The sequence below is a fragment of the Lontra canadensis genome, unplaced genomic scaffold (genome assembly GCF_010015895.1).
Source record: "Lontra canadensis isolate GAN:19392208 unplaced genomic scaffold, GSC_riverotter_1.0 scaffold3, whole genome shotgun sequence".
NCBI lineage: Eukaryota > Metazoa > Chordata > Mammalia > Carnivora > Mustelidae > Lontra > Lontra canadensis.
Window position 1 is genome coordinate 37,886,158 of NW_022630997.1, and position 144,179 is coordinate 38,030,336.

The following is a 144,179-nucleotide window of genomic DNA, read 5'->3' on the forward strand; positions in this document are numbered from 1 at the left end:
TGGGTCGCCATCAGGCCCCGGAGCTTCCCAGACTCCATCCAGCGAACCAGAGCACCGAGCTGGCCACACCAAGATGGCCTCCACGGGTCTCGGGCCCAAATTGATTAATCTTCCCTTTATTCCAGCGATCAGCTCTGCTGCAATTGGCATATTTATTTCTAATCAGCTCTTAAAAATGGCATCATTCAAAGGTGCTTAACCACATTACTTAATTCTCAGTCTGTATTACTATTGATTTCAAATATTCTCCTCAAGATATGGCTCATCATTCAATGCAGAAGTCTGTTTATATAATAATCTTATCTGGTTACTAAAATCTGTGAAATCTCTTCAATTGCCTCTAATGCAAGATCGGAGGCTGGTTGCTAAATGAGTCAATTTTACTTTAATTTGGTTTATTTACAGTACATGTTTTAATGCTCCGCTTTCCCGTCTTCTGCAACAACGCTGAAAATAAAGGCAAATGTAGGCATAGAGAGGGACCTGTGCTTTTCTCAGTCTGAAGAAGTCGAGGTAGCCTCCGCATGGACGTTCAGAACTGTCTGAGAAATGGGGATGTCGGAACACGCTTCCGAGTGGGTGTCTCGGGAAGCCCGCAGGTACGGGGAATTGAGAGTGCACATGGGAGGGATTCCGTGCTCCTTCTGCACCAGGTCCCGCCCTGTGCACAGTTTCCTCCTCTCGCCTGCCTGCTCCTGGACCCAGGGGGTGCCCCAGCCCCTCTCCATCACAGCACTGCCCCTGTAATTTTTGCTTCATTCCTCTTGCTAAGTGATGACCTCTGTCTGGGTCTCTTCATCTCTTGAATGGAACGCCAAAAGAGAAAATGTAATGGGGCCAGCCCCGCATGGGACAGCCAGGCCCTGCAGTCCCTGCTTGCTGGCAGCCTGACACCCAGTGCCGTCACCTATAGCCGGGGAGCAGAGGACAGTGTTGGTGCTGAAGGACATGGCGGTGCCTCCTCCGCAGAACTGGAACATGCCAGAGGCTGGGCAAGATTCCAGCAGTGCAACATGCGGCCCTGGTTTGGGGTTGCCCCTCCCCTGGCCAGCCGCAAAAGCAAGAGGAGGTGGCACTGCCTGGCAAGCGCCCGCCGCCAGCCTGCGGGGGGAGAGGCAGGGTGCTAAATGACCTCTCAATGTTAGTGCTGTGCCCGCCGAGCTTGGAGAGGACTGCTGCCCCATGCCGTCCCTGTGCCTGTCCCCTGCCAAGGCAGTGCTGAGGAGCCCCCTGCCTGCAGCAGGCGGTTTCCCTGGGCCCCTCAATGCTGCTGCTCTCTCTTGGTCAGGTGTGAAAGCAGCCATTTCATGCTCATCTCCCCCAATTAACAACAGCTGGTACCCTATAAAACCAACTGGTGAGATGGTTTGTTATTGGAAGACAATGGGACATGATTAGGTATTAATGGCTCCAGCCTCACTGCCTGGCCCGAGTTCGCAGGGTTAATGCGGCGAGATGTCGGGGCTCACCCTGCAGAGTTCCTGACCTCCTCCGCTGGTTTCAGGCCGCTTCCCCAGCCTCTGTTTTCTGAATCTGGACCTGGGGAATGGAAGGAAGTCAGAGGAAGGTCTTGATTTCCTGCAAGGGAAAATGCAGGAGGCAGCAGATCACCCACCTAGAGGAGAGAGGACATCACTGTATTTTAATTGAAAGAATAATTTTGAATTCGGAAATTTTTTTTAAAAATTCTTTCCTATTAATCCGTCTGTTTCCATCAACACCTCAATAAACACTCCTTTCCCCTCTCTCTTTGATTACCCTGCATCTCCACTGCTAGCTCCTTGGAGACCCTTCCTGCTCCTGGCTTGAAAGGGAAGAGGTGAATCACGGGCTGTGTTCAGACAAGAGTCCTTTCCCTGGCAATTTAAGAGCGTGACTGGGAGAGAGGATCCTGGGCAGGCTGGGGCCCAGAAGTCACAGTGAACAGATTTGGCACTGAGAATAACTTTGCCACATTTAGTTCAAACTGGCCTCCTAATGTGAACATTTCATCAGGGGCTTGTCCATTTCCTTGTGACCTAAAACCAAAGCCTTAGTCTACTTAGCCCCCTTGATTTTCCCAATAGTGACCGACGTGGTTCCATAAGGAAATCTCTCTTTCAGCAAGCAAATCCCAAATCCCTGCTATTCATTCACTCACCCATTAATTCATTCATTCACTTGGCAAACATGAAGTGACCACTGATTTCTCTCTCTCTCTCTCTCTCTCTCTCTCGCTCGCTCTGTCAGGCTCTACTGATGAAAACATCTGCCACTCCCAACAAATGCAGTTAGAACAGATGCATCTCAAGGATTTCGTTCAAAGGAAATTTCTCGATTTATTCTTCACTCTTTCCTTCTTTCCTTCTCTCCTTTCTTCCTCTGTCCTTCTACAAAAATTTCTTTAGCATTCATACTTGAGATAGACTTGATTAAGATTGGGTTCTTTGCGAAAGGAACAAGAAACTTACCATCTGCACAGAGTGACAAAATGGCGTCCCCACAAAGAGAAGGCTCCAACCTCAGTCAGGGAGCCCTGGGGCTGCCAGCAGTTAGCTCTATTAACATGAGATTTCGACAGTCTTGAGGGTGAGCCAGCAATGGCCGGAGAGCCCCTGGGTGGGGTTATTCCTTCTTGTGCCTTCTGTGCATATTACCCTGTTGTCTTCCCTTGATGGTCAGCGGAATGGATCCCAACTCAACTCTCCCAAGGGAAACCAATAAGGAGACGTGTAGTCCATCTCTGGCCAGAGCTTTGTTAGGAGAAACCATCCCTAGGGCCAGCCTGGAATGGCAAAACCCCTCCCACCCACCCCACCAGGGGAACCACAGTGGAACTGCTTCATCTGGCCCCCGGAAAGTACGGAGCAAAGTCTCAGCCCATCAGGGGTTTGTGCTAATAAAGGAGGACAATCTCTGCTCATACATCCTGGGTAGGAGTAGATTAAAAGAACTCACTGTCTGTCCTGCTCAAGAGGCACTTAATCAAAGAGCGCCGTGAATACTCCCTTTTCTTCCTTCTTGTGGTCTCCAACTTTTCCCGGGAGTAGGTCTTAACCTCTACTTCAGATTCCCAAAGGAAAGAAATAGAAACCTATCTACATTTACTTTATTGCTTTGAAACCAAAATCAGGACATAACTTCTGCCAGAAGATTGTCATACCCTTTCTGAGGCTAGCAAGTGATCTTGAAAACGCAAAAGCATAAATAGCAAAAATATTGGTATTTAGGAAAGTAGAGCGACTCAAAAGAGACTTGGGATATCTTCCCAGCTTTACCATTTGTATACTTACTGTGTGACCACAGGCAAGCATCCCAACCTCTCTGGGCATCTGTTCCCTGCTGGAAGGCAGACTGTTCTGGGGAACAGACGATTGTTGCCGGAATCACAATTCATGGCCTCTCTCTACCTCTAGCATTGCCTACAGGAGCCCACGCCCAGCGTACAGCTGAGTGCCCAGAAACCCCTTAGCAAGGAAGCTTTTTTTTTTTTTTGAAATATTTTATTTATTTATTTGACAGACAGAGTTCACAAGTAGGCAGAGAGGCAGGAAGAGAGAGAGGAGGAAGCAGGCTCCTTGCTGAGCAGTGAGCATGATGTGGGGCTCGATCCCAGGACCCTGGGATCATGACCTGAGCCGAAGGCAGAGGATTTAACCCACTGAGCCACCCAGGCGCCCCAAGCAAGGAAGTTTTGAATGAACGCAAAACGTTTTACAAGAAGAAGACATGCTCCAAATGATCCACCCCCAGCCCCAGGCTCTTTGCAGTAGGACTTTCGGAAAAATCTTTCTAGAGGCTGCTTCATCTGGATGCTGATTTCCTGCAAACCAGCTGACCTGTATTTACAGTATCCACATTTGTTTTGGAAAAAATCCAAATGTCCACTTAACTGGGCTGGAGGCCAGCATAACCTTCCTATATTGTTTGTAACCATGAGATTAATGGTGGGCCTTGCTCTGACCCTTCTGGTTACATCATTCACCTGGGGGTGTCTCTTCGGTACAGATAACAGTAAAGGATGGGACTTCTCTGTGGCTGTGCTCTGTTTTAGGGGTCTTGGCTTCTGTGGGGAGGCTGTGTGGGGTACACAGCTAAATGTGGCCTTGGAGACAGACTATGGGGGGCACAGAGTAAGTCCCAAACCCTGCTCTGTGTATCCTTCTACCAGCTGAGTGATCTTGGGCAAGTTGCCTACGGTCTCTGAACCTCAGTGTCCTTGTACAGAAAGGTCATACCATTTACTTCACACACTGTTGGCAAAGATTAAACAAAAGAAATGCTTCCTAAATGCGTGCCTTCTACCCCCTGATACACATACTCATGTAATTCCTTCTATCAGTGGAAAGATGGTTGAGCAATTCACTTCATGTTAAAATAGAGCATGGGAGGGGTACCCGGGTGACTCAAGATGGTTAAGGGTCTGCCTTCAGCTCAGGTCATGATCTCAGGGTTGTGGGATCGAGCCCCACACCTCTTTGCCCCTCCTCCCTGCTACTGCTCTCTCTCAAATAAATAAATAGATAGATAAATCCTTTAAAAAATAAAAAAATAAAATAAATAAAATACAGCATGAGTTACAATCTAATAACAACAACAAAACCAAGCCCATTAAAAAACGTTCCAAGCACTTGACAAGATGTTTTCCAAAGAAGATAGACAAAAGAAGAGCACGCTCACACAAAGATGCTCAACATCACTCGTCATCATCACTAACCAGCCGCTAGGTGGTTCAGGATGGCTAGAGCAACAGCAATAACTTAAGAACCAAAAACAGACAATGTCAGCGCTGGAGAGGCTGTGGAGACATCAGAACCCTTGTGGACAGCTCTTAGGGATGTGGAATAGCACAGCCACAGTGAAGAAAGTTGTGGGGGCTCCTCCAATCAATCTCATCAGATTTCCACCCCATCCTCAAGTCGGCTTCTGAGGACATGACCCCAAGTAAGTGGAGGCGGGGACTCAAGCAGCCATTTGCACACCCATGTTCATAGAGACATTGTTTAAAAAATAGCTAAAAGGTAGACAGGTCAACCAGTTGTGGGACATACATGAGCTGGGAGGTTATTTAGTCTTAAAGAGCGAGGGAATTCTGACGTGTGCGATAGTGTAGATGAACCTCAAAGACATGATACCGAGTGAAGCCAACTAGTGACGAAAGGACAAATACTATTTGATTCCACTTACGGAAGGATTCCTCCAATAGTCAGACTCATTGAGACAGATGCAGAATGGTGGTTCCCAGAGGCCGGGGGAGGAAGGAATGGAGAGTTTGTGTTAAATGGGGACACATTTCAGTTTGGGAAGATGAGAAAGTTCTGGAGATGGATGGTTGTGATATTTGCAAAACCATGTGGATGATGCCGCTGAACTGTACACCTAAAAACGGTTAAAATGGTGAATTTTAGATTATACATATTTTGTCACAATAAAACATTTAAAAAAACAAAACAAAACAGGACATGGGTGATGTTGTTTTGAGCAGAGAAATCAAATTCCTTGGGGTCTGGATATCCAAATTGACTACAACATTCCCTGAATGTATTTGTTGTGATGATGATGGTGATTAGTGGTGATAATTGTGATTGTAACAATTTTAGTTTTTTTAATCATCAGAGGAAGCACCTTGTTTTCTTACAGAAGGGGAGACTGAGGCAAAGAAAGAATTCGCTCCTAGGCCAGGGCCCTGAGGCCACTCAGCTGCTCACATGGCAGAAGCAGGACTGTAAGAGCAGCTGGAGGTGGGAAGGAAAGCCACTGTGCATTTGGACAGAACACAGGAGGGGGGTCTTGACCCCATAAACCTCTCCAACTGAGGCTTGAAGTTCAGACAACCCCCAGTCGGGTGGAGGAGGTCTAACTGGAAGCAGCTGACTCTGCCAGACCTGTCGGCCACTGGACACAGGCCGCAGCGGAGTTTGGAGAGGGTGGGCTCCCCAAGTGAGTCACTACTTCCTTACCAAAGCTCGTTTCTGACTGAGCTGGGGATGCCGAGAAGTAGCAACCTGGACATTCCGCGACCCAGGCACCATTCTCAGCTCCATCTGTCACTTCCTGTGTGACCTGGGGTAAAGCACTTAACCTCTCTGGGCCTCTGGCTTCTCTGGGCATCTTATACTTCTCAGGAGATTGGTCCCAAAGACTGGGAGTGGATGGAAAGGTCTGTGAGGTCTGTGTGAGGGGTGGGGGCCCACTCAGCCCAGGAAGAGCCCATAGAGCAATTTCAAAAGCACAGTCACAGACCCACGTTTACCCGGCATTTAGGGGACACGGGCCTGGATTCCTGCCTTACGTGTTTACAAATGGCGTTCTGCTTCTCCGACAGCCCTGTGAGCTGGGCGTTATTATCCCTGCTCTCCAGGTGAGCCTTGGAGGGGCTGAGAAATGTGTCTGGGGTCATGCAGGTCCTGAGCGATAGAGCCGTGAGGCTAACCTACCTCGGTGTGCCACCCTCGGGGCGGCTGATTCCTGCTTCTTCCTGTGTGAGACCGTGGTTCGGGCCAGTCATGGATGCCGGGTGTGGCATGCAAAGATGGAGAAGATGGAGTCCCCGCATGAGTCCCATCAGGAGCTCATTCCAGCACACCGTGGTTCAGGGGTGAGCTGAGGAACACGGCAGGGGAGCAAAGCAAGGAGTGTGCGCCCAAGTTCAGAGGCCTGGGGAGGGATTTCTGGAAAGCTTGTAAGAGCTGGGTTGTGGAAGAAGCACAGGAGTGGCCAGAAAGGGAAGGGGACAGAGGCGTTCCAGGCAGAGGGACCTCCATGAGCCACCACACAGAGGCACGGACCAGAATCCTCTAGTGCCGCCAGGGTATGGCTCCAGGTGGCAGAAAGGACAGAGCTGAGGGAGGGAATGGGCAGGGCCTCAGATGCAGCCCTGGGGCTTAGAGTGTACTTTGTGGGCAACAGCGAGTCATGCAAAGGCTAAAAGCCAGGAAACCAGGGTCAGGTTTGCACACACACACACACACACACACGCACGTACACACTCAGATGGACAGACAGAAGCCTTCAGCCGCAGCAGTGAGATTGGGTGAGGCCAGTGGGGGGCCACCATGTTGGCATCGAGTCTGAGACCCTTGTCAGAAGCTATGGAAGTTTGGCCAAGGCCCTAACTCTGCCTGCTGGAAGCCTGCAGCCTTAAACTTCCTGGTCCCTCCCGCACCTTGCTTCCTCGGCTGTCCGTCAGATCGATGGCCCCTCGGGCAGCGGCGGGGGTCTCGGGAGGAGTCAGCCATGCACGGCGTGGAGCCCAGAGCCCGGTGTCTGGGGCACGGCTCAGGAACGATTGCAGCCTGCTTGTGAGGGAGGGGAACTTCTTCCCACCCCTGGGAAGGCTCCACGTCTGCACCCCCTCCCCATCCACCCCTCAAAGGAGGGGGTGGGCAGCGAGTAGCAAATGGCCTGGATGAAATGCGTTCTGCTGGCAATTGCCTTCATTGCCAGCCATAAAAATACATCTATATTTAAATATGCTGGGATAATTCTTAAGTTTTATTAGTACTTAAATATTTTGGCATGTTTATTTCTCCTGGAACAATTATGGAGGTTTCATTGTTTTACTCACAAAAAAGAAACTAAATCTCCTTTTACAATAACCCCCTGACAGGTTGAATATGGCGCTCTCTCCAGCACGGGTCCCATTATCGCCTAGTCAGCTCTCGGGGCACAGAGGCAGAACCAGGAGGGAGGGGGGCGGTTCTGACAAGCCCCCTGTGCCATGTGGCCCTGGAGGGCGCCTGTCTGTCCCTCAGGTCTGCTCTCTGCCTTCCCCCAGGAGCCCTGCCTGGGTAGAGCGCATGTGCTTGGGTCCCACACTGAGCTCGGTCAGTGGGCCGCTCAAGCAGGAGACCTCAGCGAGGGACGAGAGAGCAGCTGCAGTGCCCGGCCTCTGGCTTCCTCCCACTGGGGTCTGGGGGGTCCTGTCTGGCCAGCAGCCACCTCCCACCCCGAGCCTTGGCTGTCCCTCTCTGTTCTAGCCACCCCTCCTCCCGCACTTACAGACCTGTTACGTAAGGCCTCCTAGCCCCGGCCAGCCTCTGCGTGCTGCGCTATGTCTGGGGTGTTCTGCACTCTGGCCCCACTTTTGTAAACAACGTCTTACTAACTCCTCCTCAACTACCCCGCTGGAGTGAACCAGCTGTCTTCTGTGGGGACCCTGAGAGAACACAAAAGTCCTCCGTAAGCTTCGTCACTGAGGAGGTACCTAGGATCTGGCAGGTGGCACTTTGGTTAATGCGCCTAACAACCTGTAAGTGGAGAGGGCCGGGCTGCTTTCCCTGCATTTACTGATGAAGACGCCACGGCCCAGAGAGGTTGCTGTCCTTCCCAAAGTCACACAGCTAGTAAGAAAAGGAGGCGGGACTGAAACCCAAGGCCCCTGAACCCAGGCTCCACATTCTTCCCACCTCTTCACAGCTGGCAGTGGTTGCTGGTTTGGTAGAGTGATGGAGACAGGCCAGTCCTTCTCCCAACCTGGAGAAGATCCCTCTCTCCCCTGCTGTCCAAACTGTGGGTCTCCTTCCCAGGACAGAGGGGGTATGGCAGGAAGGACGTGAAGCTTGGTGACGGGGAGCCTGAGAACTGGACCAGCCCTGTTTTAGCTGTGTGACCTTGTGGAAGTTATTTAAACTCTCTGGGCCTCCCTTTCTCATTTGTATTGTCTTGCTCAGAGTCAAAATGACCACTTCCATCTTAATGTGATGGTAATACAGAGTTACCGAGTATACCTATGTGGCTGGGACTGTTATTCTAAGCACTTTCTGTCCAATATCCAGCAGAGGCAGCCACTGCTATTACCCCATTTAACAGGCGGGACATTTCCCGCTACCCCATCGCTGACATTTGAACCCAGGACATCGGACCCCAGAACCTACCCTCAAATTCTCATAGAGATGAAGCTGGAGGGGGTCTTGGAGCATATCCAGCCCAGGTGACTCTACAGGCAAGCTAGTGAGTCCAAACAGAGTAAGCACCTTGACCAGTATCACACGGTAAGGGGGAGCCAGGACTTCAGCCCCCAAATCCATGGTTTGTTTCTTGAGAAGTTACCAAAATACCACCAATTGAAGACCAGCATTTGTGATCTACATCTCTGAGTGGTGGGTCTGGCCTTCACTCCTCTTCCATGTGACCAGAAGGACCACGGACCCCTGGTCAGCTCCAGCATTACAGAGGGCCCCAGGCCCTCTTGCATGCCAGTACAGAAGCCGGTGTTTGCCCTCCAATGGTGGGACTGAGCCCAGGCAGAGAACTTTTCTTGTAAACAGCTGGGCTGCACCACCCTGAGGGCCAGTGTGCAGGGGAACCAGCCCCCCACCCACCCCTGTGTGAACACTGACCCCAGGCCTATTGTGGGTGGGAGGAAAGGAAGGGATGAGAGCCAGGCTTTGAGGCTGAATGGTGTGTTGGTTAAGTTACATGTGCCACAGACATTCCAGGCTTCCGTGCCCAACTCTGGCAAGACCTAACCCTGTGATCTCCTTCTCTCCTGTGAGCCTCTGTTTCCTCATCCAGAAAATGGGACAAGTGTAACAGCATATGACTTACAGGCAGGTGCAATATCAGAAAGTCTAACAAGGAACACCCAGGGAGGGCAGTGACCAACCAGAACTGACACCCGCCACAAACACCAGTGCAGCTCTCCTGGAGGTAACTGAAGGGGTTGTCAAGAGTCAGAAGGAAACGCTTGCCATGGGCCCTATGGCAGATGCTCCATAAACAGAGGCCATTGTTTTATTTGTGAATTTCAAGAGCTCTGGCTTCCTCTTGGTTGTGGCATTTTCGACATTTTAATCCTTTACGGCGCAAGGTGGAAATTTCATCACTGCCGCTGGAGGTGCAGGAAAATGCCAACGACTGTGTGTAGAGATTTAAGTCAGTCCTTCAGACACTGGCGGAGCAGCCCCTCCGCACGGCACTGTGCAGAAGGCAGAGGAGAGCAGAGCAGCCTCTGTTCTCAGGAGACCCCAGATCAGGGGAGAAGCCACACAAACAAGCCACGGTAAGTAAGTCAGGAAGAAAGACATGCTTGGTGCGGGACCAGGAGGTTGCCCATAACAGTGGAACAAAATCCAGGCTTGGACACTTTTTCCACTCTCTGGCTGTGGGATCTTGGGCAAGTCAGCTAACCCACCTGCCACTCCGCCCTCCCCTGTGAATGGAGATGTCAGTATTTATCCGCAAAAGTTGCTATGGGGACCAACTGAGGTCCTGGCACGAGACTTGACATCATTACTCTCCTCTCAACGCCCAGTTGACCAAGGGTTATGGGGGAAGGAAACCTCACTTGGGTTTGGGTATTGGGAAAGGCTTTTTAAGGAAGGTGGTGTGGAGCTGTCTTGAAGGATAGGAGGGGCCTTGAGGGGTGGAGAAGGCCAACGGAACAGCCCATGGAAAGGCGCAGAGGTGGGAGGAAGGATACATCGGCCCCAGAAAGAAACCGCAAGTCACAGGGAAGGACACAGGTTTCTTAACAAGTGAGTGGGATCTTGAAGAGGTAGGCAGGAGAGCCAGTGCTCTATGGCTTCTCACCAATTGTTTTTATGAATGCATCATAATTTCAAGTGGGATAATGGTTTCCTGCTCAAGAATGTCATGTGATCTGAGTCAGGACGCAAACCCCAACAGAAGCTACCATGTAGATCCCGCCCATGAAGAACCGAGGAAGGAACTCTAAGCAGGGTGGGGGTGTTGGAGGGCCCAGGGTGCAGGGTGGGAAAGGGAGGCCCCCGGGAAGGCTCACCGCAGGGCGGGAGATAGACTAGCTGGTCATCCTATCTAGGCAGAGCACTTGGGCAGGGAGTGTGGCTCCTGCGTAGTCTGGACTACTGGGCCCCCACCCCCTAGCCTTCCATTTACTAAGAAAGCAGGGGCGTGGGGTGTGAGGGAGGAAGAACCCCAGGAGGCTTGGGGAGGGAGGGAAAAAACACTGGGTTCTTGCTCAGTGGGTGCAGCTCTGGACCTCATGCACGAGTCTGGCCCCAGCCCTGGCCAGGTAAGCTGGAGACAAGTCACAGCTGTCCAGGCCTCGGTTCTTACTCCTAGAAATTTGTCTGTGACCTTACTCCTGGCTCTCTGTCAGCCCCACTTTAGGAAGCCTGGAAAAGAAGGCAGTCAGAGACCCCCAACTCCCATGATCCGGTCATTTGGACAGAACTGAGGCAAGAGAAGAAAGAGAATTCCTCGTGCCTTCCGTGGGGAGAGCCATTTTAGTCTAGGTCTAAATTAGGTTACTCCAACAGAACAACGCTGAGTTTAATGCTAGAGAGTCAATTCTGAATGCCTGAGCCCACCGTTCCCCAAGAAAAGCATGTTTTCCTCTTCCCCAGCATCGTGGCTTCTCAGCCAAGCAGTGAGGAGAACTGTCCCCGCGCTGCGGGAGCTCTCAGCAAGTGTGCGTGTGGATCCAAATCCTAGCATGGAAGCCGGGAAGGAAATTGGCTATAGTCCTCTCCCAGACCACCCACTTTATAGATGATGAGACTGAGGCCACCCAGAGTGGCACAGGCACAGCCAGATGGGGCAGAGCCCGATTACAGCTAAGACCCACAGGGCCTCCTCCTAGAGCGTTCCACTCTCCATGGGCGTGTTATTTGGGTTCCAGAACTCAGAACTAGACTTCAAGGAACCCCTCCCCCTCCCTTACCTCTGATGCAAAATGTCAGGGGTCTGCCTTTTTTCAGAGAGAGGACCCACAGCTCTCATTAGGTTTCTTGATGGTTTGTATCCTCATCTCCTGAAATGTCTTAAGAAAAACAAGTCCCAGCAGGCATGCCTTGCTGTGTCCCGCCATCCTGCACCCCCGAGCCTAGAGGCAGGGAGCCTGCTGCCCTCCCTCACAGTCGAGAGGCAGGTCCTATTTTCAGTCTGGAAGTCTGCTGTCTTCACAGTGACAGCAGGTTCCCCTCCGTGTCTCTGACACGTTTTCCCGGGCCCTAAGCAGAGGTGCTAACTCATGCTTGCTCACATCTCCTCCCCGAGTTCATCCCACACAAGGGCCCCACTCCCTCCGAGCCTTGGGAACCCGCAGCGGAGCTGCTAGAGGAAGCCGCCGGAATGCCAGCCCCACATCCGCCTCCTTCCTTGTTTTTCGTGGAATGCTGGAAAGTTTTGGGATCATCTGGGGTAGCCTTCATGTTCCATAGAGAGGAAGATGAGCACCCCCCCCCCCAAAGGAAGGACCATTCTCTAGGGTTATTAGAAGGCGGGCTGCTGGATTCAGCTGAAGTCTTCCTCCACCTGGAGGCCCCACGCCATTCAACTGGGAGGCTGAGCACTTTGAGCGGGGGAAGGGGGGTGTTGTAGGGGGCTACTGGCCTGAGCTCCTCCTGTGGGCTGCAGGCGTGGACGCTCACTGTCATGGGCATGACCTCTGCAGAGAGCCATGCGAACCACTCACTGATGGCCTTGGGAAACCAGGGCTTTATAAAGAACACAAAAGGGTCCAATTCACTTGCTGATTCATTCATTCAACCAATATCTAGTGTTACCAGAAGTTACACCCCAGAGGCTAGTGAAACAGTGGTGACCAAGGGAAACCCTGGAGTCCTGAGGCTTGTACTCTCGTAGAGTAACAGCAGAGTGAGCTTCCATCGCAGAAGAACTAGGTATGGCTCCTTACAGAGCTTACAGCAGCGTCATTCGGCTCAGCAACCCAGAGATGATGTGCAGTGGGACCTGCTATTAATTTCCAGTTTCTTCTCTTTGCTTGCTTATTGGGGAAACCCTCAGCCCAATATAGCTGCCCTCCCTCCCTCCTGCTCTTCCTTCCCTCCTTCCTTTAGTGCTTAATATGCACCATATGCTGGAGAAGATGCTGGGAATGCAAAAGGAGTTTCTAGGAAGGAAGCAGACTGGAAATCAGATCATTATAATGAGATGTGACAGTGCTTTGGTGATGAGCAAGCCCAGGGCCTAATGGGACTCACACTAGAACATCCTGGTGAGCTTCTTCAGGGATGTGGTGCTGCAGCTCCTTCTTTCACCTTGCTGAGCAGCTGCTGAGTTCTAGACATGGCACTGGGGGCTGGGTGGGCATGGGGTGCCATGCACCTCTCCATCGGGGCTCGCCTCGATTGCCTGGTTCCAGTTGGATATTTCCATTTGCATCAGGCGGACCCTGGACCCTCCTCTCTGTACGCTTTACCTCTCTTGCTTTCCTGGGCAGACCTGGGCTGTTTCCCCCACTTCATGGGATAAATGCTCATTTTCTGCTTAGAATCACTCCACGTGGCCAGTCACATTTCTGGTGTTCCGCTACCTCCTAGAACACAAAGCCAAGGAGAACCATCTACATGTCTCTGTGCATGTCTTGCCGGGGGCCTGTCCCCAGTGACCCATTGCACAAGGAATCCTACAGGGGTCCACTCTGTCCCAGTCAGAGCCATTTCGGTGTCCTACCATATTGCAAAGGCAGGTGAGGACTGAGATTGAGCAGGAAGAATAACTTCTGGGTTGAATCCAAAAGAAATATTTCCTCCACTATCCAGAGGAGTGTCTCCTGCAGCCCTCCTTTGTCACCCTGTCATTACAGTGCCCCGAGTTGGTGGTGTTGGGGTCTTAAATCATGTTGGCTCTACTTGCCATTCATGTGATCCAGAAGTGAAATCTGTCGAACCTGTTAATTAAATACAATTTGGGCATGGGGTGCCTTGAATAATATAAGCAAGATGGCCACTGCCCTTTGTGATAGGTGATTGATACTTTCTTTTATTTTTTTTTAAGATTTTATTTATTTATTTGACAGACAGAGATTGCAAGTAGGCAGAGAGGCAGGCAGAGAGAGTGGAGGAAGCAGGCTCCCTGCTGAGCAGAGAACCTGATGTGGGGTGCGATCCCGGGACCCTGGGATCATGACCTGAGCCGAAGGCAGAGGCTTTAACCCACTGAGCCACCCAGGTGCCCCTATTTGATATTTTCTTAAGACTTAATTATTCCAAACCAAATTTCCATGGGGAAAAAAAGGTAAATGACCAATTTCCAAGCTGTTCAAATGGAATAACACAATCAAAAAGAAAACAGGTTTTATGTCCCTCGAGGCAATGTCTGGTGGTGGAGGTACAAGTGCTTGTCACTGTGGATTTGCTATGTGACCCTGGGCAAGTCACTCCACCTCTCTGTTTTCATCTGTTCACCTATAAAATAGGGTATTACCTGCACTATGAGGAATGGAAAAAATGAAATAAGTAAGGTGGTTTTTATGTAGTTACTTGCTTGGGTTTTTCGTTGGTTTATCTGTTTGTTTTACTTTATTTATAGTCCTCTTTGAACCACTCGGTTTTGGAGACAGATTAAAAGCAAATGCTGCACGTATATGGGGTATCACTTCTTACTGCCTTAATCTCACAGGGATACCAAATTTCCAAGAGCTGAGGAATGGCCTTCCCTGGGGGGAGGTTCTGGTGGGGGGCAGAGGAAGCTCCCACACTTCAGGTGCAAGATTTCTACACTTCTACATCCAAGGCTAAATGCAATTTTCAAGGGGCACGGAGTGCGTTCGTGAGTTTGCGATGAAAGGGACAATAGACAGGTTTACCTTCAAAAGCCAGCCCTGGTTTCTGCGGTTCCGTCTCTGCATCCGGAGCCATTGCTTTGAATTATACATGAGGCACATGCAGGGGGCTGTGATGATTTTTCAAATATTTCTCTAATTGATGAGAGAGGCTTTGATAAATGGCTATAGAACCAGGAACGTCTGATCTCAAGGAGTTCTGTCTTGTTCCTCCTGGAAGGATGTTTATTTGACTTTGGAGGGGGGGTGGGCAGGGAGGGCAAGGTCCAAGGGAACTACTTCTCCCTTCTGGAACTTGTATTGGATTGAGGGGAAACCAGATAAACTAGAAAGTCTGTGGCTTTGTCTCTAAACCCCAACGTGGAGAGCTCCCCAAGGCCTCAAGTCTCGTGCCTGCTGTCTTCAGATAGGGAGCTTGCCCCAGCCACCGAAAACCCTGTCCTGTCAGCCCGAGTTCTTGCTATCCTGCAATGTCCTCCTCATGGCTGCCGAAGGGGGAGAGACAAAATATCTAAGAAGCAGAGGCACAGGAACCAACCACCCAGAACACCAGAATGGGCACCAGCAATGTGCCAAACCTGGGGCCTGATAGGCGGGTCCTCACCTTTCCTGCTGGATCATGGAGGGGGGCAGGGCCCCCAGGAGAAGGCAGCAGAGTGGCAGAGAGAGTTGGGAGCGGGGAGCGACAAGGGCAATATAACTCAGGGCTCCTTGAACAGGGGGGCTTTTTGCTAATGGTATAGAAATACATCAGTATTCTCAAAACTGGTATGCCCCACCCTGTGCTGTTCTGATGAACACCTCCCTAGCTCCCCCGTCCTAGAATGGTACCTCCCAATCTCAACGTGGCCTTTAGCATCCTTCTCCATCTCACTCCACCCTGGGTCTCTCACCTCATCTCCCTCCATTCCTCCCCATCCCCCATCTCCCTGAGTTCCAGCCACCTTGGTCTCCCATCCCATGCACAACCATGCCCGTTCATGCCGTATTATCACAACAGGGTTACAAATATCTGGTCCAACATTTTAAGGTACCCCAATGGGATCTTTCTAACCTCTGGACACATTTACCTGTATACAACATTGGTCTAATACGTGGGGCCTGACTTGGTGCTTATTTCTGCTTGCACCGTAGGACCCCTAGTCTCTCACCACCCCCTGCCACATCCTACTCCTGCAATGACTTCTGTAGTCGTTAGAGTGCAGCTCTTGTATGCTCACCAAAAGCCTTGTTGGAGGGTCATCTCCCTTCCCCTGGCTTCCAGCTTCCAGCCTCCATGCCAAGGGACCTCATGTCTTCTCTCTACTCAGCTCATCTGGTGAGTGTGTGAGAAGGAAACAGGCATGCAGGGGGGTCATATCCATTCGGGCTGCTATAACAAAAACAGTGGGGACTGGGTGGCTTACACAGCAAGCATTTGTTTCTCGCACTTTTGGAGTCTAGAAGGTTCAAGATTGAGGCACTGGCAGATTAGGCATCTGGTGAGGGCCTGCTTCCTGGTTCATAGGTCACCATCTTCTCCCTGTGTCTTTGCATGGTAGAAGGGGTAAGGGAGTTCTCTGGAGTCTCTTTTACATGGGCTTGAATCCCATTCATCTAGAGATCTGCCCTCATAATCACCTATTAAAACCCCCTCCTCCAAATATCATCACACTAGGGATTAGATTTCAATATATGAATGGGGTAAAAGGGCACAAATATTCATTCTGTAGCCCAGATAGTACCTCATACATCCCTTTTCTTCTTGCTACTTTGAGGTCTACCAACTGCAGAAAGCACATCTTCTCCTACAAGCCACATGTTTTGCCAAGGCTGGCTTGTGTCAGGAAGGCTGTGTTTCTCAGGATTACTATGATAAGACAAATGAGTACAGTTCCAGGTGTGTTAGCAAGCCTCTTCTCTATATCTAAGTAATGTCCTTCAGGATGGCTTTATCAGGATCCAAGACTACTGTCTGAGTCCCTCCTGGGCAGGGAGAAATAAGAAAAGGTGTTATTTTTAAGCTCCCTCAAAACCCAAAAGACACAGGCTCCCTAGGCATTAAAAAGGTAAAAAGGAGATATTACAAATGACCTTATGCACATAAATTTAACAGCTTAAATAAAATGGACCAATTTTTAAAAGCAATACATTAAAAAAAAAAAAAACCTCACCTAGGAAGAAATAGATAACCAAAATAGTCCTATATTTATTAAAGAAATAGATCTGCAGTTTAAAAATCTGCCATAAAAGAAAACTCCAGGCCAAGATGGTTTCACTGCCATATTCTATCAAATATTTAAAGAAGAAATAACATGAATTCTATAGAATCATTTCCAGAAAATATAAAGGAAACACTTCACAGTTCATTTTATGAAGCCACCATTATCCTGATATCTAAAACTATACATAAAACTATACAAAAACAGTACAAGAAGAGAAAACTATGTAGATCAATATCCCTCATGAAAATACAAACATACTCAACAAAATATTACAAATCAAATCCAGCAATTTATAAGAAGAAGTCTATGTCACAACCAAACGGGATTTATTTCAGAAATGCAAGATTTTCAATATCTGAAAATTAGCCAACATGAGTCATCATATTAATAGATTAAAGAATAAAAGTCATGCAAACATATCAAGTGATTAAAAAAATAACAAAATTCAGCATACCTTCATTATAAAAACTCACAGCAAGCTATGATTAGAACAGAACTTCTTTAGTTTGATTAAGGACATCTACAAATCATTCAAGTTAACATCAAACTTCACAGTGAAGGACTGAATGCCTTCCTCCTAAGAATGAGAATAGGGCCAAGTGTCTACTCTCGCTGCTATTCAACATCATACTGGAAGTCCTCATGCAATGAGACAAGAAAAAGACATCAAAGGTATACAGATCGTAAAGAAAGACGTACAACCATCCCTATTCACAGAGAACATGACTATTGAAAATCCCAAAGAATCTACACCAAAACCCCCTTATTATTGAGATGGCAAGGTTGTGGGATTCAAGACGAACATGAAAAAATCAATCACGCATTTATATGTTAGCAATAAATAGCTGGAAACTAGAATTTCAGAAGCCAATACCATTTACAAAAAGCTCCCCAAATCAAATACTTGGCTATAAATCTAAGAAAACATGTGTATGACCTGCATGATAAAAACTACAAAACACTGATGAAAGCATTAAGCCCTAAATAAATGGAGAGACATCCTGTGTTCCAGGATTAGAAGACTTAATATAGGTTACACGCCAATTCCTCTCAAATTGTTCTAGAGACTTAGTGCATGTCCGATCAAAATCTCTGCAGAATTTTTTGTACATATAGACAAGCTGATTCCAAAATTTATAAGAAAAGGAAACAGAACTAGAACAGCCATAATAATTTCAAAAAAAAAAATAAAGAAAGAATACTTTTAGAGGACTGACATTACCCAATTTTAAGACTTACTCCAAAGCTCCAGCAATCAAGACTGCAGGGCATTGGTGAAGGGACAGACACAGATCAATAGAACAGATAAAACGCCCAGAAATATACAAAATACGAGCAATGGATTTTTGACAAATCCAATGGCGATATAATTACCTTTTCGACAAATGGCATTGGAACAACTGGACATCCATTACAAAAACAAACAAACAAAAACAAAAGCCTCATGCATTCCTTACATAAAATGGATCCAAGAATCTAAATGTAAAGTGATAAAACTTGTAACAGCTTAAATAAAATGGACCAATTTTTAAAGCAATAAATTAAATTAATCAAATTGAATAAATATATATATATACACAAATAAATAAATTTTTCTTTTAGAGGCAAAGAGTTTTTAGATATGACACCAGAAGACTGATGCATAAAAGAAACAAATGGATACATTGGCCTTCATCAAAATTAAAAACATAGTCCTTGTGAAAGAAAATGAAAAGACGAGCTACAGCTCAGGAGAAAATTAGTGTAAATCACATATCCACCAAAGGACTCATACTCAGAAAACACAACTTTCAAAACTCAACTGAAGGAACAAACAACCCCATAAAAAAATCGGGCAAACAATCTAGACAGCCACTTCCTCAAAGAGACACAGATGGCCAGTAAATTCAAGAAATTCGACATAAAACAAAACACAAGACACCACGAGAATCTATTAGAATGGCAAAAACAAAAACAAAAACAAAAAACAGACAAGCACAGGAAAACCCCACAAATGCTGCGGAGTGTGTGGGACAAGTGGGACCCTTCTACATTGCTCGGAGAAGGCAAAAAGGAATAGCCAGCCACTCTGGAAATAGTTTGGCCATTTCTTATAAGGCTAAACATACACCTACCACACATCCCAGCAGTCCCACTCCTGGGCATTTACCCAAGAGAAATAAAAACTTGTGTTCATGCAAACAGTGCTCTATTTATAATCGCCAGAACTGGGAACAAAACTAAATGTCCTTCAGTGGGTGAACGGGTAAACAAACTGTGGTCCACGCAAGGCCTGGAGTACTACTGAGCAATTAAAAGGGAACAATTGCCAAACATCACAACATGCGTGCATCTCAAAGACACTATGTTGAGCAAATAAAGCCACCTTGGACAGTTACATACTGTCCGATTTCACTTACGTGACATTCTAGAAAGGCAAACTGTAGGGATAGAGATTGGATCTGTGGTTGCAAGCAGCCCAGGTAGGAGGAGGGTTTGACAAAAAGGAGCAACATAAGGGATGGGGGGAGGAGGGAGTGTGGAACTCTTCTGTGTCTTGATTGTGGTGGTTACCTAAATCCATACTCATAGAACTGTACACACACATGCACACACACACACACAAACACACACACACACACAGTCTCCTCCACCAGTCCATGATGGCTGCATTAATTCCATCTTCGACCAACCCTTCCAGCAAGGTCTGCTTCCAAGAGACTCCTTATCCAGTAGCTCCATGAAGACCTTCCAGCACAATCGTTGTTTCCAGTGCCCACCCACCAAAGTGTCGTCCGGCTCTCCCAGAATCGAGTACTGCCTCCTACCATGGCCACCATCACTGCCAAGTACCCAGCCCCAGGCAAGTCCACCAGTAGGAAGGTGTCAGGCTGGGCTGTGCCTCTGCCAAGCTCAAGGGGAAGATGTGTCTGTCCCCTTCTCTGCATCATACTTTCATAGAGATGTTGCAAAGTACACCTGACTTCTAGAAATTTTTGTACAAACTGTTCATGTGGTTTTATTTCCACCCACAGCTGAAGCCCTGCCCCCATTTCCCTTGCCTCTGCCCCAGGACACAGGGCTGAGTTGGAAAACAAACTTGAGGGGGAGACTCCACACTGTAATCAGACTCAGCCCTCCCTCCAATCACTGAGGCCCCCTCTTCCGTTAGGGTGAGGGGGCTCCCAGGAGACATAGGGCCCCTCAAAGGCATGCACAATGCATCCTGTATATATATTAAGGTGCATGGCAAAAAGGGTTTTGTGATGTAATTAAGGTTCTGGAGCTTGAAATAGGGAGAAGACGTAAGTTTTTTGGTGAGCCTAATCTAATCACACGAGCCCTTAAAAGCCAAGAACTTCCACAAGTGCAGACAGAATTGAAGCAGAAGAAGAGGTCAAAGAGATTCAAGTGTGTGAAGGTCATGCTGTCCCATTGTCAGTTTTGAAGATGGAGGGTTAAGGTGACAAGGAACGCAGGAGGTCGTAATGGGCCAAGCAAGGCTCCCACAACCATCAGGAAGGAAATGTGAACTTGTCCCTGTGTTCTGCCAACCACCTAAATGAACCTGGAAGCAAAGTTCTCCTTTTCTCCCTTAGAGAAGAGCACCGGCCTGGTGAGATGTGGAGCAGAGAAAGGGGCCCAGCCTACCTGGACTTGTGACCTATAGAACTATGACCCAATCAGCTTGTGTACTGAGCCCCAAAACCCTTGATACTTTTTATGCCAGCAGTAGGGAACTGATGTGGTCATCAAGCCGATAAAGTCCTGGCAGGCCCAGCCAACACCCCCAGACACACCTGAGCCTAGGTTCCCTGGGTCAGCCTGAGCCTCTGAGATGTCTCCTGTCTCTTTGGCTGTGCTCTGTCTTCTCCTCCCGCAGCCCCTGCCTCCAGCGCACAAGGTGGCTGACAGGTGCCTCACTGAAGCCACCACGAACGGATCCTCCCAGAGCCCAAAAAGTATTTAGTATGAACAGATACATCCTAGCTCCTCCTTCATAAGCCCCCGCAGACACAGCATGATTCACAGCTTAAATTTAGGCAGAGATGCAGCTCCTTGTCAGTCTTCTTTAAGACCTTTCTGGAATGCAGGCGGAATATAAATGGTGGCCAAGGAGAAATGGGGCAGACCTAACCCACTTCCTCTGGGACCAGGAGCCAGCCCCTTCCCTTCCCTGCTTTATTGTCCTCTGCTGGGACATGAGGGGGTGGGCCAGATGGGCCCCAAGTTCCTTCCAGCCTAGGGACCTAGAAATAGAAGATGTCCCCTCCCCCACCATCACCGCCACCAGGCTGCATTGACTCCTGAAAGCAAACTGTGGCTCCGCTGGGAAGTGGCAGTCAGCCCAGTCCAGCAGGGACCCTTCTAGAACAGAAGCCAGGAATGAAATATCCCGGGACATCTTTGGTATTTATTCAGTGTTATGGATGGGATCATGTCCCCTCAAAAGATATGTTAGAGTCCTAACCCTCAGTCATCAGTGAATGTGACCTTATTTGGAAACAGGGGCTCTGCAGATGTGATCATCTAAGATAAGGAAATGAGAGTGGTCCCAAATCCAGCATGACACATATCCTTAGAAGAAAGGAGAAGCCTAGCCTGTGATGGCAGCAGCCGAGATAGGAGTGATACATCTGTAAGCCAAGGAACACCAAGGACCAGCAGTCACATCTGCCAGCAGCTGGAGGAAACCAGGAAGGATTCTCTCCTGCAGGTTTCAGGGGGAACACAGCCCAGCAGACACCTTGATTTTGGATGCCCAGCCTCCAGAACTGTAAGAGAAGGAATTTTTGTGTTTTAAGCCACCCCGTCTGTGATACTTTGTTACATTGGCCCTAGATAACTAATACACCTAGTTAGTCCACAAATATTTCTTGAACACCTTCTACATGCCAGGCACGGGCCTAGGCTCGAGAGGTACGGTAGTAGCCCAAACAGACAGAGGTTTGTGCCACTGTGAAGCGTTCACTAGATTATTTTCTGAGGGAACAAGGAATTCAGAAAGGTATCATTAGGAATGTAAATCGTGTCCATAGCCATCTTTATCTATTTGGAATGATATATGTTGTTTTTTGGTTGGGGGGGGGGTGTCATTTTCCAGATTGAATCATAAGTTTTAGAGCTGGAAGGGACCTGAGAATTTCTCTAGGCCAAATTCACGATTTCTCCAGCACAGGAACTTGAGTTTAGAGGGAAGAAGTGTGCGGTCCAAAGCAAGCCCTCTCATCCACACGGCGTGTGCCCAGGCCTCCAGTGGGGTTGGATATTGGGCTACGGGATGGGGTCCACATGGCTCATGGTTAGTGGGCTCTGGGAGTGGGATTTTCTGGGACCCAACTTTGGGGTCTCCAATGGCACTATGACTTGGGGGGCTTGCTGAGACAACGAGTAGTCTTTCGTGTGGTGCACGGCACCCACCACTCCATCCCAGGCATCTCACCATTTGGGACTGTGGCAAGGACATGGGGCAGGGAGGGAATAAGTTAGGGTGACACTTTGGTCAGGTTCCTACAAGCAAGTTGGAATGAACGAGCTGAAGTCGGGTCCTGGCATGTACCAGACATCTCTCAAGCTGGACACCACTGTCCTACCATGAGCCGCGAAGGTGCCAAGGACTGTCCATCACAGGGAAGGAGCTTGGGGAAGGTGGAGATGTGGGGTTCAGCTTCACACCTCCCCTTCCTCCCAGCCGAGGCCTGCCCTGGCTGTTGGGCTGAGGAACCAGCAGGGAGAAGCAGGTAGGCATAAGCAATTACACCCAGCTCTGGACTCAGAGCCAAACGCCCATTCCTGTCTTCCGCTTGCCAGGGGCGTGACCTTGGGCACCTGAAGTCACTTCGCTGAGGTTCAGTTTTCCTTATCTGCAAAATGGATATGCTTACATCTAGTACTTTCCTCAAAAGGCTGCCAGGAGGATGATGGGATGTGCAGCATAAAGAGGTGGCTGCCGAAGCCAAGGGTGTGGGGTGGGGGGAGGGGCCCCCCTAGCGTGGCCCACAGGGAGTAGCAGAAAGGGACGGATGGGGGGGAAGCGGGGAGACAATGCCCAACCTAAGGCCAGAGAGTGTGAAATCAGCCCCTTCCCCTCCCTGTGCACAGTACCACCAGGGCCTGGAAGGAAGAAGGGATGTGGACGCGGATGGCTTTGGCTTTCCATCCACTTGGCTCATACTTGAACGTTCCTCTGGTCTCATCTCTCTCTGGGCTAGACTTGTACTTTTCTCCTCCTGGGAGATTACAGGAGTAATCTGCCTTTACAGTATCATCTGCATTGAGGAGAACAGGCCAAGGGTGACTGGGAACACTGTTTCCCATTTCCCTAAATGGCACCTCATCCATTCAGCCTGGATATTTCCAAATGCCCCACCCCCTCCCAATAAAATCTATCACTAGGGGCACCTGGTTGGCTCAGTGGGTTAAGCCTCTATCTTCAGCTCAGGTCATGATCTCAGGGTCCCAGGATCGAGCCCCACATCGGGCTCTCTGCTCAGCGGGGAGCCTGCTTCCCGCCCCCCCAACTGCCTCTCTGCTTACTTTCTCTTTCTCTTTCTGTCAAGTAAATTAATTAAATCTTTAAAAAAATAATAAAATTAAATCTATCACCAGGTCCTGTTGATTCCACCTCATAAGCATCTCCTGAACGCATCTGTTCCTCTCCAATTTTCTCATCATCAATGGTCAAGTCACCACCGTCTCTCCTCTGCCTGGATATGGATTCCTCCCATCTCCCTGTCCATGGTTCCCATCCCTCAATCACCAGAGCCATCAAAGTGGCCTTCCTAAGACACAAATGTGAGGATGTCACTCCCTGCTTCACACTATCTGATGGCTTCCATTGCTCTCATGAGGGAAGACAAGTCCCTAACCTGACCTAGAGTGGCCACAGTCTCCTGCACCTGCCTTCCCATGGTCAGTTTGCCTCACTCTGCCCTGCTCATAGAGCCCTGGTGGCTTCAGGCTGCCTTCAGTCCATCTATTGTGCCCTGTCCCTCCCTGCCACAGGGCCTTTGCACAACCTGTGTCCTCTGTCAAGAAAATTCTTATTTTCCTTATTCTCTTTCCCTTATTTACCTTCTACTCATCCTTCAGATTTTAGGTCACTTTGTTATAGAATTCTCTTCTATGGATTAGCCAGTTCAGCTTCCCCTTCATATCTGTCTCCCATTAGTCAGCATCTTCTTGCCAGCATTTTCTCAGCTTATAATTATAAATTATATGTTCACTTGTGCCATTGCTGTCTGCTTCCCTATTAGGCTATAGGGGGTGATAAAGCAGGAATGTGTCTTCCTTGCTCACCATTTAACCCAGGCCTTGGCACTGTCTGGAACATACAAGCTCATGAAGATTCTAATTGAATGAATTCACGACAACACAGAGAGGGTGGCTTTACCCGTGTTCTCCCTGTGCCCCTGTGTATCTACCAGCTACCTCTAGTCACCTCCAGCCACTTTCAAGACGTGCACACACACTCATACTTATTCACACCCCTTAGGGGCCTCCCTGTCTCACAGTGCTTTTGATTGACCTTTCTCACTTCTTACCAGAGACTCATACAGTAGGGCAAGAACTGCCCATCCAGCTGCCCAGGGTAGGGGGAAGGAACCCACAGAAAAGGAAGATAGAAATTTGCACGAGACTGTAATAGCCTTATTCTAGAGCTTGAGGGGTCTTGGGTGATATATAGCAAAATAATATGATATGAATTCTCCCAAGATGCTCACACTCGCATATCAACTTTATTCCCACAGTTCAATGTTCCTGTTCCAGCAGAGTCCCTGCATGCCTGGTATGGCCAAGGATGGGCTCAGGCTGGGGACAGGTTAGCTGGGAAAGACACAACATCAAGGAAGTGGCAGAGCTGGGGCCAAACTCTCTGTGTTTAAAGTCAGATGCCTCTTTCAATTATCGGCTAACCCACCTCCCCCGGGACTTCTTAAACCACTTCTCTCCTTATGGCGCGTAGTCAGAACAGGGAATGAGGACTAAACCATGTATCCCTAGAAGGACAGGGAGGAGAGGCTCAGGGAACTTCCAAACGCAGCTGGATTCAGTAGAGCCCTCCTGGGCAAGTGGAGGCGGAGGCAGGAGGAGGGCTGAATGGGAGAGACAGAATGCCTAGGCACAGAACCCACCTTCACTCTTCTGTAAATGTGCTCCCTCTAGAAGCCTGTGGGGCAGGGCACAGGCTTCTTGCTGTCTGCGGTCTCCCCCTGTCGTGTCTGCAAGAGGACTCAGCCTTCAGTGGGCTCTGAGAAAACCTTTTCAGCAGAGCCACCTTGGCTGTGACACTGACCAATCCTTCTGCGTCCCTGGGCCTCGGGGCCCCCATCCCCAAGAGAAGAGTGTAGGACTCAGCCACGGCGCATAATGCAGAACTGAATTTGCGGGGGGCCAAGACATGGCTCTGAGAATCCCGCCCTTGCTTCGTTGTGTGCAGGACAGAAAGTCAGATCTTTCTCAGCAGTGGTCACTGGAGCAGAGGGACACTCGGGTACACTGCTGTTAGGACTCGAGTCTCAAGTGCACCGTCCAAGGTACGTGACTGTGAGCACATAGCTTAACCGCTGTCTACCGCAGCTTCTGTTCTGGAATGGGGAGAATGGTATCTTCATCGTCCCGTTATTGGAAGGTCTGCGAAGTCATGCGTGTTCCATCACTCAGCAGACCCAGAGTGGGCGTGCCGAGGCTGCTTCCCTTTCTGGGTGGGAAGACTTGTCCATGCCACAGACTTCCTGCTCCTGTGGGGTCTGCGGCCGCCCTGTGGGCCACCTTCCATTTCATCCAGATAGCACATAGAACCCCAGCGAAGAAATGCTGAGTACAGAGGCTGCCCACAGCAGGGAGGGAGACTCGCTTAGGGCCAGGCTGCTAGTGAGGACCACACAGGCTTCAAATTCAGGCGTTCCAACGCAGTGTCCACAGTTCCACGGACCCAGAGGGACCACACCCCCTGAAGTATGAAACCTTTTTTGAACCTCACCTAAAGGGCATATAGGCCCATCTACAGAGAGAAGGGCTGACGGAACACGGTCCAAGCGCATGTCAACAAGCCTGGAAATGAAAGCTTGACCCAGGAATTGATGTCTCGAAAATTAGCTAGAGCTTTTCCCTGCCAAGTGTGTGGCTGTCTTCACCTGACACAGTAAAGGAGAAGGAAGCGTTCTAAGGTCTGCAGTCAGATGGGTCCCAAATTGACAGAGTGACCCTGGGCTCCTGACCAGCTTTGTTGACCCCTGTTTCTACCATCTGCTGGGTAGACATAACCCCGGTCCTGGTGACCTTCCAGGGCCATCACCAGAGGCTGGTGGAGTCGGGCCATGAATGCTCATCTCCGGCAGGTAGGATAACTGGGGGAACAACGCAGGTCCTGAGGGGCTGGCCTGGATTTGAGCCCCAGGGCTGTCCCCCTCACGCCCAGCGGCACAACAGCTGACAACACACAGAGTCTCCTGACACTTCGGTTTCCATGTTTTCCAGAGAGAGAAAGGGGTGAAAGGGGGCTGTTCCTATCCACCCAACAGAGGGGGATTAAATCCAGCCCCACAGGTGAGGGCTTCCCTCTGTGGCCGGTCAGAGGTGCTAGAAAATGGGTGGATGTCAGAAGGCAGGCCCGAGGGCAGCTGGGAGAGGACATAATAAGGAGTCCAGAAGCAACTGTGTTTCTCTTCTCTCAGGAGGTGTGTCTTTTACCAAAATGGCTGCCAGAAGCATTACACAGGGAACATGGTTGCTTTTGTGAAATCAGACCCTCTCTCTGTCCCTTGAGCCAGGCATGACTTAATGAAATCCTGTTTACCTCTGGCTGGAGCTGCAGTTTTCAAGATTTCCTTGAAAACACATCCCAGATGGCCCCAGGCGGCTCACTTCTTGAACACCAGGAACACAGCATGAGTCCCTGTGGGGCCTGTGTCCCCATGGCAGGGAGATGGCTTAATTGACCACAGTGAGCTCAGGGCGCCGGGGATCTCCTCTCCATCCTTCTGCCCTCTTGGCGATGCCATCCGCCGCTGGGCCTGCAGAGCCCCGCGGGTGGGTCCTGGGGGCCGGAGAGAGGCCCAGCTGAGCAGCTGTGGTTGCTCGCTGGGGAGGCCGGTGCACAGGGACCTTCCCCAGACTTACGGCCCAGCAGGAGCAGATGTGCAGTGTGCACAAAGGCCCAGCACGTGCCCCAGTCAGACGCCAGCAGGCTGCACTCCGGGCCTCTGCCCCGGGGCAGACAGAGTTCCTGGGAAGTCAGCCTCGGCCCAGGGCTGCACCTTTCTCTCCTCGCTGTGTCCTTTGGACACCTCTCCTCGTGCTCCCAGGGCAGCCCACCCCCGGGTAGGAGCAAGACTTCTGGGTAGTCACCCTCCGATTTTGCAAGCGGGTGATGTGAAACCCCGAGAAGACAGAAATGACTGGGCTCATGTGGATCATGCGGCCAGAGAGAGAAGAGCGAGGACACAAGACAGTGACAGACCCGGGACTCTAACATCAGGAGTCTCTGCCCCAGCATGAATCCTTTTAGGGAAACAAGGGAGTGGTGCCATCCCTGATTTCTAAGACGGGGACACTGAGTCCTCGCTATGGGAAGAGCATGGCCTAAGGCTGCAAGGACCAGCGTGAGGTCAGAGCAGAGGGGTTTGGGGACCCACATCGCACATTCCTGTCCGTCACGTGTCCCGGGCTGACCAGAGGCCCACGGAGCAGTGGGCGAAGCTGAGGACTTCGTCATCGGTGTCAGATGGGCCTTCCTGCCCTACTCACCCAAGTCTCAGGGGTGGCGTGTTCGTGCTCATCTCCCCAACCGGGGGCCACACCATGTCGTCATGCAAGAAGGGCTGGTCACCTGCGGCCTCCAAGTCCAGCCCTGGCAGGAGCTGTGTTGTAGCCTGTGTCATGTATGAAGGCTTCTGCCAAGAGACCTCCAACTGCATGCAGGCTCCTGGCCGGAGCCCAGAGCTGCCTTAAGGAGAATTAATCTGGGCCCCAGCCGGGGGAATTCTCAAGGCCCTGAGACCACCTGCTGTAAGTCTGCCCTTGTGAGTGCCAAGGAAAGCAGAGGTTGGATGTGAGGAAAGACGTGGCTCCCAGGGAGATGGTCCTTGGAAGGGGCCACCCTGAATATCTTCAGCTTCACCTTTTGTTTCATGACTGGGACTTAAGACCCCACGGTGGACATTTTCCCCTCCTCTGTGCTGGTAGGACCTTGATTTTGTTCAGGGGCACTGATGTGTCCACCTAAATATCCGTTCTTCATCTTCTGTGTCAGGTGGGGGTGGGTAACCATATGACTAACTGCTATCTAATGAGCTGGAAGTTTCTGGAAAGGCTTTTGGTTTCATGACAAAAATGGTTAAAGGGGCAGGTCACACTCACTCTCTTTTTCCAATCTGGACTACAGGCAAGATTCCTGGAGCTGCAGCAGCCACACTGTGATCAAGAGGCAACGAGTTTTAGGGATTGACCGAGAGACCCACAGAGAAGTCAGCCCTGGCATTGTTCAAACACCAAAACACTGGTGCTGACTTTTCTCCAAGACAACTGGTGTTGTCTTGTCATATGAGAAAAGAGAAATCCTTTTTTTGAAGTGACTACAGGTTAGATTTTTCATTTCTTGAAGCCTAAAGCCTTCCTAACTAACCCATACCCAGAGAACCTAAGTGAATTAAAGGGAGAGGAATGAGACTAGGACTTAATACCGGGGCAGAAGACCCAGGCCTGCATCCTAACATCCCCCATAACTAGCTGTGTGGTCCTACACAAGGGGCTGCAGGGCCCCACAGGAGTCCCTGCATGGACGCTCTGCTTGGAACGTCCTGCTCTGACTTCTCCCCAAGCGTTCTCCTCCTCCTCCCTTCAAACCCCCTGAGGTGTCCTCTTTTCTCTGTGGATTTCTTTGGCCATCCCCCACTCTCTACCTTAGGATATCACTTGGGTGATATCCCTGTTACCTGGGGATCATTCTAGTGGGTGGTATATCCCTGTTTATAGCACTACTGGGGGTTGAGGATGCTTATTCATCATAAACACCTTTCCTCCCAATTTTGACCAGTTGAGCAGTGGACACTGCAGCCTGATGGCAGCTGCATTCCAGCGTAAGCACCATCAGAGCCCGGGGAACTGCTGCGATGGGCGCCTGACACGCTTGGTCAGCCGACAATGATGGGCTCATCATTTACCTTTCCCTCCTTCCCCCAGAGCCCACACACCAGACAGTGCTAGGTAGCCCCTGGGAATATGGGTGATAGTTCCAGCCCTTTGTGACACTTGGAATCCTGCAGGAAGGACAGTGTAAAGAGGTAATTATAAGCAAGCGTTAAAGATAAAAAGTGCATCCAAAAGAGATCTTCTTTGTACTGTAAGAATATGTAATAGGGACCTAACCTGGCCAAAAGAATTCTCTTGTTTTTTTTTGTTGTTTTTTTTTTTTTTCCCCACTGTGTGTTTATTAAGAGCCAATCATGTACAAGTCATGTTCTGGCCCTAAGAATGCAGACCAGAAACAAGTCCCTGCCTTCTGGGGGAAGAAAGCAGGGAAACAAATCACATGTGGTATTTGGTAGTTAACACAAGGCAGGATGCAGGGACAGATGATGAAGGGAGCGCTTCTTCGGATGGGGTAGGAAGAGGCATCTCCAGGAGGATAACTGCCCAAGGCACAGCTTCCCTGGGGGAGAGACTTAAGCTAAGATCTGGAGGATGCACGGGAATCAGCAGACTGAGAAAGCAGGGACGGTGTGCAGGGCCAAGGTGTAGCAGGTGCTCAGGGCTGCAGTCAACCACGTGACTGTTGACAAACTCCAAAGGCAGAGACATGAGCGGTGGTGAAACAAGAAAGGAATTTATCTCAGTGAAGCCGACACCGGGAAGACAGTGGACTAGCCTTGTAAAGACTGTCTCTAAAGTGCTGAAAATGCTTTCAGGTTTATAAGGAAAATGGGGGGCAAGAGAGGTGGGGATGTGCAGCTGGACCATGAAGGTCAAAACCATCGTTGTCTTGGAATCAGTCATGGGCAGGGTCTGCTGGCTCAGGGCAGCCCTTATTGCTTGAGGGGGTAGTTTTGGTTCCCATCAAGAGACGCCTTGCCCTCTGGGTCTTTGGCCTGAGCCCAGAAACAAGCTAGAGAGAACCCAATCAAAAAGTTTGAGGTCAAAATGGAAGTAGCCAAAGTCTTCTTTCAGAGGCAATGGTCAAGGGGCTTCCCTTGGCTTGACGGGCCTCCTGCTGGAGCACAGATTGGGGGAGAGAGAATCCATGGCAAGGCTAGAGCCAGCCCATGGAGGCAGGACACTGTAGGAAGTACAGAGTATCTGGAGGGACGTATGACGAGCCCTGTGTGCTGGTGAGCATTTTAAGCAGGGGTGGTATGCTGCGACTCGTATTTTAAATGGTAATTCTGTGGTCATGAATTCCTGTGGCTACTGAAACTGTTCAGAGAACTGTGTGGGTTGGCTCTAAGAGACAGGAAGCCTGGGGTCAGGGTCCTCAGATGGCATCACAAATATGCATTCCCCATGTGCCTTGTTTGCCACACCCTTCTATCAGTCTAGAGGGACACTAGTGACCAGCCTTCCTCTACCTTGTGTCCCCCAGGCCTGTGGTTCACTTCCAGGCTCACCCTGAACAAAACAATCACTCTCTCAGGACTTCTGTTTCTTCTTTCCCTCATTCATTTATTCACACACGCATGCATTGGTGCATTCACTATCTATCGATTGTTTACCACGTATCTAGGATGTAACATACAGTAGTGAATGAGAGGAGCAAACCTTTCCGACCTCATGGAGCTCAAGTTCTCCTTGAGGGTAGAAGAGGGAAGGGAAAAAAATAAGAACAATAAATGCTACTTAGTTGGTGATCCTATGGAAAAAAGGTGAAACAGGAGAGGAAACCAAAGAGAACTGCTGGTGGGGGTTGGGGAGGGGAGAAGGAGCTCTCATTTAAAACAGGCCGGCCTGGGACACCCTGGGGAGGTGACACATGAGAAAGACATGAGTAAGGCAAGGGAGCAAGCCCCAGGGCTGGCAGGGGGAAGAGCATTTGAGGTGGAGGGGAAGGTGGCACCTGGGTGCAAGGATCACTTGGAAGAACCATACCATTGGGTGCTCACAAGGATGAGGGGAGGGTCTGTGAGGGCAGGACTCAAAGCAGGTGGGCAATCACTGTCCCCTTTCCTTCCACTTCTCTTCTCAGATTTGATAGCAAAATGAAGCTTTACTTTATTTCAAGCCTTCTTTAAAAAATACAAGCTGTTTTCCAAGGCAGTTAAAGAAATGTAATCAATCACATGTTGTCTAGTGACAGAGAGAAAAGGAAACCAAGACAGAACATAGACTGGAAAGGTTGACAGGAAATGTCACCCTGGAAGGAAGTTAACGATCACCTTTTCCAGTGCTTCTTGTCATCAAAAAGGAAACTGAGATCCAGGGAAGGGAAGAGACTTGACCAGGTCAGCCCGAGAATAAGGATTAAGTAAATGTCCTTTCGCTCAGAAATGAGCAGATGCTCTTAAGGCAAAAGGGACACAGATCCTGATGCCAACGGGCAGGAAGTGTGCCATACTGTTGTGTTCCAGAATGATACAGACCTCGGTTTGAATCTTGGGAATTTCAAGTGTTTGGGGGGGGTATATAGAGCAAATGGGATGATCGTACACTCCTGGTGGGAATATGAAATGGTGCAACCAGCGTGGGAAAATGTCTGGCAGTTTGTCATAAAACTAAGCATACACCTAACCAAAACTTAGTATTTCTACTCTTAGGAATTTGCCTAAGAGAAATAAAAATATGTCTACATGAATTCTTGTACAAGGATGCCCAAACCAACTTTATTCACAATAGCCTCAAAATGGAAAAGCCTAAATGTCTATTAGTCCAAACAAACAAACAATTGTAGTATATCCATACAATGGAAGGTTACACAGCAATGAAAAGGGACAATCCATGGATACATACAAAATATGGATGAATCCCACCCCTCAAAATAATTTGCACTAAAGAAACCAAAAGTAAGAGTTGAAAGCAACCAAACTAGGGAAGTAAAGGTAATCTAAGAATTCTAATAGATAGTTATCATGTTTACTAGCTGCCCAGAACCTTCGAACACCCTTGTGCTTCATTAGTGTATGATTTTATGAGCTTTGTCCTCCCATGGGAGAAGTCAAAACATTTACTTACCCACCTCCCTTAGAAGCTAGCACAAGCATATGACAACCGCCTCCCCCGTTCAGATGTACCTGAGGGAAAGCGAGATTCAGAGCTGAGCAACTGGAGGAAAGAACACGGAATCTGTGTTTGCTGATGACAGTGTAGACTAAGGTCTTAGAAGATTCTAGAAGCAATGGTGGTTGCACAGTTGCGTGAGTACAGAAGGGGCATGGAGCTGATAGCAATCATGATTGCAGCAAATAGGAAATCCTATTATATCTGATATACAGTGATGACAGGGGCATTGGTGGCATGGAAGATCTCCCCCCATCCCCCACCTCCACCTTCAAACACTTTCTAAAGCAAGGTTTCAGGTTGTATTTACACAAGCTTACCCTCAAAACAGGTCCCAAGCCTTTGCAATAAGTCCATTGGCTTCCTGATATGCTTGCCAAAATCCATAGTAAACTCCTCATTTCAGAAACTACCCCCCACTTGTTTCCCCCACCATCTGCTGTATCTGATGACGCTATTTTATGAAGTTGCCATCTTCATCTCAATTGATGGCAACTTTGTTCTTTGACTTGTTCAAGTCAGAAGCCTGACTCCTTTTTTCCCTCTCAGATGTAGCACTCAATCTAGCAAAATATGCTGTTGGCCTGACCTTTAAAATAAACCCTGCATCCAGCTTCCTCATCCCCTTCAATGTTGTCACCCTGCTCCAAACTGCCATTCCATATCTGGATTTGAAAAGATAACAGCTAATTAACTTTTCTCCCTTGCTTCCATCCTTGTATGCTATCTTCTAGTTTCAAAACTGCAACCAGAAGGATCCTTCTACATGCATTAATCAGATCTTGTCATCCTTCCACTGGAAAGCCTTTAGACGCTCTCTGTTACATTCAGAGTAAACACCAAAATCTGCACAGTTGTCCACATGCATGTAAAACTCCTAAAAGGGGATGCCTGGGTGGCTTACTCCGTTAAGCTGCTGCCTTCGGCTCAGGTCATGATCCCAGGGTCCTAGGATCGAGTCCCACATTGGGCTGCTTGCTCGGCAGGGAGCCTGCCTCTTTCTCCACCTCTGCCTGCAACTCTGCCTGCTTGTGTCCTCTCTCTCTCTCTCTCTGACAAATAAATAAATAAATAAAATCTTAAAAAAAAAAAACCCTCCTAAATGTATGATTAGACACTGAATATAATGGTATATTTTTTTAAAACACATTATGATTAGGGGACTTGCCCCAGGAATGCAAGGGACATCTATTCATACAATTCAGCTATAGTTGACAAAAAGAAAAAAAGAAAAAAAAGGCATCATTTCAGTCAGTGCTGAAATATAAATTTCAATATTAACTTATAATTTTAAAAAGTCCTTTTACAAAAATGAATAGATGAGAACATCATTAAGTTGACAAAGGCTATATACTAAATGTATAGCGAAGACATCACACTCAAGGGGGAATTTCTTTTCAGTTCAGGAATATAACAAGTACGGCCATTATCACTACGGTACCACCTAATTCTAGAAGTTCTTATTTGCACAGAAATAAAAATAAAATAGTGATAATCAGAGTGAAAAGGGAGAGATCTTTTCCTTATTATTTATAGATGATATGATAATTTACACACAGAACCTAAAGCAATGAGCAAACTGAGAACTAAAGGGAAAAAAAATCAACAACTTTACCACATTCAAGATGAGTATATGAAAAATAATATTGTTCTTCTTCCATTAGAAGCAAGAACTTGTAATATAAAGATACCATTTACAATAGCAATGAGAATCACAAAGTAGGAATTAACTTACCAAAGAATGTACAAGACATTTACAGAGAAAATTTAAGCCCCGGGAAATGAAATGTAGTCCATGTTCATGAATGGGGTGACAACATTATAAAGATGTTAATTCTCCCCCAAACTAATCTGTACCTTCAGAATAAGTTTGATCAAAACCCCACCAAGATTTTAGGGACAACTTAAAAATGGATTCCAAAGATTATATAAGAGAATGAATCCTAACAAATAGTGAAGACCGTATTGACAGAGACCACAGTTGGGAGCTTGGCCTACCAGACATCTAGACTTATTACAAAGTCATGTTTTTATACTACTTACAAGTTAACAAGTTAGCCTGACACAATTTCATGGTTGTTGGCAGAACACATGAGACCCCCGGATCAAAGGCAAAGGCTACTTTGTTGCTCACACTAATAGCAATAGCCAGAGCTCAGCACTTGTGTGGGTGCCCCCCACCCCCAGGTCCCAATTCCTACAGGTTACATGAAGAGACCTAGGTGACACCTGTACACACCATCAATGAGGCTACAGGAAAGGAACTTCTGGCTTAAGAACCCAAATCTTCATGACGATCAGTAAGCCTACTGTGCTCTGCCCCAGAGGATGACACTATTTTATTGCACTGGGCAGTAAACAAATCGACTCTTTGCTCTGCATTGGAGACACTGTCAATATGTCTAAGGTTGTTTGCCTTATAAACATCGTCAACGATGGGACGCCTCTGCGCCATGATCTCGGGGTCCTGGGATCGAGCCCCGCATCGGGCTCTCTGCTCAGTGGGGAGCCTGCTTCCTCCTCTCTCTCTCTCTGCCTGCCTCTCTGCCTACTTGTGATCTCTGTCAAATAAATAAAATATTTTTAAAAATAAAAATTAAAAAAAATATATCCTCAACGAGATAATTGCAAACAAAATCTGCCACAGCCTGGGATCACAAGATGTGCCAAAATGAAAGAGCCACAGGAAGAATTTGTCTCCCAACAGGTATATGGTAGGGTCAGCCTCACAAATTCCTGGGGAAAAGGATGAATTATCTAGCAAATTACGTTAGGAATGGCAACTTCCTGTGCGGAGAAAAATAAAATGGAATCCTTACCCTATTATCTGTATAAAAATAAGCTCCAGAGTTTTAAAGACCGAGGTGGGAAAATAAGACTAAAAACTAATAGGAAAAAAAAAGTGTCTTGTTTTGTTTTGTTTACTTTGGAGCCATGAATTATTTTTGAAATAAGACCCCAAAAGCACAGACTGTAAGAGGAAAAACAAACAGATTTCTATCTGAATTGCGTTCATCAAAACGCAGCATTAAAAACCTTAACAGATGCATGACAATTTGGGAGGAAGACTTTGGCAAAGTCTAAAACCGGCAAATAATTAATAAGGAGATTGTTCAAGCAATTCCTATAAATTAGCAAGGGAAATAAATAGAAAATGAGCAACGCTATGAATAGGCAATTCACGGGAGAAACTCAAATGGCTAATAAATTTCTAAAGAGGTGCTCACCCTGTCATGAAAGCACAGAAACGCCCATTGGGGTGAGGTACCACATCATGCCCCACCGGACTGGCAAACATTAGAAAGTTGGAAGACATTTACTCTTGGGGCAGATGGGGGTGGGGGTGGTGGGTACCCTCATGCAGTTATGCCTGTAGGAATTACGCCATAGTTGTTTGAGAGAGTCGTACAGACATACTTAGTGAAAGGGAGTTGTTTATACCTTTTGGCCCTACAATCCTACTGCTGAGCATAAACCTCAGAGAAAATCTCGTGCACGCCCACAAAGAAACAAGTTCCGTGATTTGCATGCCCGCCTGTCTCTGCTGGGCTTACCCTCACTCATCCTCTAGGATGCAACTCGAGCTGGAGTCCCCAGACATCTTCTCCACTCTCGTGATGGATTCTGTGTCCTTCCTCTGTGTAGCTCTCCCATTCTTGGCTGCCTTCTGTCTCCACGCTGATCACATCATATATCTGCCCTTGCTTTAGGCCCATCTGCATCTTCTATCAGACAGGAGTGTCCTTACAGCACTGGCTATATTTTATTCATCCTGTGTCTAGGGCACCTGGCACTCTTCCTGGCACCGAGCAAGCTCTCTTGGCTGCGTGGGATGAATACATTCATAAAATGCAGGGCCCAGCCCCAGCACCCAGTGTTTGGAAGGCAGAAGTTGAGAGCCACCCCCCCACTCTAGCTATCCTTGCCGGTCTGATAAGGGCACGGAGGACAGCTTCAATCTGGGGGTCCCTGTAGATCAGTAGGAATTCCACACATCTACTCCTGCTGCATCCTTTTGGGGTGAGTTGGATAATGGCCTGTGTCATTTTGAAGGAGACGTCTGCCAGGCCAGGCTGCGATGTGAGCTCAGCACAGCTGGTGTATGTCAGCCACAGGCCTCGGCGTCTTGCTAAACTTCCAATCCTCTTGTTTCCCCTCGTGTTCAAGAATGTGAGGCCCGGCTCCCTCTGGGCTCCAGAAATGCCTGGCGCTGGGTCCTGTGAAATCCTAACCTTTCCTCCCGCCTCCATTCCCTAGGCGTCACCACCTTCCTTGTGAAATAATTTATGCAAGTGGGAAGGGTGGGGGGGAAATCCAGTACAGAAATACCATATGCAGAACAACATCACAAAATCGCTGTAATGTCCCGAATGCTGTGCTTAGGCCATTTGGAAGATACATTAGCTAGATAAGTATTAACAGACGGGCCTATCACAGAAACGTTACCCAAACTATCACCTTTTATTAAGCCCCTAGGAGAACTTAAAACCAGTCCATTACTCTGATGACTGGGTTGGGCCTGGGTCTGTTGTGTTTTTTCTTTTTCCCCCAGCCAAGGCAGGCTTAAGCATCCTAGGAAAGAGACATGGGTTAAGCACAGGTACAGTGGGGTGGATGGCAGTGTGACAGGCCCGAGTGTCAGTCATCAGTCACCACCGAGCATCTAGAAAACGTAAAGGGGGGGAGACGAGAGTGTGGTACTGCTTTATTGATTTGTTGCCTACCTCTTTAGTCTCTTCAGAAACCAGGGCACCCACGAGACACTCAGACTTGAGTTTTCGCCCTATTCCTGACTTGTGTGTGACCTCAGACAGTTCCTTAAGCTCTCTGAGTCTCAGACTGCTCATCTGCAAGAAGGGAAGAGAAGCTGGGATGCCTGGGGGGCTCAGTCAGGTAAGCGTCCAGCTCTTGATTTCACCTCAGGTTATGAACTAAGGGTCATGAGACTGAACCCTCACATCAGGCTCTGTGCTGGGCATGGAGCCTGCTTAAGATTCTCTCTCTCCCTCTCCCTCTGCCCTTCCCTACTCCCCTCTCCAAAAAAAATAAAATATTCAAAAATTTTTGGAAAGGCAAGAGAAGCCAAGTCTTCTGGAGAGACAGTCCAGCCCGCAGAGTGTGGGCTCCGGAGGAGGCAGACGGCCAGTGACACGGCTCTTCCAGCTTCCTAGCTGGGGCTCTGGGGGCATCTGCATCACTTCTTGAAGTCTGTTTCCTCATCAGTAGAATGGGACCCACAGAACCAACCTCCTGAGTTGTGTGAGAACTAAATAAGGACTCTATAAGGCAAGCAGAAAGCACTCAAAATGGTTCCCAGAACATAGTAAGTGCTCAGTAAACGTCCGTGGTTAGGACTGTTATCACCTAGCTTCTAGTGGTAGTTAGCCTCCAAAATAGCTCCCAGTGATCCTCCCTTCCTGGTATTCACGCCCTCATGAAATGCTTCCCCCTTGAGTATGGCCTGGTCCCTGCAATTTCTCTTCATGAACAGGACACAGTAGAAGAAAAAGATGTTACATCCAAGACGAGGTTCTAAAAAGATTACACTTTCCGTCTTGTTTATCCTCACTCTTATCTTTCTCACCCACTCCCTCTGAAGGAAGCCGGCTGCCATGTTGTGACCCTCCCCACGGGGAGGTCCTGCAGTAAGAAACGGAGGGCGGCCTCCAGCCAACAGCTAGGGAGGGACTAAGCCCTCCAGTCCAACAACCCTCAAGGAAACACACCTTTCCAACCTGAGTATGCTTGGAAGAGAGGGCTCCCCCGCCAAGTGAAAAAGCTGAAGGCCTGCCTGCCACCTCACATACTGTGTGACAGGATGGGGTCCCTGAGCTAGAGCACCAAGCCCAGCCAAGTCAGGATTCCTGATCTGCAGAGATGTAACACAGGGTTACTGTATAAGTCATTCAAGTTTGGGGTGATTGTTACACAGAAATGGGTAACGAGCGCAGGCCTCTTCTAGCTCCCACACCTCAGACAATTCTGAAACTCAAGCCTCTTTCCAAAACAACCGGGGACACCCAGTGAAACCTGCGATCTATGGCTATGGAAGCATTTATGGAGCTCCGGCCTCGTGGGAATTACTGCCAGCTTGTCCAGGGGAGAGCCCTGGAAGGCAGAGATGCGTCTTCACACTTGTGGCTGCATGGCAGAGATACCATAGGACCACGTAGCACCTGTCGCGTCTGTATGGTGGAAATACCGTGCAACCCCATCTTCACGTTAGGAGCGGAGACTGGCTTCGGTTACAGTACAGCACCAAGGAAATCAGCAAGTGCTACAAGTCAAGGCTGTGGGGCTTGTTGGGCACAGCATTAAACCTCTAAACCCCTGAAGTTAACCCTCAGAGGCCGTTACCTTCAGGGGTCATTATGCTGAGAATTCCAAGGAAACTTGAAAGTAAAACCATATTTCCTGGTTGGAGAAGACAGAAGGCTTGGGATATGGGCTGCAGGCAACACGGGCTCTCGAAGTCCCTTCTAGCTCCATATTCCACGGTGCTGTAAGCATTTCAGAACTCCAACCACACCCAAGAACCCTGTTTTTGGGGCAATGCAGATCTGGGTTCAAATCCTGGCTCTGACCCTCAGGGATCGCTCTGGGGTGGTTTAGCCTCTGCTGGTTTCTTCACCTGCAAAGCAAGACCGTCACTGCCCTCCTGGTGTTGTTACAAACCAAATGCATATTCAGGTTCTTAGAACGCTGCCTGGCATGTCGTAAGCATTCGCTGCACACTGAGCAGCTTCTTCCCATCCCCTCCCACTGCAAGAGAGAGCTAGGTTTGGGTGTGTGGCAAGGGAAGAGGGCATGATGGCTGTGTCCAGCGCACTCTCGCCCTGTCCTCTCTGAACCAGCTCGTCACCTCTCCCCTGATGTTAGGAGGCCACATGAATGAGACCACAGGAGCATCTGCTGAGCTATGAGGTCATGGCATGTGTGACACGCCACCAACCAGCCTCACCTTGCATTCTCACCATCAAGGGTGACAAGACATGAGCGGCCTCAGGGCTTTTTTTGTTTTATGCTATTTTCTTGTGTTTTAAGGTTTGTTTGTTTATTTATTTGTTTGAGAGACAGACAGAACACAGAAGGAGAGGGAGGAGCAGACTCCCAGCTGAGCAGGGAGCCCAATGCAGGGCTCGATCCCAGGACCCCAGGATCATGACCTGAGCCAAAGGTGAACGGTCAACCGACTGAGCCACCCAGGCGCCCCAAGCAGCCTCGGTTTGGAGGACACCCAACCCTCAATCTTTGCCAAGTAAAGAGGGCAAAAGCAAGATCTCATGCGCTGGGCCCAGTGTTTTATCTCCAGGGTGTATCCCAATGTCTGAAAGGCAGGAGATGCTCCAAAAATAGTTTCTGGGTGAATGAAGGTGTTGAAGACTGTTTGAGCTGGAGGAGATCTCAGGCAACGTGATGTCCCAGCAGCTCATGTGTGCTCATCTTATAGATGAGAAAGCTGAGTCTTACTGTCATTCAGGAGATGGGTCTGTTTAGCTCCAGGCCAAGCCAGTCTCCCCAGAACCACATCTCGCTCCGATCTCCCAGGGGCAGCCTGCTGGCTCCGAGGCTGCTCTTACCCCTCAGACTCTAGACAAATTTCAGAAGATTTCAGGATGATGAAGCCTGTTTCAAACTCGGCAGGAAAGCGCTATCAGGCTGGTTTTTAAATTTTTTCCTTTCTTTTCATTTTTTCAACACTGAGGAAGCACCACAGAGGTTTGCAGGGATGACCCCTTACCAGGAAAAAAAAAAAAAAGTTGGCACAGGAGGGAGCGGGATGAGGAATCTGACAAGTTGAAAACCTGCTGGTCCTCGTTAAAAAGAACAGAACAGCATTCTCCCCTCCCCCAGGGCTCTGCGGGCTTGCCCTCCCCCTCTAGAGCCCCTGGTTTTATTTTATAATCTAACTTGGCTGCAAACTCCCTAGCTATGCGGCTGACTTCTCACAGCCACGGCTGGGGAATGACTTCATCTCGGTGAATTTATGGGTCACAGCAGAGGAACTTTAAGGGGGAAATCGCAGCCAATCTTGCCCACCGCCCCATCATGATGATTTTCCCAGCCATGGCCTTACAAGCCAGTTCTCGCCCTGCTGCGGTGGGTGCTGGGGTGAGCTAAGGGTGCCCAGAAAATAAGGGCCGGGCGTGGGTTAAGCACAAGGTCATGGGAGGCTCCATCTGACTCTGAGGGACTGGGCCTGGCTGAGGTTAGGGTGACAGTTCTGAAGACGGTGTTTAATTTAGACATGACCTCCCCGCACTGTCTGTCCTGAGCCAGAGCCCCTCGTCGGGGAAACCCAGCCCCACGGCTCCCCAGATGCTGACTGTGTTGCCCTGCAGAAGTAATGCCGATGTCTCGGGCAGGCAACAATCCAGGCGCCAAGCTGCCTCCTGATCATCGTTACAGCCGTCTCACTAAAATGAGGCTCCTAGAGCATCCTTGCTGCCCTGTCTCAACTACTTCCGGCGCCTGGAGCACCCTCTTCCCTCCGATTGGGGCCACGGCTCTCCCCCTGTTCCACCTCAGCCGTCTCTCCCTCTGCACACGGTGCCTGGCACACAGGTGCTCAGAAAAGCTGTCCCAGGCACCAGCTGATCGACAGCCAATTCTGAAATCCATGGGTTGACAAGACTGAAGCCTTCCCTCTCGACACGGCCAACGTGGGCCCTGGTCGGGCCAGGACGAGGGTGGGCGGTGAGGTGTCCAGGGCGCCCGGTCTAAGAAGGAAGGTACTTGGTCTCAGGGCAATGATAGTGCGGGACAGCTCCTGAGAACGGGACGGGGGGGAGGGCAGGGGGGCAGGGCGGGGGGGGCCTCGTGTTCCATTTCCCACTTCTTTCCCTGGGAGCTGGAGTGTTGTGTCAAACAAAACGTGCTCTTTTGCCCTCTGGTAGGTGAACTTTGACTCTTATGGAGGTGGTGTGGGAGTCAGAAAGACCACACTCAAAGTTCTGCCTGTTAGCTCTGAGACTTGTGCACAAAGTTACTCATCCCACATCACTTCTGTCTTCCTTCGGGCTGTGAGCCCCCCCTGTCCTTCCCAGCAAGGGTTGAACAGAGACCACTCCGGGTATGGAGTCTGGCAGGGGGAGGTAGGACCCTGGAAAAGTTTTAAAGCTGGATGGGATCCTTGATTCATTCTTTTTTTTTTTTTTTTAAGATTTTATTTATTTGTCAAAGAGAGAGAGCACACACAGGGGAAGCAGGAGAGGGAAGAGCAGACTCCCCACTGAGCAAGGAGCCTGACGCAGGGGCTCCATCCCAGGACCCCGGGATCCCAGGATCATGACTTGAGCCGAAGGCAGATGCCTAACCGACTGAGCCACCCAGGTGTCCCGACTCTTGACTCATTCTAATAACTACTCCGAGCCACGCTATGTGACCAGCCCGGGGAGCCCGAGGCTTCAGCCCAGCAGCATTCACAGACACAGAGGCGAGGAAGACAGGCAGGCCTGTAACACTGCCCCTACGCAATGGGAGATTTAATGTGTGCACACAGTCAGAAGAGAGGGTGCTGCAGTCCAGCTGGAAAAGCAGAAGGGCGTCGGCAAGGGCCTTCGCCGGCTGCCGTGACCGCCAGACTTAAAGGGAGCTGTTTTCGGATGGACAAGGAGAAAAAGAGCATCCCAGGTAAGGGACCGACACAGGGGATGGAACGGCGGCATGAAAAGTCCTAATGACTCTTGAGGAACCGTGACAAAGTGGGTTTAGCTGAAAGGTGAGCATCCAGACAGACGAAGGAGCAGCTGATGCATTACGGAAAGCATCGTATGATTTCCTCCTTAAAACTTACGGGCCGTGGGTGCACACAAATGTGGCTGTCTGAGCACGGGGTAGGGGGTTGTTTGAGGCAGTCAGGAGAGTCTAACTGTGTGGAAAACCAGGCAGCATGCCCCGTGGAGAGAGAGCTGGGACATGTATATGGCGACACTGGGGTTCTCTGGCCTTAGGGGCTGGGGCGGAATTTGGCTCAATGGAGCCAGTGAGGCCAAAGGCTCAGCCTCAAGGGAATCAGAGGAGGGCTCTCCCCAGGGCCCTGTCCCCAGGGGCCAGCTTGGCGGCAGAGCCGGGGCCCTGTCTCCGGGGTAGGATTGAGCCACTAGGGATTCAGGTCCAGAACTCCATTCCACGCTGCCTGCCTGTGCCCCTGGGGGCTCAAAGAGCCTCAACAGTGGGGCTCTGGCTACTTAGCCACACTTCCCCTCACCCCTGGCCTGCTTCCTGCCACTTGGCCCCTCCTCATTTGCACTGCCCACAAGGAGACTCAGTCCCCAGGCAGCCCCTCCTCCGTCCTGGAAACTGCTCTCCAATCCCCCTGCCTGCTTGTCCCGGGATCCCGCCTCTCACTCTCAAAGCGCCTGGCATGCCTTCTCCGCCTTTCTCATCCCTTTGGAAAAATCATTTTAAGAAAACCACACTGCTCTCTTTGCTCAGCCCCATCGAGATCTGAGCACTCGCCGCCCCTGGCGTATTTGATCAGTCTTCCTCGCCTTCTTGCCTACTGTCAGGGAAATTGGAATCAGACTCCAACCTGTAACGAGATTAATGTTCTAAAGATGAGCGTGTTCCTCAGAGTGGAATTGGGGCTGCCGCTCTTTGATAATCTATTCAACTCATTTGGTCTCATCGCTAATAGACAGCTGTGCATTCTGTGATGATTACAATATACATTAATCAAAGACATGTTATGCCGAGAGTTGAAAATAACACTTCCCTTTCTTCCCCTTTGCAGGGAAGAAAAAAAAAGAAAGAAAGAAAGAAATGTTCCTCTATTCAACAACAAGGAGAAAGGTACTTAGATCTGCAGCAAACAAGCAACGAGCCTGTTCTTGAGAGTCCATTCTGAAAACACTGAGAAATCATCATTAAAATGCCTTGCTGGTCATGTAAGAACAGGGCTGGGGATTGGGGTGACCTGGGTTTGGAAAAGAGTGTCCATAATTTGCATCAAATTCTCAGAAGAGGCCCAGAGCCCCCAAACACATGTCAGAAATGCCCGGATCGATGATCTGCAAGGTTCCTCTCAGCTTTAACAAGGTCTGATCTCACTTTAACCAGCACTAGAAGGTCTCCAACCACACATCCAACAAAAGCCAACCAGACAGTGTGCCGTTCGGTATTCACATGCAATGCACCAGCTAGTAAATCTCTCTGCTACCCATTGAGGCTTGGGGTTCTTGCAAGGACAGTCTCCATCCTTAGGAGAGAAGGAGTCAGTGCAGCGGGGAGAAACCCTCCAGGACTTGGGCTCCCAGATTTCAGTGCTAGCTCAGCCTCGCGGGCATGGACTCTCTCCACCTTTCTGAGCAGCTACATGGTCATCTCAGCAAGGGGATTAACAGGGTTCACTAATCATGGACGTGGCAGTGATTAAAATCATCGATGGGGGGGTGCCTAGGGGGCTCAGTCGGCTAAGCGTCTACCTTCAGCTCGGGTCATGATCCCGGGGTCCTGGGATCGAGCCCCGCATCAGGCTCCCAGCTCGGTGGGAACCTGCTTCTCCCCCTCCCTCTGCCTGCCACTCTGCCTACTTGTGGACTCACTTGAGTTCTCTCTCTCAAAAAAATAAAATCTTTAAAAAAAAAAAAGTCATCGATGGGTATCAAACACTGCATAGAGTGGAGTGTGCCCCATAAACACACAGCATTATTCCAACCAGGCAGCTGGCCCTGAGAGGGCCCCGTGTGGGTCCCCGGTCTGAGCCCAGGCTGCAGTCAGAAGACTGGGCTTCGGTTGCTGACTCTGCCACTTGCTTACATCATGACTGTAGGCCAGTCATTTAACTTTTTAGCTCCTCGGTGTTCTCATATTAAGTCTGTGGCCATAATAGCATCGTGACCTCTTAAGGCCACGAGAGCCATTAAAGGAGCTTATATCTGCCCACCAGTTAGATCAAGCGCGGACAGAGAGTGCTCTGTAAGGGTTTGCCACCAGCACCGTTTAGAACCAGCAGTGGAATTTTGTTTTTTAAAGCACACACAGAAACCTGGGGTCAAACATTCATTTTGTGACAGCAGGAGCCGTATCTGTCTGGCTCACGCCTCCATCCCCACTGTTTAGCACGATGTTAGAACATAGGTGCTAAATAAAACCGTTCCACGAAGGAGTATCAAACGTGACTCAGAACTTCACGGCAGCCAGGGCAGGAAGGCAAATACCTCGAGTCACGTAATTCTCACCTATAGAAGAAAGGAAAAACACACACGTCGTTGTGAGTGGATGCAAACTCTTTCCTGGTACCAGTGTTTAAAAAAAAAAGTATTGTCTGGCTCTTGGATTAAAGGAATCCGAGCACACTCATAGTGGGTCATACCTTCAATAACAGTGAACCAGAGGATGTCGAATGCCCTTCGTCGGACCTTGGCTGACAGCTGGACAGTAATAGGGAAGTATATGTCTGAGCAAGACCTAAATAAATAAGGTCAGGAGAGGTGGCTTCTTTGGCCAGCTGCTTAACACAAGAGTCAAACTGAAGCATTCTAAGAGTCTTAAGCATATTACAGTCTTTAAAGAAGCTAATAAAAAGCTAAAGATCTTCTTACCCGCAAAATAGATCTATACCCAACATTTGGCACACAGCTATGGGGCAGTTCATGGATCCCCTAAATCTCAGGTATTAATCTATTAACCCTTTGGCATCTACCCACTTAGAAGATGATTGGAGAGACTGCCCTAGAGATACCATGTGTGAAAACAGCCTTTCAGCCGCTCAGCCTTACGGAAGAGCAAGCCATTGTTCCCCGCTGTTCAGCTGGGCTCCGTGCCAGGCGTGGCTCCCGGCTCAGCTCCTCGGCAGGAGCCCACAAGGTCATAGCTTCTATTGTTGACTGAAGGACAATCCACATAGTTTAGATCTTAACGGGGAAGATATTTCGACAACCCCTTTCTGCCGTCTTCTCAGGGAGTCAGATCACAGGCATAACCACGTGACGTCACCAATTCCCAAAGGAGCAGTGTGTCTGAGCCATCCGCACCGGGAGGCAGGGCCACCTCACCGTTGGGGACCTCGGCCATAGACAGCTATGCCGGAAGTGACCGGGGCCCTTCCAGCAGCAGTAGCTTCCAGTAGCCAAGCCTGGGAATGGGTTGGAGCTGCTCCCAGGTCCCTGGGTAGATTTTCCTGGTGAAAGAACGGCTAACTTTCCGTGTGGATGTGGGACCTGCCATTATCGACAATGCAGACCAGTTTGGATTTGTGGCACAAATTTCCTGCCACTCTTTCTAACCCAGATGAGGTAATAGAAAAATCTTGTTTTAGGTCCTTTCTGGAACACGGGGAGGTCGGGGGGAGGTATTGGCAACAGGAAAAGATGTGCTCGCATAATGAGTCAGGATACCTTTCTGATCTCATCAGCCTTCTCCCCAGCGTGTACACACACACACACACACACACACACACACACACACACATCCTCTATTCCCACAGCAAACACCCCATACACGGCTACCTCCTGCCTTTGAGTATGGTGCACCCTCTGCCTGGGACACGATGCCCTCCTCTTTGTCCTTTGCAGCCTTTACGGCCCCTCTCAGGTGGGAGGGAAGCCTGCTGGGGGGCGCTCCTGTCCAGAGCCTCATAACCCATCCTGCACCTGCTCACAGAGGAGATCACAGGGCCCCATGAAAACTGTTCCTCATCTATGACATGGGGACCAACAGTGGCCCCCGTGAGGAGTGGTCCCTAGTGTATACGTCCACATACGTTAGGTGCTTAGGGGCAAGTCGTCCCCAGATGCCAGCAGTGATGTTAGTTATCCTCATAGTTGATTAAAATCCTCATCAGCCCTTTAATGTTCTTTATTTTAGCTAAGCCTCATCTCAGTCCTTGAGAAGGACATTTGTATGATACTGAAGCCAAGTGCCCCAAGGGGACAGACCTGTCCAAGGTCACAGGGAGAAGAGGGCACAGACCCAAGGCTCCCAATCCAACTGTTTGCCTGGTTATCCCGGCACTTGGACGTCGAGGACCCTGAAGAAGGGCTGAATGGGAAGATGCAGGTTCCCAAGTAGAGCATTTGCCTGCGTTTTACCAGAGGGAGATTTTGTGACAACCTCTTTAACACCCTTCCTCCCCCAAACACATTACAAACAGTGTTGCTGCAGCAAATCTCCAATGAGCACATGATGATCAGCCCGACCACGAAGGTGTGACTGGGCCCACCAATGGGTGACCATGTTATGAGATTAATACCCCAAGAGGAGACATCCCCGTCCAGCATGAGGGACTGAAGACAGTAGAGCTTATTTACTGAAGGACTCCGAGAATGTCCTCCTGCAAAGGGAAAGCAGAACGGACTCACGTACCACTGCTGCCTTCCAGAATGAATGAGGACCACCATGTGCAATAAACGAATCCCAGCCTCATCTCCAACAGCTAGAGCGCACCCATATGGCCACCTAGGGGGTCTTAGCTCCCCTGAGAGTCTGCCGAGTTTAGGAACCTGAGAAGCTTGATATTGCATCAGTGTCTTGAGGAATGGGACCTCTGCCACGCGTTGGAGGGCCAGTGTTTGTCCATCAACTTCTACTGGGATCAAGGTGAAATTCTCTACCATATGTTGCCACGGTCGACGCTTCATGAGGCGTGGGTTGGATCCAGGAACAGAGTTGGACAACCCCTAACTCTTTGGTCCAGGCCTCTGTCTAAGGACTGTGATGGGCTGGGACTCAACATCACATTACAGCCCCTCACAGGTGCAAGGAGACTTCAGGCCTACGAACCACTTGCACATCCATACTCTCCTTGATTCTGCAGGCAACCCTGAGTGCTGATCAAGGCATGGGTTTTACACACTGAAAGGATAAGGAAATAAAGGTGCAGAAAAGGTCCATGACTTGCTGAAGATCACGAGTAACCAGACAACTAGTGGGACTTCCAAATCCAAAGTTTTCTTTGCAAACTGTCCTTCCACCAAAGGTCTGCCTAGTGACAAATGACATCATGCAGAGTAAGCAGGACCAGAAGGACTGTGGTAGGGGAGGTTTGGAGGGCTGAGCAGGGAGTGTGCCCAGCCTAGGCTGGAACTAATGCCCCCCAGCAATGAGGGGGTGACTGGATGTAGAAGAGCACCCCCCAAGTCTCCTAGCACCAGCGAGATATTAGTGCCTTCTCTCCTTGCCTGGCTCCCTACCCAACCTAGAGTGTGGATCGAGCTCAGGGTACCAACTGGTTTCTATCCCATTGGGAGAGATGTGTTTACAGACCTCTTGCAGAGGTCACAAGTTTGCCAACGGCCTCATGTTGCACCAACTACCTTTCACATGTACACAGTGTGCTTCACGGTTGTGTGCAATAAACACACAATTGCTTTTTCTAGAACCACACAGTCGCTTTTTGAAGACAACAAGGCAGACGTTCTAATCCTCACTGGGGCGAGTGACCTGGCAGAAATCTCAAAGGCAGTCACAGCTAGTTGGGGCCAAGTGGCCACGTCTTCTCCCGCAACCCTGGCCAGTCATCGTTTGGATTCAGCCGCTTGTCTCCCTGCCTGCTCCTCTATCCAGCAAGCGTTTATTGCAGAACATAACAAACCACCATTGATCACCAGGAGAGAAAACAGAAGCTAGTAATGAGGTTTTCCACTTTGCTGATATGATATATGCCTAATTCCCAAATAATCCCACTAATTCTCCTTCCTGGGGGCTGGACAGGCTCTGTACAGACGAGACAGCAGAGAATCAGCCACAGGACTCAGGGGAAGCCTCCTTCTTCTCAGCAGACACATACCTCCCCCACCCCACTGTCTCCTGTGTCTCTCTTAGATAACAACCTGGCTGGAATACACTCCTTAGGCCAGAGCCAACAGGAGGCACACTGCTTCTGTCCCCTTGAGCCCAAGATAAGTACACCTATAGCACATCACCCCATCTGACTTCCCGGCATCTCAGGTAGAAAAGCAGGAACAGAGAAAGAGGATGTGAATGACGGTCATGGGCTGTAGTCCATTGTCAAAGCAACCCTCCCTATTCACCGCCATTCCCTCTCCCTCAGCACCCTTGAGAAGCTCTTAGGAGAAAGTGGGTGCAGAAGGTCCCCTCCACAGCTGAGACCCCAAGGATACAACTAAACACTGATGGCACACACCGGCCTTCTAGAGAACAGAAGGCGTCCCGGGTCTGGGGTGAGTCTCCTCCGCTGAGTCTAAAGGGGGCTAAGTACACAGTTTAGGCAATGCTGGCAATGGTTCCTGGCAGGTAAAGCCCTTTGACTTGTCTTTCTTATTTACCACATCTGGCTTCAGAAAAATAGCAGCCAGATGTTCAGAAAGCCGTTTTCTTCATTCCTTATAAAGTAAAACAATGTACTATGGTCAAATGTGAATGTGTGTGTGTGTGTGCATGTGTGTGTGTTTAAAAGCTTATGCTGTTGGTTACGTTCATGTTTAAAAGATATTATATCCTATGTGATTATACTAAGGATGGCAAATAAAGCCCAAAGGGGTAAAGGACGGAAGATAAGATGATCTCACCGCCCAAAACTTTGATTTTCCTTCTTACCCTTTGCTCCTCCCACTCTGCCTTCTCTGTTTCGATCCTCATATATTTTCCAGGGCTCTCTCTCCCAGCTGCATGAAAGAAACAGACCACTTGAGTTTTAGTCTCAGCTGAGCCATCGAGGAGCTGGGTGACCCTGGGCGTCGCTTGACCACGATCAGACGCTCCTTCATCTCCAAGGTGTGTGCAAATCCTTCCCGTGGCACTGGCTTTCTGGGTCGTTCAAAGAGGACTATACCTTCAAGGTCAACCCAGCAGGGGATCCCTACATTGACTCAGCAGCTCAACAGAGCCCTTCTTTGTGCTGGATATTATTCTAAGACTAAAGGGACAGCACCCAAGACAATGGAGTCATGAGAAAAATTGCCCATCCCTTTTCCAGAAATGAGGACTTGCTGGGAAATCCTTCCCCTGCCTACGACTGAAGTGGCTCTCCATTGCCCGGGGGGTGGCGGGGCGTAACGTCCCTGAAGCCTGGAGAAGTAGGCAGGGGCTGCACTCCAGGACAGTCCCTGCTCCCTCTTCCCATCTGTCTGCGCAGCAGACTTCCCCACCCCCACACCATCGTCCATGCTCTCCCACCTCCTTGTCCTGGTACTTCTACCTGGGGCTCCTAGTTATGCAGGCCATTCCCTCTGCCAAGCATCTCTTCCCTCCTCTGTCACCTGCTCATCCTCAAATGACAGCAAATGTGTCAGCTTCTATGTTGGCCGCTCAGGCCAGCTTTCTGCTCTCCTGGGTGGAAACGCCGGATCGTAGCTGCTTGAGTACCAGGAGGGCAGAGGCCTTACCTGTCTCACCTGCCTCTATTTACCCATTGTGCCTGGCATGGGGTAAGTCCCAGGTGCATCCTTTCATGGAATGACACCTGCTGGCGGTTGAGGGGATCCCCTAGTAGACCCTGTAAGTCCGCGTATTGGAGAAAGACTTTCGGCACAGGCCCCCAGGCAGGCAGGGCCGTGTGGCCAGGAGCCCAGGCTAGGGGAGAAACTTGTCTTCTTGGCTTAGAGTAGGGCCTGCACCACCTGCCTGAGCACAATCCTTGAACTCAGGCTGAACCCTGCCAGGGAGCATCACCCTGGGAAAAGCAACTGCATTTGCATCGATTCTCTTTAGGGCCATACATTGTGCCTCCTGACACGGGGCCCAGGGAGCAGCGGCATCCCCCCCCTTGCTCTCTATGTAAATACAGGCTCCTTGAAGGATATTTATTGGCCTGTAGAAAAGATGCGGAGGAATTTTGTTCTCTAGGTGAGTGATAAAAAGAGCAGCGAGCGGATATGTTCGCCAGCTTATTTACCACAAATCTCTTATTTATGGCCCCATAACCTTCTGATGGCTTGGGACTCTCCCCCACCTGCTTTTCTTCCCAGACAGAGAAAGTGCTGAGCTGAGGTCTATTTGTCCAAGGTTCCTCTCGGCTTCTAGTTTCAACAGCTGGAACCAGACCAGTTGATCTCCCTGTGACGGGGAGGCCTGCAGGATGAACCCCTGGTTGCATGCCTCACCTGTGGCAACTGGGGTTCAGCCCAAATTTCGACTCTATGGGCATTCACTGAAAATCTATCGTGTCTGGCGCAGTAGATGATGCCAGGAATGGGAAGGAAAGGAAGGCTCTGTGTCCCTCCCTTGGGCCTCTTTCTCCAGGCTTATCACAGAAAAGGGGCCGCTCCTGGCCAGTCGCTGTGTCCAGTGCTTTGCAGACATTAGAGTCAGGTGACCCTCTTACCAGTTCTATGAGGCGGCAACGTGTCCCCAGGGCAAACTCGGCATAGCCTCCCAAGGCCACTCATTCTCCATCCCTCGGTGGAATGACTCTGACACCCAGACCCCAAACTACATGTCCTCCCAGAAGCTCTCCACGATGGGCGGCCAAGCTCTGTTGATGGTGCCCCTTTGCTGGTGCCCCTTTGCCCCATCGGCCAACCCTGCAGGGCACTAGTCTCCCAGCCTCGGGGGCTCAGCTCCTGCTTTGGTCCTCACTTTGGGTCCCTGGGTGGTCTTTCCAAAACTCACACTGACCAGGCCACCCCACCTTGCGGAAATTCCCAAATGAGTCCTGTTACCCCCAGGACAATGTCCAAACCCTTGAGTAAATCAGAGCACGTTTCTGGAAAGTAGGGCCATCTTTGGTGTCATCTTTCACCGGTTCCTGAGCTCTGGGCCCACTGGATACATTATGGTTCTCTGACCCCTGCCTTGCCATTTCCATCCTCTTCCTGCGGGCTGTGCTGGGCCGTCCTGTAAACGCCTCCCTCTGCAGCCCAGCTTCCTTCTACTCAGACTTCCAGACACAGTGCCTCTCAGCCTCAAAAGCCTTCCCAGACCACCTTCCTACAGGTAGTCAGGGCTCCGGTTACAAACCATCACAATCGAGTGGCTTAAAGGAGCAGGCATGGACTCATTCACAGTTCTGACAGCCCCAAGTCCAGAATCCAGGTGTGCACAGGGTGGGGTCCTTCCAGAGGCTCTGAGGGAGAATCCGTTGCAGGCCTCTGTCCTAGTATCTGGTGGCCACCAACAATCCACGCCTTTTCTTGCACCCATATTCTCCCAAACCCGAGTGAGATGCCTTCTGGGCCTTCCCCGCGGTCAGACCAGGTTGATGGCCTAGTTTCCTGGGTAGATACACGCTCTCCTCCAGGCAGAGACTTTCGGGTCTCTATGCCCAGCATCTGGCGCTAAGCCGGGCCCACGGGTACGCATCAACAAGGAGCGTAAACAGATGACTTGAGTGCCATCTCCCCGTTGCATCAATGAGAGGAACAGAGGTGCATGAGGGGAACGAGAAGGGCTTGGGGCCATGGAACCAATCACAGCAGACCTTATGCTGCCAGGACCGTGGTCTGGGGCCTTTCCCTTGGCAGAGACTGCCCTGCCCCTGCTAGGACCAGGACCACCCTCCAGAAAATCTCTCATCCCCATTGCTTAGGATATGAAAAGGACCTCCATGCCCCTGTTCTGTCGACAAGCTTCCTCTCAGCTCCCTGCCACTTTGATCTTCCCCTCTCCCCACTCCATGGACCCACTCCTCCCAAGTCAGAAACACATGCTTTGTTTGACGTTGGCTATTTGGGAAGGAAAGGGACTCCCCAAATGGTGGATCTCTCAGAGGTCTTATGGTCCCCGGTGCTCCAGAGTCCTATGGGAACATTTTCTAGGGTGCAGGCTGTGCTGAGTCCAGCAAGCTGGGAGGCCAGCATTGCATGATGCTCAAGTATCCACTGGATATAGCTCCTTGAGGGACTAGAGACCCCCCCGCCAGGGGCTGAATCTCTACCATGCACCTCTAGACCCCACAGAGAGGGGTGTTCATCACTGCACATGAACTCTGAGGGCAGGGAGGATAGCTGCATTTCACCATGAGGAGTCCAGGGTGCAGAAATGCAAGTAAGGATAAGGCAGAGGCAGATTAGACCCCAAAGGGAACCATTCAAGGGGCCCTCAGACAACCCCCACCCTGTCCCCCACCCTGCCCGTCCATGACCTTCTCCCTACCCAGGAGCCCCTCCGATGAGAAAGAAGAGCTCTGTTCAAGAGGCACCTGGCTAGGCTGTCAGCTCAGACCTCACCCCCAAAGGGAGGAGAGAGGTCCCCCAAGGACACATACTCTAGCTTTCCTTCATGACTCACTATGGTCCAATAGGTCTGCCATTTGCTCTGCGGGCATTATAAAAGTTACCCGTGGGACAATGAGAGCTTGCCCCGCTCCAGCCCCCCAACCCCCTCTCCCCCCCAGCACAAGGTGTTCTCAGGCTCGCTAGAAACTTTCTCCACCGAGGGCTTCTTTTTTGCTGTTTGCTAAAGGGACAGCAGAGGAGCGATGGAGTGACCAGAGCAGCCTCATTCTATCTCTGACTGGCTGCATGCCCCTGGGGAGGCCACTCAACTTCTTTCAGCAGTTTCCTTAATGAGTGAAAACAGGATAATAGTACCTACTTCACAATCGCATTATGAAAAGTAAATGGAATAATGCATGTAAATGCACGGGTCCCACTGTGTGCCCGGGAGCAAGAGACGCTGACTGATCAAAACGCTCAGCACGCATCCTCTTGGGCAATCTTTCAGCAACTCTCCGGCGGTGCTTTCCCATTTTACAGGGGGTGACACCGAGGCACAGAGAGGTTCAAGATTTGCCCCAGAGTAGAAAGGCAGGAACCATAATGCATCCTGTCTCCTTGCCTAGGGTGCCCTCTTTTCCTTTAACCAAGGGCCTTGCACTGTCCGGGTGGAGCACAAACCATTTATCAGGTGCCTGGGGTTGCATCAAACACGGAGGACGCAAAGATGAATAGGACACAGCTGCGTATTCCCCTCGCGGTCTGGGGGACCGTCTGCACAAATGGGTGATGACAACGTGATGCACGTGTGTGTGTATGTGTGTGCGTGTATGTGCATGTGCAGGGGAGGGGAGAGAAGTGTGCACAGGACAGGGAGAGCTATCTCGCTGTTGAGGGGCTGTATGCGAGGGGCAAAGTGGCAGTGAGAGGTTTCCTGCACCAGGTACTGTCTGATCTGAAAGAGAAGAATTAGATCAGATCAGGGGAAAGTGAGCCAGTTGACCGGCTCGGGGGAGAAAGTCAGGATATTCCAGGCAGAAGACCCTGAGTAAGCAAAGGAGCCGAGCCATTAAACAGCCTGCTGAGTGCACAGAAGGACAAGGAGCTCGGTGTGCCCGGAATACTGAGGACCAGGCATGGTGAGGGCAGTGGGGACAGAGAGGCCGTGGAGGACCCACATGCCACAGACAAGAAGGGATCGCAGGAAGGTCTTAAACAGGGAGTCATATGGTCCAATTAGCATTTCCGAAGCCTTATTCTGGCATTTTTGTGGGGGTCCAGGAGTGGCCTGGGTCAGAGAGATCAGCTGGAAGGTGGGAGCAGAAACAGAAATGGAGGAACAAACTTGGGAATCAAGAGGTAAACCCGGCAGGAAAGGTTAGATTCAATGAGGGACGTATGGGGAGGGGCTTAGTTGATGACCATGTCCAGGTTCCTTGCTGGGGGTCCTGGCAGAACATTCATGAGCTGAGACCCAGGGAGAGTTGCAGATCTGGGCAATGAGAAGATGATGTTTCAGACCCACTGATAGCAGAGGCCCGAGGGCCGCCCAAGTTTGGGGATGTCCAGCGGGTGGGCTCTGTGGCCAACCGCCCAGGAGGGAAGAGGCGGTAGGTTCGGACTGAGGGCTTGCCAGCTTGTAGATGGAGGTTGACACCCTGGGAATGTTGTAGAGCAACCAGATGAACTGGAGGAAAGATCTTGGAGGAATGCTGGCTCCTAGGACGGACGCCATGGAAAGAGAAGCAGGCAGAGGGGGCTGGACTCCTCCAGAGAGGTGATGAGGGAGAGTTTCAGGAAGAGACACGCTCAATGGGTCAAGCTCTGCAGAGTTCCTGCAAGGTGAGGGCTGAGAGATGTCCAGCAGACTCGGCACTTTGGGGTCTCAGGATGATGGCTGAGAATGGATTTACTGGGGATTGGAAGTGGCTATCAGAGCAGGGAGAAAGCCGGTACAGGAATTGGGGGAGTGGAGACCCACTGCAAATTCTTTTTTGCTGTTGGAGGGATAGAGAAAAAATAGGACCATCTGAAGAGGGACATGAGGTCAAGGAAGGTTTGTTCTTCTCAGGATGGAACAAACCTAAGCACGTTCCATGTGTTAAGGGAAAACACCCACATAAGAGATGTAAATGGGTCCGGTGTGAAGAGAGTGTGAGGAAAGCCATACTGGGCATAGAGGAATGGCAAAGGCAAAAAGCCACAGAGTTGCTGGTGATCAGGCCCTAACTGGGGAAAGGGAAGAGGTCCAGTCTTAGTCAATTTCTTCTTTCATCCTCTAAATTTGTGGAGCACATAAGATATGCAACTAGGGATGCAAGGAAGAGTGACCCAGACTCTCCCTCCATAAGGAGCTTACAATCCAGGGGACAACAGGAGAGCAGGACCATCAAAATATATGATGTATATTTTATGGGTCATGCATTTGGCTAAAAACACTGGGTGAAGCCAAACTTAAAAGGCGAGCCATTGATACAGGGAAACCCTGTAATCATCACTGCATGACAGAGGAACACTCTGGTAGAAGGATGGACCCTGTACGGAAAAGGGTTAAGAATGGGGGAAGGTTGCCACTTCCTCCCAGACCTGCCAAAGTTGAATACGCCATCCAGCCCCAACCCCTCCGTCAGGGACGCCACGACTGACAGCTTGGAAATAGCCATCGTGGGCGGACTTACGCCATGCGGACTGGCACATCCTACAAACTAGAGCTTTTCTGTCTCGGCGTTCCGGTTCACCCCCAGGCCCTGGGTTAGCCCCGGTGCTCACGAGGAAAGGTGGGCGCCTAGCAAACCTGGAACCCAGCAGGACCCAAGGGGGGCGACGAGATGCTTGCTTCGGCCCACGGGACCTGATCAACTCTTCATCAACCTTTATCTCCACTCCCGTCTTTTTTCTCGGAAGCACACAATGTGTTGTCTTCCCAACCCAGCCCACCCCATTGGGTCCTGTCCTCTGGGCGGAACTGACAAAATCAGGACAAACAGAGCTGGGGGAAGGGCCTCAGACAGCCCTGAGCTGAGCTCTGTTTTCTCTTGTTTTGTATTGTTTTTACAGCTTACAGATCTCTGGAACCTGGGGGCGAGCCACCGAGCAGTGAGGGAACAAAATGTTTCATCTTTATGTGGTGTTTGCAGCCAAACAGCCTGACCCAGAAGCAGGAGACCGGGGAGGGGAAACGCCACGGAGCCAGATCGCCTCCCTCGCCTCCCTCGCCTTCCCCAGCTCCAGCCGCCTTGCAAACCAGGCACCCCTCGCAGGTGTGTCACCAGGAAAGTGGGCTCAGAGAGATTAGCTGGAGGGGCCCTCCGCCTGTGTCTACCCCCCGGGGTGCAGCTACTTTGTTTCCAGGTACAACATAAACTGTGTCTGGCTGGGGCGGGGGGGGCCAGGAAGAGGGAACAGATTTGCAGGGATTCCGTAAAGCTATTGGCTTCCGGTGTGAGTTACAGCCTCCGAGTGGAAACAGGCATGGTGGCTGAATTCTCGCAATGTCAAGGAAGTGTTGACCACAAGCAAGTAGGCCGGTTGGTGTTCATGCGTCGCAATGCCAGGACAAAAACCACCTGTTCCTACACAAGTGTGCGTGTGTGCACACACAGACACATATACGCAATCAATCAATAACTGAACTTTGCCTGGGGGTCTTCATCAAGAAAAATGCTTCCTGCTTTCTGGTACCTCCTCCCACTTCCCCGTCCTGTCCAGAAGGGACCACCGCTTGTATCCCATGTGCTATGAAAGTTAACCAACCAGTGCACGCATTTCTGTTTCCCCATCTTCGCCGGTGTCTCTCCTCCCTTTTTATTCTCCTTTGCTCTGCCTGCCTCCCTTCGGGTCTTGAGCACCCCGTTGCTTTGCCGCGAATCCCTCCTCTTGTCCCGAGTCTGCGCGTCAACTTGTCCCACTACCTGACCCACGTCTTCTCCTTTCCTTCCTCTCTCTCTTCTGACTCCTTTTTCTTCTCTTCCCTCTCTTTTCTCTTCTTTCCCCTTTTCTTTCCTTCAGCAGTCCCTCGCTCTCAAGGTCGACAGCCACCTCTGAGGAAATCTCCACTCAGAAGAGCTCACTTGGCTGTAATGAGGCTTCTTTTAGAAGCCGCTGACCCCAGAGAAAGCCCTGCACTCAAGCTGCCCATTTCCCTTTGCTGGATCTCATCACCTCTCTCCTCTGCGCCTCGAAGAGAAAAAATCCAATAAAAGAGATCAAGACTAGACATATGGAAGAGCAAAGGGCTGAAGCCGTATCTTGCCTCCTCTTCTTCATTGCTATAGATGAGAACACGGGGACTCTGAGAGGAACCAGAATGGGGCTCCAGTTCCCCAAGTCCTCTGCCTAGCTGCCCGATGGCCCTGGCCACAGAGGGACTTTGCAGGCCATGAAAGGAGCCCCTCCCGGGACCAGCCTCTGCTCAGCAACAAGTCTGACATTTTCCCCAGAAGTGCCCCAAGGCCTCTTGGGAAGAAGCTACAAAGTCAAAAACAAACCGTGAATTTGGGGATTGCTTGCACCCCTACTGTTTTCTTAACAAACCGACTGGCTCTTATTAAGGGAGGCTTCTGAACAGGAGACTCCTGTCTAGAGAACCTTCTTGTCACCCGTTAAATATGCCTGATTTCACACACTGTCGTGTAGCTGTCCCTCCAGCTGGCTCACCACTGACAAGGAGTAAATGATATTGCATCCTGGCCCCTTTCTTAGCGCACAGGTATTTTCTGCAGGAAATACCAGGGAACCTGCTGTCGTTCGTCCAACATTGGCAATCTCGCTATTTGGCATCTCCAGCAGACTTTTAATTTATCTGAAGCACAGACCTGGCTGTTTCAGGCAATGCCATCTGTCTGATGCTGGCACGATGTTTTGTCTCACCTGCGTCCTGCCCCATCTCCAGTCCTCAGTTTCCCCAACTGCACCATGAGAATGGATGAGAGTCTCCCAGGGCACATCTAGGGCTCAGCTTTGCTGTTGTTCAGACTCGCTCTCCATTTGCCAAGACCTTAATTGCCTAAAAACGCTGAGCAAAGTCTGCTTTTTGTTGGGGCCTTTGCTTACAGAGCCGTCTTCCAAATCAAGGACCTTTCCCCATGCTTCTTAATAAGCCTATACCTTAAAGAAAAATGAAAATTAAAATATTGAACCTCTGGGTGCACTCCGCTGCCCATAATGAAATGTGCATGGAGGACACGCATCCGGTTCAAGGACTTTATACAAAGTTATAATAACTTAACAGTAATAAGCTAATAGTCAAATGGAATTAATAATAGGAATGTGGCCATTTAAGCAGTAAGATGGCTCCATGTCGTGGAATTTTTGCAGCTAAACCCTCTTGAGTTTCTATAAGCTAATAGCAATTAGCTCCCGAGTTAATGGCAGCTGCGGTCATAATGAGATTGGAATTGATCATTTAGAAGCGGGCTCCCATAAGCTGGTCTTATGAGGCATTTCAGCTATAAAGCACTGCCTTGACCCCCTCTTCTCATACCTTTCATCATGACCCCCCTCTTCTTTAAGGCTTTCTGGAGCCAGGGCACTCCTTTCCCCATGCAGCACTCAGTTCTCCAGGGGTCCAAGAGTGAAGTCTCAAGATGGGTTGTGCAGGATGCTGGAGAACTGACCAAGAATTCTGAGGTTGCCAGACCACAGACTCCACTCAGCTCTCACTAACAAACCCTTCTTCTGGCGGGTTAAGTCCATCTTAACCTCAGACTCCATTCCTGGCTTCACCACCTTTCTAATCTGGCCAGTGGATTTACTTCTCTTGAGACTCCGTTTCCTCAGTGGTAAAATGGGGAAGCACAATATCAACCTTCTGGGGTCACAGCAATGAAGCAACTAGGAAATCTCTGCAAGAGGCCTTTCATAAAGAGGTGCTCAAGAAATGCCTTCTCTTCCATATTGGTTAGCGTTCGCTGTGTAACAAAACATCCCCAGAGTTAATGGCTTAAAATACCACTTATTTTATTTCACTCATCATTCTGTGGGTATTCTGTGTGTTTTTTCTGGTCTGGGTTGCTGTGGCTGATATCTGTTGGGCTTTCTCTTGTATCTGTGGTCAGTCAATGGACTGCCTGGTGGCTGGAGGGTCTAGGGATACCTCATATACATGCTGGTGGCTGCAAGCTCTCAGCACAGGTCGGTGGGTGGTTGGGCTGCGTGAGTCTCATTCTCCAACAGACTAGCCTGGGCCTGTTCACGTGGTGGCTTCAGGGATCCAAGCACAGAAAGAGAAGGCAAGTCCCAATGTGCAAGTGCTTTACAGGTCTCTGTTTAGGTCACATTTACTATTGTCCCATGGGCCAAAGAAGTCACATGACTGACCCTATATACGCTCCACTTCTCAATGCAAAGTCACACAGCAAGAGGACACACATTCAGAGGTGGAAAGACTCTGTGGACATTTTTCCAATGTACCACACCCTATTTCCCCTTCACTAGTTCTGATTATCTACATTCCTTGTCCACACCTACAAAGTAGGTGTTTGGAAAGTAGTTATTGAGTAGGCAAATGAATAAATGAGAGAAATTAGTCCTCTGAAAGTGAAACTGAGCTCCAAAGCATGACATGACTTACCCAAGACATCCCTGCAACTTGGTAATAGAATTACGACCCAGACCCGTCTCCTGATCTCCCGTCAGACCATTATTTCCTCTTACATAGATGAAGGAACCAAGTAAAATAAGACATATCAACATGCTTTAGAAACAAATTCCTTCAACACCTCAAGGCATTTTAAGTATGTGTCTTTCCAGAACATCCATTCTCCTCCTACAGGGTCCCCTTACCCACGGTTTTGCCATCTGTGGTTTCTGTTGCTCACGCTCAGTCACAACCCGGAAACAGATGACCCTCCTTCAGACATATCATCAGAAGGTCAGCAGCAGCTAACGCTACGTCACAGTGCCTACGTCATTCCCCTCACTTCACATCATCACAGACCCGCTTTATCATCTCATATCACTGCAGGGAGAAGAAGGGCGAGTGCTGTATGAAAAGATATTTTGAAAGAGAGAGACCACATTCACATAACTTCCATCAGAGTCATGGTTATCACTGTTCTGTGTTATTATTAGTCATTAGTGTTAATCTCTTACTGTGCCTAATTTATAAATTAAACTATCCTAGAAGCGTGTGTGTGTGTGTGTATAGGGAAAAAAGCTAGTGTATACAGGATTCAGTACTATCTGTGGTCTCGGGCAACCACTGGGGCTCTCACGGCCTATCCCCCATGGATAAGGGGGCACTACTGTACATTCATAGGCATGGGGCTGGTATCAGTGGCCCTCTCACTCGGTTGTCTGGGATGACTTGGAAGGTGTTGTGGTCCAGAAGCAGTTCTCCACCTAATGCATCTCTAAGGAGAGATGGGAGAGGAGAAGGAAGGGCAGTGAAGCTCCCTATGTCCCTCTATCCTTGATATTACTGGAAATTCAGTACTTGAGTCAACATGGAGCTACTCCGTGAGCCAGTGCTGAGGTGTCCGGGCAGAAGGTCATTCCATTACTCAGGAATCAATTCCAAAGCTGTTTCCCTTTCTTATTTAAAGAACAAAAACTATTTTCTCCTGAGGAAAAAAATCAATACTTGCGGTAAAATTGGGCCTCACAGCATCCCCATCAGAGGTCCCAGACACATTTTATGACCAGGGGGACTGTGGGTAAATTGAGGCACGTTCTAACTCTACCTTCCCCATTTTAAGTCAGTGAGGTCTGCCGGGGGAAGTTGGAGGAATAAATCTCCCTTATCTCTGAGTTTATTTGCAGGTGTTTTCTCTCGCACCCCATGTATCATAGGATATTTGATCTGGGGGAGCCTCTGGGCCAATGCGTCTTGATGACACACCACCGCCTGCCATGTCGGGTGTAGACTCAGCCGTGCAGCGCTAACAAGCCCCCATGCTCAGGGGCCTACAGTAACAAAGACTCATTGCTTATTCACATTATGTGTCTTTTAAGATCAGCTGTAGCTACGTTCCAGGCCATCTTCCAGCACCAGGCTACAAGAGCACTCTATCTGGAGCATCATTAGCCTCATGTCTGAGGGAAAACAGTAGAACTCAATGGCTCTTAACACTTCTGTTCAGAAGTGGCACACTTCACTTCTGCTCACATTTCATTGGCTAAATCAAATCAAATGGCCAAGTCTAATGGGTAGGGAAGAATAATCTTCCACAGAAAGGACCAGCAAATATTTTAAACAATAATATAATCTAACACATATGGCCTCTGCATGGGTCTGCTTGGTGCTGGTGTTCAGACAAGGGTATGGGTTTTCCAGGGCTGGGTTGGCGTGGAAAGAGAATGAGACCCAAGAGTACTGCTTTTGCTCTGTCTACTTCAGTCTCCAAGCAGAGGAAATTTTAACAGACACATCCATGAATGCCACAAATTTCCAGATGTTTCTTCTTGAAGCAGCCCCAAGAACTGCTGGAGGAGAGCCAGCTGCCTGGGCTGTCTGGCCCCATTCTGAAGAATAAAATGTCCCCTCCTCCGAAGGTCATACAGGGCAGGAGGCTGAGTGCTGTTCGGAAAAGGTATGATAGGGTCAAGTTCTATGAAGGGTCTTGGGTCATCCCAGAACCACCCATGACTCAGACCCTGAGCCCCAGAGAGCCTCAGGCTGGAGGGCTGTCACTTGATTATCAGCTCAGCTTCTTCCCCTTATCAACTCTGTGGTCTTGGACAGCCAGTTACCCTCTCTGTGCTTCCTACTGTTTTCATCAATAAGATGAGGATAATAACACGGACATGCCTTCATCTGCTAAGAGACCACCACATCTTTCTATGGGAGAGGGTAAAGAGCAGCTTGCCTTATTCTCCTTAGAAGTGGGATGAAGACAAGGCATCTCATTCTCCTGTCACCATCTGCCTCACGAGGACTCAGAGAGAGGGGAAGGCCTCACCTCCAAGATCTCTAAAGGCTGTTCTTGGGCAGGGACAGCAGGTTCACCCCCATGGAGGAGGAGATCCTGGCTCACACATGAGGAACGCTTTCCAACAAAGCCAGAGCCATAGGGAGATGGAACAGGTAGACAGGGGAGGTAATTGTCCATCCCAAGAAGTGTGCAAGTGGGGCTCCATGTCCATGGCCCAAGGATGCTCTAAGTGATGGTGTACATTCCTTGACTGTTGAGACAGAATGCCTGGAGATCATAGACTGTCAGAATCACATGATATCTATCCAACTTGGGGGCATAGTAATCTGACCTCATGGATGAAACCATAAAAGACCCCACAGGGCTCAGTGCAGCACACGCTGTTGCCTGACCTCCCTTTGGTCCTTTTGAGTCTCATTCCGTTCTGACATTAGATTGTGATTCATGCAGCAGCTCCTTAGCATTTCTTATAGGTCTCATGGAAACAAGGCTTTGTTTCCTACCTCAGGTAGTGGTCTTCTGCCCCCAAGGCCAGGATATGCCTCTTGGGCTCGACCCAGGCATAGTGAGGGATCCTCAGGCAGGAAGCACTGTGGCCCCCAATGGCTGGGGAGCAAGGGTGCATGGGAGCTCAAGGCACTGAACTGCCCCCAAGGGGAAGGACAGTGGCAGCAGAGGGATGAGGGGATGGTGTTAGGGAATGGACTATGTCACCAGCCCTGGATGTTTTGGGCTCATAAAAGAGCTCAGGGTTGAGGTTTCTATGATGATGATTTTCTTGGACTTGGGTCAGTGTGGTTCTCTCCTCCCTCCCCTCCTACATCATCATCATCTTCTTTCTTACCACTGAAAATGGCTTTGGTATTCCCCATGGGCTGCTGAGTTCACATGCTCCTGAGGTTCTCCTAATAGTCCTGTGTGGAAGTTAGAGTTGGGAGCACAGTCCTCTTCGAGTCAAGAAGACAGCTGTGGATCCAGGGTGCAAGGTGTGACATTTCTGCACCCAGACCCTGGCCCGGTGCCAAACTTGAACACAGTGCAGCCTGGGAAGCTGGCCTCCACCTTGGGGAGCATTGTCTTGAATGCCTGGGCAGCCCGTCCCTCCACTGCCAGAGGCGGGAGTTGTCCAAGCTTGAGGGTCGGGTCTCGGGGCTGTCCTGCTGGGTGACATGGGTGAGGCCCTCAGGTCACTGCCTGCTGCTGTCAAACAGTGTGACCTACTGTGTCCCAGATGAAGAGGAAAGGATGGGCTGTACCATATGCCAAAGCATACGCAACATGCTATTGTGGTTGTCATTGTTGTGCATGTCTATCATTCCTATCATTCCCAGCATCCCATATCTCAAGAATCAGTGGTCAGAACACCCACCTTGGCCAACCTGCTAGGGACCCAGCCCAAGAGTGCATCTACACTTTGGACCAGCTTCTGATCTCCACAGGTGATGTGGTGGTGTCCCTCCATGAGTGAGTCTTTCCCCCAGCCCTGGTCTCCGAGCTGTGCTGAGTACCCATGGACTGGCCCAAGCAGTACGTAAGGCCAGGAACTGGGGGAAGCATGCTAGCATACATTCTCTGCTTCTCCCATGGTACCCATGGGGTCAGGAGCATTTCTCCTCCATTTCACAGATGAGGAAGCTGAGACTCAGACAAGTAACTTGCTCGGGGTCACCAAGAGATCAGTAACCAGTGCCCGACCGGTGGGGAGGGGTTTGGGTCTCCTAGTGCAGCAGATGTCCAGCCTGTTCGTCTATAGAACATATAGGGGAGTATGTAGACACTCAGATGCCCGGACCCCAGTACAAGGGGAGGCCTCTGTGGGGTCAGATATACCACCCATTCTGAACAGTTCCCCAAGCCCTCCCAATGCAACTGAGATCTGGGAAGGACCACACCACAGGCCCCGCTGCCAGTCTGGCCTGGCCTGGTCCACTGGGATGGGCCTCCAATAAAAAACATGCCCCCTTCCGAGCACAGGGAAAGATAGCAAGCACCTGAGTAATGTGGCCCCTTCTGGGAATACCTCTTAGTGCTGAGGGAGATAGAGAAAAGGCAGGTAACATTCTAGCATCTGATCTGCTTTGGGAATTTCAGCAAGTTGCTTCTCCTCTCGGGGCCTTTGTTTCCCCATCTATAAAATTAGGGTTTGAAGAGCTGCAGGCTGGAGTCTCCCAGGCTTGAACTATCTGGACACATTCCCCTTGACTCCAGCCCCAAAGGGAAGCACCTCAGCAGCCAGTGGGTAGAGTCACTGGGGATAAATCAGTGTCACCCCACTGGTATCTCCATTTGCTCTGAGCAACCCCCTTCGTAGTAATGACTTCTATCTTCAACTACCCTCAGGCACTGTGTGAAGCATTTTGTATAACCGGCCGCATTTAATCTTCAACCACTGTGTGGGAAAGCTATTACTCACCCATATGACAGCTGAGAAAACTGAGGCTCAGCAAGGTGAAGCAACCTGCCCCAGGTCACACAGCTGGGAAATAGCAGAGCTAGGTGAGGCCGTGTGGTGCTGCCTGTCCTGCAAGCCGGCCCTGCTGCTTTGTTGTCTCAGCTAATTGTTGACAGTTCCTCCCTGAGGATGTGTAGAGCTGAGCTACCTCTCTCTTCCTTTCTTCTGAGCCTGCCATGCATCAGGAGAGACAGAGGAACAAAATAAACAGAGACGGATTGGGGGAGAGGGTTTCCAGTGGAATCACTCTGCAAAGCTGCCTTTTTCTGCGAGCTGCCCCTCTTAGGAGCTTCAAAGAGAAACCTGCTTCCAAGCAGGATCATTTGCCTGAGCCAAAAGCCATTTATCTGGAATATTAATATGCCAGCAGCCGCCTGTGACTCTGCCTGCCACTGATCACACACTCCCAGCGATGATCCCTCCTGGGAATGCTCCTGGAGGCTCCAGAAAGCTAATGGGCCCCCTGTGGCACATTCTAGTTACCTTTTGTTTGGCTTTCTCGGAGCCTCCTACCCTACCAGTTGCCAGCCAAGCGTGCCTCCGACCTTAGACAGGGGCCTCTGGTAAGACGCCCCCAATGGCCACTGAGCCACACCCATCCACCACTGGGGACTGATCCTCCTTACTCAGATCCTTGGGCAAGAAAAACAGGAAGACCATCAATATCCAACCCACAAACCTCTAGCACCAGAGAGGGGGCATGCTGGGGACTCAGCCACGTCTTGATAAGGGACAAAGAATTTAGAGGAAGAGACTTGGGTTCCAGGAGTATCTCAGCCACACCAATGCTGAACAACCTTGAGCCAACACAGGCCCCCGGGGACCTCAGTCTTCTCTCTGGTTGGACCTGATGCTCTTCAAGGGTCCTCCAATCACAACATCCAACAGTGATACAGGAGGAGCACCAGGCAGAGAGTCTGAGGCCTTGGGTTCAAATCCTTACTCCTTGGGTTCAAATCTTTGTCAGTTTGCGGAGGCTCCTATGTCAGCAGATCTGTTGTGACACAAATTTAAATTAGATTACTGCTGCAGGGGCCTCATCTTTGGAGTCAAAGGACATTTGCTGAATCTGAGATTTCATTTGCTACTTGAAGCCAATGCAGAAATCCAGCTGGAAGTGATACTACTTCCTCCAAGCTCCTCATTTCACAAGACTAGTGGTTCATAATTAATCACCATGAACAATACAAGAAAGATGTTTCTCAGAATGTCGCATTGCAGAACAGCTCCTTGCATGGGAATGTCTTATGTTCAATAAGGCCGGGGATCAGATGTCACAGTGTTATGACACCAGGGTGTCCTCTCCTGCCGAACCTTAGTCCAGCCATATCATGTCATATGTCTCAATACCTGTTGTCCTACTTTGCCCTTTGAGTGGAAGCTTAGAGAACTACTTGGTAATGATAATAATAATGACTGACAGGTAATTAACACATCGCAGTTACTGTTCCAAGTGCTTCATAGATTTTAATTCACTCAATGCTTATGATAAGCTCATGAGATGGGTACTATTTCACAGAGAGAGTTTAAAAAACTCACCCAAGTTCACCAAGGTGTTAAGTAGCAGAGGTGGAATTTAAACCCAGAGAATGTGGCTTGAGTTTATTTCTTAACCATTAGGTTCCTGAACTTAACTGTGCATCAGAACCTTCCAGTGGATGGTTAGAATCCCTAGCCCTGGAGTATCTGATTCCTTAGGACCGGGTAAGGCCCGAGAATTTACATTTCCTGAAAGTTCCCGGGTGATACCAGTCTGGACACCACGTTCTGACAGCTACTGCTTTAGGTCATATTGCCTCAGAGTTAAAGGGAAACTGAACTCCTCATGAATCCCAACATCCCTTGGGATCTTGGATCCCAGTCTGCTCCAAAGTATTATCCACAGGAAATACTCCCACAGGTTGCTCTTTGGCTTTATGTGATAAAAGGTGGATGAGGTCCACAGTCAAGTATGTCTGAGAAATTTGGGTTTGATAGATCTAAACAGGTTTCTTTACTGGTTTTCTGCTCTGTATTTGTTTATTCAAATGTACTCTATGACATAGTTAGGCAAGTTTTCTAAACGTTTTTGACCTCAGTATCTTTTTTTTCCACAAAGTGACTCATGGGAAATGTGCTCCCTAGAACACCCTTGAGGAAACAATGGCCCTTGGTTTACTAAGACAACCTTCCACATAGTGTCCAAGAAGTGGGTTTGAACCCCTACAGGTTGCACAAAACAAAGACTCTACCCATCTTCTCTAGCCCAATGGATCACACATCCACCTTCTACAACTCTCTGAAGCAAATACTATAATTGCAGAAGAATTCAAGGAAGAGTGTAGGGATATTAAGGTGCAACCCCATCCCAACTTCCAACTATTCCAAGTACATATGTCTTTAGGACCCTCAGTGGGCACACCAGTACCATCTCTGTGAAAGGGGGAAGACCAGTGTTTTACTCAAGCTACCAGGAAGAAAAGATGAGTTCTATCTCACAAGTTTCCAACAAGCATTCATGCTGTTCCAGGTGCTAGGAAAACAAGGGAGAGTAAAGTATGTCCACTGTCCTCAAGGTGCTCATAGTGTGCTGGGGGAGGACACCCAAAGCCAAAATGACCTATGTCAAAATAAGATATGATCAGAACAATGAGCATTTGGAGGATAAGGGAGTCACCTCTCACTAGAGATCAAGGAATTGTCAAGAGGCAGATGGTATTCTGGGAAGGAAATGGCTTCCCTCCACATCTAATCCATCTGCAGTTCCTTCTCCAGAGTCATGAGTGCTGGGGTCAGTGAGCAGCAGGATCTGCCAATTGTGAGCAAATCCCACAGTCTAAAAGAGTACAGAATTTTACTTCCTCTCTGGTCCCAACAAGAGTTGGGGTCTCAGCAGCTGAGAGCACCAAGGAGAAAATCAAAAACAGTAAAGGATCCTGAGAGATCTCAACCTCTGGAGAAACCAGTAGAAGGGCCTCATAGGCCAGGCTATGTTCCATAAGAGCACTTGTTGATCTTCCCAGGCATCTGAACAGGTGGGTTGAATAGATAGGCTGGATCCTCACTATCCCTGTGGCCAAGAAAATAATGGGAAGATGAAGAAGCTTCCTTTGGGTACCTCAACATGGGATCTGACAATGTGGCAGCTGCAGTCATCTGAAGATTTGACTGGAACCAACTGGAGACCTGCTTCCAAGATGACTCACTCCATGGTTGATGGTAAGAGGCCTCCACTTCTCACCATGCAGCTGTCTCCACAGGGCTGCTCGAGTGCTCTTGAATATGGCAACTTTCTTTCTTTCGTAGCTAGTGATCCAAAAAAGACAGCAAGAAGGAAGCCACAGTGCTTTTTATGGCCTAGTCTCAGAAGCCACATGCTGTTGCTTCTGCATTCTACTTCTTGGAAGCACATCCAGCCACACACGGGGGAGGGAGTAGAGCTCTACCTCAAGAAGGGAGGAGTATTAAAGAATTCTTGGACTTATTTTAAAACCACCACACCATCTAAGGACAACAATAAAGGAAGGATTCAGACCATAAAATTGAATCAGAACAGAGACTGTGGAAGACAGAAAAAAAATTAAAAAGGAGAGAGAGAAACAGCAGTGAGTAATTAACCTATATACAGTTAAACTTAAATGGATAATTATAGAGTTTCTTGGAATGTGTAATGAAAGTGCTAAATAATGATCTTAAAATAGAAATGACACAATATTATAGGAAAACCTAATAACAGTCTGGAATCAATTAAAATAAAACTATCAGGAAAAAGTAGGATTTGGGTGGGGGGCAAAGGGAGATAAGGTACAGGTAAAAGGGTTCTAAAGGTCTCATCTAGAGGAAAAGTGGAGAATTAAAAGGATTTTAAAGGCCACATAATATTGGAGTGAGGTGGGGAGCAGTAGGGAAAATATCTGGCATTTTATTTTCATAGGCTAGAGAACCATATATTTAATTACAAGTATGGGGAACCAGAAAGAAGACATGAGTAGAATAAAAAAATAAAAAAATCAAGTCAAAATTACAAATACAAAGAAGGAAGAAGGAAGAATCACAAAAACTATTAAAAAAATACAGAAAAGGAAAAGAAGAAACAAGACAAAATCAATGGTAGACGTAAAGCCAACTGGAGGAATAAAATTTGCTATACTAAAAGCGAATGGACTAAATTTTTCTATTAAGGGATAGGGACTGTCCAATTGGTCTTTTTTTTTTTTTTTTTAACCAACAGAAAGAAATTAAAAAAGGATCTATGAAAAGACAATGCTTGGAAGACTGAATAAAAGCAAAGATGAAGGAAAACAGGAAAAAGGTGGGGGGAATCTGCATGACACATTTGGGACCTGAAATCCTTTCACTCCGTTTGTCAGTACTGTACCTTCAATGGTTCCTTGCCCCATTGCTGCCATGCATGTCAAAAGTGAATAGGTAACTGGGAAAGAATTCCAACTACTCTGCATGTTCACAGTTGTTAAAAACGCCCTAGAAATCAATACGACAGAAGAGGTACAAAGAAGTGCTTATTTCATTTCTTTCAACTGCAGCTTTAGAGAGACTTGTGAATATCCTCTTTGAGATTCACTGCTGTGTAACTTGCTAAGATTGAGCACTTGTTGTAGCTCTTCAAACAGGAAATAGTCTCAACTGGGAGCCTCCTCTGGACACCAAACAGTGGCCATAAATTCATCTTGTATTATTCCATTTCCTAGATCCCAACAGTGCAGAGAGGGGTTCTTGTTTGCAGGGGTGCAACATCTCTTGCCAGGTCACACTCTGGCATTGGATATCACGACAGGAGACAGGTCAGAGTTCAAGCATTATAGGCTTGAGAAATAAACTTCCAACATTGAACATTGTTTCATTTCCTATTTTTCTAGCTCATCAAAAAGAATTGGAAGTTTAATATCATGGAATATAGTTACTCAATCACAGATACCTGTTTTGTACCTGCCACGTTCTGCGCTCTTACACCAGGCTCTGTGGACACAGAAGTCAACAACACAGAGAAAGCCACTCCCTTTGTGAAGCTTCTAGCATAATGGAGGCAACAGACAATAAAGAATAATAAAATAGGGGTGCCTGGGTAGCTCAGTGGGTTGGGCCTCTGTGTTCGGCTTGGGTCGTGGTCTCAGGGTCCTGGGATTGAGTCCCATGTCAGGCTCTCTGCTCAGCGGGGAGCCTGCTTCCTCCTCTCTCTCTCTCTGCCTGCCTCTCTGCCTGCTTGTGATCTCTGTCTGTCAAATAAATAAATAAATACAATCTCTAAAAAAAAAAGGAATAATAAAATAATATAATAATGAAAGAAGGGTAGTTGTCAGTGCAATAAGGAAAAATAAAGCAGGACAAGAGGCCAGGAACTCTGTGTTGTTTTAACCCATCAAACCATAAGCTCATTAAGTGTAGAGTTGACGGCTGGTTCCCCTCTGTGCCTACAGAGGCTCAGTCCAGACACAAATGATATGTAATAATTGTACAGAGCAGCAGATGCAGATGAAGAGCGAAGATAGTCGCAAATGTGCACTTATTCTTTATGAAGCAGATAACAGGTAAAGGGAATCAATACAGGTGTTGAACGGATGTGATCAAATTAGTCTTTTCAGGAGGCATATGGGACGGGTGATACCTAGAGGAATGGGGATTAGGAGCAGGGGATCCATATGAGAAGCAGAGACGTGTTCTGAGCAGTTACATATATAAAATGTTGTGTCTATGCTGTCTCTCATATGTGTGTATGTGTGTACCTGGAGTTGGAGTGTGCATGTGCTAACAAGCCTGTGACCTTTGACATAGTAAGTCACCTTCTTTAAACACATCCTGAAGAAATCAGAAATTCGGGCAGACAGGTAGGCAGAAAGATATTTACTAAAATATTATTCATGGTAGCAAAATCAGATGCAAACTAAATATTCCAGTATAGATTACCTCAATAAGGAAAGCCTCACCCATGGATTAGAATATACACACTAATAAAACAGCAATGTTGAATACTATTTAATAAAGTGCTTGCGGTACATTGCTGCTAATTATACAGCTCCATGCATCGACAAAAGACTGAAAAGAAAAGCATCCAATTGCTAGCGGTGGCTATCATGAGGTGATGTGATTATAATTCATGTTTTATTTTTTTCTTGTATCTTTTTATATTTTCCAAGTTCTCCGTGATGAGCTTGCATTGTTTTCTTTTGTAGTGAAGTAGCGGGGGTGGGCAAAAGTTATTTTTAATGGAGAAAAGGCAACATTTTATTTTTAAAAAGATATTCCTTTCGGAATGAATAGCACCACCCAGAGCCCCCAGATTGTGACATCAGGGAGAGGTGACTTGCCTGAGCTACAGACCAAGGGATTTGGACACCTCTGTAGGCTCCAGAGGTCCACAAACGTACTGAGGCAGGTGGCACACCTTTCTCTCTTCTCCGCACTGGGCTTTCAGGCAGGGAAATGCCTGCTGACCCTGGGAGGGCCTCAGGGAGTGTGGGAGTGATGCTGGCAGGCAGGGACCCAATCTCCACATGTGTCCACCTCCACCTCTCTCCATCTGCCAGGCCCTCTGACTTCATTTGTCCCTGAGCCTCACTTTCCTGCTGTCCCTCCACCTCTTGCCCCTCTCTAGGTCTCTGCCCCCTCTAACTCTGCCTCTCCCCAGGCGGCCTCTGCCCCCCTACGCTCTGCCCCCTCCTACAGAGGGATGTTGCCGAATTTGGCAGGGTGCTGAAGGTTCTGGGCCGGGGCCTGTCGAAAGCCCCAGGAGCTGTTACTATTACTAGGAGCTGCTTCTGTCAAAAGAACTTTCTCACATGTCATGAATCAGAAGAGCGTGTCTTTGCTTCCTTCTGCCTGATCTCAACAAATTCCACATATAGTCCCCCGCACTGCTCCCTCCACCCGTTCCCAAGTGCAAGGAGCAAGGCAGGAGGCATTCTGAAAGCTGTCCTAGAACATGTAGAGTCACTGAGAGGACAGCGTGGGGAGGTCTCACTCGGAATGCTGATGAGCAGAGAGGTCTGCCCTCACCCACTCCTCACCACCCCTGTGGAGATGTCTGCGTTGAGCCTTCCATTCTGAAAACATCTCCCCTGGAGCCAAGAACAGCAGGCCGTGGTCTGGAAGCTGGACACTTGCTAAGCACTCCCCAGAAGATCCAAAACTGGGAAGGAAGCTGCCAGGGCATGGGCTCGGGGTGGAAGGGACCTCACCTCTGGGCGCCGCTGTCTCCTCCTCTGCTGGTAAATCTCAAAGTCACCTATGACCTGCCGCCACTCCCCCCAAGAACATGTCTACAGCTCCCCTGCTCCCCAACAGCAGGCTGGAAGAGGGCCGGAGTGAAGTTGGTCTGCAACTCAGGAAAAAGAGGAGTGCGACAAAGCAGGGAAGCGTCCGGTTGAGGGAGGGTGACCCAGGCAGCAGATCCTCACAGCTAATGGGTGGGCCAGGCTGGAGCAGGCATCTTGCCAACCAGCAGGTCTTCAGGGAACAGCTGCTGGGGGGACGCAGTACCAGGTTCTTTTATGGCATGCTTTTATTTTGCTTTTCCTTTCGGACACGGCCCCCCCCAACCTTCCCTCTTGCCCATTAACTTGCTGTGACGCTGGACATAGAACTCCCTTCTCCTGACCCTTTAGTTCCCCTGCCTGGAGGGTGACAGAATGATGGCTTTCTCATCCCCACTGTGAGGCTTGCGTTTGCAGGGGTGAGGGCACATCTGCGGCCCCCAGCCTTCACTGCGCTGGGGTCATAGCCAGCTCCGTTCCCCTTCGAACAGGGACAGCGGTCCTGAGGGCAGTGCGGGGGCAGGTGAGGCACACATGCACCGGCGAATCCTCCGGGGCTGAGCAGTGAAATGAGATGGGCGAAATCAGCTGTTCAGTTATTAAGTGGGCACTTTACCTGTTTACTTCTCTGAGAATTGAGTGCAAGCACGGGTCCAGGGGAGTCATTTGTCCGATGAAGTGAATGAATGAAACAATCCACGAATCACTGAGTCCACACGCAGTACTGGGCGTGGGGCCATCATATCAAATCAGCCGGGACGTGGGACACATTTGGAGATGGGAGACGGTCTAGGGGTGGCCCAACATAATCCCCCTGTCGCAGACCCCCAAACTGCGGTTACGCGAAATGAAGCCTCTGGGCCGGGGGTGCCACATCCAGCAGGCGTCAGCCCCAAAACAGGACGCCGGGAGCTGTTCTCCAACCTGCTGTCTTCTGAAGAGAGCACATTAATTAGCAAAGCTCATCACACTGAGTATTTCCATGTGTTTAAATCCCAGGACAAACATCTTGGAAATAGTCTCATGCCCCAGGGAGTTTATAGCATCCCAGCATGGGATGCAGTGTTCCTGAAGTCTTCTCTGGTCCCCCGGACTCACAGAGCCCATCAGCAAGGGCTTAAATCCAGACCCCTTGGGTGAGTCCCGGCATCAGCCATTAGAAACAGTATGACTTTGGACGGGTTCTGAAACCTGAGTCTCTGGGGGCTTATCTGATAAATGGAGAATCGTAGTTCATGGAGCTGTTGTGAAGATTAGCTCATGTAATGTGAAATACCGAGGACGGTCCCTGAGCAGAGGAGGTCCTCAGTTAGCACTGGCTGACAGTAGAGATTCCGGTCTAAGTTCTCGCAGTGGGTCCCCAGGTGGAGCCCTTGGTGCCAGCACGCTCAGAGTCATCTGCAAGGCGTGTTCAAAACCGCTCCCTCGGTCTCTGCAGGGAAAGATGGGGGCAAGCTTCTGGATTCTTAACAAACACCTGTGTCTAGGTGTCTAGACATCCCATGTCTAACACGAATTTAACATAGGCAGCTCTCTGATCACATCTGAAAAATTCGGGTCTACACTGAACACTGTATGGTTAGCTAAGCGTGTTGCCTTCTCCCGCAAACCAGGTTACCAGGAAGGCAGGAGCAGGCACATGGATGAGTGGCTCCCACGGTACCTGGTGTTGGTACATGATGTGATCATCAGTCAGTTGAAAGGAACTAGCACTAATTTCAGGGACCAGAGCTCTTGAACAAAGTGTTTGACTTTCAGAATTACGAAGTGTAGAGGCACCTGGTTGGCTCCGTCAGAAGGGCTTACGACTCTTGATCTCGGGGTGATGAGTTTGAGCCCCATGTTGGGTATAGAGATTACTTAAATTTTTAAAAAGAGTATATAAAATCCTGAGCTCTTTCTGCATCTTCTTCAAACTGGCTTTTATGACATCGTCTGTTTCAGTCAGTGTTCAATGACTGTTCTCTAGAAAAGATGCCACCTAATTCATCTGACAAGTTCAGGGCTGGAAAACTGTCATGCCTCCTGACAAATGTATATGCTTCCTTTTAGCCTGTTGTAGCAGATTATTTTTCCAGAGATGATCACAACAATATCCCTCATTCCACATGCTCTTCTGCAAGGTGACCTTGTCTTCCACCTCAGTGAGGAGTGGGAGTCTGCTTCTCCAGCTCATTGACTGCGAGCGGACCCTCAGAGTGCTCTGATCAAGAGGATCTGGTGGAATTGATGCTGTGCCAGTTCTGTGCCTGAACCTGAGCTTGTCTTACAGTTTCTACTCCTGTCTCTGGGAAACCAGTTGCCATGTGAAAAGAGCAATTATCCCAAGACCACCATGCAATAAGAAATCAAGCCCCATGGAGAGGCCCCAGAGGATGATCTGATGCATGGGGAGAGAAGCCAAGAACAGTGAGGCACCAGACACAAGACTATAGAAGCCATTCTTGGAAATCATTCCTACAGCTACAGCCACCCCAGCTGGTGCCATATGCACCAGAGATAGACTGCCCAGCCACACTCTCCCCAGATTCTAATCCATGAAATCGTAAGTAAAACCAAATGATTATTTTAAGCCACCAACTTTTGAAACAGTTCATTATGTAGCAATAGGTACTCAAAACACATCCTATGAGAATATGTAAGCATCATGTTTTCCTTTTTCCCTTGGCTGCCAGGAAACTCAGAGGTAGATTTCTGAGTTAAATGTAACAAACTTCTTTAACTTACCCTTCCCCTTGCTTTATGCATATAACATTTGATCTTTTAACCCTATGTTAATTAGATTAGATTTATGTCTTTTATGATAAAGCTTTCCCACATTCTTTTGGTAGAGAAAGAGGGGGATGTTGGGAGTCTGATTCCTTTCTCCACCTTTTCTATACAACTGAAGCTTCCCATGTCTCCAAGTTCTGTTCAACTTCCAGAGCTGGCCCTGGGGATAGTACTAGTGCTTTTGCCCTGTGGTTGATGTATTCACCTCCATGATTCTTCGTGTTGCTCCTATTCTCCTCTGGTCCTGATTCAGGAGTACCTCTCACTCTCAACACTCACTCAACCAATTTTCAATTTCTATCTTTATAAGTGGCCTCTCAATGAAAGTGCTTGAAATACCTAAGGAAATGGATTTCTAGTGGAGGAAGTTCAGGTTGAATGTCAAAGAGGTAATTTTGGTCAAGGTCATGATTGTGGAATAAATAACACCTGAGGACAGTCTCAGAGGCAAACAAGCCTGTGTGTGTCCTTGGGAAACCCCTGGAGCAGGGCTGATGATGGTTCTCCAGTACCTACAGGCAGTGGGCATGGCCAGGTACTCAATGGGTCCACAATCCTTTGGGTAACATCTTTGGAGCCACACATGTTGGAAATCAAACCATTCCAGACTTTAGAAAGGTAATAGGGTACATACAGCGTGTAGTTTACGTGGCCTAGCATGCCTGTAGGTACCAAGGCAATACCCTGTAATCAAGCACATACAGCAAAACACATGGCCAGTCACGATCACAGCTCCGAGTTACGTTATGTGAGTTCCAGTCAGATTTTGTTGCCAAGTGAGTTCAACTAAGATCAGATTTTACTGCCAAATGAGTTATGAGAAATTCTTCCAGTTTTCAGAACTTCCTAATTTGGTGTCATGGCTGGGGTTTGTTATCCCGTACTAAATATCTTGCTTGTACTTACCTCACTATCTCATAAAATTGCTGAGTGATTAAAACTACGGTTATCCCCCATGTACAGGTGAGAAAACAGAGGTTCAGAGACATTAAGTCATTTGGCAGAGGTCACGTGGCTCATCAGTGGTAAAGCTGGGTTTGAGCCCGCAGGAGTCTGACTTCCAGATCTGGATCTCTGATCACCATCTTATCCTGTCTCCTCTGCTGTGCACCCTGGGTTGTGTGAGAAGAAATCTTTCCACACGGCTGCCTGGGAAGCTACTTGGTTAGGCTGAAGGATTGCTAGGGGAAAAGAAGGGAGGGAGGGAGAGGAAAGTAAATAAAACAGAACTTTTCCTCTCCAACCCCAGGACTTGAAACATGAGCTGGGCAACCTGATCCAGGTGGCTTAGAAAAAAGAAGAGCCTTCCGCAAATACCACAATTCTCTGATTCTTGTCCCCCAGTTATCTTCGCATGTGGACATCAGACTTTTATCCCCCTGCTGCCACCACATGAAAAGAAATAGATATTTTTAAATGGCCTTAGTTTTTAAAAAATAAATCAAATCAAGTCCCCAGGTTTTTTTTCAGAGCATGCTTAGAAAGAGCCCCGGGCTGAAGGCCTATAAGGATGTGGCTTCCCATGTCAGTTACATTACTCACTGGCTGGAAAAATTGAGAATGTCTTCTCCTCTCTAAAGGGCCTGCCTACAGAAACCCCTTCTTTGCCTCTATCTCCTGGTCCAGATGAAAGGCCAGGCTTGAAACCCACCTTCTAGGCCCTCAGGCATCCCACACTCCAAAAAGGATATGCACACCAGCTGAACCCTCACGCTTCCCCACGGTGGGTCATTCATCGTAATCTTATAGAAGTCCTCTCTTAGCACCTGTCACCGCAGGTCCCACGGTCATGAGACAAGTCTCACCTCCTTGCCTGGTGTCATGCTTCTTCAGAGCTGACTGGGCTGTGGGCGCCTTTGTGCTTCAGCCTATCAGGCAATCTGTCCTAATGAGCTTTTACTCACCAGACTTTATACTGAAAACAGAAAAGTCACCATTCCTCCTTTCATGCACTCTGAACCAACATGAATTGCTCCTCATGCCCCAGACACTCTCCTAAGCACAGAGAATTCATTTCTTCATTAGTTCAAAGGACATTTACTGAGCCTCTGTGGTGTGCCAGGCAATTTACAAGGCGCTCCCAATAGACCTGCCAGTGACACAAGGACAGTCCCCGTCCTCATGGAGCTTAGATGGTAAGTCAGTCAGGTGTGGTCTCAGACAAACCAGAGTTCACTATTTCATTAGGAAACTCTACAAATTCTATGTCATGTCTAATATCAGGGATGTAGCACAGAATGCTTCAGATGTGTCTGCACTCGAGGTGAACATGGGGACAGGATATAGACACTGTATCTTTCTGGAGGGGTGGCGATACAGACCGTAAAATCTGAAGGACGAATAAGGACTACAGTCAAGAGCAGAGTAGAGTATTCTGAGCAGAAGCAGTGTGTACACATAGAAGATGTTCCCATATGTCGATGAAATCGAAGCTACAGGGAACCAAGGGCAGCCCTCTGGGGTCGGGGCAGAGGGTTTGAGGTAGAGATTAATGGGGACATGCCTGGAGAACCACGAGGAGCATGTCCAGCAAAGCTTTTTCCTGTCAGCAGTGGAGAACCTGGAGCAGGTTCCAAGCAGAGGCACAAGAGAAGGAAACCAAGTTGCCTGTTACAGTTACAAGGCTTCACTAATGATACCTTTGGAAAATGACCTCACTCTCGTGTGCAATGGACAAGGGGAACCTACCTGGACTCCTGGTGCCCTTGGGGACCATCTGCTTGAACCTAAGGCTCTGAAACAAAGCAGGAGGCTGCAGAGGTGGTGGCTGTGCCGGAAGCCATGGCGTGCTCGTTCCTGTAATCATTAAGACGAGCTCCCGAGCTGCTGGGTAGCTAACTCTAGTCGGTGTCAGGGTAATTAACCAAGCTGCCTGAACTTTATTCACAGCCTGACAAGGTGCACTCCTGGGACTTGTCACTGTGGTTAGTCGGAGGGCGGGAGACTTGACATAAGGCTGATTAGGGAGTGTTTTACACAGCAAGAAGCTCTCTGATCTTCAACGGAGTGAGCCCCCCCCCCCAGCTCATATCAGAGATGCCTGCGAGGCTAGAGAATAAAGATCACCCAGTCCAACCCCCTCGTTTTCAGATGAGAGCTGCTGTTCTGAGCCTGGCCATGAGTTTGCTCTAGAGATGGGATTGCCACACGACCCTCCTGGCTCTGCTCGCAGCCTTTTCTCCATGGTGTCCTTCACAATTTTTTTTAAAGATGATTTCCTAAACCACTGCTTCTCAAACATGATGCACAGAGGAATCACTGGTGAGCCTGTGCAAATACAGATTCTGATTCAGGAGGACTGGGTGGGGCTGAGGTTCCATATCTCCAAGAAGCTCTCGGTGATGTGGGTGCTGTTGGTCCATGGACCAGGTTTCGAGCACCAAGGAGCTCAGAGACCCTCTCCCAGAGACCACCTGCAACCTCAGGGGGACTCCAGTAGCCAGAAAACCCATGACTCCTGACGTCAGAGTGTCTCCAGATGAAGGGATCTCAGAGGTTGCTCGGCCCGTCCTGAGTCCCTTCTTGTCCTGGTCACAGCTTTTCTACATTTCCACGAACTGTCTTAGTTCACACCACTACAGTCAAGTTTAAAGGATTGCAGGGAAGCCAGGGCAGGAAAAGGCCTCCCTGCTCCCCTGATCCACTCCCCACTCTCTGAAGACTGATATACACGGCAGCTTATTCATCCCAGCCAACGTGAACAAACATGTGTGTGGCTTTCAAACCCCAGTGCCTTGCCAGCGGGGAACTTTTCTCTCTGCAACTTGTCTCCTACTGTAAAGGAGAATCTGATGGATACGGGTCAACTGCTCGAGTCCCTTTCTACTCCAGGCCTCAGAAACCCCTGCAATGAAATGGCAAGACTTGACCAGGTACTCTTTCAGGCACTTCCGAGTACTGATTCCCTGGGACTCTCAGGTACTTTGCAACCAAGTGCTTTAGAAAAACACCTGTATGCACCCTGGTCCCGGGGGAGGACATTTACTCAAAGGAATTGCATTTGGGACTATTGTCTCCAACTGGTGAAGTAACAAAACCTATCCAAGAAAAAAAAATGGGAAGTTTTCATATTTTGTTTATGTAATGAATACTGTGATACCATTCCCAAGGCATGACCATGCCACGAGAATGTAAGGGGGCTTCATTCTCAAGATTCCTTTCTCAGGGTGGCTTTGTGGGCATTTGACCCGGGAACCAAAGGGTTGGGCTTTGACATCACCTCCATGGGTAAGATCTCGCTAGGCAACTGAGGACGTGTTCATTCAAGTCTCATTTCACAGCTGAGAAAACTAAAATTCTTAGATCCAGTATTCAGTGATTCTAACCTAATTATTATTTCATTTTTAACCCTAAGTCCTTTCTTAACTGAAAGAGGATTGGAAAGAGGACGATATATCACTACCCCCACCACTTCTATATGCACGTCTATGGCTCAAGCCATATTGGGATCCCCCCACCCCGCCACAGTTGCTGGGGGACGTTTGTGCATGTTACACATGACACTTGTCATGGGGTTCCCCAATGGGGAATCGTTTTCCAAGTTGCACTTAAGAAGAAAAGCTTCTTTATACCACAGGGAATTTATATATCCTTTTTGGAAACGTCTGCCCTCAGAGTGACAGTCCTACAGAAAGAACACAGTTACTAGAAAAAAATCCTGCAGCATTATTTCAGCAGCTGGGGTCACCCAACCATGGCCAAGACTTTCAACATAGAAGGTTTTGAAGTCCAAAGAGGACGTTCCAGCTTAGACTAGGCTACGTGCAAGCAGGACTCCGTGAGACACTGGGGGAGGCTGCAGACGGGGCTGGGAGATGCCTTCCAATGGCTGTGTTATGGCTGCTTCAACTCTCAGGGATTCACAGTGGAATAGCTAATGGAAGGTAGGGACGTCTCTGACAGTTGCCAGTGCACACAAACATGGAAGAAGTGCTCCCTGCAGTCTCGACAGCTCAACCCTATCTTAATCCAACTCCAGAATCAACCTGAGGACCGCCCTGCCTCAGGCTGGCCACGTCTTGCTTCCATAGCCAGCCCTGTTGGACCTGACCTGCCTTCCAGACACAGGTCAGCAGCAGTCCCCCAGGACAGTCTCAGGCTGTGCCCACGGGACACTCACCTTGGATGTCCTTGGTCGTCCGATTCAACCAGGCATTGACTAGCAGGGAGAAAAGTGTGGCTGACTTGCACACAGGGAGCCAAGCCAAGCAGGGACTGCTTCTCACATACTGACCTAGCTTTTAAACAAACATCGCCCCGCAGCTGAAACCTGCTCTGGCCAGACATCTGTGTGCGAGCATCAGCTTACGGGCAGGCTCCCAGCACTCAGCGGGCTCCCAAAAGGAGTGTGAGGGAGGCCAGAGGTAGGTGTGTCACAGCTGTGGCCGGTGTGCAACATGGCAACAGAGGGCTGGGGGTTTTGATTTTTGTTTCCTTTCCTGGTCCAGATGCACAGTGGAGAATCTGGAGACCTGGTTCTGAATCCCATGGCTGACACCGTCTGTTGCCTGGAGACAAGTGTCCTGATTCTGCAGGGGCTCAGGTCCCTATCCGTAAAACAGAGGAATGAAGTGCGTGACCCGGTCTCTGCCTCCGGCCTGGGCATGTCCTGATTCTGTGCGAAGAAGGAGGGCACAGGACAAGATAAGGGGGCTCACTGCTGCAACTCCCTCCTTCAGGGTCGGGGCTGGTCTGGGACTCCTGCTACCCAAGACCAGTGGTCCTCTGGCCCCTCCCCTAGGCATGAAAGCCGGGGCTTTGTGGCAGGTAACACAGCTTGCCTTGTGTTCTGCACTCGAGTGCTCTTGAGTTTCTGCTCCCCAGAAAGATCAGTTTCTTGCCAATGTCATCACTTTTAGCCAGCAGGGACCTATCAGTGGTTCCATCAGGCACTGGGGCCCCAGCCCCCCTTGGCTTTAAGTCTGAGTCCTGGGAACACTGGGGAAACTTAATTCTCGAACACCTTCCACTCAAAGAGCCACTGTTCTGCAGAGCCAGTGCTGGCCCCTGCATTTCAATAGCTTTCGGGTGGGTTTCCCACCCCAGACGTCGACAGGGCCCAAAACGCCTGTGAATGTGTTGACCTGACTTCAACCGCAGGCTCAGTTTCAAAGGGTGGGCTGAAATCTTAGCCCGCCCTCATTCCATGTGCAGCTCTGCTCCTGGAAGCCTCTGGCTGGATCTCAGTTACTGGGAAGGCTTTCCCTGAATGTGGGTTTTTCACCCAGTGGCTCGCGATGAGCCATTTCTTGTGGCAGGATGCCACAGCATAGGGGAAGCAGACTTGGTTCTGGGAATTTCTTGCCTCATCCCTCCTTCATTGTATACCACAGACTGATACAAAATGGCACCAGATAGGCCGTCAGAAGAGCTGGAGTACAGCCCTACCTGTCCTGTTACGTGCCGTGAGACCTTGGACAAGTCATTTCTCCTCTGCAGGTCTCAGTTTCCCCTCTGGGCTAATAGTAGCAGGTCTGCCTCCCTCACAGGGGAATAAAAGTGCTTGGTCATTAGCAAGCCCTGCAGGGCTATCAGGGAACCCACTCAACAAGGAGTATTTTGGACATTCTGCTATTTCTTGTCCTGCGACTGAGAAATTAGCAGGCACAGATCGTGAAAAAGCAGCCCCGTCTTTGTAATTACAAATGTGCACACATCCCACTGAGCATCATTTTCAAAAGGCATATTAAGCAGCAGAGACGGCAGGGGGGACCCATGTAAACAGGCCTCCTCAGATCCTGGCAAAAAGGACTCAGAGAATGTAGTCGTCCCCACCAGTTACTGGCTGTTCCTGCCATCCCACCCCACCCCCTCGCGGCAGCCCTGACAGCTGACTGTTCATCTCCCAGAGAACAGGGTTCCGGTTCATGGCAAGGGGGCGGGATCCTGGCACTCTGCAGGGTGAGCGCAGCTCCAAGCCCGCACCAGCCCTTCAAGACCCCAACCCCCCCAGGTCTGAAGCTTTCTGGAGGCTCGCTCCCCAGAAAAATCTCCCAAAGCCATGGGCTGCCCCTCCCTGCAGGATAGGTCGCTGGAATCCGAAGTTTGCACGCCTGCATGTTACTTCTTACACGAGACTGGGAGCTCCTGAGGGCAGGCTGCGTTCTCCTCGTGTTTCTTCTTCCTGAAGGCAGGGAGGGAGAGAGGAAGGACAGACTTGCGGCTGTATGGCGTCTTCCATTTGTTATCTCAAGGGACCTTCATACCAGCCCGTGGGAATGCTGCCCGTTCCTGACCCATCAGCACACCGACACTTGGTGAGCTTACATTATAGGCTGGAGACCACACTCCTCGCTGTGATGTTGGGACCGGATGTCACCTCTACTCAAAGCCCTTGCTGTTCCTTGCATGCTCTCATCCAGCTGTCCGGAAGCACAGATGAAGACTGCCACGTGTGAGGAGTAAGGAGCCTTAAGCAGGAAGGAGACCGAGTGTCAACCAAACCCCAGTGGTTCCTGTGCAAACTGAGGGCAGCGTCTTGGATTGGCCTGACCACCTGTTTCTCAGCAAGGAATTCAGGAGCTGTCGCCATGTGCTCCCAGGGACCACTGTGATATTCGATGAGGCCGGGCGAGGTGGGGAGGGGCGCAGGCTGTGTTGTCTGAGCCGCTGAGGGCTATGCCCGGCAGGCCTCTCCTCCCTCCCATGGTGATATTCCATGTGACTAGCTCCACAAGCCAGCTCTCCTGAATACGGGTGACAGCACTCATGGAAAGTGGGGGCGCTGCCTGGGATACCCAGGAAGCAGCCAGGGGTCAAGCATCACCATCTCGCTGCGGTGGAAGGTAGAAAGGGAGAATGTAATTCAGCTTGAGGATGCGTGATGGAAGACTGCCCAGGTGATGGGAGGGTGCCCGTTAATTCTGAGCAGGAATAGAAGCTATTTAGGAAGGGAAGAGCATTCGAGGCAGAGATGAGGTAAAAGACAGCATCGATCATTCACCGACTACAACTAGTTGAGTGTGACTGCTGTAGAAATTAAAGAGAGCAGGGCTGGAGGCGAGTGGAGGGGGGCGGCTGAAGCAGATCCCCCCTGAGGCAGGGGATCGGGCAGAGACCAGACTGTGGTGGAGCCTGTGAGTCAGGCTGAGGAGTCTGAGCTTGGTCCTGAGGGCAGGGAAGGGTAAAAAGAGTTTTGAGCAAGGAGCGGTGTGCTCAGGACTGGGTTCTAGAAAGATCAGCCCGTGACCGGGAGGGAGGTTGATCCTTGTCCTCAGAGGAATCCCTGTCCTGGCTCTGGGAGCCAGTCTCACTTCTGTGGACAAAGGATGTCCCTCGAATGAAGTGCTAATTGCAAACTGATCAGTCACACTCGGGGATGCTCTGGCCCTGAGACCCCAGGTTCAGCTCTGCTAGTACGAGTTGGGGGGTGTCTACCAGGAAACAGGGCCAGTTCGTCTTCTTGGAGAGAAACCATGATTAAAATGCATCCCTGAGACGTCAGGGACCCCACGAGCTCTGTTTATTGTTGTGTGCTGACAAAATCCTCAAGGAGAGAAGCCAGGGCTTTCAGAGTGTCTGTTCACGCCTGCCTGGAGTGCGCGGGGTCTGCGGGAAGTGCCTGATTGGAATGCGTGGGGGTGACGACTTCAGAGGGGACAGAATATGCGCTGGCCTGAGGAAGGGGACACACGGAGTCAAGGGCATTCTGGACACGATTCCATCACCCAGGGTCCCCAGACCTGTGGCTGCAGCCGGATTCAACTCCAGCGGCATGGCAGAGAGCACCTACTGTGTGTAGAGACCTTTTGACAAACAGCTGGAAGCCCCAGGAGCCCTGGGGCAGAGGAAAAAGCCATCAGTGGCTAGGAGGGAAGAGCTCAGCATCTCACTGGGGATCCAACCAGGCTTCTCTACATGCATGTTATCGTAAACGCTGGCTGTGGCATTCCTACTAGAGGCACCCACACATCCGGTCCCCACTCCCCTCACCCACTTCTTTCTGGGACAAATAGCCCCAGTGATTTAGGGTGCTGTGTGTGAGACGACTTCCTAGATCCCTGCCTCATGGTAGTCACACCTATGTGTGGTTCCCGCCACGTAGTAGCAGGGTTGGGCTGTGTGAGCCATTGCATCCAGTGGAAAGGATGGCATGTCACTTTCAAGATAGGCTATAAAAGGCACGTGGGCCTTGTCATGCTCTTTCTGTCTTGGACCACGTGTTCCGGGGAAGCAAGCCGCCAGATCATGAGCAGCCCTATGGAGAACCCACTTCACGAGGGACCAAAGCCTGCCGCCAACAGCCACGTGAGTGAGCCAACATTGGGACAGCAACATCCCGAGAGGCCCTGACCCCGAGCTGCCTGCGAAGCCACTCCCAGACTCCTGACCCTCAGAGAGTTTGGGGTTAATTTCTTACACAGCAATAGGTAACTAATACACTTCAAAAGATATGGAAAGATTTAGAGTATGGGTTTAGCGAGAGACTGGAGTCTAAATCCATACCCACCTGTGATCTTGGTCAAGTGACTAAACCTCAGTGACCCAATCTTCTCCCTCAAATGGGGTAATAACTGTGCCTCCTTCACACTATGGTGATGAAGAAATCCGTTCAGAGGGGGTGGAGTGCCATTGGCCCAGTGCAGTTGGTCCCGCATGCTAAAGGTTCAGTAACCAGGACAACACACTATCCCTACTTTTTCAGCCTCTCGTCCCCGCCAGCACAAGCTAACTGGCAGATGCCCTGTGTGGCTGCTTCTGCTGGAGACTCTTTCCTCCACCTCCTCCACCTCCACCATCCCCTCAGCCCTCCAGGTTGCTCGGGCGCCTCCGTCCCCACTTCCTGCAGGCGGATGATCAGCCCTTCTGTGCTCCCAATAAGAGATGGAAAGTGCCCATATGATTGAGACTATGGAGGCATACATTAACTGAAGGAATTGACACAACTTTGTTCCTTCCATATGGGGTCCTATCCCGGCCCTGATTAATCCGTTCACTCTGAAGTCAATCAAAGGCGGAGACTTTTCCTCCCAAATCCTCGTGCCACCTCTCCCATGCTTGCCCAGTGCAGAGAACACCACCCAGCCATGACCCCATATCACATGGCTTCTTACCCCCCAAGACTCTGCTTCTAAGAAAGCCTGAGCTGCAAATGACCAGGCTCCCGGTCCACACAGGACTCAAGCTCCACTGCAGGTGGGCGTGTGGGCAGTTAGCTAAGTCGGGCTGTAGCCCAGGTACCACCTCTCACTCTCTGGGGACACGGGACACCTCACCTGGCATCTGTGACCCTCAGTTTCTTTATCTGTACAATACAGACAGTGTCACCACCCTCGTGGGATTTGGTCACCCAGGATTTCTTGGGTGCAGATTCTGAGCCATGGTCTGTGCTGGACCCAGTGAGTGCCTGGAGAGACGCTTCCCTGCTCATGGGGACCTAGCTCTCAGCTTAGAGAGAAGCGAGGTCTGGCATCAGACTTCCTGCCATCAGCTCCACTGAGATGTTAAAGAGGACATGGGAGGACGGGCAAACGGGGCAGCTACCAAGGCCAGGAGCACTCAGGGAAGGCCTCAGGAGGAGGAGGGAGGCTCCAGAACTGCAGGAAATCTTAAAGGACTAGGAAGAGGAAGCCAAGGAGGAGTGATGGAGATGATCCAGTGGTGGGGCCAACGCTTGCGCAGATGGCCGTCTATGGGTGTAAATGTCCGGGCCGGGGAATGGGACAGCTGCGGCATGCTATTGCAAGGACATAAAGCCTGGAGAGGGCACAGGGAGGGTGAGAGGGAGCCAGAGGGCCTGGCACTAGTCAGAACCGGGAGGACAAAGTACTTCGTGGACTCCATTGACTTTGCACAAAGGTAACGGCCTCCCTTGGTTCCAGAACGCTCTCCTTTCCAGACGCCAGAGCCCATCCTCATGAAAAACATGCTGAAATCAACACCTTTTTTTTCTTTTTAATTGTCATCTTTTCTACAGCCTTGCAGAGGACAATCACGTTTGTGAATGTTCACGGGTTGTCGTATAATCAAATGATTGGTGATTTTCTTTCTAATTTCCCTTTCTTTACCTCGTTGTGTTTCTACTGATTTCATGTTTCAGGAACATAAACACTACTTCTTCATGTTTTTAGGAATAAATGGGGAGATACCCACTTAATTCCATTATCCAGGAAACAAAATCACGATTAGCTCCATACAGTCCTAGAATACAATCACCTGTGCAGGAGATGAGAACGGAAATCACTCTGGTGCTTTTTTTTTTTTTTTTTTTTTTTGCCTTTCTCCCAGCTAGTGTATTTGCGAAGATGGCGTATGCTGTGCTCGATATTCAGAATCTGGGTCCTCTCAGGCAGAGTCCAGGACTGAAATGGCAGAATGTTGGTTGGTCACAGAAGTAAATATTTCATGGTATCCTTCAGCCCTTATGAATGTCTTTATTGATGAAATAATACCTTTGATTTTGACACTACCTTAAATATTTTCATTAAGGCACGACTGAGCAATTGCAAGTTGCCCCTGCCTATAGTGCCTGTGGAAATTTCTCCAAGAGCAGGGAATGTGGAGCCCCTGCCCGGTAGTCCAATACTGTTGGTCTGATCCTGGCTTTGTGCCCAGTGTGACCTTGGGCACAGACTCCCAGATTGGATGGGGGCAGCTTTAAGGAGGTAGAAAGAACACTGGACCTGGAAATAAAGAGACCGGATTTGAACCACAACTCTCCTGTTCACTGGCTATGTGACTTGAGACAATTGACTTATTTTTTTTTAGCCTAAGTTCCTCATTTCATTAAATAGGGATAAGAATACCCATCCCCTGGATCACTGCAGAAAATACGAGAATAGACATGTAAGGGACTTTGATAGCACCCAGCAAGTAGGGCAGCTGCATACAGTTTCGTGGCTTCCACACTGCTCAAGGATGCCTGGCCAAGAAGCACAGGCAGCTGATATCCTGCCTTGACTATTTTCAACTTGTTGGTTAGTGTTAGGGGGCTTGTTAAAAACATTCACCCCTCCCCGATTCACCACCACCAGCACCCATCCCAGGGAGCCTGTTTGCAATTTGCCCAAGGGTGCAATGCTTAGAAGAGGGGTCCCTGAGAACATGCGGGTGACTCTTTGCTCCCCTCCCCTGGTTTCTGCTCCACACCCTCCTGCCAGATCCCATCCAGCCTCAGCTACAAATTAGTGCAAAAGCAGAGATCACACCCTGCCCTGAGGCTGCCCAGCTCATCTCCAAAAGTCTCGGTGTTATCTTAGAGTTTTAGTTTTGCAAAACAAAGAGCCCTGGGGAGGGATGGTGGTGACGTTTGTGCAGCGCTGAGAATGTATTAAATGACACTCAGCCACACATCAATGGACGTTAACATGGTGAACCTTACAGTGTGTGTATTTACCACCATTTAAAATAATAAAAATATGATTTTTTAAAAAAATACTCAATTTTTTTTTTTTAAAGAGCCCAGCTCCATTTGGTACAGACAGGCTACAAAGCCATACCTGGTCCAGGAGAGGGCTGGGGATCTGTCCTCTGACTGTCAGACCTGAGGTCTGTGGGTGAAAAAGGACCGTCTTAGGTTTGAGCTGAAATCTTCCTTCCTGTAACTTTTCTCCTGGGTGGTCTTTGGGCCCCTAAGGAACCAGTGAATTGGTAAATAATGGGGGTTCCTTGAGCTAATTTAGCATATGGGTTAGGTCAGTTTAGGTCAGGGTATATTATGCTGCAGAAAGAAAAATCTTTCTGGATTAAGACAGCGACAATGCATTTCTCTTGTACCATAAGAGTTGGCATATGTCTGTGCATGTGTGTGTGTTTGTGTGTGCACGCACTCTCTTGGAGCAGGATAGAAGGATACCATTGCGAGGGCCAGACCCCTGAAGGCTCCACTCTGTGGGCCACTGTTAAGAGTCAGGGCAGTGGGAAAGGAGACTACAGTCCTATACCAACTTTCCCCTGCTGCAGCCAGGAACGGACACATTTCATGTCAGGGAATTTTTCATGGGCCAGTCACATGGCCCTGCCCACCTACATGACTCTGTCCAGGAAAGGTGGGTAAGTATTGCTGTCTCTGTGACTTTCGTAACTATGGGCTGATCTGGTTGGGATCATGAACAGAGTGCCCTCAGGCCTTAGGGCTGCTCTGGGTCCCCTCCCCAGTATGCTGGCTGGGGGAGTCCTTCCCATTGCCAGGGCTCAGTTTGCCCATCAGCAAGACAAAGACATTAACTACCATGCTGGCTACAGATAGGGATTAGAGCTTGGGGATTCCACAACCTATGGTTCTCTAACACGGGGCTCCATGGGCTTGAAGCCTTTGAAATCACAGCTGTGAAAGACCCCAAACAATTTGGGAACATGTGAAAAAGAGAGATCAGTCTAAGAAGCCAGAGCCCCTTTTCCAATGTTTGGCCCTGGATCTCTCCGCAGCAAATTAGGAGTGTTGGCTGCGGGGGGGGGGGGGGGGGAATTTCCGTTCCCATTTCGTTCTTATTTCACCAGAGCCTGTGACACCTACAGGGTTGTCCACTTTTAATAGCACCTGGGGTGGGAGGGAAGGCCTGGTCTGTGGCCACAGAGAGAACTTTTGTCTCCAGGGGTGTCCGACCTGCCTCCGTCCTGAGGATTACCGTAACTTTTTAATGAAGGCAAAGTTTGTAGGGAGTTTGGCCCTTTGATGTGGCAGCTGTAGTTGGAAAACAGGCCTACGTTTAAGACTTTACTGCCTGCTGATGGCTCGGCAGCCCGCCACCCACATATCGGAGCCCACACCCCGTAAACAGTCCAGATCATGTTTCTTTAGAGTAGGGTGTGGGGGAGGGACCTGGGACCACCGTGACTTGGAAGAACAGCCTTCACCAACAGTCTCATGAGGCCTGGACCACCCAAGGGATCCCCAAGGAATGCGTAGTGTTTTGAGGTGGCGGAGCAGGGGATAAGGTGGTCTTTAGAGACCCATGATGAAGTGTGTATTCTCGCCTTGATGTTCTTCAAAACTCAGGCAAGAAAGGAGCAGAGAGAAGCATGCCGCCAGAAACAACGCTCCTTCGGCATCATCACAGCAAGGGGTACATCTCTGCTCTGCTGGACAGTGGAGGGTCAGGACCTGCTTCCGTGATCTCTATACCCCGGAGTCCTACGGAGAATGGGTCGTCAGGTGTATAGCAGAACTATATCTTCGGAGACAGCGAGGGACAGAGTACATAGTAAGCATGTCGCCCTATCGATATTCCACATGTTTCAAACCCCTACTATGTACTGGGTATCCATCCCAGGTGCTGAACCTTCATCGGCAAACAGCAACCCTACCCTCACAGAGTTTACATTCTGGCAGATCTGAAGTTTAGCCCTGGGATGCATCCAGGTCATACAGTTAACCCGTGGCCGCGCTGAGACAAGGATGTGAGTTTTCTAGCTCTCCCCCAGAAGAGCCATGATTTCCAAACGTCCCCTGGAGGAACCCTTCCCAGGGCACCTAAAGGCAGAGCCCAGAGCAGCCGCATACAAGAGGGCAATTCCTTGGCATTCCAATACTTGACTTTAAAAATTCATGCAAATGTTGGAGTCCATACCATATCACATCTGCATTTGTTTTATTATAAAGTAATGTGTAAATTACTTTATACACACACACACACACACACACACACACGTTGTAAGTTTCCACCTCATTGATCCTGTATCTCTGTATTTCTTTTGGCGCACAAACATGCCCTCTTGGGAATCCACAGTAGGGGAAGCACATTCCCAGCTCACAGGGACTCCTCTGCATTTCTTCAAGCATTAAGACCTGGCTCCTCTTTGCTTTTGTTTTTAAAATGAGTTACACCATAAGTAAAGTTAAAAACAAATGACACAGTGGGAAAAAAATGTCTGCAAATTATATTGCCTCGATCTCCCAGGTATGTATCCTATAAATCAGTGAGAAAGCAAGACAACGAACTCAACACCATCCACCTCCATTTATAGAGAAGGATACACAAATGGCTATTAACACAGGAATCTGTGCTTCACCTAATTCACAATAAGATAAATGCAAATTTAAATTATGTGAAGATGCTCATTTTTAGCTATCAGATTGGCAAAAATCCAAACAATCTATCTACACTGTATCGCTGACAGTGTTAAGACCCGGGAACGCTCACTCACTGCTCTGTGGGGGTGCACAATGGCATAGGCCCCGTGGAGGGTCATTTGGCCATATCCGAGAAAAAGCACATTCTCAAACAAGATTCTCTCATCAGGTCAGCCAGTTGGCTTTGAGTGTTGGTTATACATCCGGCACCGGGTAAAAACTCTACGGGAGTAATGAGGCACGTGCACAGAGCCTGCCCCCAAGGAGCTTCTGACCCTACTTAGAAACATTGGACAGAATAAAAATAGCAACATTTTATCTCTTTTTATCAAGAACTTCCAAATGTTTATAGGTCACCGAGCATCACAGCAACCCTGCAAGGTAAGAATTTTTATTTCCATTTTCCAGTTCAGAAAGCTGAAGCAGAGCGTCATTTGCCTAAGGCCACAATAAAGTTCCCCTAGAGCTAGAAGGAAATGCTAGAATTCCCAGGCACTGTCCACCAGGGCCGAGCAGCCTGCACACAGCACAATGCGGCCGCTGGCAGCTCCGGTGTGATGAGCCCAGAGGGGTGAGCGGAAGCGTGAGCCGCGGCAGAGAGCCTCGAGGCTCGGAGATGACCACCTCACTCTTGCCTGGGTTTGAGGCTTCCCTCTGTGAGTCTCTCCCCATGTGACCTGGATGTGTTGTCAAACATCTCTGAGCCCTAGGATATTTCTCCATAGACTTCAGGTGACAATAAGATTCTTATGGGGATGAATTGACAGCATGCATTTAAAGTACTTCAGCCCATTTCCTGGCACACAGCAGGCACTCGACATGTACTGGAGATGAGGGAGGAGCTAATGGTGCTGACTGTAGGCCTCGTGAGCTCGGGCAAGGCTGACATCTGAAGGATGGGCGGAGTTCAAGTGCGTGGGCTCAAACACAACCCAAGAATGGAACATTCTGTCCCATCCAGCAATGCTTCCAGAAAGTCATGGGAGTTGGTCCATAAGGCCAAGGAACCATGGTGTTTCCAGCCTGGGAGGGCTGAGGCCCTCAGGGCTGGTCTGGACAGACCCCTGCTCTGCACAGAGGGAGGATGGATGGTGTTTGCTCCCAGCAGTGTGGCCCTCATCTGCCCCCAGGGTCCCTAGGCCTGGCTGGGGGCTGGAGGCAACCTCAAGGCTAGGACAGTCCGGCATTCTGGAAATGGATTCCCCTTTTCTCTCCGATCTCCTGGAGACTGACAGTTGAGCTATTTGGAGGGGAAATGGCATCTTGTTAGGAGAAAGGGGGAAATGCCTTTCTTCATGACTTCCCGCAGAGGGCTAAGTGCCAGAGGGGCTTCTGGTGGAGTCCTGAGTATCCCGCTAAGCCTCTGAACCTCGATCGCAAGGTGAACTTTTAACTCCCAGAATGATCCCTGAAAGCTCTTTTCCCCTCCCTCTCTCAGCTGTCAAATTGACTCCCCAAGTCTGTGCTCCATGTAAAAACACAATAAAACATTATACAATCAGGAAGGTATTCAAGGCTCATAATAAATAATTGCCCTGGGACCGGGGGATTGGATCCCCGTGCAACCTCAATGGGCCTTTTTCTTTAACAGAACAAATAAAAGGAACAGATGTAGGGCCTCTGGTGCCAACGCCACAGTGGCCCCTCGGGGGGACCCAAGAAGGGTCACAGGAGAGCCATAGTTCCCACACTTAACTAGTGCACACGGGCAACAGGGAGACAACATCCCTCACCCCTCCCAGAATGCCACTCTGGGGACACCTAAACATCTTTAACTAATGGCAACACTTCCTTCCTGGGTGCTCCCAGCCTGTCCCCCTCCTCCGTTGCTCCTGACGGAGGGGTACCTTGCAAAGGGGGCATCTCAGTATTCCCTGACTGGCTGACCTTCTTTCCACCTATCACCACTCCCTCCGGTCAGCAACACTGTTTGATGGCTTTTACCTTGGTCCACTGGTCCCTCCGCTCCCGTTTCCCTCGTCCTACAGCTCTCTCACCATAGACTGCCAGCTCTTCCCGGGCGAGGCCCACACCTAGTTATGCTCAGTATCCTGGCAGAGCACCTGGACACAGGAGGGGCCCAGGAAATGTTTGTCAAATCAATACCCGAAATGGAAAACACAGCACCTGTTGAAAAAAATAGGAAGCTAGAGGCCTCCCTCCCAGACACCTGTATATTCTTTTCAGGATTGATCCTAGTGTCCTTTGCAGCTTTGGACGTCTCTGCTTTGGTCCCCCAAGGGTTTTGTGACGATCCCAGCCAAGCCTGATTCTTCTGAGTGGAGTCCTAGGAGACAGAGCCTGGGGAAGTTCTTACACTGCTGCTAATAGCATGGGATGGCTGGGGGACGGGACATCTCTTGGCTCTGCCTCCCCAGCACCCAGCACCCTTCTGCTCAGAATGTCTTGGTGTTCCCGAAACTAGCCCCCTGCCCCTCACATGCAGGTTTGGAGGCTCCCAGCCTCTGGCCAGTGTGAACCCAGCCCCAGGGCTGCTAGTCAGGCCCTCTTGCCCCCGAATGTACGTCCCCTTGCTAATGACGAAAGGACAGGAACCGGTGACAAATGCAGGAGCACTTGGAAGAAATCATCCTTAGGTCCTGCGTGCTCCATACTGGAGCAGCCCCATTCCTGCTCTTTCCGGAACCTGGTGCATCCGTGTCTTTCTCTCTTCTGCCTGCTACCCCATCACTTTCCAAGGTCCCTTAATACTTAGGTTGACTGGGCTGGTTTCTGTTGCTTAGAACCCAAGCACCCGAACTCAACCTCCACACTATGGACACTTGGGGCTGCAGAGTTCTTCGCCATAGACATCCGATCAGCAGCCAGCGTGGTCGGTGACCAGTGAAGGGTGGGTTATGTTGGTGCCCTGATGCAGCCGAAGTCTACACTGGCTTTCCCAACCTCAGCAACTACTGATATCTTGGACTGCATAATTCCTTGTTGCAGGGACTGTCTTGAGCATTGTAGGATGTTTCCCAGCACCCCTGACCTCTACACACCAGATACCAGCTGCAGTCCCCTACTTATGACAAATGTCTCCAAACACAACAAAATTGTCCCTAGAAGGTAAAACCACCAGGATAAACCTATTTAGTGATTAAGAACCAGGGCCCATGAACAGATTGGTAGTTGAGTCTGTATTATTCAGGGAAGCATTAAGTCAGAAGTCAGAGGGTCTGGCACCCCTCATCCTGTCCCCCTCCCCCACTTGGCCCTGAGCCCTCTGAGCCCTCCCTTATGCCCTCTTTCTCCCAGATCCATATCCCAGTGGGAAGAAGCTTGAAGAAATCCAAAGAGTGGCACCAAGATGACACTGGAAGACGTGTTCCCACCTCATGGGGGTCTTTCCTCATCAGAGGAGTTCAAACCTGCTCCGTGGCCAGCTGCATAACCTTGATGATAAGTAAGGAAAGTGCATAAGTAGCCAGACCAGTGGGGTCTGTCCGGAGTATCGGCATTTCACTTATCATATTGGGTGGCATTCTACAGACAACAGAGAAATTGTTCTTGCGGAGACAAACCTGTCTTTCTTCCATCAAGTGCTCTTTCTGCTGTAATGACCAGCTTGGCTGGGTGGGAGGTGAAACAAGGTGAAATTATAAACCTCTGAGATATGAAGGCCCCGAAGCTGCCCTTTCAGACAAAGCCAAGCTCCGACCCTTTCTCACACTTCAAATTGAAACCTCTTTGAGCTTTGATAAAACACCAACTAACTGACATTTTGTTCCTCCTTTCTCAGTCAGGTTTTGCTCACTTCAGGGCCTTTCTGGGATCATTTGGGCATAGATCCACCAAAGACAGCCTGGCTGTCCCAGTTCCAAATGGGTGATGCCGGCCTTTGACCCCTGTGCTTTGCCAATGCTGGAGGAACCGCTTAGTCTAAAGGGGGGTGGGGGACGGTATTCGGTGTAGACTGGGAGTCAGGGGCCTGGAGGTGGGTCCCAGCCTTGCAACTAACAGATGAAGCTTGGCAACACCTCTTCCCTCCTCTGGGTCACCTAGCTGTTCACAAACTGGTATTGGAACAGACCAGTGAGTCTTTAACTTATGTTCATCTGAACCCACTCCCAAGACTATACCTTTAGTCATGCTCAAAAAAACACATAAGGTTCTTGGAGCCGTTTCTGTGCATGAAATCCAGTCAAGGCCACAGGACCAGATGGCACTTAAGGAGCCATTCCTTTCTTGCCCCTCCTCCATGGTAGCCCAAGTTCTCAGTAGAGTTGCATGCTATTACAGACAGGACATGAATTGCAAACACATCCGGTTTAGAAACCCAGCTCCTTCTCTCACTGGTTCTACGATATTCAGTAAGTTTTCTAATCTTTCAAGCCTTGTTTTCTTTACTTATAAACAGTGAGATCATGTTCACACAAAGTTAGTTCTAGGTATTAAATTACATATTGTAGGACACCTGGAATATGCTTGATTCATTTTTGCTTTCCTATCCTCTCCCTCTTCCTCCCATGACCCCTGATCGGTATTAAGTTCCTCCTAAAACAGAAGCAGAAAAGCAGTGAGTACATCAGATTATTTAGGTATCTGGGCAGGTGTGGGGGAAGGTATGATCACATACCAATATGCTCACAGAGAAAAGAACAGGAGAGGTGCCCACCAAGAACTGAGTTTACATTGCAAGCAGCAACTCTTCCCAAGCTGTGTGACTTTGGTTAATTGGCCTGACCTCTCTGGGGCCCCCATCTGCTAATAAAGATGATAATGCATCCCTAAGGACCACCCATTCAAAGAGTTCCTCCTAGCTGCCAGGCACTATAGTGAACACTGGGCATGTAGGACATCAAGAATGGCAGGGCTGTTGTGCAGTTGATAGGAAATGACCTACTTGGAAGGCCTTTTGATTGATCTATTTGAGAGAGAGAAAGAGAGCACACAAGCATGGAGAGGGGCAGAAGGAGAAGGAGAAGCAAACTCCCCACTGAGCAGAGAGCCCCATGCAGGGCTCGATCCCAGGACCCTGGGATCATGACCCCAGCCGAAGGCAGAGGCTTTAACCCACTGAGCCACCCAGGCATCCCCGGAAGGTCTTTTTAAACAGGGAAACACGAGGCAGACATTTCAATTCCACCATTCTCAGGGGTCTCCAGAGCTTTATCTTCCCGCTGTGAAAACAGGAGGGGCTTTTCCAAGTGGAAGGTCAAGCACAGAGACCAGAAAGGGACAACCGGTGACATTGCATCTAGGTCCATCTGAAAACAAAAGGTGAGCGCCAGTGGTAAGCTCCCTTTCTAGAGCCTTGGTGAGAGATACAAGGAGGATGGAAGGCAAGGCAGTTTCTTTTCCTGTGTGTTTCACATGACGTGCATCTCTCCTCACTGAAGGTCCAATTTAGCTGTTTCTCATTGAGCACTCGATTTATTGGAAGCTGCAGCACAACAGCCAAAATGCTGGGTGAAGTGGTAAATCCAGTAATAAAATATCTAAATGATTTATAAATACGGTTTAATGAGGCTTTGGTAGGTAAGGCGGCACCTGGTTCATCTAACGCAATCCCCGTGCTTCAGAAACTCTCCCCCAGACACCTCCATCCAACACGCAGACCTTTTTGTCTTTATTGAGCTGAGCTGCCAACTCCAACATGTGCAAATACAGATTTAACAGGCAAACGTGCAGCCGAGCCCAGGACTGTAAGTGTTTGAAAAGGCGAATCTGTTTGATGAGCAAATAATGCATGATCAATAAAGACTTGTCGAAATGAAATGAACGGAGAGCAGCTGTTTGCTGAACATCTAGCCTGGGGTGGAGGGTATGAGGACTGAACAAGGGAAACGCAGGGAGGGCGGTGGGGGAGGGGCGGTGAAGTGTTCTAGAAAGAGAATGCTGCGATTCTTGACCAATCCGGGCCATTTGGACTGAGAGTGGAGCAGGCTGTTCTTGAAGAAGGCAGTCAGTACCTTATAACCCAAGAAAGAGAGAGAATCGGGAACTGATTAGATAGATGACCACACTTCACAAAAACTCACATCTTCATTCACAGTGACCTGAAGACGGAAGCCACTCCAGCGGGTGATGGACGGACGAACAGATAAACAAGATATGGTACATCCATACAGTGGAATATTATTCAGCCCTAAAAAGGGAAGAAATCCTGGCAGGTGCTACAACATGGGTGACCCTCAAAAACATACTGAGCGGAGTAACCAGTCACAAAAGACTGTGTATCCTATGATCCCGTGTAGAAGAGGCGTCAAGTTCACGGAGTAGCCAAATCCAGAGACAGAAAGCAGAATGATGGCGGCCAGGAGCTGTAGGTAGGGGAAATGGGGACTCACTGTTTCGTGAGTCCAGAGTTTCAATTTGGCAAGACAAAAAAAGTCCTAGAGACAGATGGCAGAGACGTTTGCACAACACTGTGAACATACTTAATGCTACTAAACACTAAAAATGGTACAAGTGGTAAACTTTATGTTAAGCACACTCTACCATGATAAAAACAAATTAATATCTTTTAGCATTTGTCCTGTTCCAACTTGTGTTGCCAGGGTGTTGATTTTCCCCATTCGATGATGAGCAACTCGATGTAGGAACTTCTCAGCGTCTAACACAGTGGTTCTCAAAATGCCGTCTATCAGTCACTGCTGTTCTCCAAGACCCTTCCAGGATGTCCATAAAATCAAACTCTTTTCATGATGTTACTGGCCATGATTTGCCATTTGGTATGACAGTGTTATGACCTAGCACCGATTCTACAAAACCCATGATAGGTAATCTTGTTGGGGAATCACCATGAGTCAGCCTGTGGTGCCAAACCTCATTTTATTCTGATGCACTTTCAAGTGAAAAAAAAAAAAAAAAAAGTACTTTAGAATGTCATTGAGGGTGCCTGGGTGGCTCAGTGGGTTGAGCCTCTGCCTTCAGCTCAGGTCATGATCTCAGGATCCTGGGATCAAGCCCCGCATCAGGGTCCCTGCTCAGCGGGGAGCCTGCTTCCCCCTCTCTCTCTTTGCCTGCCTCTCTGCCTACTTGTGATCTCTGTCTGTCAAATAAATAAATAAAATCTTTAAAAAAAATTAAAAGAATGTCATTGATGAAGCCATACAAGTTATTAATGTAATTAAATTTCAATTCTTGAGATTCATCTTTATAATATTTAGTGCAACATAAGGGGAAGCCTTTAAAAAGCCCTTCCACTATGTGCCGCAATGCAACAGCTGTCTCAGAGAAAAGCACCACCGTGTGATTGCTTGAGTGTCGAGCTGAAAGGGCCTTTCTTATTCATGCGGGATTGTTTTTTACTGGCAAGTGTGGCTGGCAGACAAAGGTCATTCAGAAGGGGGTATCTGGTGGACACTGTCCTGAGAAGGAGGGAAGCAAGCCTGTTACTTCGGGGGGAAACACTGACTGTATGCTTGTGAAAGCCAAGACCCAGGCTTTCAAAAAAAAAAATGGGATTTCAGACCATGAGGACTCCACCACCATGAGTGTGAGAGTTTCCCAACACTTCAATGATTTTCTGCTGAGAGCAGTGGTGATATAAATCCATGTGATTTTTTTTTTTTTGATGCTGTGTAACTACATAGATCACCAATTCAGAAGGTTTGTATGACTGAGTGCCTCAATATTTTCCACGTGACCGAGGCATCATACTCCAGGATTGGGTGGTGGTAAGGCATCTGTTTACATGAGACAGACCAGTGTATTTTTATGGAGCAGACATGGAAAGTTCCCTGATCCAGTTTCAGATTCAATATCCCCACTAAATTTTAGGAGACTGGGACTTGTTGAGTTTTGGTGTAATATCAGAGAAGACTACCCACAATGGTCTGAAAAGGCACAGCTCTTCTTTCTTTCCAACTACAAATCTGAGTGAGGCAGGACTTTCTTCACATACTTTAATCAAAATAACATATCGCAGGGTGCCTGGGTGGCTCAGTCGGTAAAACATCTGACTTTTGGTTTGGGCTCAGGTCATAATCTTATGGGTCATGAGACTGAGCCCCGAGTCGGTTCCCTGCTCACCAGGGAGTCTGCTTGAAGATTCTCTCCCTCTGCTCCTCCCCCCACTCCTGCCTGTGCTCTCCTTCTCTAAAATAAATAAATAAATCTTTAAAAATGAAATAAAAAAATAAAATAAAAATAACATGTCACAACAGACCAATGCAGAAACAGATATAAGAATCCAACTGTCTCCTATTAAGCCAGATATCAAAAAGATTTGCAAGGGAATCAATGCCATTCCTCTCACTAATTGTTTTTTGTTTTGAAAGATAATTACTTCTAATAAAAAATATTTATGTTAATATGAAGTAGATTTTTATTGCTATTGTTAAATGCATTATTAAGTATTATTAACATCTCATGGTATTAATTTTTCATATTAATAGATGTAGCCTGCATAAGCAAAAGCTCTTTAGCCTCAGTCATTTGGGAGAATGAAAATGGGTCCTGAGATCAGTGAGTTCAAGATCCTCTGATGGAACACAAAGTCTTGAATACATGTCTTAATAAGTGAATGAATGGATGAATGTACAAATGAATGATAAAGATGTTGCTGGCAAAAAAACATGGTTATGAGTGGTGGAAAAAAAAAGACAGGTTAGTGTGGAAGGTTCTGGAAGGTCATCCAAGGTAGGAGAGTTTTTGGTCCCTCATTTGAGGATTTCACAGATGGACAAACATTTTCAAACTATTTTGGAAATTCACATAGAGTGGCCAACTTTTTATCTGGTCAAGTAAGGACATTTTAAAAAATAACAAGTCTACCTTTGCCATTATTTTGTAAAAGTTAAGACATTTTAACATTTAAAAAAGGACATAATCTTGGTATAAAGGCCAGTCTCTCTATTGAATAAATTTAGCTTTGTGGAAAGCTTGTCTTCTGGCCCTGTCTTTCCTGCTTTGCCATGAGCCGGTAGACACTCTGTCCTGCACCACTAGCCTAGAAGAGGTCAGCAAGCTATTCTGGGAAGGACCAGATAGTAAAGACTTCAGACTTTGCAGGCTGTGAGGTCTCTGCGGCAATTCCTAGGCTCTGCCCACCCAGCATGAAAGCAGCCCTGGGCGGTGCACAGACGAGTAAGCATGTGTGCCAATATGGTAATTTACAAACACTCGTGGTGGCCAGACTTGCCGACGCCTTATCTAGAGAGCTGGGTAGGGGTGCGTGGGGAACTGGGGAGAGGCCCCTCCTGCCCAGTCAGCACAGGCTCTGGAACTGTGATCCAGAGACAGCGATCCTTCCAGAGATGGATCTGTGATCCAGAGCCCTGGCAAGTGGCTCAGGAAAGTCAGCTCCAGAAGCTGGCTCGCCTGCAGGGGGACATCAAGCCTGTCCTTTAAGGCATCCGAGGAGTAGGGGAGATGACAAAGTCATCAATCCTCCCCTGGAAAGCACAGTGACCAGAGCCCACCTCATAGGCACAGAAGGACAGGAGCCAGATAAAGGGACGGGAGAAGGGCAGGTGAGAGGGCCTGACCCCGGTGACATGGGAAGGAAGTGACCCAGTGGCCCCAAGGCAGATCTCTGCACCACCTCGAGCCCTAGCTGCAGCACCGGCCCCCTTCCATCTTGCTCCACACTCCCAGGTAGGAGAGAAATAGAATTTCAACTTGATTTAGAGGTACATTTAAATGCCCCAATTTCCAAAAACAACAACAACAAACCAAAACAGAAAAACCAAATTCGTGACTTTCTTTCAGGACGAAAGGATGCATTTTTAGAAAGGGAGTCTCCTGTGCCGTCTTCCCCCTCCAGGATGTCAAGATTTGCCAGGCGGGCCTCTGCCAGCATGGGCATATCCCCCACCCCCCACCCCCGAGCTGCCGAGACGCCCATCAGATCAGGGGCACGCGCATATGGCGGCAAAGGCAGGAGAGAAGGAGCCACATCGGTTCTGACATGTGAGCGAGCACCAGAGCTGTGAGCATATGGCCTAGAAGAGTCTCCAGGCATTTCACGGGACATTTCATGCAAGTTGAGACCGAGGCATTCGGGAACATGCATCCAGAGAGAGAAAAAGAGAAACTGCAGAAAAATATTTTCTTTCAAAATGTTTACAACACAGGATGCCTGGATGGCTCAGTGGGTTAAGCATCTGACACTCGGTTTCTGCTCAGGTCATGAGTTCAGGGTCCTGAGATAGAACCCTACTTTGGGCTCTAAGCTCAGCTGAGTCTGCTTGGGATTCTCTCTCTCTCAAATAAATCTTTTGAAAAACTAAATAATATGTTGGGGTACCTGATGGCTCAGTGGGTTAAAGCCTCTGCCTTCAGCTCAGGTCATGATCCCAGGGTCCTGGGATCGAGCCCCACGTCGGGCTCTCTGCTTAGCAGGGAGCCTGTTTCCCTTCCTCTCTCTCTGCTTGCCTCTCTGCCTACTTGTGATCTCTGTCTGTCAAATAAATAAATAAAATCTTAAAAAAAAACCAAAACTAAATAAAATGTTTACAACAAATGTGACAGAGAAGAGTTCATATCTATAACCTAAGGAGCTCATTCAAATCATTCAAGATACAGGTAAAAACCCCAAAAGAAAATCAGAAAATAACATGAACCCAATAATTAGTAAAGAACCACACGTGGTCACTACGCTAAAAAGGACATCTATCCATACTGTTAATAAACGAATGCAAATTCCAATATGACACAGCTTTACTCATGTTTTAAAAGAATACCACTTAATGATGGTGTGTGAGTGCAGTGGGAGGGGCACTCAGCGTGTTACTGGTGGGCACGTGAATGGGTTCACACCAGCTGGAAATCAATCTGGTAACACATATGGAGAATTATACACATATTCATAATCTTTAACTCAGTAATCCCACTTCTTTGAATATGCAGAGTAAACTAATACCATCACCTCCCTCTGATGGCACATCTACCTCTATTAATAGAATCCATGCTGCTAATCCATGTCAGCTTTTTCTGGGAGTTTCACAAGTCACCCATGGTGAATTGCAAACTGAAACTTGAGTATCTCCTTTTCTCCCTCCACCAATGATGCTGTAAACTTACATACCCATAGCCTCCTTCCTATGCATGACGAAAAGTTTTGGGGATCCCTGAGCAGAACTCAACATTTATTCTTGATTGAATCAGTCCATTACTCTCTCAATCATTTGGATTCTAGCCCTGTCATTCAAAACGGCCCCAGCTTCTCCCAGCCTAGTGTCATCTGTGAATGACATAAGTCAACCTGCTTCCTGTGTCATCATCACCCACATTCCCAGGACACGGCTGAAAATGGATCCCAGGGGCAGGCCACTAGACACCTCCTTCCACACTGTTGTTAACCCATTAAACAGCAATTACAGTTGCTCAATCTGCTATAAATCTGCTTTATTTGACTAGGCTATAGACACATCCCTCCTTCTTGCTCACCCAGTAACTGCGACAGGTACTGCCAGATGTCCTGCAGAAGTCCTCCAGGACAACTAGAAAGGGGAGAAGGGGACAGTGCTTCTCCAAGAGAAAGTTCCTCCACTCTCCTGGCATGGAAACATGGGCTTTCCTAGGTTCCCCCTGCCCAGATCCCCTGCTTCCTCTCTCCCCAGCTAGCATCTTCCAAGAGTCTTACTCACAGCAACCCTTGACCTAATTGTAAGCACACATTAGCTAATCCTACCTTGGCTGCAAGGTGAGAAAAGACAAAGGTATCAGAATTGATATTCAAAGTGAAGGATTAGGAGTCTTAACGCCACCATTTACTACCTGCCTAACCTTAAACATGTCACTTTGTCTTTCCAAATCCAGGGATCCCTCTCCAGTAAGTGGACATAAGATACACTGCTCCCCCCACCCCAAGAGTGTTTGTAAAGTTCGGAGAATCAGGGAATAGCAACATGCCTTGGAAGCCAAAGGACTGCCCCAGGAGAGCTAACTTGTTAGTTTCATCACTTTTACTACCACTAACTTGTGCTCTTCCTATCTGGCATAGGGGAGAGGGGGATCTTTCTTGAGTGTTTACAAACCTTATGAAGGGTAAAGGGATCTACCCAGTGGCGTGGCAACCCGAGACAAAAGGAATTTGTTTTCAAATCCTTGAATTTGGTCCCCTTGAGGGTCAGCCTAGGTCCCCAGAGATAGGAAAGCCTGGGATGTGTTGAGAATCCCCCCACGATGGGTGGAAGATGGCGCCATGGCTTCCTCACATACCCCCCAAACTCCTCTCCCAGTAACATGCCTTCAAAAATGCTCATTTGAGGGAACCAAGGGAGGTTCTGGGAGATGAAATTAGATGTTACTAAAATGTTGATTTTAAAAATACACGTACAAATGCAATCCGAGGCGGACGGGGCCAGCCCTGAAGCCTCCGCTCACAGCTCATTAACATTCACCTCAGTGACTTGTCACAGGAGGACATCTTGAGGAACCACAAAGAATGCCAGTCCATGCCGCACCTCGTGTCCCGCGAACCTGCCCCCCCATGGTGAACCCTCCTGGGAGAACGTGAGCCCACAGTCCTGGTTCCAAGTAAGGAAGCTTGGTCCTTAAATCCTTTCACTTACACCACAAGGCAGGAACCTTCAACTCGGGTTCTCTGGTGAATTCAAGAGCCTGGAACCGTGCCTGGCCCACAGTGGCACCCTGATAAATTCTGCAGCTAACTTAAGCATTTGTTGAATGAATGAATGAATGAATGAATGAATGAATGAATGAATGAGTCCCAGCAGGTGAAGTGACTTTCCCAAGAACCACAGGCACAGATGGCAAGAACTCAGGGATGAAACTGCTTCCTCTGCACTCCTATCTCCGGCACTCACTTTGTAGAATCCTAGGATACGCGAAACAAACAGACCTGCCCAGAGCACATTCTTCCCCAACAAACCCGGCAGTCCTTGCCTTTCCACAGATACTTTTCTTGGCAGTGGCTACAGCATTTTCAGTCACTCATCATTCAACAAAGATTTGAGGACTGCTTATTTTATAAAAAGCAGAAAGTTAAGTAATGCAACATCTCTGACCTGCTAATCCTTTCCCACCTCCACTTTTCAGATGGAAATCCCAGTGGGGTTTGGAGATCTGCCTATAGCTCTACCCAGCTCTGTCCCTCCTTGAGCTCTGATTTTCCAGGGAGGATATTTTGACCAAGAAGCTCTATCTGGTCCAAGGTGCCAAACCCCATAGAGGGACAAGGGCGAAGCTGTCTCAGTTTCTATCAGGGTGCATCAGGAGAAGGTGGGATCCAAGGGTCAAGGTGGTGACAGGCTCTTCAAGGGGTCAGTCTGGTTAGAAAGGACTCCCTGGGACTTGGGGGTATAGACATAGCTCCACTGAATTCACCTTCTCCCTGTGACCTGGTTGGGAAACTAAGGGTTGGCTATCAGTCTGTAGTAAGTGGGAAAAACTTCAGCAAGACTTCTTCTCTTACAGAGAAGGAAACAGATGCCCAGCGGGATGACACGGCACCCCCTGGGGGGCAGCTGGAGCAGTGGAAGTGACAAGAACTTAGACCTGTGGGCCATTGGTCCGCTGCTGCATCAAAGGCTACCAGAACACATAGACACACCCTGTTTCAAAGTTCATCTGCTACATAGTTTCACTGCGAGTTACATGAGTAACTTCTCTCACTGGTGGGTGGCTGAGAAACGGTGCTCTTGAATAAGAAAAGAATTAAGTTCACTTGGGGGGGATATCATTAGGATGGAATATTATGTAGCCAGTAAAATTCATATGTTCACAACATATTTCAAGGCAGGTGGCAATGTCCATGAGATAATGTTAAATGAAAGGAACAGGAGGCCAATTTATATATGCACAGTGAACCCTAATACTGTCCTCTATACATTGTTTCCTCTATAATGGCAGTGATTTTAAGATGCACCACAGACTTAATATTTTTTTTAAAAATGACATATTAGAGCAACTCTAAGAGGCATACTGGTCGCAGAAACATTCAGGATGAAAAATGTGCATCCAAGAAGAAAGGAAATGTGACATAAATTTATCACACAAATGTCTCGTGTGTGCGTGCACGTGCACATATGGATGCATGTGTGGCTGCATTAGACCGACAAGAAGTACATTAAATATTAATAGTGGCTATTTCAGAGGAGAGAATTTGTCTGATGTGTATGTGTTAATTTTATAATCAGAAAAAATCATCTTTGAATCTAGAACGTGAAAAGCAAGTGTAAGAGAAACTTACACGACTTTTTGACTCACACAAGTATTGCAATTGCCATTCCCCAGCCTTGATGCTTTTTTAGCTCTTCTTTATTTTGTTATGTTTCTCCCCTCTGGTTTCTAAGCACAGTTTAACATTCCATCTTCCATGAACCATTAGAAGGCTCCCATAATGCTTTCCCCATCCTGCTGCATTTTAGTGGGTTGCCCCTGGTTTTCAGCCAATGTCTCTTAGGAAAGTCAGGTACAAATTCTCAGTGTGGGTGCCACAGGCACAATGTAGATGCCACCCTGAGCTGCAAGCAGAGGCCTATGGAAAAAGTACCCCTGGGAAAAATTATCTGGACTCCAATGCTAAGAGAATCTTTGCTTTTCTTCGAGAAAATGGAATGTTTTGGATTTTTACTCTAAAAAAGTCACAAATATTATTGATATGATAAATTATTCCCCTTTTTCTCTATCTGCTAAGAAACGCAGTCATACTTGAAGCTCAAATATGATAGCTCTGTTGGTCTCTAGGGTGGGACTATTTGGATGCTTTTTTCCTCCGCTTTGGATCTGATTCTTGAAATTAAATGTTTTATCTTACTGGTGCTACTGTGTTCTTTTGTAAGGAGTTGCAGATCACTGGGGTGGGGGGAGGCATCGAAGAAGTACACATACTTGTACTCATCGAGACCTTTTCCTGACTTCACCTTTCACTCACCCTTCCCTGTGCCCACTGGGGACTCATCCATCAATAGTCTTGTCAGTCATGATTCTGAAACCCATGCCCCATCTGTCCACTGCCCCCATGTCCAGGCCCCCGGACAGAGACAGCAGCCTCCTCGATAGCCTTTCTGCATCTTCTTCTGTCCCTCCTCTGTTCCGTCTACCTCTTCAAAGAGTTCCTTCCACCGCCAAAGAAAAGCAGCCCCACTGGCTTACACCCACCTCCCCCCTTGATGCCCTACTTACCTTCCTTGTAGCCCTTCCAGTGCCTGAGATAACCTTCATTTGTTCCCCTGTCTTTCTCCTCTTCCCCGTCCCTAAGGTCCCACCCCGTCTTGTTCCCTGCTGCCTCTTCAGTGCCCAGGACTGCCCATCACAGTGTAAGCACTCAAGATTTGTGGGGGAAATGAGCACCTGGCTCACCTCCAGCGTCCACCTAGCCACTGGAACTTGCACAGGGTGGCGGCTCCTCATGCCCACGGTGTGTCCTGGGACAATGCCCTAAGTGCCCTCTTGCTAGCCTGCGCCTCTCAGCACAGGGCTCTCCTAACCTGTGTGTGTGGTGGGGGAGTTGCCACGATCCCACCTGCCTCCTGAGAGCTGGGAAGGAAGGTCTGAGGCTAAGAAGACTACAGTGGTGAGGATCTGCCCAGGCCAATCTTCAGCAGGATCAAGGTCACTGCCAAAAGCCCAGGGAGTCCAACACCTTTGGATTACTTAGTTGGCCAGACATTCAAATACCATACAAAAATTCTTCTCCCTGAGGGAGGAAAGCTTCGCAAAGAGACCTCAGACACTCTAAAAAACGTGTTCATGAAGCTGATTTTCCTCTAAGGCAATAAGAAACTGGGTCCCTCTTTCCCCTGGTGGTGCAGTGGTGTCCTCCCTGGGATTGAACACACGGGCCCAGTGGAGGCCAGAACTCTTGCCCTCACCTTCCCTTTTTGCCACAAAGTCTTGCCAGCTCCGCAGCCTGCAGGAACACATCTCTGTTCCTCACTCCCTCTGTTCCAGAAGTTCTCACTGGTCCCCAGGAAGACATTTACCTCCCACCTCCTCCGGAAGGGATTCTGACCAGTTATTCTTGGAACTGGCAACAACTCCCAATTCCTTTTTTGTGACCTTGTCTTAGGGTCACTGTGCAAATCAAAGCCAAAGTACAGTCCCAGGAAGCTGTGGTTTCCAAGCCCAATAGGCAAATCCCTCTGGCTTCCCAGGTGAGTAACTTCACTGAAGGATTGTTGGGGCACTGCTATGCCCAGGGGTGCAGACCCTGGAAAAAAATCCCCCAACCTCTGTGCCCCAGGAATATCAGTACTTGGAAAAGAGCCAGAGCAACTGGAAGGCGAAGAAAGGGCCAGATAGGAGTCCGATGAGGGCATGGAGAAGGTGCGGTGGAAAGGGGCACTATTCCATCCTGGCAAATCTGGGCCTCGGAGAATTTGGTTTATGAACCCCAGGCAGCTTCAGTACCCACTTGGACCCCACTCTGCCCTCGGCTCCCCAGGTATCACTCACAACCCCTGGGGATGCAGCAGCGTGTAAGACCAGCCCAAGTCCCCTGGCTTCCCTCCGCCACATCTCAAGAGGGCACTGAATACAGATATAAGATTTCCATTTCCTGCCCGCTTCCTGCAGGGCCCAGCTGAAATCTATGTCAGACACATGTATGAAATATTTAAGCCTCTCCCAAGGAGCCCAGTGTCACTTCTAAATCAATTTATTCTAATCTAATCTTCATCTGCCCTGGTTTCCTGGGCCAGTGCCATCAAGGAAACCTCTTGGCAGGTGAGAGAAGCTGAAAACACAGAACATTTGTTTTTAATGGTTCCACCACAGCCGGCAGTTTCCAATATGGCAAAGTCCACGCAAACCATGAAATATGACTGGTCTTTGGAAGTGACCCCCCGATACACTCTGAGATCCTGCAGACAGATGGGTGCTCGCCAAACGGCGCACATAAAGTTGTCAGGAGCCCCCTAAAACCGTAACAAGCACCGAGCAGTCAGAAGGCCAGTGCACTTGGCCAACAGCAGAGGGAAGGCCAGGAGGAATCCTGGCAGGAGCACAAGGCGCGGCCAGCCCTCATTTCCTAAGTGGACTTTTCATAGCTTTGGCCATAAAAGGCACAGTTTTCTCCATTTCTGCCTGGGCTTCAATGGTATTCACTTTTTTCCAGCTCCTTTTATTTTGATAGAAATGCTCCATAAGGCACAAACGGGCCTCACCTTGCTTTTCCATCAAGCTCAGCTGTGGAACTCCAGTAGAAAATTCCAGAAGAGGTCGGGCCCAGGGTCTAGGAAGCCTCAGGAGTCCTCCTGGTGGCTGCAGGCCCCAGAGCGTGATGTGTGAGGGAAGGGGATCATGGAGGCCTCTCCCACCAGACCCAGAATTCTCCAAACCTCCATCTAGAGGTTTCCATCCATGCTGAACTATTAGCCTCCTGTCTCATTGCCAGCCCATGCCAGCCAGAATCCCTTTCAGGCCCTCATCCCTGGGCCAGCCATGACCAGGGCAGGAAGTACATCCACAATTCTGTCCCAGGAGGCTTTGACCTCAAACCTGACAGCCTGGCAGAAATAAGCTGAGACTTCGGAGTCCTGCTTTATACCCTGAGTCAGCCCCACTCATGAACAGTGGGGCTTCTCTATATTCTGTATCTCTGGCTTAGGGAGTGAGGTTCCACCTTGAACCCAATCTGAGTGAGTGGCTGTGTCTCAGCCGCCCACTGTTGGAAAATCAGGAGCTGTCACAAACCATCAAGAACCTGATGCCTGCCCTATCTGATGGGGAATTTAATGTCGAAGAACTCAGGCTTGACCAGAATGGAGTTCGGGTCGCATCCCTAGCATATTCTGGCTGTGTGACATTAGGAAATCACTTCACTTCTCTATGCCTTAGTCTGCCCATCTGGAAAATGGGTATAATGATAAGAGTCCCTAACTGAGAAGTAAATGAAATGGCTCATGTAGAGAATTCTGCACACTGCCTGGCAATAGGAAGTCTCTGTACATGGCCACCATTGTGGGTCTCAGTGGTACTAAATCTGGTTGTCCTCTCCCTTCCAGGGACAAGGAGGACATTCCTGCCCCTTGTGGCCAGTGACTATTGGTCAGTATGGTAGTGAGCAGAAGTGACCCTTGTCACCTTTAGTGTAGGACATGTAGGAATAGGCATGCTTTTAGCACAGTCTCTCCCCTTTATTGGTGAGCCCTGAAGCCACCAGCTATGGGAGCAGCCTCACTAGATGACGGCCTTCACCAGCCTGGGTCTCTAAGAGAGTCTGTGGAGCATAGCCCTTTACCAGTCCCCAAAGGGGACTTGTGAACCAGACATGTGAACCAGAAATAAATCCTTAAGCCACTGAGATGGTCTACCTCGGCGTAACTCAGCACATCTTGACAAATACACCATGGAACTCTCCCCAGCCCCAAATCCGCCTTGGAGCTGTGGTCTTTGTTCTGCATTTTGGACGTGGGGTTTGGATTTTGGATGCCCTGCATCTTCTCTCTTCCCCTCTCCTGACAGTGAGCTCTGGCCCTCAGCGGCCCTACCCTCGGCCCCCCAAATCCCTGCTGACCCACACTGCTGAGGCCGGAGCCTTGGCCTGGACCAGGTCAGGGGCAGTAGGTGAAGCCAGGGAGGGACAGAGACATCTGGAGCTCCAGATGGTTCTGCCTCCTCAGGGGCCCGAAGAACTCGGTTCAACTCCAAGCCCAGGGCAGCCGAGGTGCCTGGTGCAGGCTGGTGGCAGCTGCAGCTTCCCTGCCCACTCCCCCAGTCCCACAGCCTGAAATCCTTTCCGGGGAGATGCAGTGGAAGGTCACCCTAACATCGTGCTTCCTCTGAATCAGCCAGGCTTTCCTTATTCTGATGGGATCTGGAAGCTGAAGCAGGCAGAATTTTCCATAGGGTTGTAGCAAATTGGAGCTGGAGAAACACCCACATGAGCTGCATCGTGCAGAGAAGGAAACAGAGGACCAGAGAAAGGATGGGGCTTGCCAGAGTCCCACTTCGAGGGCGGCACACTGCCTTCCACACTGTGGTCCCGTCTTGGATTTTGTCTCAGTATCTGATGGGATGTCTCCCTCTGCTCCAGTTCTGCCCTGTGGGACCATGCTGAACCTCTATCTGATGACAGCCCTTCTAGAATGAGAAGGCTCTTGTGACTCTTCTCTCTAGTGTGAACAGCCCAAGGCTATCATGGAACTTGGTATCCTATCCCCACCCCCACCGCCCTGAGGCGGCTCGGTGTACTACAGCAGCAGGGGCATCACCTGGGAGCTGGAAAGAATGCCAGCGTCGTCGGACTCCCCTCCAAGCCTACTGAGTTGGAATTTACATTTTAACAAGATCCCCAAGAGCTTCCTGGGCAGCTTAAGTTTGGGAAGCTCTGGCTTCCATACACCTCACACTGTCCCTATACCCCTGAGAGTGGAAGACCCAAAATTTAAGTGTATAGGACAGGACTCTCACCTCTCTCCTTCTGAGCCCTCTTTATAGCTGCAGGACCCTGATAACAGAAAGAATCCTGGGTCCACTCAGACTCCTGAGTCTCCTTCAGAGAAACTTCTCCCAAGCTGTATTTCCTCCTCCCGGGTGGGAAGAAGTTGACCTATGCCAATTCAGGTGTGGAAATTTAACATTTCGCCAAATTAAACATCACTGCTCTCTCAGCTGTATCTAGTCTACTAGTTAACCCACCGGTTTTTAAATCTGCCTGCGTGTTAGGATCACCTGGTGGACTTTGTAAAAATCTCTGAGGTCAAGACTCCATCCCAGAAGAATTCAATTGGCTCTTTGGAGAGTGCTATGCGTGTCTGGTTTTGTTTATTGTGCTCCCCAGACAATTCTCATATGCAATCAGAAGAGAGAACCCGTGGTTTAACACGTCTGTTAAAAAGTGGCTTTTTTTCTTAAGAGGAGTGTCAGCTTCAGGCTCCAGGCTCTGTTGGCGTGGGGGACTCATATCTCACAGTGACTCTGAGCTCATGGCAATGTATCTGTGAGCTACTGGCTTCCATGTTGCTGTGTAACAAACAACCACGAAATCAGAGAGAATGCAAGAAGAAACATTCACGTGGATGACACATCTGTGGGCCAGCTGGACAGCTCTTTCTGTTCCTATGTTGCTTCATCTTAGCTCTCACGACACAGTGGGTCTCTTCAGGCGGTAGAGCTGGGTTAGCCGTGCCTCTGTTTACAAGCGTGTAGCTCAGGAAGCCAGTTTGCCCTAGTTTTCCCAGGACTGTCCTGACCTTAGCACTGCAAGTCCCGTGTCCCAGCAAACCTCACAGTCCTGGGAATGGCTGCATACCCTCCGTGGTCCCCTCAGGCAGCTCTGCTCCCAGTTCTCTCCTCCTCCTCCTTAGATCAGCAGGACTGCCAGGGTATCTATCCTTCAAGACACGGGCAGAGACTTAAGAAGCTAGAAAAATAGAGACCCAGACACAGGCTGGCATGTCCTTGGTTTCCGTCGCATGTCAACTTTGTCAGCCATGTTGGCCAGAAGTCGCCGGTCCCAATTAAACCTCATCCCATTAGATTTTGCCTCGCTGCAGGCTGTCACCATCTTTCTGGATCTTTATTCAGGCATCTGGTCCATTGGCCAAAACAAGCCGCACAGCTGAGCCCAAAACTAAGGGACATGAAAAAATGCCCTTCCCCTGACGAGGTGGTGGCTGGCGTGCGGATTCAGAGAGGGGCGCATAATTGGGCCAGTCACTCCACCTCCCACAGGCAGCAGCGAGATTCTGGCTCCAAAACACAGATGACCTAATTCCTTCCTGGCTGCCTGCTCTCCCCAGGGAGCCCCATTCCAGGGCCCGAGACCTTTTCTACTCCAGTCCCCGTCAGGCTCCTAAAGCACACGTCTGTCTGCTTGGGTGCCCCATTGTCTCTGTGACTCAGCTCCCTCCTCCTTCCCCTCCTTCTCTTCCTCTTTCATCAAGCATCTGGAAGGACAGGGACGATCTTGCGTCAGCTTTGTCAGCCGTCCTGACGTCCTGACGGAAACCTCCTGTGCCGACAAACTCAGTCTCGGTTCAGCCTGGCGGGATCTCTCAGATCCTCATCCACTAACCAGTACCTTCCCTGCCACCTTCGGCTCTGCATCCTGGGCCATAGTTTTTCCACATCCATAACCCAGAGGAGAGCAAAGGCCTCCGGGCCCTAAATATCCAGGCACACTTGGCTGGAGCTCCTAACCCCAACGGCTTTGAGCCCATAGATTCCTGCCCTCGGCTTGTTCCCACCCCCAACGGCCTCGTACAAATACCTACAAACCAACCTGGGCCCCGCAAGTCAGACACAATGAACATTGTCATAAATTGGTGGCTTTGATGAGGGCCTCCTGGGGCCGGGTGGCCCATATCGCAGCCCCAGATATGAGCCTGTGCCTGCTCCCCCTCCTTCCCCACCCTCTGCGTAAACTCCACCCTGCACCTTCTGTTGGGTCCATCTACCTCCACGGGGACCCATGGGGATATTGGCTTTTGCCTCAAGAGGAATGTGGGGGAATGTCCCCCACCCCCACCATCTCATTACATGTCATTTATTTCTGGCTGGGTTTTAGGTCCCTGGGCTCTCTATCTTTCCCCAGCCACCCAGCAAGTGTCTAGGCTCTGATCCCACTTAAATGCAGTAAAGCATAAAGAATGAGTACGCCTTCAAGGGGAAAAATTGAAAAGGTCTTCATCGTTTTAAAAATGATGTAGGCTGACTCACCCTGCATCTCTAAATGTATGACTGACTATGGGCTCTGCAAAGCAGGCAAACAGGGCTCCTGACCTTGCATCCTGACCTTGCACGCTACTGGAAACACGGTCCAGCCTGGTTCCATGGTCCACCCGTGGTGTGGCCCCCAGCCGGTCAGCCGGGACAGGACCGCAGTGTGAATTCAGCGGCCCAGCTGGAGCATGGCACCTGCCAATCGGATTCGGGTCCTGGCTTTGACACTTAGGGGTTGACCATGCCTGGACGAGTCACTCATCCTCCGGGGAACCCGCTTTCTGCTGCCCTAACTCGTGATGGGCAGGGATGTTATAGAAAGTGCATCAGAGAAACAGCATCAGGAGATAGGTCAAACCCTGGAAATTTCTGCCCCATGCGTGGTGCTCTTATTTGTTGAACTCAGGAAATGCCGCTGATTTGAACACACGCCTCAGTAAGTCCCTAATTAGGAAGGAGATCCACTGTCACAAAAACCACATGTCTCAGTCCCCAGCCAAACGGAATGGCTTTCTGGATGGGCCCCCACTGGTGGACGATGAGGGCTTGCCTCCCTCCCTGGCAGAGATGAGCAAGGAGAGCAGGCCTTGCCACCCGCTCCCCAGGCTATAGATCTCAGAGCATGAAGGGGCCTGGCCGCTGCAGGCAGAAAAAAACAAGAGGCCTCGAGCAGCTGGGCTCAGGTCAGGCACAGGGGCCCGGGCTCAGCAGAGACAGCCAAATGCCAGGCCCAGCTGCCACCACCCCGTGCAGGGCTCTCCACTGGGGCCAGAGTCTTGCTGCCAGGTTGGCAGGCTCCCCACTGCAGCTGCGAGGCCACTCTGACCTGAGGAGGTCTGCCATCTCCAGCCTGCTTATCCCTCCCCTTCCCTCCCCCTCACCCTGCCTCTCCCTTGCCTCTGCCTGAATCTCTTCTCTCTCTCTCTCTCTCTCCCTCTCTGCTCTTCCTTTTCTCCCAGTCTCTTTGTGTCCCTCATGCATACGTCTCAGCCTTAGCCCGAGCCTCTCTTGTGTGTGTGTTTCCTTCCTTTCTGTGTTTCCTGCTCTCTCTGTGTCTCTGAAGTAAAGGGCAGGGAGAAGAAAAGAGGCAGGGCCCGAGAGGAATCCCAGACAAAATGGAGCAGGGATCTCACTCCATCCCATGCAGGACTCAAGAGGTGTGGAGTGGGGACCCCAGGAGCACGCTGAGCAGGGGAATGGGGAACTTGGGGCCTATGGGTCTTTTTAGGCATCCTCCCAGAATAAAGCCAGGCCCTGCACAGTGCTCCCAGGGCCAGGGAAGGCCAGTGGTCCCTTCTCACGGACACCACAAGGATCCCCTCATCAGCAAACACGCTTCAGGCCTTCCCTTAGATCCCGAGCCTGGGCTGGCGTGGGGCAGGGGGTGGTGACAAGGAGGAATGAGGCAGTGACCCTGCTCTGACGCAGCTCCCTGTGCCCGTGGGGAAAGGAGTAGATGGGCTGCTACACAATCCCACGCACCCTGTAGCCAAGGGGCGCCCGAAGCGGAGGGCCAGGACAGGGGTCCACCCACCAGCGCTCACTGGAGAGGCGAGGTCAGAGCCAAGCCTAGAACGACTTCCAGCTTTCCGTATGAAGGAGGGAGCACATGCTAGAGGGTGCGTCTGCTAGAGGGAGCAGTGGGCTTGCTCCAGCCTCAGTACAAGAGGAGGGCAAGGACGCAGCGGGGTCCAGCCAGGGAAGGGGGTAAAGTCACAGCACGCATGAAGAGTGTCCCAAGCCAGGGGCACTGGGCCGCCCTTAAATGCCAGGAGCCATAAGAGGTGGGGAGGCCCTTGTCCTTTGGTGGAATTGGGAAAGCAATCCTTTCCTCTCCCTTGCTGTCTGTGGAGAAGGGGAAATGGGAGTCCTGAAAGCAAGTGGCGGTGGGGGGGGACTGCTTGGCTCCAGGTGTTGGGGAAGGACATCATGATTAGCTAGTTGCATTCATAAGGGAGGTGGTGGTGGGCCACACACTGGGGCTTAGTTGCCAAGCTAAGAGCAGAACCTTATTTTAACATGATTTCTTCTCTACTTGGGCAGAGGAGGCAGCAGCTGAGGCCAAGGGACAGACTATCCGTGAAGAATGAAATAGAAGTGCCTCTGGCCCCTGGCATCAAGCCCATGTCAGGGTCAAGAGCCTGCCGGGCTCCACCTCTCCTTGACTCATCATGCACCCAGGGCCTCTCTCCCTCCCTGATCCAAAAGGGCTCTGAAGCTTTCTGGTGGGGAAGCTGAGGACAGGATGGAGGCAGGTTTTCGCCAAAGGGAAAGATGCCAAAGTGAGGACTCTCAGCCCTGAGATGCATATGTGCATCGATCCACTTCAGGGACAGGGTGATGGAAGGTGTGTGGCCTACAGGTGGCTCTGGAGCTGCCGCCAGTGAGCTGGGTGTCATCCCCACACTGGGCAGCAGGGGGGCGGGGCTGGGAAATCCCAGTGCATAGAAGCAGAACAGCTTCTGGAGCCCTGCCCTCAGGCCTCCAGGGGCCCCCTTCACCTGCACTCTCACCACCGACACTTTGGTCTGTGAAGACAGTCACCATGCCTGCATCCCAGATGAGGGAACAGAGGCTCTAGGAGAAAAGAGGTCCTGCTGAACGCTGGGACCCAGACCACAGTCTCCAAACTGTAAGGTTTATGCCTTTTCTGCACCCTGGCAGACACGTGCAGGTGTTTGCACGCAAGCACTGCCACGTGATGGGGGCATGGACAGCGGTTATGCATTTGTAGCATATGCACACACACACACACACACACACACACACTTGCACACACATACATGCATATGCGCAAGTGTGCACACTCACACACATGCACCGATTTAGATTTCTGAATCTCCACTGGCTCTCCTTGCCCTGCACTGTGCAGAAAATTAGTATATTGGTGCAGTCACTAATCCCTTTCATTTGGATCCAAGCAAATGACAGGATCAGTCTCCATCACTGCCATGGCTAAACCCCAGGGCTCTCCCTGGTGCCTTGAATAAGAGTCAAGATGACCCACTTTCTCCAGCTATTCCGTCTCGGGGCTGCTTCGGCTGGGAAACTGTCAGCCTGGTAAATATCATGAGCTTAGCATCCTGCTTCCAGCTTCCAAGCCTGCCCCTTTTTGGCTGCCCAGCCTGGCTTATGAGACTGAGCCCCAGGATCCTGCCCCAAATGTCAGGGTTCAGCTGCCCATACACAGACAGAACCTGTCTGCCCAGCGTGCCAGCACCCACAGAGATGCCCAAGTACAGACCAAGGTCACTCCTTCCCTCCACAAACATTTTCTGGGTTCCTGGTCCATATCAGGCACAAGGATGAGAGCTTAAAAAGACACAGACTCTGCCCTTGGGAAGATCCCAGCTTGGAAGGGAGCTGGTCATGAAAACAAAACCCAGAAATAAACAGCAGAACAAGCCAAGTATTCTCTGAGCTCAGAGGAGAGAACAATTACTTCTGCTGGGAGGATCAAGGAAGGCTCTTCGGTAGTCTGTGGAGTTGAGACTAGAATGCAAATTAAAAGATGCCACATCAAGATGTGAGGGAAGGGCATTCCAGATGGAAGGGATGGCAGGAGCCAAGGCACGGAGGCAGGAAAGAGCAAAGTCAACATAAACAAGAGCACCTTGAAGGGCAGCTGCAGCCAGATCCAGAGTAACCTTGGATCCCAACATAGGGAGTACATCTGTCCTCCTGGCCAGGGTCAGAGGAAGCAAAGCAGAATTTCAAGAGGAGGCCCTACAAGGTGCAGACAGCCTCTCCATAGACCCTGCCCTCCCCTTGGACCATCATACAGCCATAACTGAGCCTTTCCTACTGCCCGGGGAATCACCCTCCCCACTAATGGATGCCCTGTTTCTCCCCTCTCTCTTTCCTGGTTTTTCCCTTCGCATGAAGTGTGTTCCCCAGAGGCCAAGCATTGCTCAGTGCAAATGTTAGGAACTGCAACCCTTCCTTGCAGGGCATTTGCTTGAGGGAGGGAAGAAGAAAGAATGCCCAGACCCTCCACTGCCCCGGGGGTACCAAGCCAGCCTTGAAGGTATGCTCTCAGATGTTTGCAGGGAAACAAACCCCAAGGCTGCCCTTTGGTTGGCCTCGGACCTCCAGGAGCCAAGGATGATGGAGAGAGTTGTGCCTGCCTCTGCATTACTGGGGCCTACTGGGGTGAGGGCGAGCCACAGCTAAGACCCCTGGGCTACTCAGGGGATGGGTGGCCACCTCAGAGCCCAGAGCCAGAGCGCCATCTTTGAGCTCCTTTCTCTAGGTTCCTTTCGCTGAGGTGGTCACACGGACATGGAAGAACGTATGCAGACAGGCTGGGAAGGTAGCCCCAGGGACGACCTCAGTGCTTCCCAGACTCGGTGATCCTCACACACACAGAGAGTCCTGCAGGTGCTCTGGGTCAGAGCCCTTGGCTCCCAGCTTGGGAGGTGGCCGCTGGCCCCTGCCGCTCTCCCTGGTTCTGGGGTTGCAAGAGAGCGAGTCCTGAGGAGCAACATCTCTCTCCACCTCCAGCAACATGCAACCGTGCTCTGCTTGCTGTCACTTCAGATCAGACTTTTCCAGAGTTTCCTAGATGTGGAATCGTAGGATACAATTCCTATCCTTTTGGGTCTGGCTTCTGGTGCTCAGGAGTCTGTTTTCAAGATCACTCTTGATGCCTGTACTCCTTTCCATGCTCTCTCTCTTAGTGCCAAGAGCTAAGTATTGCATTGTACGGTCATACGATCCATTGATCCATTCACCTGTTGATAGACACTTGGGTTGTTCATAGTGTTCTGACTTCTTTTTTAATAGGATGGCTATGAACATTCATGAACAAGACTTTTCGTGAACACATTTTTTTTTCCTTGGGTAAATACTTGGGAGAGGAGTTTCTCCATAAATGGCTATTTCATTCTATTAGGATCTGCCGAGCTGTTTTCCTAAGTGGTTGTACCATCTCGAGTCCCCACCAGCAGCGCATGGGGTTCCCGTCTCTCCCCATAACTTGCCAGTGCTTGTTGTGATCAGTCTTTCTCGTTGCAGCCATACTACCGGGTGTATCTCGCTGCACTTCCTCTGTGACTACGGTAACTGTCTTCTCCAGGTCTGCTTCCAGGCCTGCATGTGCCACTCTCCAGCTCCCCGAGGGACCATGCGCTTCCCCCCTCTGCATTCTACTTTCCGACCCCTGCCCTGCCCCTGTCCCCAGACCCTTGTAAAGATGGCATCAGAGTGTGTGTGTGTATCCCGAAGGACACATAAGTGTTTGCAAGGCAGAGCCCTTGCCGTCACCAGCTCTCAAATACTGAGCTTATTTGTCCTTCATTTTACATGCATCATTTTGTTGCAGTAGCCCTAGTGTTTCCTGGCTTTCCTGACTATAGTCGTCCTCGGTCTCATCATCCTCAAGGCAGCCAGGGTGGTTATCTAAAGCCCCACTAGAACTTGACTTTTCTTTCTGCTTAAAACCATTTCCAGGTGTTGCCACTGCTCTAGGACCCATTTCATTCTTTCTGGTAACACTGATCAAAAACCTACCATGGGTCAGGCACTGTTCTGGGTGCTGGACATAAGGGGCTAAACACAGCAGACAGACCCTGCCCTTTACAGAATGAAAACCTATTCCCTTATTGTGTAACAGCCACAGAAGCCCAGAGAGGCTCCAAACCACACAGCACACCAGCAGCAGAGCTGGCATTAGGACCAGATTATATCCTCAGTCCCAAGATCTCTCTACTACGTCCAGCAGCTGCCCTCTCCCCTTGCTGTTTCCTCAGAGCCACAGTGGTCCAGAGCTAAGGGGAGGCAGCCTGCAGCAACCACCATAGAAATCCGGCCCCTTCTCACAGGGAGCTGGGGGAGCTCCACTGGGGCCCCTGGAGCCCAACTGCCCCTTTCTTCAGAAGCCTTGTCATGAATAATTGCTTCTTGTCAGAGCCCAGACCTGTGACTGGTTGGTAAATGGTGCTGTTTGCTCCTGCCTCCTTTCCCCGAGGCACCTCTTGGTTTCCAGCCTGTGAGATGCTCTGTCTGCTAAGAGAAGGAGCAGAGCAGCAATCTTGTTAGGTTGCTTGTGGCTGTCAGTCTCCCTCTAAATGGGAAAACCGCGCATGGTGACATTTAAAGAGGGCTCTGCTGTAAATCCCAGCCTGCGTTCCCACCCCCAGCGAGTTCCTCTTGGTTATTCCAGGCCCGATGCCACAGAATGCCTGAGCTGAGAGCGGGACTGAGGGAGATGCCTGAGTCCAAGAAAGAGGAACAGACTTGCCAAAGCTCCCATATCAAGCAAAGAGGAGGGGGCAATTAGGAACTCAGATCTTCCAACTTTCAGCTCAGTGTCTTTTTTTGTCTCTCATTGTGGCTCTCAAGAGATATGCTAGTGCCAGTCCCACTCTCTCCCAGGATCCCTGACTGTCACCCACTCCCGGGCTGCAAAGCAATCTCCCCCAGTGGCTCCCCATGCACTCCACCCCTGCCCCCACCAGGCAGGTGTCAGTCAACCTGCATGAGCAAATGGTTGACACCACTCCCGATACATCAAACAGAAAGTGACTTAGTACAGGGAATTGGGTGCTTACAATGTCCCTGAAAGGGCTGGAGGAGGAGGCTACAGGCTCACCTTCCAGGAATGAGTCCCAGAATGCCACTGCCAAACCACTTACTGAAGGAGCGGCTCCCTCTGCCCTCATTAGAAAGCTGGAGGCCCCAGCTGCAGTCCCAAAGAACCATATTGTCTCCGTGTGACCTGCAAATCTGGAAGCTGTTGCCCCAAGTGCCCCCTCCAGGACCACACTGACTCAGAGTCCAAGCCTGGGGGAGCTGGGATGGAGGTACGTGAGCCTAACTGTGGTATTAGTCACCCGTGCTCTCGGTAGCTTCCTCTAGACAAGGTTAATCTCTTTTGACACATTAACAAATATCTCTGATTTATGCTCAAGCTGTGGTATAAAACTTTTTTTATTTATTCTGAGACCATATATTGTGCTATAAACCTGGGTTTGTTTGTTTTTTTAAAATAAGATTTATTTATTTATTTATTTTAGAGAAAGAGAGACATGCAGTGGGGAGGGTCAGAGGGAGGAGAGAGTCTTTTTTTTTGTTTTAAAGATTTTATTTATTGGTTGATTGATTGATTTGACAGACAGAGATCACAAGTAGGCAGAGAGGCAGGCAGAGAGAGAGGAGGAAGCAGGCTCCCTGCCAAGTGAGCAGAGAGCCCGATGCGGGGCTCAATCCCAGGATCCTGGGATCATGACCTGAGCCAGAGGCAGAGGCTTTAACCCACTGAGCCACCCAGGCGCCCCGGGAGGAGAGAGTCTTAAGTAGACTCCATGATGAGCTTGGAGCATGACATGGGGCTCAATCTCATGACCCTGAGATCATACCTGAGCTGAAACCAAGAATTGGATGCTTAAGGGCCTAACAAACTGTGCTACCCCCCTGTGCCCTTGGGCTATGAACTTATAAAAAGAGGTGAGCTACGGGGTAGAGCTCAGGACAGACTGGGAAACCTAGATCCACACCTAAGCCCTTCCAAGAAGTGCAGCCCAGTGGTGGAGAGTACAGACTCTGGAGAATTCCACCCGGGTGAGCTTCCTGGCTGCACCCCAGCACGCTTGTGACAGTGGGTGAGTCACTGACCTTTTCCTACATCTCAATTTCCACGTCTGTGTAACGAAATGACAGCAGCACCCGGAAGGCACTCAGAACAAGGGGCTAGCACTGAGAAAGCAGGTGCTATGGACTGACCTGTGTCTCCCCCCAGATATACTGAAGCACTAACTCCCAGTGTGACCGTATTTGGACACAGAGCCTTTAGGAGATCATGAGGAGAAAATAAGATCCTAACAGTGGGGCCGTGATCCAACAGGATGAGTGTCCTTCCAAGAGAAGACCCCGGAGCCCCCCAGCCCTTCTCACACCCCGCCCACCCACCACAACCACGCTCACAGATGAAAAGTCTGTGAGGACAAGTGAGAAGGTGGCTGTCCTCAAGCCAGGAAAACAGCCTCACCAGAAAATGGCCAGGCTGGCAACTTGATCTTGCGTTTCTAGCTTCTGGAGCTGTGAGAGAACATGTTTCTGGTGTTTAAGCCACCGGTCTGTGGTATTTCATTACGGCTGCTCCAGCGGACGGAGACAGCTGTTAGTTATCGTGAGTTATCATTGCCGCTCCTGCTTCTCCAGAGCAGACACAGCCCAGGTCAAGTGAGTTCTCGAAAGCCTGGTGACCTGCTCTAGATCAGGCTTTCTTGACCTTGGCACTATTGACATTTGGGGCTGAAGAATTCTTTGTTGAGAGGTCTGTTTTGCGCCAGCTAGGTGTGGCACACCCTCAGCCCCTACACACGAGAAACCAAAAACATCCTTCCCTTGCCCCAGTTGTGACTGTCAAAAAAACTGCCTGCTTGTGCTGGCAAACGCTCCCTAGGGGCCAAAATCCCCTCTGGTTGAGAACCAGTGCTCCAGGGGATGGGATCATTATTCTAGTTCACAGTACTGTCACGGGGAGCAAACAAGGCACTGTGGCAATTACACATAGCCTGGAGGTTGTCAGGGTCACCCCTTGAATAGTAAATAAAATTGACTCCAACTTTACCTCACATCTTGTGGAAGGCTTAATATCCTCCTCCAAGATTTTCGAAAGTTCTTGAGGGTCCTCACTCATGGTCACCTCTTGCTCCAATTTCCTTTTATTGACGTCCCTACTTTTTTTGTCTTCGCCTTTGGGGTGGTCCCTAATGTAGAAAGTAGGCCCTTCTCATTTATTTCCCCCAAATTACCCCTCAAAGAAGGAAGCTGAGCCGATCAGGGCTGCTCCCCAAGGTTCAGGGTAACTACAGCCCAGTCTGATACATCACTTGAGTTAGTGAGCTGCCCTCATAGGGGTACCAGGCAGGTCACCTGTGTCCTCTGGGGTCTTCTCCCAGACTTCCCTTCTCAGGCGCCTCCAGGAATTTTGCCTTTAGTGCTCTTTCTAGCTGCCCAGGCACACATGCCAGTCCCTCCAAACAGAATCACCATCACCTCTGCTCTCTATGGAAGATAAAACCGTCACACCCACTACAAACACGGGAAAACTATGGCTAAAACATAACACAAGCAAATTTACCACCATGTCAATGAACTCAAACATAAGAAAGGACCAATCCTCCCATGCCAGAAATGCAAGAAAATTCAAAGTTAGAGCAGTAGGAACCACTGGTATGGGAGGTATAAGAACTGGACAAAATGCTATGTTTCAGCACCCATGAGGGATGCGGAGGTGAGGCAACAGGCCCTGTGCACAAAAGAGGCTAAGAATGATCTTTCTGCCTAGAGCCAGGAACCTGGTAAAGTCCCTTCAGTTAATGAAAACAAGAAAACCACCACCCAGCCCTCATAAGACCGGGCCAGCTCCCCTGGGCCATGAGTGAGAGAGGAGACCACCATGGGAAGTCAGAACTCTCAATCTGCTCCACAAGGGCCAGCAAGTCCTAAAGCCATATGTCACCCCAGCTACTAGACCCCAAGGAAAATAATTACAATAAGCCTGCTTAGGTCCAGGAACATAGCCAGCCCTGTGGCAGAGAGGACGATGAGACCCAAATCTCCCAGATGAGAAACAACACCTGCTGGAGATGAGCTTGAAGTAAAAACCACAAAACAGGTGGAGAAAGTGCAGCCCAAGACAAGGCTCTCCCACCAGGTCCATCAGGAGTTCATGAGACGTCAAGAGTCTGGGAAGAGAAACATTTGGGGAGCTATCAGGCAATGGTCTTTCAGAATTGAAGACACACATAAGTTCTTCTATCAAAAGTACAACCTAAGCTCTAAGAAGCATAAAAATAAGCACATACGTTTGGAGAAGGGGATCAGCACATCGAACACTGATAAATCACATGATCAGTGTAGAAGACTATTGTTTATAGTATAAAGAAACTAAAAATCATACACCCAAATAGACATGGAAGAAAGTGAGGTAGAGAAAAGAAACTAATTTCCTTGTTTTTTCCCTTGAATTTTTTTTTTTTTTTTTTTGAGAGGCAGAAGGAGAAGGAGAGAGAGAATCTTAAGCAGGTTTCATTCCCAGTGCAGAGCCCAGTTCAGGGCTGGATCTCACAACCCTGAGATCATGACCTGAGTGGAAATCCAGTCAGATGCTTAACCACCTGAGCTACCCAGGTAGCTCAGAATTCCTTTGGAATTCTCTTAAGTTATAATTCAAGAAGTAAGACATAAAAGAATATTGTATATAGTTACAAGGTAACCACTAAAGGAGCTAAACGTATTCCATAAAACTTCCAAATTATTAGAGAGAATACCTATACACAAAGCAAACCACAAAAATACAGGCCATGAAGTAAAAGACTTAAAGGAAGCATTAAAATCAAAAAGCATAATATAAAATAATATGACAGAACTGAAACCAAACGTATCATATCATATCATTAAATATACTAATGGGATAAACTCGTCTATTATTTATTTTTAAAACTCTCATTTTGGGATCAAAGAGTGAAACAACAAACATGGGCTTGTGGAAGGTACCTGTGATTCCCCAATTCAAGCCTTCTCAGGCTCACTCCTGAATTCAGCCATGCCAAAGAGACAGTTCTATGCGGCTTGGGCTGACTTCAAGATGGTGGAATCTGGATAAAGAAGGCATGTGCCAGCGCATTTCTTTCTGCCCTTGGGCTCTTCCAGTGCAAGTGGGAGCTCCCTGGATCCACACATGTGAAGCTTGTAAATACAGGAAAATCAACACCTTTGGAAAAACACCCACCCAATGTTAAATGAAGCCCATCTGTGGAAAAATGTTCAGCCCTCTTAAGTCATCAGGAAAGTATGAACTAAGCTCAAGATGTGACAGCATTTTACAGTCATTTTGGGGGCAAAAAGACGGAGAAAATATAGATCAACTAAACCTTTATATGCCACTAGTGGAAATCTACATTTGTAGAATCACATTAGAAAATAATGTGGCATTATCTTATAAAACTGAATGTTCTCATAGCAAGTCCACCTCTAAGCATGTTCCCAAGAGAAATTCTTGAAAATGTACCCTGAGGTATACTATATAATAGCGTTCTTCATAATAGCAAAACCATGGAGACAAGCAAAATATCTATCGATAGAATAATGACTAAATAAATTGTGACATGTTTACACCATGGGATATTATGTAGCATTCAAAACAAATGAATCACAGCATAGGCAACAATATGCCCGTATCTACAAAATATCATATTGAGTGAGAAAAGTGAGTACCAGAAGAGGATATACTGATCCCCTTTTAATAAAGTTATTAAAAGCGAATGCTAAACAATATAATGTTAGAAGTATGACTGTAGATGCAACTGAACTATACTGAAAATAGAAGTGAGACAGCTAAAATCATAGTTAAGGTGAAAGATTGCGTGCTTTCCCCTAAGATCAGAAACAAGACAAGGAACCTGCTTTCAAACTTTAACTCAACATTGTACGGCTGGTTTCAGCCAGAGGAATTAGGCAAGAAAAAAATAAATGAATAAATGGAATTTCTACTGGGAAAGGAAGATGTAAAATTATCTCTATTTGCAGGTAACATGATCTTGTATATAGAAAATCCTAAAGAATTCACTCAAATCCTACTGAAACTAATAGAGGAATTTAGGAACATTGCAAGACACAAATCAATATAAAAATCGATTGTATTCCTATAAGCTAGCAATAACCAATACGAAAATGAAATTAGGAAAACAATTCCATTTACAATAGCATCAAAAAGAACAAAATAATTAAGAATAAATTTAACAAAGAAGTGCAGGACTTAAACACTGAAACTTCAAAATATTGTTGAAAGAAAGTAAAGATCTAAATAAATGGAGAGACATCCTATGTTTATGGCTTGAAAGACAATATAGATAAGACACCAATATTCCTCAAATCAGTCTATAGAATCAACACAGTCTTCATCAAAATCCTAACTTTACTTTTGGCAAGAGACCAAGTATAATTAAAGTAATCTTGATTAACTTTATTTCTAGACTCTCAATTCTATTCCATTTATCAAAATTGCTTTGACTATTCTTAGTCCCTTGTATTTCCATGTGAATTTTAGGATCAGCTTTTCAATGAATTCTCAACAAGAGTACCAAGACAATAAAATAGGAGAAAAAATAGTCTTTTTAACAAAGAACCCTGGGACAACTAGATACTTACATGCAAAATAATGAAATTAGGTCCTTTCCTCATACCATACATAAACATTAACTCAAAATGAATCATAGGTATCAATGTAGGAGCTAAAACTATTAAACTCTTAGAAGAAAATATAGGAGTAGAGCATGACCTTGGGCTAGGCAATGGTTTTTTTAGATCGAATACTAGATGGATAATCTACGAAAGAAAAATTAGATAAATAGGATTTTATCAAAATTAAAAGCTGCTATGTGCTGTGATGCAAATGATAACATCCAGAAAGGAGAAAGACAACCCACAGATTAGGAGAAAATATTTTCAAATCCCATACTTGATAAGGGACTTGTATCCAGAAAAGTTTACAACTCAATAATAAAAAAATAATAGTAAGTAACCCAATTAAAAAGGGAGCAAAAGATCTTAGCAGAAGGAAGATAAGCACATGAAAAAAAATGTTCAATATCATTAGTCATTAAGAAAATGCAAACCAAAAGTACAATAAAATACTTCACATCTACTAAGGTGGCTACAATGAAAAGACAAAATAAGTGTTGGTGAAGACCTGGAGAAATTAGAACCTTCTTACATTGCTAGAGGGAATGCGTAACAGTGTTGCCACTTTGGGACACTGTTTGACAGATCCTTAAAAGGTTGAACATTGGGTTGCTCTGTGAACCCAGCAATTCCACTCTTAGATATAGCCTCAAGCAAAATGAAACATGTGTCCCCACAAAAACTTGTTTATGAATGGCCATGACAGCATTATTCATAATAGTAAAAAAAGTGGAAACGACTCGAATTCCCATGAACTCATGAATGGATACATACAATGCCATAGATCCATACAATGGCATATTATCTGGCCATAAAAACAAATAATGTATGATACACGTCATCCCATGGAGGAGCCTTGAAAACATTATGCTAAGTGAAAGAAGCCAGTTATAAAAGGCCACATTTTGTATTTCGTGTTTTTGTATTTGCATGAAATGTTTGAAATAGGCTAATCCTTAGAGACAGGAAGAAAATTAGTTGTTGACAAACCTTGAAGAAGAGGAGACCTGGGAGTGGCTGCTGATGGGCTTGGGGTGACAAAAATACTCCAAATTTTTGGTTATGACTGCACAACTCCAAATATATAAAAAGTATTGAATTGTATACCTTAAATTGGTGAACCGTACAGTATGTGAATTACATCTCAAAAAACCTGTTGTAAAAAACAAGCGGGGAAGCAAAAACAGGGTGGCCTAAGATTTATAATGATGCCTAGTTGAAGTGAAAGGAAGTAAGAGGAAGAGTATGGCAGGATCCCAAGGATGGGTACAAACTGTTATGAAAGTTTTAGTTTTTCACTGTGTCTCAGGTTCATAGGACTTTATTATTAAAAGCAAACAAATACTCAACAGATGAATACAGAACAGAAAAGGGCCATGCATAGACCAATAAGAGTGTGTCACGAACCAAGGATGTGACTGATCTTCTTCTGAACACCTGTGGTCCAAGCAAAAACAGTTAAAATGAGTATGTGGAAAAGAGCAACGATACACAGGCTGCTAATGATAATCCATGGGTACAGTTAAAACAGAGCCCAGAAGAAATTTTATAGCCTTGATCTACTTTACTAAATGAGAACAAATGAAAATAACTCAATTTAAAAGTTACACAAAGAACAAAATATTAGGCATAGGGAAAGAAGAAGAAAGGCATTAGTCAGGATAAAAGCACAAATTAATCAATTACAAAATAAGAGACAGAAGAATTAGTACATTCAAAAGCAGGTTCTTAGGAAAAAACAAAACCTAGTTTTCTTGAAAAAGAAAAGCTAGCCAAGGGTGCCTGGGTGGCTCAGTGGGTTAAGCCTCTGCCTCTGCTCAGGTCATGATCTCAGGGTCCTGAGATGGAGTCCTGGGATGGAGCGCCATGTAAGGCTCCCCGATCAGTAGAGAATCTGCTTCTCCCTCTGTCTCTCCCCTCCCCCACCCCACTCATGCTCTCTCTCTCTCTGTCTCAAATACATAAATGAAATCTTTAAAAAAGGAAGAAAGAAAACTCACCAAATTAATAAAGGAAAAAAAGGGGTGAAATCACACACACACAAAGTAGAAGTGAAAATAAAGACACAATCACAGAAACAAAGAAAAGTAAGCAAGCCATAGAGATTAATAAGTCAATCCTGAAAAATAAATTTAAAAATCTATTTTAACAATACACTATATAAAATATAATATATGTAGTCACAGAGTCTGTAATGAGAAAAATTATCAGAGAATAAACTGGGCTAAATGTCAAAGAAATATTACTTCCCTCTTCAAGGTACCAGAAGTTTCCTGAGAATATTTTTTTTAACTTTTTAACTCTTGAACTCAATCTTTGTTTCTGTGTTATCATTTATTTTTAAATTAAATTTTTATGAGATAATTGTAGATTCGCAAGTTGTAAGAAATAACACAGAAAGACCCCATGTACCCTTTGCCCAGTTTCCCCCAATGATAACATCTTATAAAATTATAGTATGATATCACGGCTAGGATATTGACATTGATAGCATCAAGACATAACAAGATACATAACATTTCCATCACCAGAAAGATCTTTCCTGTTTCCCTTTAATGAACAGACCTACTTCCTTCTCACTTCCAGTCCCTCTTTAACTCTTGACAACCACTAATCTCTTCTCCATTTCTATAATTTCATCATTTCAAGAATGTAATATAAATGGAATCATGCAGTATATAACTCTTTATAGTGTTTTTTTCACTCAGCCATAGTTCTCTGCAGTGTCATCGAAATTGTTACATGTATTAATTACTTGTTTCTTTATATTTCCAAGTAATGTTCCATTGTAGTATACCAAAGCTTGTTTAACTACTCATCCTTTAAAGAATGTCTGGATTACTTCCAGTATTGAGCAATTATAAATAAATCTGCTATGAACATTTGTACCCAGCTTCTGTGCAAGCATGTTTTTATTTCTCTGGAATAAACGCCCAAGAGTACAATTGCTTGGTGTTTGGTTGTTGGATGCTTAGTTTCATAAGAAATTGTCAAGATGCTTTCCAGAGTAGCCATACCATTGTGCATTCCCAGCAGCAATGGATAAGGCCCGGATCCTCCTCATCCTCACCGGTATCTGGTGTCACTACCATTTTTCATTTTAGTTTTCTGATAGGTGTGTAGTGATACCTCATTTGAGTTTACTTTGTATTCTCCAAAGGCCAGTGATGTTAAACATCTTCCCATGAACCTATCCTCTTCAGTGAAATGTCTGTTCATGTCTTTCACCCATTTTCTAATTGGATTGGATTCTTTTATTGTTGATTATAAGGATTCTACATATATTCTAAAAATGAGGCCTCAAATAGGTAATCTGAAAATGTTTTCTGTAGGTCTTTAGCTTGTCTTTTCAATTCTTAATGGGGTCTTTCATAAAGCAAACATTTTTTATTTTGATTATGTTCAATTTATTGACTTTTCCTTTTGTGGATCATGTCTTAGGTGTCAAGTCTAGGACCTCTTTGCCTAGCCCTAGATCCTGAAGATTTTCTTCTTTGTGCATATCTGAAAGTTTTTTAGCTCATATTTTACATTTAAGTCCATAATCTATTTGAGTTAAGTTAAGGTGTAAGATTTAGGTCGAGATTCCTTTTCTCCCCCCTATGGCTGTTCTAGCACCAATTGTTAAAATGGCTGTACTTACTGCACTGAATTACTCCTGCGCCTTTATTAATCATCAGTTGTGTATGTTTGTGTATCAATTTCTGGGTTTTCTATTCTATTCCGTTAATTAATGGGTCTATTCCTCCAAAAATATTACACTTTCTTGATTACTATAGCTATACATTAGGCCTTCACATCAGGTTGGTTCACATGTTCCTGGAAGAATACAGAACTGGAGAACTGAAATCCTTCAAGACCTGCCCTTTAGGTCTCTTGGAGACCAAAGTAAGACCCAAAAGCAAAGAGAGGTCATAGCTTCTCCAAGATTCATACTAGCAATGAATTACATTGCTGACTTCAAACCCAGAGAAGCATCTTTCTTCTTCCATGCAGAAATATATGTTTATTTTTTTGTAAGTTACACCATTCTTTCACATTAGGTAAATGAAGTTCCTCTTGAGATATATTTGTAATGATTTACACTGGAAAAGTAAATATTTGCAAATAATTTGTAGTAAAAAAAATTTTCTCTTTCTGATAAGATTCCATTCTGGTCAAAGATCATATTCTATGATTTTGATTATTTTAAGTGTGTTGAAATTTACTTTATGTTCCAGGATATGGACTGTCTTTGTGAATTCCATTCATGTTTGAAAAAAATTGTGTTTTCTTCTGTTGCTGTGTGGAGCATTCTATATATGTCATTTAGATCGTATTGGTTATGTTGTTGAGTTCCTTTATATTCTTTCTTCTTTGCTTTTGGATAGTTCTATAAGTTGCTGAGAGTGGGATGTTGGAGTCCCAACTATAATTACGGATTTGTCTATTTCTCCTTTCAGCTCGATTACCTTCTCCTTCTGCATTTTGATACTCATTTGTTTGGTGGATATACTTTTAGCATTGTTATATCTTGCTGTGGATTGATCCTTTTGTCATCATTTAATGTCCCTCTTTGTAATAATTTTCACTGTTCTAAAGTCTACTTTATCTGATACTAATATAGTCAGAACTTTTTTTTAATTAATGTTTGCATGGCATAACTTTTCAATTCTTTATTTTCAACTATTTGAGCATGTCTTTTAATCCACTGTGCCAATCTCTGTCTTTAACCAGTATATTTAGAACATTTATATTTAAGATAATTATTAATATAAGTGTTGAAGTCTGCTGTTTTTTTAATTTGTTTTGTTTCTTCAGTTTTTCATGTCTCTGTTTTACTTTTATCACCTTCCTGTAGATTAAACATTTTTAAATTTCATCCTGATTTATGATTTTTTTAATATATCACTTTTTATAGTTTTTTTAGTGTTTGTTCTAGGTTACAGTATACATGCATAGCTTATCACAGTCTATTTGTATTGACCTTATACTATTTGGAATGAAATTTAGAAAACTTACTTACCTTTAAGTCCATTTACCTTCCCTACTTTTAAATATATTTTTGTAAGGATTTCCTCTACATACATTGAGAACCACATCAGATGGCATCATAATTTTTGCTTCAAACATCAACTATAATTTAAGAAACTCTTGAGTAGTAAGACAGTCTATTATATTTACTCCTATTTTTATTCACTGCAATGTTTTTTTTTTCTTTTCTGAAGTTCCAAGACTTCTATTTTCACTTCATCTCTGTTTAGAAAATTTCTTCCAGCCATTCTCTAAGAGTAGGCTTGCTAGCAAAATATTCTCCTAGTTTTCCTTCATCTGAGACTTATTTCCCCATTCATTCCTAAAGGAAACTTTCTCTCCATAAAGAAGCTACTGATGACAATTCTTTTCTTTTAGTACTTGAAAAATGTTTTGCCCTTCTGGCCTCCATGATTCCAGATGAGAAATTCTCTGTTGTTCAAATCAGTGATCCCCTACAGACTGTTTCCTTCTGGAAATTTTCAAGATCTTTTCTCTTCCTCTATAACTTTCAGAAGTTTATTCATGATATATTTTGTTATGTATTTCTTTGGGCTTCTCCTACTTGGGATTCATTCTGGTTCTTGAATCCAATGTTCATGTTTTTCACCAAATTTTGAAAGTCTTCAGCCTTTACTTCTTTGAGGTTGTGTTTTGTTTTGTTTTGTTTTGTTTTTTAAGACTTCATCTCTCTCTTTTCTGGGACTCCGGTGATACAAATATTGATTCTTCTGATACCGTCATCCAAGTTCCTGAGATTCTGTTACTTTTTTTCCAGTTTATTTTCTTTCCTTTGATTAGATTAGGTAAATTCTATTTGAACTATTCTCAAGTTCTCGGATTCCATCCTCTGTCATTTCCATTCCACGATTGAGCCCATCCTGCAAGTTTTTATTTGTTGTTAAATTTTCCATTTTTATAATTTCCATTGGGTTCTTTTTTTATATGTTCTATTTATTTGACGATATTTTCTATTTTTTTTCATTTGCTTTAAGAGAATTCATAATGGTTTGTTGAAGCACTTTTATGATGGCTGCTTTAAAATCCTTGTAGGATAATTCTAACATCTGATCATCTCAGTGTTGATTGCCTGTTCTCATTCATACTGTGGTTTTCCTGGTTCTTGGGATATGAGTGATTTTTTTTTCATGTATCCCAAACATTTTGGACATTATCTTATGAGTTTCTTTATCCTATTAATCTTTTTTCCACAAGTAATCCCCCTGGTGCAGAAGAGGGACAGGTGGGCATGTGGGTGTTCAGCTTCCTGCTGGCTCCCGTTGCCCCCAAGGATTGGGAAAGGAAGGGCTGATTCATACCATGTTGTTGTGGCAGGCTAGGGGAGGGAGCTTACTACCCCCAACAGGGCTCTGCTGACACCATAACACCAGGAGATGGGAAGGAGAAAATGGAAGTGCCAATTGGCACTGCCTACCCCTATCTCATTTCCCCTTGTGATGCTGAGTGGAGGTGGAAACTCAGCTCCTCACTAGACCTCACTGAGTCTCTCATGTTGGGAACTGGAGCACTGATTGCTTCCACCAGTCGGGACCTGGAAGACTAGCTCCCCACTGAGCTGGTCAGTGACATCCCAGCAGGGGAATGGGAGCACTGCCTCATTCTGCTGGAGAGAAATGGAAGATTACCTTTTCCACCAGAGTGGGGATTCAGAGTGCTGTCTGCTTCAGTGAAGTAGAAGGGGTGGGTGGGCTGGGGAGGGAGTCTGGAAGTTCAATTTCTGGCTCAGTTCTAATAGAACCACAGTTGTGGCTGGGTATGGTTTTCCCTTTGGTATTCAGCAGAAGTAAGATGGGCATTGCTAAAGAGTTTTCTATTGTTAGGTCAAGTTTTCCCCAGTCCTTTGGGTAAAGGTAGCCATTTTCTTTGGAGAGGTTTGGGGTTTTTTTGTTTTGTTTTGTTTAGGTTTGATTTGTTGTCTTTTGGAGTTTTTGTTTTCTTTCATTTGGGGTTTTTTTTCGTTTGTTTGTTTTTGGTTTATGCCTATTGGCAGTTCAAGGCTGAGGCTCCTGTGGCACCCTGACTGGGATATATAGGAGGCAAAAAGGAAACCCAAGGAACCCTCTATTATATCATTCTTCAAATCCCATAGATCCTTTGCCCTTACACCTGCCAGCATAGTTCCATGCTTGTTTGTTGTGTTATGGCAACAATATTTTAGTTGTAAGAGGGAGAACCTGGGAGGAATGGGACTACTTTATCTTGGCAGAACTGGGACTCAGGAATTTTCTTTTAATATGCACTTTCTTTTTGAAGAATACTATATTTATGGGAAAAGGTACAAATGGTAACTGTCCGGCTTGACAGTTTTACACACTGAATACATCTGTGTAACTTACACCCAGCTCAAAAAACATTATACAACTACACCCCCCAGAAGTTCATTTTGTGTCCCTTTTATTTTTTTTTAAGATTTTATTTTTAGGAAATCTTTAACTCATAAACCAACATGGGGCTCAAACTCATAAGCCCGCGATCAAGAATCATTTTGTGCCCCCTTTTCATCACTCATTGCCCCAGAGGTAACTTCTCTTGATTTCTCACATGATACATTAGTTCTGCTTGAGAGACCTCACTCTTTCTTCCAATAAGCAATAGAATAGTGACTGATTACTTAGTTTAAGTCCAGGGATGAAGGCTGGATTTCAGCTCTGGTGTGGCTCCATCTTCTTCTACCTTGCCCTTATTCCTTTGGAATAGTTAGTTCCCTGCATGAGAGGTTTTTCTCCCTGACACCAAATATGCAGTTTCTTTTCCATTGCCAACGATCTGATTCCCCAACACCAACTGGGTATCCAATGATTTAATTTAATTCTGACACCACCTATCTGGAGTTGGTGCAGATCCCAGAGGGTAAGGTTTCAGACCCACAAAATGCCTTCACTTCAGACACCAGTAGCAAGTACCAGTACTTCTGACCAAAGCCTATAAATTTGGGGATTCTCACAGGCTCCCTCCTCCAGCTTCAAGAATTTGCTAGAATGACTCACAGAACTCAGGAAAACATTTTAACTAAGTTTTCTTATTTATGATAAAGGATACACCTCAGGAACAGCCAAATGGGAGAGATGCATAGGGCAAAGTGTGGAGTGAGAGCAGATGTCCCTGTCCTCTCCAGGCATTCCACCCTACTATGATTTCCATGTGTTCACCAACCAAGATGGCGATCTGGGGGTGGGTGGAGCTGAAAGCTCCAGCCCTTTAGTCAAGACTCGGTCTTTCTTGACCAGCCCACATTCTGAAACCTTTCAGGAGCCCCTGGCTACCAGTCATCTCATTAGGATACAAAATCTATTATTATCTCTCAGGAAATTCCAAGGATTTTAGGAGCTCTGTGCTGGGGGGATAAAGATCAATTTTTTTTTTTTTTTTTTTTTAATACCACACCATGATTCTCAACTAGGAACTACCTGGTGGGCCTCAAAGGCTTGTCTTTGTGTTGCAAGACTGACAAAAGCTCTGCTGCTTTGTCTAAGCTTTCCACCTGGGTTCTTGGCATTCTCCATTATATTCCAGGATGTAGTAAGTTGCTTGAAGTAAAAACTAGCCAGGGGCGTGAGCCTCCTCCAAAGTCTCTGCCAAAATGTCTCCTGCTGTGTTCACTTCCAGCAGCATCCTGCTACCTGTATAAAGCCTAGATTACCAGCCTTCTGTCCATATCTACATTCAGCCAATGCCCCTGCTGCAGAAAGGGCTAAAAAGAGTCAGCTCACTTTCCCAAAAGTATCCCTTCTCTGAGCTCAACTTTTCTGGTATTTATTGTCTCAGTATCCTCTCATACCTTCAGATAAATGATTTCTCTGTCTGCCATGTTTGTCCTTCTTGATGAGACTGTGGCTTGCCACAAACTACTCCATCCCACCTGGAAGATAATCCCACTGCCACTTCAACTAATAATATGTAATCAAAGGGGCACAAAACAAACACCAGATCAAACCTAGAATTTTGTTGTAGAATCACTAATATTCTTTTCAAACAAAATCTAGCTGCCCACTAAAGTATAATACAACATGGCAAAACAATAATCATGGCAGGAATTCAAGGATTGGTCAAATTTACCATAATAACAAATAAGGGAGAGAAAAACTTATGTTTATTCTTACAGATGGAACAGTAAAGATTATTACAAAGACAGGATCCGAGTGTTAAAAAAGAAAAGCCTCTTGATAAAATAGGAATATTTTCTCCATATAAAAGTCAAAATTCAGCAGCGTACTCTGTAAAGTCATAAAGAAGGTAAAGATTCCCAAGATTATGATTTTACTTAATATTCCTCCAGAAGTAACTATGCATTAAAACTTTATTAGAGAAATACATAAGATGTAAAAATTGGAAAGAAGAGGTAAAAAAAAAAACTTAGCCTTTTTGTAGATAATCTCATTTTTTCTGGAGGTCTCAAAAAAACTGAAAAGCTATTAGAAAGAATAAGAAAATCTGGAAATGACTGGTCACAAAGTTAATATACCGAATTTGCAGCCATCATATTTACAATCAACAAATACTTAGAAAATACAATGAAATATAGATCCCATATTTGGAATAGTAAAAATTAACATATGAAGGAATAACATAACAAGTCCAATGCTGAAGATCCTTATAAATAGAACTTTAAGAGAACAAACAGCAGGAAAGAGGTCTGACAAAGGGAAGTACATAGATCCATTTAGTTAATCGGAAGTGCAGTATTCTAAACATGTCAGTCTTCCTATAATCTATGAATTTAACACAAGCCCAACAAAAATGACCATAATTTTTCGCAACTGCACACTGACTTTTATTGTATATATTTTTATTTTTGATATAATTAAAAATTTTCAAAGAGTTACAAGTACCTACAAAGAACTCTTACTTTAGCCATTTGAAAATAAATCACCAACATAAATGGCCAAAATAATTTGCCAAAATACATTCCTCTCACCCTTGAATACTTCATTGTGTTTTGTGTGTATTCTTGTAATAACCACAGTAGTGCCGCTCTAATCAGAAAATCAACATTTTACATGCCACCAGCTAATCCTCAGGTCCCATTCAAGTTTACCCCTTGTTCCAAAAATAGACTTTATAGTCAAAGTAATTGTCATGTTTTGTTAGTCTCTTTCATTATGGCACTGTTTCTTGGTCTTTCCTTAACTTGTATGACCTTGACCTCTAAAAGATTATAGGCCATTTTTTTTAGAGTCTCTCTCAATTTCGGTTTGTCTGCTGTTTCCTCATAATTAGATTTAGATTAGGCATCTTACTTATGAATATTCCAAAAGCGATGTTGTTTTCTTGTTGCGTCTTATCACAGGGCACATAATTTCAGGGTGTCCCATTACTGATGATGTTCACTTTGATCGCTTGATTAAGGTGGTGTCTCCAGACTTCCCCAGAGTGAAACTACTTCTTTCCTCTTCGTAATTAATACATATTTTGAGGGGAGGTATTTTGAAACTATATAAATATTCCACTCCTCATGAAAGTTTACATTCATTCAAAATTTATTTATATCTGTATGGACTCATGGATTCCTATTTTATTCAATGAGTTATAATCCATAAGTATCATGTATTTTTGCCTTTGGGAGCCCCTTCCAACTGGCTTCCTTGCCCTTGAGAATGATGGGCTTACCCATCATTCTTCAAATCCTTTCTTACTTTCTGACACAAAAGAGGCTCTGGCCCTGGATTCAGCCATTTCTGTAAGGGCCCCTAATTTCTTTAGTGGAAAATGGTGTGGTAGGCAGAATTTGATGTGCAAAGATGTCCTTGTACTAATCTCCAGAACTTGTGGATAGACTACCATACTTGGAAAAGGAACTTTACAGATATGATTAAGGATAATGAGATGGGGGTGGATATTCTGGACGAGGCAGGCTCTAAATGTAATCACAAGAATTCTTATAAGTGAAAGAGGGAGGCAGGAGTTCAGAGTCAAAGAAAGAGAAGTGAGGATAACAGCAGAGGTCAGAATGATGAGATTGTTGGCACTGCCGATGGAAGGAGCCATGAGCCAAGGAATGTGGGCAGCCTCTGGAAATGCTGGCTGCTAAGCATTCTATTCCAAGTATGTATTCCAGAACTGAGGAAAGAACAGGATAGAGTTGGATACCAACTGGGCCCACGGTGAGATAGCCCTAAAGCCAAATTCCACCAATAACCTGACCTCTGTAGGCCCTCCTCTGGCTAATGGGCCACAGTAACATTTGGACAAGACAAAGAAATGGATTCTTCACAGAGCTTCGAGAGTGAACTGATGTCCTCTAACCCTGCCAGCATCTTGGTTTTGAATCCTGTGAGACCCAATTCAGATCCAACCTCCATAACTGTAAGATAACAGATGTGTTGTTTAAAGTCCTAAGTGTGTGATAATTTGTTACAGCAGCAACAAGGAACTAATACGAATTGTTGTGCTAAATGCTATTGGACTGTCACCATTCCCAGGCCCTTTCAATGACCAGAGCTAGAATATCCACACTATATATGTATTTATGTTTATGTTTATTTCTATCAGTACTGATCTAGAAAACAATGAGTTCCCAGCAATACCTTTAATTGAAGTTTAACACCGAAGATGCTTTCTAGTTTTCTCTATTCCTATATTTGCAATTCCCTTCTCATCAGAAACCTGGCTTTCATTATCCTTATGACCAAACCCCCTGTATGTAACCAATCCCTTACCTTGGCCATCACCTCCTCCTATCATAGACACCTCCCTTGCCCAGTTTGGGCTCTAGTTCCCCATGGCAGGCCACTCCCCTGCATGCATGTCTTCACATTTCTTGAGCTAGCCAATATGATTAAAAATTATATATGGAAAAACAAACTTGCAGGAGGAAGCACAAAAATTATGAAAATCACAATGCTAAGAAGTAACTAATCCAATTACTCCATAAATCTAGAATTATTAAGTACTAGATTTTGGCACATTAACAAAGAGACAGATCAATGGGAAAAAATTTAAATTCCAATTTTTAGAAAGCCCCCAAACAGTTTTAACATATATAGCAAATTTAGCATATATAGTAAATACAACATTTGAAATCAGTGGGAAAATGGAAGTAATTTGATAAATAATGTTAGTCCAATTGACTTAATATAAGAAAACATAAGTTTCTTTTTTTTTTTTTTTAGAAAACATAAGTTTCTTGATGCTTACTTTACTTCTTGACCCAAAGCAAATTCTAGATAGACTAAACTAAAAAAATAAAACCATGACAGTTGTATGTAAAAGTTATATTGTATATAAAACATAAGTGAGCTAGGTATAGATACATTATAAAAAGATAGAGATAGGGATATAATATACATAGCTAGCTTTAGATTTATAGAACCTATGGGATAGAACTAATATTACTAATAAAGAGCATTTATAAATTAATATGAGGCCAACCACCAATCATAAAATGAATAGCTTATGAACATTTGAGAAAATTATGCAAAACCATTATAATTAAGTAAATAAAATATAAAGTCATGAATAAAATTTTTCATCTATCTATTACAGAAAAAAAATGTTCTGTAATACACAAACTATATTCACAAGGGTGAGAGAATAAATTAATGTAAGGATAATGTGACAATCTCAGATTGTTCAAATTAAATATATATATACATATCACTTTAGCATTGCTACTTTTGGAATTTAACCCACTGATATACATTCTTCAAAGATGAATATATTAGGATGTCCATTGCACTACTGTTTAAAGAAAAAAGGAACACTACCAACAATCCAAATATCTAATATTTGGCTACCTAGCTACCTAATATATCATCCTACAACCATAAAATCAAATACTGTGTACACTATGCCATCCAAAAGTGTAAGCCCAGTGCCTTAAGCCTGAGAATCAGTCTTCCAAAGGCATAAGAAAACATTTGAGAGCTGAAGGAAAAGTTTTCTAACTATAAAAAAAACCCTGAAAACTCAAATTTAAAGAAGGTTTCATAACTTGTGAAATGTAACAACAAACAAAGCAAGTACAACGCAACTTATACAAAATTGTAATGATGTTTAAATCAAAGAATAAAATAAATTTTCATCTATTGATTGATTCCTTGCTCCTCAGAGGCAAAGATTTAAGTCTATCACACTCCTCAGTTCAGAGCAGTCTCCCCATTGGCATGGCCCTTCTCTTGTTTCACAGTTTTCATCCGTGGTTTCTCTCCCATTTCCTTCCCATGGTAGGAACACTTCAATATATTTGATGTATCCCTAGCTCTTAGCTTGTGAATTTTGTGATTGTGTACACTTCAACTTTACCTAAAAGTTAGCATGCTCGTTATCTCATTCCTTTAATTTTTATTCACTTGATACTATTTTTTAAGACTCTGTTCTTGTTGTTCTATGTGCTTTTGGTTCACTCTTTCCAATGGCTGCATACCATTTCCTCGTCTATCTATTCATTGCCCTGGTGGTGGAACCCTGAATAGCCTCCCCCACCCCACTCTCACAAACACGCCGCAATGAACAGCTTCCAGGACCAGAAGGAGAGCTTCAGAAGAGTCAAGATCATGAGGTAGCTCAACACTGAATTTCCCTATGACCGAGGAAATCACTGCTCTCCATTCACACTTCTCAGAACTGTGGATTAGAGGTCCCCACCTACTATATCTTTAGTCAAACTTGATGTCAGTCAACTTTTGACTATCTGATTTGACCAGCTAACATGGGGAGAGTCAGACCTTGTTCACATGTCCATTGCACTGCTGAGGATGAGTACACTTCTTTGTACCTTGGATTTCTCCTTGTGTGAACTGCCTACTCAAAGTCTTTGCCTATTTTTTTCCTTTTGGATTTCCTATCTTTTTCTCTGTAACTTATAGGAGTTCCCCTTATCTCCTTAATATTGCCTTCTTGTCAGGTGTTAATTTTTTCTATGGTGACCTTTATTGAATAGAAATCCTTAATTTTCACCTTGCCAGACCCATGCATTTTCCCCCCTTGTGGTTGTGCTTTTCTGGTCTCGGTAAAGACATCCTCCCCACCTAAAAATATACAAAGATATTTGTCTGTATTTTCGTCCTTATGTTTATATTGTATCTGTCACATTTAAGGTCTTTAATCCATTTTGAATTCATCTTTGTGCATGTTGTGACACAGAGATTCAATTTTATTTTCCTATATATAATAAATAATTTTTCCCATAATCACCCAAGAGACAAAAATCTCCCACCTAATTTGCAGGTGCCTTTATCAAATGTCATTTCCATATGCATGGATCTGTTACTCAGCTCTTGGTTCTGTTCTACTCTTGTGTTCTTTTCCACTAACACATCTTTCTTCTTATTACTATAGCATTATGGTATGCCTGTCCAGTCCATGCTGGGATAGAGTCCTCCTCTTTGAGTGTTCAAAATCGACTTAGTTCTTCGAATACCTATACTCTCACATGTGAATTTTTAAATCAGGTCATCAATTCCACAAAATTTAGGGATAAGAATTTTTTTTGTTTGGAGTTGTACTGCATGTATAGAATTACTGAAGACCATTAACATAGGTAGAAAGCTGTCCAATCCATGAGTATGGTTTGCATACATAATTGTGCAAGTTTCACTTAAACACTTTAATAGTTTTAATTTTTTTCTCTATAAAGTCCTTGTGCAATATTTTTAGGTCAAATTCTAGATATCTTACATTGTTATTGTGAAAATTATAATATTTTATATATTTTCTTATAGAAATTATATATGTTCTTATGGAAGAACATCATTTATTTTAATAAGTCTTCCTGTTTATATTTGTAAACACATACATAAATTATGTCTGAAAGTATATCCAAGAAGTTTATGAGAATTGTTGCCTATGGAGAGGAAGGCTTGGGCATCAGGTGCTAAAGGGAGACCACTTTTCACTGTATATTCTTTGGGACCACATGATTTATTCTTTCAATGAAAAATTAGAATATATATTATTAACATATTAGTATACATAAGAGTACACAGTTAATGTTTGTGTACCATATCTGTCTATCTCTCTATGATATATCTATATCAAGAGAGAGAGAAAGACAGAGAAAGAAACAGAGACAGAGAGAGAAGAGATCCAGAATGAGCAAAAATGAAAGACTGCATACTCCGTAAGGTTCCCTCTTGGTGAAGAATGTTTCTCCAGCTACAGTAATGGTCAGCAGTCATTGTCTACTGTATGTCATCTGCTTGAATTCAGGAAGCCTGCACCTTTTTCTGACTTGAGCAATCCCTCCTGCTACCTAGTTCATGTTTTCAAACATGTCTGCATCTGGCAATACAGCATAATTAATGGTACTCACTGTGTGTGTCCTATAATGAGTGACTTTGCCATTCTGCCTTCCCTTCCATGTGGGACGCCTGGGGCAGTCTTCCGCAGCAAGCCTCATAGGAACAGATCTACAGGGGACCGAGTGTCTACAATAGCTTTTTCCTTGCCTTGTGTAGCCTCAGGTGTCCAGGAAAACACTTCACGTGTGAATTCTCTACATAGTCAGTGTTCAGGAGAAGGGAGAGCATGGGCAGTGGGGCTGGATACCCCGCTGTGCACTGTGTGATGTTTAGGGCAGTTCCTTAACTCCTACACTAAGCCATAACATCCTCATCCTCAAAAAGAAGGTAGTAACAGCATCTACATCATGGACCGCTGTGAGGACCCAATGAAATAGCATGTTCAAATACTTGTAAAAGCACCTAGAACACAGTGAGTGCCCAATAAGCAATAGCCATGGTGATCAATATCAGTTCCTTAGACAGCATTGGGGCAATAATAAACACTCACCACACTGGGCCAAGGTCCTCCCACTATAGCTTTGTGTTTTCCTTGTTGCCGAGCACCATATTTCGCTGAAATGTCCTGCCAGGTCATGTTGGTTTAAGCTCTGACACTGTGTATGATCTTGGATTAGCTGCTTTCCTCCCCTGGGCTTCAGTTTCTCCATCTACAAGAGGAGCAATTGGGGCTAGATTATCTCTAAGGGTCCTGCTAGTTTTGACCTTAGATATCTACAGCCTAAAAGAACTAAAAACTGATCTGTGCTCCATCTCTAAAGAAGATGCTTCCATACAAGAGCCTCATGACATTGCTCTAACACATGGATTTTATAGGGCTTAGAAGACTCTTGTGACATTGAATGCAGTCATAAAAGCTACAGAGCGTGGTACAGCCTGGTGCTTCTCAAATGGAATGTGCCCAGGAATCTGCTGGGTCTCTCACTAAAATGCAGATCTCTTCATTCAGCGGGGCTAGGATAGGGCTTAAGACATCATATTTATAATAAGTTCCCAGGTTCATCGATGCCACTGGTTGGTGAACCACACTCAGAGAAGCAAGACGTTTAAGATGTGCTATTTCCATGCCCCAAAGAGCGTTGCAGACCAGAGAGGGAAGCAGTATGGAAAGGCAGTCATTCCTGCACCTCCAAAGGCAACACCATTTCCCCACCCTTTGATGAGTGTTGCCTGACCCAGAGCACCCTAATGGGTCTCCAATCTGTCCAATGACCTATGTCATTCAAGCTCCCAGCCAAGGGCCTGACCTCCCATAGTTGTGGCTAGGTGCTATTTGGGGTAGCACCATGCAAAAGAACTTTCTCTGATGATCGAATTACTCTGTATATGCACCTTCCAATATGGTAGCCAAGCCTGGGACCCCACTCTCAATCTTCTGTGGCTTCCTGAATCGTATTGAGAGCTGTCCTGGCCACGCTCATCAGAAAGTTTCAATGGGAGGGGCGCCTGGGTGGCTCAATAGGTTAAGAGTCCAACTCTTGCTTTCAGCTCAGGACATGATCTCAGGGTAATGGTACTGAGTCCCCACATCAGGCTCTGTGCTCAGTGGGGAGTCCTCTTGAGATTCTTTCTCTCTCTCTCTGCTCTTCCCCCTGCTCACATCATGCTCTTTCTCTCTCTCTCTAAAAGAAATTAATAAATAAAATCTTTAAAAGGAAAAAAAAGAAAGGTTCAATGGGAGAAAACACAATGGCTCCCCCAAATTGTAGGATGTCCATGCCTGAAGTCAGAAAGGGGCAGCCGGCTACTTAACGTCACACAGCCAGCGAGTGGCATGAACATTAGTCCTCCAAGTCCCAGCTATTGCCTCTCTTTTAATTCATTTATTTTTATTTAAATTCAATTAATTAACAAATACTGTATTATTAGTTTCAGAGGTAGAATTCAGTGATTCGTCAGTTGTATATAACACCCAGGGCTCATGACATCACATGCTTTCCTTAACATCCATCATCCAGTTACCGCATCCCCCAAGACCCTCCCCTCCAGCGACCCTCAGTTTGTTTCCTATGATTAAGAGTCTCTTATGGTTTGTCTCCCTCTCTGATCTCATTCCGTTTTATTTTTCCCTCCCTTCCCCTATGCTCCTCTGTTTTGTTCTTTAAATTTGACAGATTGTCCCTCTTTTACAATTGATTCATATTTACAATCAAAAATGTTATTACTTACTAAACACTGACTCTACGCCAGGCACTGAACCAGATCCTCTATCTGGGTGATTACTCACCTCCACGATGGCCCTGAAGATGGATTGGAATTTTTATTTTTAAAGAAAAGGAAACTAAGTCCCAGAGGAGTAAGTAATCTAGAACACAGGAGTGTTTAGTGTCAGACTGGGGATTTGAACCATTCAAATCCATTCCCAAAGCTCCTCCTCTTTCCACATTGTTTCCTTTTCAGTAACTGTCCTCTAGTCCATCTCTTACCCCTCCCTGCATACCATCTTCTAACTCTTACCCAGTACACACACCCGCACACGCGTGCACACAGCCAGCATCCATCACGTACCAATCCTCTCCTGAATGGTGAAAAGGACCCATCCAGCAAGATCTGGGAGAAGCATGCCCCAAGCAGAAGGAAGAACAAGCATGAGAGCCTGACTGGGGACAAGCTGAGTGTCTCAGAACACAACAGTGGTGTGGCTGGTGTGTGGTGGGAAAACTGGGGTGGGATATGGAGGTAGGCTTCATGACAAGGAACGTGGACTTCCTCCCAAGTTCAAAGGAAAGCGACTGGAGGGTTTTCACAGGGAACAACATAATCTGAACTTCACGTTCCAAAGACCACTGTGGCCTGATATAGGAGAGCGTAAGTTTGGAGAGGCCCGGGGCCTGGAACACCGGCTCTTGAAATGCACCAGCTGAGCGGTGATACCAAGGCATGGGGGAGAAGAGGACAAAAGGCTCATACATTCAGAGAGAAGAACTGTCAGCCTTACATTTTGCTGGATTTGGTAGGAAGACAGAGAGAAAGCAAAGCCACAGAGAGCTCCCAGACTGAGCATCTGGGTAACGGTGTCGTCATGTGCTGTGCGGTAACAGTAAGAATTCTAGTTCCGGCCTTGTCACCAATACACTGTGCGACCCCACCCTTGGGACTAAAGGATGTCCAAGGGTCTTCATGGCCCTGGTGGTCCTTTTATGGTCCCCCCCACATACACCGCCCAGATCTGGATATGCAAATGAAGCAGCTAAAGACTTCCTAGCCAGAGGTATCTCTCGTGCCCATTGAATCCCAGCAGGTGTCCCTCAGTATCCGTGGAGCAGCAGCCTGACCACAACATGAAGTCTAAACTGAGGTTTCTGCTCGACATCCCCCGTAAGGGGCATGGTGCTATCTGGGCTTGGCAGCTGAGCCTGGATTGGAAGAGAAGGGCTAAGTCGAAGGGAATGTTGGGTTCCTGGAATGCAGAACCCAGGATCCACGGCAGGTCCAGGAAGAGTCTTCAAGACCAGCGGAGTCCACGCAGCCGACAATGCAGGAAGCTGAAAAGAAGCACGGAGCCCAGGATCTCCACCCAAAGTCTTGCTCCAGGTACCTAGGCCTTGGCATGGTGGCTATACACACAGAGAGAGCAGTTTATTCCCTGTGCACCTGCTATCCTCTCTGCTGGGCACACTTCCCTAGGGACACTCTCCCTTGCAATGTTTGAACATCTGTCTCCAGGAGTCACTTAATTCTTTTTTTTTAATATTTTTATTTATTTATTTGACAGAGAGAGAGAGAGAGAGATCACAAGTAGGCAGAGAGAGGGGGGAAGCAGGCTCACCGCCAAGCAGAGAGCCCGATGTGGGACTCGATCCCAGGACCTTGAGATCATGACCTGAGCTGAAAGCAGAGGCTTAACCCACTGAGCCACCCAGGCACCCCCAGGACTCACTTAATTCTAAAGCCAACCTTTACATCTCAGAGCGACCTTCCTCAACTCCCCCGCTAACATGACTCCCATTTTATCAGCCTGGTTCGCTGTCCTCGTAAGGCTTCCCACAAACCAAATCACTGTGGCTAGATGGGTGATTCGGTGTTTGGTTGACGGCCCCAGCTAACAAGTGAGGCTCTTGTGACCATGGGCCATCTCTGCCACGTGATTCTCAAATCCCTGAAACTTGGGGACGGTGCCTGCCAGTGAGGAGATACTCTATCTGTTCTTGCTGAATGAATTTTCTCAGTAATCATGACTGAGCTCCTGCTAGATGTAACGCACAAGCCTAGAGCCGGATGAGGGTTTCAGGTTCACTAGAGCACCGCTCCCCTTCGGGGATCACAGTCCAGTGACCTAATATTGAATGAAAGAAGGCAGGCACCAAAGATGACATAGCGTGTATGAGTCCACTCCTATAAAATACAAAAGAGGCAGCACTAATCCATGCTGTTAGCCTTCAAGACAGTGGTCACCCTTGTGAGAGGGGGTAGCGGAGCGGGGCGCGGTGCCCTGGGGGCACTTTTGTTTCCTCACCTGACAGCTGGTTACACGAATGTGTTCAGTGTGAGGAAACTCATTGGGCTGTATCCCTCTGCAACACATGTATACGGACACACGCTTCAGTGTGCAGTGGAAAGAAATTGTGGTATCGTTGAGGAATCCAAACCCATCAAAATGGCATTTGAGACCTTCTCCAGACTGACTTCAGCTTTTGAGTGGAGGGCCTCCCGGAGGCCATGACAGGCCCCTGCTGCACAGAGCTAAGATTACCTGGCTAAGGAGCCTGTCTCCACCATCTGTCTGGAGCCCAGGGAACACACCGGTCCCCTCTTCTCCAGGGAACGTGCTGAGAGCCTGTCCCCAGGCAGATGCCTGGCCATGTCTGCTGAAAAAAATGTGTTGCTAATGCGATCCCTCCTTGAGGACGTGGGAAAAGCAGAACCTGGGAGTCCTGGGCTGCCCCCTCCCTGCCCCAGCTGGGGTTCCCGGGGCATCTGGCCTCCTCGGATTGCAGGCAGGAGCCTGAATGAAATCACAGCTGGACAAGCATTCTATGCCCCCACTGTAACTCGGCCGGCCCACGTGTGGGCTTGCTGCTCATGTTGTTGGTGCGGCTCATGATAATAATAATAAGAGCTGATATTATTGTTATTATTACAAATTAAAACAGCGTATTTTGTTCCCCTCACCGTGAGACCCATTTGGAACCCAGAGGGAATAGCATGCAGATGATTTCCAATTTTTTCCAGTGTGGCTTTAGAAAACTTCAGCACGAAGAGATAGATCAGTCTGGGCAGCAAGGCAGACATCACACACACATGCACACATACGCACACTCACGCATGCACACACACCCCGGAGTGGGGGTTGGGGAGAGAGCTGGGAGCCCCTCCTTGGCTTTCCATTGTCGCGCCACAGCGAGCCGGGAAGCCGGGGCCTGATTTCCGCGGGCTGCCAAAGCTGCACACTCATTAGCGCCGGCCTCCGAGTCTGGCTCTCAGGCTCAGAGTGGCCTATTGTTCTCGGCTCTCTGTGGAGGACGGAGGGGAGGCTTGTCATTTCCCGCTCACAAACTGGCCCTGAGCTGCCTCTGTTGGGTGGACAGGAAGCTGTCAGTTGCTAGGGTACTAGGGCAACTCATGGCTGTTTGGGGGCCATTTATTTCAGTGACAGGAGGGGGCAGAGCTCGGTCTGCCCAGGGCAGGGCGCCTGGAAGTCGCTTGTCTCAGAAGACAGATCCCAGGTTCTGCTTTCCCTCCTGCAGAAGCTAGCAATGGCTCTGAGTGTGGGGGAGTACGGTGAGGGGGGGGCAGGAGGAGAGGGGGACAAAGGGGAGGAGCAGGATCAGGGCTCAGAGTCCCGCCATTTACTCAGGGTGCCAGGAGCCCAGAGGCACTCTTGGTCTGATCAGAGCAGGAGTACAGCCAGGCCCCAGGCCTTTGGGTAGGGGGGGTATCGGCGGGGGGCGGGGAGGAAGGGGAGAGGAAAGAAGCAGGGCAGGAGGAGGGAGAAAAGAAAGGAAGGAGGGAGGCAGGGACAGAGGAGGAAAGGCAGGCAGAAAGGGAGGGAAAGATGGGCAGTGAGGAGGAAAACACAGGCTTTCAGTCACAGGGACCAAATGACTTAAGACAGCTCCCATACTCCGTCTGACTCTTATTTCTCTTCATTTTCACACTGAGAAGGGGGAGGAGACAGCTAATGTTTACTGAGCACTTACTAACTGCCAGATACTTTGCTATAGGTGTTAGCTCATTCAGTTCCATAAACTGGATGCCACAGCCATCCCTATCGACCAGAGGCGGGGGAGACTAAGGCATAGAGAGATGAGGTGAGGGCTCAGATAGGAGGCCTAGCAGCTAGTAACTGGCAAGGCTGGGACAGTACTGGGACACAGTGGTCCCGGAGCCCCTATCTGAGCCACCACGCCACTCTGTCAGCACGTGGGAGCAGCCTTCCCACCCCCAACCCCCAATTCTCATTCATGGCAGTTCAGCCGCAGGACATAGGACCAGGAAGGAGCCTCTAGGGTCCTGTGAGCCGAGGGGTAAGAATACGCTCTGGGCCCTCCCACCCACACCTCTGTACATGCTTTGCCCTCTGCCTAGAGCATGTTCCTCTGGCACCCAGCCCTCCTTCCCTTCCTGCAGGGCTCAGCTCACCTGCGCCCTTTCCCCAGCTTCCCTGACCACCAGCCTCAGCCTTCTGTGCCCACCTAGATCTTCTGTGCCTTTGGACATGGCTCTTACACTGCAGGCCCGTCATTGGCACCTCTGTTCCGGGCACAGATTCATATTTGCCGGAACAACAAATCCTATCTGGTCCCCTTATCCAGTACCTAGCATCAGTGGATTAATGAACACATGCCTAAGGTCACAAGACGAGGGTCAGAGCCGCAGACCTTAAATGCCCAGTGTCTATCAAACTGCTCCTCCCTGGTTCTCTTGGAATCACAGAAGCAACATCGGATTCTAGAACTGA